The sequence below is a fragment of the Bombyx mori genome, chromosome 9 (genome assembly GCF_030269925.1).
Source record: "Bombyx mori chromosome 9, ASM3026992v2".
NCBI classification, from domain to species: domain Eukaryota; kingdom Metazoa; phylum Arthropoda; class Insecta; order Lepidoptera; family Bombycidae; genus Bombyx; species Bombyx mori.
The window spans coordinates 16,589,544-16,733,722 of record NC_085115.1 but is presented as its reverse complement, the minus strand read 5'-3'; the positions used below and the strand labels follow the sequence as shown (position 1 = coordinate 16,733,722).

At 40.9% G+C, this 144,179-nt stretch overlaps 6 protein-coding genes and 1 long non-coding RNA gene across 18 annotated transcripts; 4 read left to right on the top strand and 3 right to left on the bottom strand.

The window, feature by feature from the left end:
• The first annotated feature begins 31,463 nt into the window (after positions 1-31,463).
• LOC101739367 (serine/threonine-protein phosphatase 6 regulatory ankyrin repeat subunit C) lies at positions 31,464-44,240 on the top strand. Of its 6 annotated transcripts, none has more exons than XM_062670259.1 (11): positions 31,464-31,607; positions 33,435-33,510; positions 35,619-35,798; positions 36,636-36,826; positions 38,853-39,088; positions 39,468-39,527; positions 39,789-39,883; positions 40,267-40,396; positions 41,745-41,953; positions 42,053-42,259; positions 42,388-44,240. In XM_062670259.1, exons 2-11 carry the CDS (start codon positions 33,442-33,444, stop codon positions 42,580-42,582), a joined length of 1,572 nt encoding a protein of 523 aa, XP_062526243.1. In that variant the 5' UTR covers positions 31,464-31,607; positions 33,435-33,441; the 3' UTR covers positions 42,583-44,240. The 6 variants fall into 6 exon arrangements, with proteins under 6 accessions (XP_062526243.1, XP_062526240.1, XP_062526242.1 ...); XM_062670256.1 differs by having other exon boundaries at positions 31,464-31,611; XM_062670258.1 differs by lacking the exon at positions 31,464-31,607 and adding an exon at positions 31,650-31,730.
• A 656-nt stretch (positions 44,241-44,896) lies between these two features.
• Positions 44,897-48,613, bottom strand: LOC101743278 (NKAP family protein CG6066). Its single transcript, XM_004931166.4, has 5 exons — positions 47,657-48,613; positions 46,752-46,893; positions 46,237-46,454; positions 45,541-45,808; positions 44,897-45,324 (listed from the first exon to the last, which is right to left on the bottom strand). Exons 1-5 carry the CDS (start codon positions 47,892-47,894, stop codon positions 45,156-45,158), a joined length of 1,035 nt encoding a protein of 344 aa, XP_004931223.1. The 5' UTR covers positions 47,895-48,613; the 3' UTR covers positions 44,897-45,155.
• Positions 48,614-49,242: 629 nt separating this feature from the next.
• On the top strand, positions 49,243-54,431 carry LOC101743135 (transmembrane protein 138). Of its 2 annotated transcripts, none has more exons than XM_062670267.1 (4): positions 49,243-49,566; positions 52,709-52,781; positions 53,341-53,499; positions 54,012-54,431. In XM_062670267.1, exons 1-4 carry the CDS (start codon positions 49,439-49,441, stop codon positions 54,084-54,086), a joined length of 435 nt encoding a protein of 144 aa, XP_062526251.1. In that variant the 5' UTR covers positions 49,243-49,438; the 3' UTR covers positions 54,087-54,431. The 2 variants fall into 2 exon arrangements, with proteins under 2 accessions (XP_062526251.1, XP_004931222.1); XM_004931165.5 differs by having other exon boundaries at positions 49,246-49,566; positions 53,328-53,499.
• LOC101739231 (E3 ubiquitin-protein ligase listerin) lies at positions 54,427-75,026 on the bottom strand. Of its 3 annotated transcripts, XM_062670219.1 has the most exons (25): positions 74,787-75,026; positions 72,951-73,148; positions 72,331-72,462; positions 70,962-71,096; positions 70,385-70,497; positions 69,234-69,419; positions 68,672-68,843; positions 68,209-68,275; positions 68,025-68,142; positions 66,808-67,600; positions 66,258-66,405; positions 65,918-66,114; positions 65,683-65,825; positions 65,003-65,468; positions 64,633-64,914; positions 64,380-64,406; positions 64,126-64,334; positions 63,872-64,055; positions 62,851-63,088; positions 62,399-62,632; positions 62,195-62,333; positions 61,912-62,058; positions 59,902-60,262; positions 54,679-55,026; positions 54,427-54,601 (listed from the first exon to the last, which is right to left on the bottom strand). In XM_062670219.1, the coding sequence occupies exons 1-25, from the start codon at positions 74,832-74,834 to the stop codon at positions 54,542-54,544; spliced, it is 5,145 nt and encodes a 1,714-aa protein (XP_062526203.1). In that variant the 5' UTR covers positions 74,835-75,026; the 3' UTR covers positions 54,427-54,541. The 3 variants fall into 3 exon arrangements, with proteins under 3 accessions (XP_062526203.1, XP_037868757.2, XP_037868758.2); XM_038012829.2 differs by having other exon boundaries at positions 64,126-64,406; XM_038012830.2 differs by having other exon boundaries at positions 64,126-64,406; positions 74,473-75,023.
• A 4,161-nt stretch (positions 75,027-79,187) lies between these two features.
• LOC110386080 (uncharacterized) lies at positions 79,188-82,334 on the top strand. The gene is made up of 4 exons (XR_005244988.2): positions 79,188-79,255; positions 79,365-79,438; positions 79,700-79,981; positions 81,392-82,334. It is a non-coding gene; the product is annotated as an uncharacterized LOC110386080 (long non-coding RNA).
• A 4,021-nt stretch (positions 82,335-86,355) lies between these two features.
• Positions 86,356-107,515, bottom strand: LOC101742904 (zinc finger protein 1). 4 transcript variants are annotated; one of them, XM_012694745.4, is made up of 4 exons: positions 107,033-107,515; positions 92,555-92,745; positions 90,396-92,421; positions 86,356-89,834 (listed from the first exon to the last, which is right to left on the bottom strand). In XM_012694745.4, exons 1-4 carry the CDS (start codon positions 107,160-107,162, stop codon positions 89,641-89,643), a joined length of 2,541 nt encoding a protein of 846 aa, XP_012550199.1. In that variant the 5' UTR covers positions 107,163-107,515; the 3' UTR covers positions 86,356-89,640. The 4 variants fall into 4 exon arrangements, with proteins under 4 accessions (XP_012550199.1, XP_012550200.1, XP_004931221.2 ...); XM_012694746.4 differs by having other exon boundaries at positions 92,573-92,745; positions 107,033-107,508; XM_004931164.5 differs by having other exon boundaries at positions 107,345-107,491.
• A 32,362-nt stretch (positions 107,516-139,877) lies between these two features.
• LOC119628940 (uncharacterized) lies at positions 139,878-142,180 on the top strand. The gene is made up of 2 exons (XM_038013054.1): positions 139,878-140,342; positions 142,061-142,180. Exons 1-2 carry the CDS (start codon positions 139,878-139,880, stop codon positions 142,178-142,180), a joined length of 585 nt encoding a protein of 194 aa, XP_037868982.1.
• The last annotated feature ends 1,999 nt before the right edge of the window (positions 142,181-144,179 follow it).

The window sequence follows — 144,179 nt, the reverse complement described above, 5'->3', positions numbered from 1 at the left end:
CGGACCAACCAAACAACAACGTTTAGGTCAATAATTATACCAATAACGGAAAACATTTACCCCAATTCACGTGGTATAGTCCGTGACTCAGACTGCAAGAGATATATGCATTGACTTGCATCTTAAAATTTCGAGCTAAGGGAAATATTGAGTGCACCAATCACGTTTGTTATCTTAGAACAATTTAAGAATATTCTCTGGACGTTAGCAAATGAAAACGAATGACAGTTCTTAGAATGGAGGCACCGCTCTTCAAGAAGGCTGGTCGGCTAGTGTGATGGCGTCTACGCGCCTCCATCGGCTAAGCTCTGTTGTAGCACGAAGTTAGCTGAATTCCGACGATACCGCAATCGTGCTGCGTTTCGTTTAGCTACCAAACTAATGACCGTCTCCGACATGTGTATATTTTTGCCGGCTAAATGATCATTATTACGATGTTATTCATTCACCGTGGACGTCCACTCAATACGAATGCACCGGGCGTCTTATCCTTTAGGCCTTGACGCCGTCTATTTGCAATCGTATAACAAACAAACAGACTCACGTGTCATGTTTTTGTATGTTGTGAGAGTTGTAGTATTTAAGAACAACGAAACAGTGACCCAGCCGGGCTAACCGAATACCAGAATCCATAAGAAATATCAATTAATTTCGGAGCCCTAGGCTAGGTACGAGGTAGAACAGACATTTGAATAATCTAGTCAGTCGTGTCCTTCCTCATGGTAACACTCAGTAACAATAAATCCACCTATGTACTCCAATACTCCAGAGCTAATCACTTAGAAAGTATACATCTTACACCCTGTAGATTATTTCATCAAAAAGCTCACTACTTCAAAAGAGCTACAAAGTAAAAGTAAACTTAAACTTTACCGCGCGTGCTTTTCGCGCGAGTGTTCGTTGGTCGGAGCGTGAACTAGACACAGCCCTAAGCGTTACAAGTTCAAGTAACTATCAGGAACTGGTGCTCAACTTTATCTTTCTACGACCTGAACTAAAAGATTCACTTTAAAGGTATTGATACCGTTTTTTCTTGGAATCTTCTGAAATGGAATGTTCAATGTGGATCGCGAATATTAATTGGTTACTAACAGTTAAATAATACATACAGTTAATTCAGACGCTGTCAACATTTAATATATCTTGTTACCTTCATAGCAGGGCCTTCCAACTGTGCAGCCCTGTATCAGCAGGGGTGCAGGAATGGACAGGGCGATTATTATAATGCATTTGAAATTCTTAACTTATATTTTCTGATTAAAAGAAGTCACTGTCTACTCAATATATTTGAACTAGCGACGCGCCCTCGCTTCGGAAATATTAAATTTTATTATTGATACTTGAGTCGTACCGCGGGTGACGTCGCGGGGCGAAGCTAGTCTAATAAAAGTAGCCTAAGTTACTTCTTGTATCATCAGCTACCTGTCAGTGAAAGTCCCATCAAAATTGGTCCAGCCGTTCCAGAGATTAGCCGGAACAAACAAACAGACAGACAAAAATTGTAAAAAATGCTATTTTGGTCTATGTACCGTATTCCGTACATACCGTATTACCGTATTCATATGCATGTAGTATAAAGCGGTTATTTCAATATTACAAACAGACACTCCAATTTTATTTATATGTATAGATAATTCGGATAGTTGCTGCGTAAAAGGTCTATCTTGAAAGTAGTGAATTAAACCTTATTTTCGTGAACCTTGCTCAGATTTTGAAAACAAAATATTTAAAGAAAAAACTTTCCTGTTAAGATAATTTTCTTGTACAACAAATTTCGACTTACATTCTTTCGTAACATGTGAATCCACGGTACAGTAGCGAGTCATCAATCATGAACAGACTCCTGAGGCGATGTGAGCACATGCGTCCCCAATTCTCATATCACACGTTGGAACTTATTTGTGTGTGCCTTTCGCTGGTGTTGAGAAAATATTATTATGATCAGAGATGTCAGGAGGTAATTTACGAAATATTTAACTATTATGTCTATTTCAATTTCTTTTACATTTGTTAAAAAAATGAAAGGTAAGGAGGAACACAATTTGTCGTAATTAATGACCAATTACAAAATTCCGCAGAGTTGCCAAGTTTTTTTGGCATTGCGCATTGAATCAATGGATGAATAAGCTCACGCTCGCCTGATTTTAAGGGATTACAGGAGACTATAAACATTACTACTGAATGACTACCTGTACTAGTAGGAAGGGAAAAAAACACTTGGCAACTAATGACACGCGTGAGCACACGGGCTCAAGGTCACCCGCAACAGCCGGTACACGTATCGTGAGTTGTGTGATCAAAGATAGCTTCTCAAGACAAAATTTGGTACAGAAATAATAAGGAGACTACGTCTACGGATTGATGATAGAGTAGTAGCAATCGTAGTTCAAGGAGACCGCGGTCCCCTACTGGACATGCGGAAACATCATGTGAGATCTTCTGGACAGATGATTTACGCTTACGTTTCCACTGTATCTGAAGAATAAGAAATAGTATAAAAATAATAAAAAAACGTCCGGAATGCATAAAAACTTTACTGGTATTTTAACAAAACCGAGTCACGAATATTCAGAAACCACCTTCCTGTAATATTACCTTAGTATTCCAATCTCGAAGTATTTCCCTTGAGCAATCAACACAACAACGATGAACGTAACAAATTTACGTTCATTAAACAAGTCAGGTACAAATTACAACACTCTCTACTGTGTGAAGCTGTGGTGATGTCACCACAAAGCTGTCTGATAATCGCACACCCAAGCAGTCTGGCCAGGCCTGGTTCTTGCCTGCCTGTGCACCAATACGCCGCTCAGAAGGCTGCAGCTTGGCTGAGTGTCAATCTATTATGCGTGGCATGTATGACGGTTTTATTTAAGCTAGCTCGTTCCGAGCTAATAGCAATAAGCAGCGCTCGCCATACGAGGGATCTTGAGTCAGGATAGGCACGTCCGGTTTCAGTTGTTCTAAAAGTCGTTAGTCGTACGTGAGGCCAAAGGATTTTACGTTGTCAGCTGTCGGCGGCACTAACATCCTCAGATTATCATCCTACTAAATTATTCTTCATTCTTAGTTGAGAACTTACCTATTTGTTATAAAGTTTGTAAAGTACGTTATGAGTCCGCATGAGTCGATATCAGGCCCTGCCTGGTAGGAGTGGGTGATATAAATCGTATATAGATTCAATATCTATATATCGCAGCAATATCGTTGAATCCGATATCGCCCCGCACGAAATCTATATATCGATATCAGCCGATACACGATATTGCTCGATGTGATGCGCATCGGCATATCGTACCGATTCGTGAATCGAAATCTATATAACGATATCAGCCGATACACGATATTGCTCGATGTGATGCGCATCGGCGTATCGTACCGATTCGTGAATATCAGCAATATTCGTTTGGTTCGTATCGAATCGGCCAGAGTGAGTGAGCGGACGATATCCCTATCGTGCGCTCACTCACATATGATGAATGAAACAGAAACAGGCATTATCCATACAATTATAAACCTTATATTTAAGTCCATACGTCTGTAGATTATTCTTAGTGTATCAGCAGGATACAATTTAGGAAAAAAGTTTCAACTTTCGACCCTAATTAGAATGCAGTATAGCCTATTTGCACCGTTGAATTTAATTTCACGCGCTTTGACCTTGAACTAAAATTTTTGGATAAGTGTTTATAAATACTTAAAAGTTTTTTGTATTTGATTTTTAAAGTACACATTTTTCTATTTTTAGTTAAATCCAAATAATTGAGTTTATTTGTTGTGTTTGTATTAAACTTTTGAAAGTTTAGAAACTTTTATTTTAACATAAACTTAGTAAATAATAAAATTTCTGAATTAATTTTGTAGTGTATGATGTATAAATATTATCAAATGAACTTCTAAATACGTCTCCGATATTTTCTCGAGACTTCATCTAGGCAATACTCACGTTAGGTACCTTAGGCGCGAACGAAATCGCGAATGTTACCTAAAATATATGTATTTAATATTATGAAATATTCTCATCGATATATTACCACTAGATAACGCATCACATACAAAAACCAAAAACAAAAATGGCATCGACTAACTGATCTGACTACACCATCAAGTGGAGAAAAACGATGTATAATATAATAATTGTAACCTAAACTATGCCTTTCCCCAAGCAATAAAGTGCAGTTTAGATTATTTTAACATTCACTTACGACTTTACGCCATGAATGACAGAAAAAGATAGTTTTTTACAATAACTTTTATTCCAAATTTAACCTTATCCCCTTAAAAATAAAGCAAAAATTTACACGCATAGCATTTTACTTACGCCCTTTTAAACTTACGATATTAAGACTTTACTGCTCCGAACAGAGTATTACGGAGTCGCACTTTATACTTTTTTTGTAAGAATATTTTGAGTAATTTATTTTTTATTATGTTTTTTTAATTCATATTCATTCAATTTTTTCAATTTTTTCAATTTAATTCCATATGATTAACAACAAATATTGTATAACTATAGATAATTATACCTGAGTTAGCTATATTGTACCTTGCATATCGGTGGGGAAAATAGATAAGAGCTTTTTAAATCACAAAAACATAATCCCCATCAAATTGTTTTATTTATTAAATACATGTCAGATTCGGTAAAATGGTCTGCACAAACCACACTGGAGCAATTAGGTTTGAAATAATTGTTGCTTCTTTTTTCTTTTATTACTCTGTTATTAAATCTGTAAAAATGTAAAAACAAATTCCAGTTTACAGATTTCACTTCGCCGTCCATTGTACAGACGTCTGTTGCATTCGTATCTGATCTAGCGATACACGGGGTGTTCGAATCCCAGGCGGGTACCAATTTTTCTAATGAAATACGTACTTAACAAATGTTCACAATTGACTTCCACGGTGAACGAATAACATCGTGTAATAAAAATCAAACCCGCAAAATAATTTGCGTAATTACTGGTTGTAGGACCTCTTGTGGGTCCGCACGAGTAGGTACCACCACCCCACCTATTTCTGCCGTGAAGCAGTAATGCATTTCGGTTTGAAGGGTGGGGCAGCCGTTGTAACTATACTTGAGACCTTAGAAGTTATATCTCAAGGTGGGTGGCGCAAATGCGCAAATGGCAACGTAAATACGCTGTAGATGTCTATGGGCTCCAGTATAACCACTTAGCTCCAGGTGGGCTGTGAGCTCGTCCACCCATCTAAGCAATAAAAAATAATAAAAAAATAAAAAATTATGTGACTCCACTACACTTGTTCTGAAATAGCCCTATTTCATCCTTGTCTTGCATGTAACCGTTATTATGTGTGCGAAAGAAATAACTGCGAAGCAAAATAATAGGATTTAATTTCTTGAAGTACTAATTTGGTAAGAATAACTGATTTATTTCAAATATTTATCACTATCTGTTAATAAAAATTATAAAACTTATCAAAAATACTAAATTTCATGTTGTTTTCTCTTTATAAACGTGTTTTTTACATCTTTTTACAGCGCATTTTAGGATCGTTCCACTCGACGGTCGGCGTGACACTGACGGCAAAACAGTGCTTAATATGAATCTAAGCACAGTTTTGTTTGGTTACTTTTGACGCCTTTACGCGGGATCTAGTGGTAATATATCGATGAATATTCTACCTAATCTACACTCTTTTGGTATATTTTGTAATTTTAAATTAAGACACAAAATACTAAAAACTGAAAATAATGTAGCCGGTCCTAAGCCTGGTAAAAGCATGAAGGAAAGTTTTTTTGATATTTCTATTTTCATGTTCTTTTTATTACTTTAAAATCATATTATTATTATAAATTGATATCAGAAAACCAACCGTATAACGTTGACTTGAATCTATATCTACTACAATACTATATCATCGTATCGTTTCAAATCTCAAATACCATGAATCGAGAAAATCTACTAGCATCCATCAATATATAGATTCAGAAAATATATAGATTCAATATCCGATATCGATACTCGATATATAGATACGATTCGATACGCGGCAAAACCGATATTACCCACTCCTACTGCCTGGTTATATAATAATATGTTGATAACCGTTATTAGTACGCCATTGAACCAATCGTCTGCTAAAGAATGCACTGTGAAATAAATTAATCAACGTGTTATTATACTTTGCAAAGACTACTTTGCTTTTCCGAATAGTCCATATGATACTTTCTACTTTTGCAGTATCGAACTGCACAAGTAACTGCAGTATCGAATATTTCCATTATTGAGTTCTAGTGAGGAGTAACAAAACAACGATTTTGAAAACGTGCGCCCCTGAGCTGACACGTTTGTATCATCTCTAGTACTAATAGGGTTCCGTCTTCATGGAAGACTGCCTATTTCCACCCTATCCCCAAAAAGGGTGATCGGTTGGACCCATCGAGTTATAGGCCTATCGCGATAACTTCCTTGCTTTCCAAGGTGATGAAGCGAATAATAAATACACAGCTCCTGAAGCATCTTGAGGATCGCCAGCTGATCAGTGACCGACAGTACGGTTTCCGTCACGGTCGCTCAGCTGGCGAACTTCTTGTATACTTTACTCACAGGTGGGCTGAAGCCTTTGCGAACAAGGACGAGGCTCTTGCTATGAGCCTTGATATTGCGAAGGCCTTCGACAGGCACTTCGGCATAGGACACTTTTATTGAAGTAACCAGCTTACGGAATCTCTGAAGGACTCTGCAAGTGGATCGCTAGCTTTTTGGATGGGTGGAGCATCACGGTCATTCTAGACAGTGACTGCTCTGATACCATGACCATTAACGCTGGCGTTCCACAAGATCGGTGCTCTCCCCCACGCTTTTCATCTTGTATATTAATGACATACTGTCTATTGATGGCATTGTTATGCGAATGACAGCACGGGGGATGCGCGATATATTGGCCATCAGAGTCTCTCTCGGAGCGTGGTGCAAGAGAGACGATCAAAACTTGTGTCTGAAGTGGAGAACTCTCTGGGGCAAGTCGCCGAGTGGAGTGAATTGAATTTGGTTCAATTCAACCCGTTGAAAACACAGGTTTGCGCGTTCACTGCGAAGAAAGACCCCTTTGTCATGGAGCCGCAATTCCAAGGACTATCCCTACAAGAATCCCTTCCAAGAGTATTGGGATACTTGGGGTAAGGATTTCGGGCGATGTCCAATTTCGGAGTCATTTGGAGGGCAAAGCCAAATTGGCGTCAAAAATGCTGGGAGTCCTCAACAGTGAAGCGGTACTTCACGCCTGGACAAAGGCTTTTGCTTTATAAAGCACAAGTCCGGCCTCACTTGGAGTACTGCTCTCATCTCTGGGCCGGGGCTCCCAAATACCAGCTTCTTCCATTTGACTCCATACAGGGGAGGGCCGTTCGATTGTCGATAATCCCATTCTCACGGATCGTTTGGAACCTCTGGGTCTCCGGAGGGACTTCGGTTCCCTCTGTATTCTGTACCGTATGTTCCATGGTGAGTGATCTGAGGAATTGTTCGAGATGATACCAACATCTCGTTTTTACCATCGCACCGCCCGCCACCGGAGTAGAGTTCATCCATACTACCTGGAGCCACTACGTTCATCCACAGTGCGTTTCCAGAGATCTTTTTTGCCACGTACCATCCGGCTATGGAATGAGCTCCCCTTCACAGTGTTTCCCGAGCGCTATGACATGTCCTTCTTCAAACGAGCCTTGTGGAAAGTATTAAACGGTAGGCAACGGCTTGACTCTGCCCCTGGCATTGCTGACGTCCATGAGCGACGGTAACCACTTACCATCAGGTGGGCCGTATGCTCGTCTGCCTACAAAGGCAATAAAAAATTACTAACATTTTTCTGCTCGATTCATATAAGCTCCGCTCTCGACACTAGACACTAGTGGCTAGCTATATCGATTCGCGCGGCTTGGCTCGTCGCCATCACAGCGATACTTCGCCACGTTACTATCGGTTCTGCGGATAAACATACATCTGCATACTACAGTGTTTTTTCATTTATTTTCTACACTAAAACTACAATGTTCAAACACTTATTTGGCGCACTAAGATATACCTTGGCATCTTTGTAATATATTACTGTATTGTAATATATCTTATAACTTATTCAAAAGGATAAAAAAGTTATTAGCCTATTTCTCCTCAGAAACGTAGGGAACATGGGTAATACCATGAATGGGAGGGATAGCCACTGCCACATGCACATAGTTAGAAAAACATTATGTTTTGAAGAAAGCGCAGCCCCACAGAGTGCAGCGTGAACCACCCTGCCAAGCTCAAAGTTGTTTGTAGCGCAAACAACGATACATCAAAAACAAAGATGCTAACTTAACCCAACATCCCCAAACATCACAGAAAATAATATAAAATACGCAACGGATAGTTTGCAACTAAAACCTTTTTTATTATTCTATAAATACTCGCGGCATACACGCTAAAGAAGTTCCGTTGTGATGTGAACAGATGTCGCTTGCCTAAACTCATTAAAACTTCAATTATATTTGAAATCACAAACAAAAGATTTCCAATCGCAAAATTCAATTATGAATACCGATGTACTTGTAATTTAAAGTTAATGAAACGTTGTATTGTTAAATACGTTTTTGCTGTATTCCCGGGGCAGCTCACAACGGTCTCTATAATCCTGGGGATTTCCAATTTTCTCATTATGGCAAATTAATTAACTGATAGAACTGAATGAACAGAACGTTTGAACTTTTTTTTTAATCCAATCTATTCATGGGTTTTTTTCAAATGAAAACTTAGTGAATAGAGGGGGGGTGGTAGGTAGACTGGATTCGCGATTTCCAGCGACGCAGTCACGCGACTATACCGGGGTTCAACTCCGGGGCTAAGCATATTTTTTCAGAGTATGGTTCAAATATGAATTCACTATATTATGAGCAAAATGTTACTCAAAAACAACTGATGGTAAGGCGAGTTTTACAGTCTAATAATTACGATTACTCGTAGTTATCTATTTGCACGATAAAGTGATAGTGTATTTCAATTCGACGACGGCAATAGCCGCTCATCCAATTTAATGGAAAATATCGTTTTACGAGTGAATGTGGGCGGTGGCACCCGCACTGCCTGTGAAATTAGTTTGTCCACGTTTAATTCTTTTTTAACTTTTCAAGTATTACGTGAATATTATTTTATGATTATTAAAGATTGAAAGAAATTTTGAATCATGTTGCTTAGCTTAAGGTCTATCCTTAGAAATGTAAATGATATTTTCAGTTAACCAAAAGTTGAACAACGCTCATAGCCACTACGGAACCCTTCACCGAGCGTAGTTCAACATGGACTTGCCCGATTTTTTCTTTTCACTGAAACGGAGCTACGGAAACATCTAATCTGTTCTATTCTATTCTTAACTTATAGTAAAGTCGTATTTTGCTGCGACGTTATCATTCCTGCCGCTATGTGAGATATAGCTCTCGCTGTACAAAACCAACTGAAACTCTGAAGGAGACCAACACTATTCTCGCTGCGTGATCTATGGGCTTCTATAACCACTTTACACTGGACCACAAGCTCGTTCACTCATCTCACCATCTACGATAAAAATCTTTAAATTATTTGAGATGTGGAAAAGTTGTATTTTTGAGTGGGTAATCCAAAACAGCAGTGACAGCGTGAAATGCCGCGTGACAGTGGAGTGCCGCGACGTTGCTAATGAAGTGAAAGCCGCCGTTTAGGGATTGTAGACGAACGCTACGCAACTGAGCTAAAACCAATATAAATAAATTTTGTCTTTAATATGTTTCTCTGGCTAACGAGAAAACAGATTGAACAGAGAAAACATGAGCATTGATGAGCACACTGCACGTTAGAAGCAGATCGCTTACAGAAAAACTGAGATCTTAATTAAACGTTACGCATTCAACGGCCCAAATCTATCTAATCTATTCAATCTCCGGTCGTGAAGCTGCAATGCGTTTCGGTTTGAAGGGCGGGGCAGCCGTTGTAACTATACTGAAACCGTGGAACTTATATCTCAAGGGGGGTGTGGCGCATTTACGTCATAGATCTCTATAGACTCCAGTAACCACTTAGGTGTACTTACCAGGTGGGTTGTTAGCTCGGCCACCCGTATAAGCAATAACAAAAAAATTAAAAAATCTAGAATTCCTTTCTACATTATGGGTAACGAAGACACGATGCAACAACTATAAAAATAGATATTTTCGCGGCTTATACAATAAATTTGAATGAGTATCGAACGCGGAGCCCACGACACAGTCGTCAGAATCACTAACCATTACGCCAACGATGAGATGAATACATGAGGTGACATCTGCCATGAACTTTTGTCAATTTGTCAATGTTTTGTATTGATGATCACTTTGTTGGTGCAACTTAATAAATAAATAAATAAATACTATAAGTGATAGTGATGTATTACCAGTCTGAATGCTACAATTCCTTTCCGATGAAAAGAACAAATAACATTGCCAGGTAACGAGCAACTGATAGTTAAATGGTTTTAATTGTTATGTCAAGGCGTAGAATTGACAGCGCAGTGCTTGATGAAAGTAGGCCGTGTGCAGCGGTCGGTCATTCGGCCAGTCCCGCTGTCGCTCCCTGAATGATAAATGAAAGATAAAAGCTTTTTGTACGAGATCCGGACCGCGCTTCTAAATCCGAACGATCGATCCGTGTTCTACACAGTTTGAGAACCTTTCTCTTTTATGTTCGATAAGAACCGCTAAAAATTTATTGTTAGGGATGGCTAACATTAGTATTTGAATTAAAAAAATATCTATTGAGAGTGACAACGGTTGAATTTGACCACAACCTTTTAGTCTAACAATTTATGTTGCAGAAGAAACATCCAGCCTCTTACATATTTCTCGGTTATTTATTATTAACATTAACCGATGTCATTAATAGTATCAACAAGATTCTATATGAGCACTCTCAGCATGTCACGTACGACTTACTGGACTTGGATGCCCAGGTCGGTAGCACCACGCTGCTTATACTGCCGTAAGCCAAAGACAAAGCCATGTATTTCACTACGACCAGTCTACAACCATCTCTCAAAGAAGACAGCAGAATTCATAATCGTCTTGGGTTTATTTCCATGTCTATCTGCTCCTCAAAATAACCAACATGTTTTCAAATACGATCACAGATAAGCGCTATAGAATCGTCTTTATTCGATACCTTATTAGTACGAAATCGCAAGTTGAATACAGATGTACCGGCCGCTGTGGACTTTGCGCCCTAAACGAGATTAGCCATGCAGATCACAGCATCTGACTCTACTCTAGATGAATTTCAATAAGGTATTTTTCTTAATAAGAGGTTATTGTCAGCCGTTTTGCTTATTGAAACATCTAAGCTAAATTAGAGGTATTGTGTATCAGAATCAGGGGAATTAATACGCTTTTTTCTGACTACTGAAGGAGAGTGTCATTGATCTCAGCTGTGGGAGTGAAACGCGAAATTGCTTTAAGGTGGGGTGCACGAACAAAGAAAAACAATAGCTTCTCACTGTTTTTGTAATACAACATAGAACTTATTTTTTTGATTAAAAATCATATAGTAAAAAGTGGAATTGTTAACGCCTTTGCTTTAAACAAATTATGGCACAAATATAAAATAAAGTCTCGTAACAGAAAACAACGGGATTTCATTGTATCATCAGATACAGGAATAAAATAAAATATTCAACGAAATAAAGAATCTGGTTGCATTAAAAGCGTTTTGTTTCATTACTTCATTGACGTTGCGTGAGCGATTGACGAACAACAAGGAGGTTCTCTGTTATACTATACTCGTGTCGGCCACACGGGACGCGTCACATGTTGTTAAGAGATTCTATCGCACGCAATTCATAATCTTACAGACAAAAACGAGAAATAGCCTGGCGAGTACAGTAAATAATATAAAATCACACTTTGTGTTAATTGTCTTGGTTGATGTTGTTAATTGTGTTTGAAACTGACTGTGGGGATCAGTTGGGGAATTCAGAAGAGCTAACTGCATGGGGAGGTTGTTGAAGAGCTAAATACTGGATAGCGAAAACGATCTCTGTGATCGCTCTAGTGGCAGGTGGAAAAGCCGTAAAAAGGAGAAAACGAAATCTTCTCAAACAATACTTCCCCATGAAATATACACAACACAGGTAGAGCCGTCGCTACCTAGTTGTATACGTTCCAAGCGATTAGAACGACAAAGACTATCGACAATGCAAACAGCCTTCTTCTGTATTGAATTAAATGGAACTCGCAGCTGATACTTGAGAGTGCGAGCCCAGAGATGGGAGCAGTACTTCACTCGCAGCTGAACTTGTTGTGTTCAAAGCAAGTTTCTATTCAGGCGTGAAGAATAGCTTCGCCCTAATCTCAAAGTTTCAGAAACTATCTTTGACTATATTATATGCCTTGATGTCAGCTTAGAATAGCACCATCCCATCTCTTCCCGTGGGTTCGGTGAGCTAGTCCAATCAACAACGCAATAAATACTAAATCAAACAAAAAACTACTTTCTAAATTATTGGTTCATTCGAGTTCACTCAGATGTAGCATACAGTCTCGCCTGTCACTGCTGTGAATAATTGATGTATTACGGCGATTCTACTGAAGATGTGTTTTAAATCTTATGTTTCGCTTTGCAGATTAGATACTTTATTTGTTTAATTCAAGACAATTTAATTCCAAGCTATCATTAGATAGTCCCTCTCGTCCCAGTTAGTGCAAAAGCAATACTAAACAAATAGTCACATCACAAATACAAACAAACAACTACAAAACATAAGGGAAAAACTCAAAGCTATTTGAATGCGAGCTTTCGCTCCGTTGTTTTGTCTAAAAACAACTGTGAAATATGTATTAAAGAGCTTTGTCTTTGAGTGTCAGCCGCGGGGCGGAGCCTGTCAACTGCGGGGGGAGAAGGGCTGACAAGTAGAGCAACCACAAATAAAGGATTGAATTGGATAATCCTAACGGTGTCTTTTGAAGTGACAACTTCCTTTGACACCACTGCTAGGTATTTTAAACCCGATTAAATGGAAATGAAACTCCAAAAGCTATTTTATATTTATTTCTTATTATATTTATATCATATATATTTACTATTTATTATTATTATACATATTTATTTTTATTTTACTATAAAATAAACTACTTATATGTACACACTTATTGTGAAAAAGATTAAGTCCCGAGCTTCTTGTCGAACCTTGATAGTTGTGAAAGTGCATTCTGAATCGAATATAAAGCTTTGAAGATTTGAAAGCGCCCGTAAATGACTACTTACCATTTTAAGTATGAAATCATTTTATACAATTTTGGTTAGCGATATGCTAAAATGTAATATGCGAAAATGATTGGATTTTACTTCGGCGCAGATATGAAACTCGATGAAATGAGTAAAAAACTTGTAGATGTATTTTTTTTTTTCTTTTTAGTGTTTTGTAATAAGCTAATGATGACGAAGCAGTGGATCATCACACGCATCAGTTTCAAAATACTTTTGCGGCTACCTCATGCTCATCAGACACATGCTAATGGCCAGAGCTTTAAATACGAAACCCAGATCTGTGCCGGGACAACCTGTGCTGAACCACGCGTCTCGTTTGGTTGACGGCTGGTGATAGAGAACACAGCAGTTTTTTTCAAAGATACATATTTGTTATTGCTAGCTCTCACACTACAGTTGGAACCAAATTTTTTGGAGCTTTTGTCTGTACAAAAAACACTATACACCTTTGTGAACCAAGTCCTTTATCTGGAATTTTTATAACATACCAACTCCTATCTCTGATTCACGACGGCTCTACTTCTCGGAGCCTCGGATAGCTGAGCCGGATGCCGACCGAGAGGGTCCATGATCATGACGCCGACGACTGCCCGCTTGATAGTTATCCCGTTTTTCAGAGATCATTTTGTTATGGTTTTCCTGTGAAAAAATTGCTGTCACTATAACAGTTTTATTTACTCTCTTCCAAATCAGTTTTGAAAAATGGAATGTGCTACAATTTCTTTTGATTAGGTAGCCGAATTTAAACTAGTTTAAATATGTTGAAAAAAAACAAACGTTAATTATCCGTAAGATTCTAATGGTGACACTACCGTCAATGTCGGCAACATAAAGGCGCGAAGCCGCGAACATAAGTTATTGCGGTAATTGAGTAAATAAACACAATCTTCAGTTTTGTCAGATGGATCACAAAATATCTCCTTTAAGAAGAAGTAATGCTGTTTTACTTTAGGCTATGAGCCAGTTGGCATCCACTGGATCGAAGACTGGGAGCCGTAAGGACATGGGAGAAGGCCGTAGCGGTGGAAGGGGGACGGAAACACTTTTCACACGCATCTTCACACCAACATCATCATCATCACCAAATTCATTGTCATTATCTCCTCACCGATCATCACTGTCCTCATCATGTCATCGTATCAACACTCAACGAAACAACGATCTATGAAAATCATCATCCATCCATCACAACTTATTATGTTTCAGTAGGTTTTTCACCTCTGCCGAGAACGAAGAGAACTCAATCCCGGGCAGAGGAGCCCGAATCGTGCCCCCGGGAGGGGACACGAAGACCCAGAAGCGGCGTCTACTACGCTTTGGGAAGTACGAGGCACTGACACCACACGTGGAAGCACTTGGTAGAGTTGCAGCTCAACAAAAGATACACTTCTTTAATTTCATTTCATAGATAAGTGACTGAGTTCACGATCCTCTTGCGTGCTGTGGTTCCCGGAGCACAGGCAACAGTATTGTACAACGACTACAATTTAAAAAAACCTTTAATGAAACGATTTATTGCGATGCGGAAGACGTCTGCGCGAGTCAAGCACGTATTTCCTTAAAGAAATTGGAGCTTGACTGTGGAATTTGCATAGCGGCATAGTCTTTCGCATGATCCAAAGCACCGGGCGAGTTCACCTTTAACCAACGACTAGTTCAATGAACTCGGAACGTTTAATTACTTACCGGCAGAAATAAGCTGGTAATACCAACCCGTGTAGGATTATAATTCACCCATGATGTGAGACCTTCTGAAGTCCAGCATACGGATGGATACCGGACCATAACGGGTCAGTTACGGATGTTAAGTTACCATTTTTCGTCTGTGTGTTGCATGTCGCGTGACGGTCGGCCGCGGAGTAGGAATAAAGTGAAAGACGCTCGTCAGAGCAGCCAAGGCCAATATGGCGGCGCCTATAGTTCGCAGCAGCTGACCGGGTAGTGTTTATACTATTACTCATTTGTGCCAGTGCTCCACGCTATTTTGTTTGTTTTTGTCAGTGTTTAATGTAAATGTTGTTTGTCAGAGTTAAATGTCTATAATGTGAAAAAAAGTTTACTTTTACCGTGGTTTCATAAAACCACACAATCCTTTTTTTATTTCTTAGATGAGTTATCGAGCTCCTAGTCTACGTGCCGGTTACCGGAGCATATAAACAGCACGCTGTGTTGCCGACACTCATTTTGAGAAATAAACTCGAAGTTTCAATTGACTTCATAGTATTTACTTTGTACATAGTATTTAGACATTCTTTTAAATCTGTTTTTATTGTATTTTCTTTTTTGTGTAAAATAAGTATAAATAAAAAAATAAGACTTCAATAACGGCTGTGCCAAGTTTCAAACTGGAAAACATGATGGGGTGCGCGGCGGACATCGACGAGGTTGCGTTACTTATCTGTGCAGGGTTGTTACAGCGTGCTGTGTGTATAAAAATCGAGACTAAGATTAACAAAGTTACAGTAAACAGTGCATCGAAGTTTGTTCTTTGCGCGGTTGTATTTAATGGTCGCATTTGTTTACAGTTAAGTCAGAACCTATCAGCGAACCGCTAGCGCCAGCTTCAATATAGTCAAGTTGCAGTCTGGTTCGTTTTTTCAATATTCTGAAAACATGAAATGCGCCCTTACTTGTACAGAGTCCGTCCCGGGCTAGATGTGAGCACTCAATTAATATTCGCATCTGAAGTGCCATTCAACTTCACCAGCGCAGTCCTCACTAACTGGTCCAGATAAACTCCTCAACTTCGAGGACATGTCTGCTGGTTATTACTTTGAAGGGTTTAAATTTTGGTTGGTATTTTAGATATTATCGTCCGAGTTTGAAGGACGAACTATACGGAAAACTCATTTAAAGCTCTTCGCATTTGGTGACTCGAGGAAGTCTTTCATTGTATGTTAATCGGTAATCGTCGGTTGGCAGTGTAGTCCGCAGACCGAATACTTTTGGAACAGATTAAAAAAAAAAAAAACTATATTGTCCTGTGGCATCATCCTGCCACGGCTACCTGAGTGCGGACCTGCGCGCAAGAATCAGGTGATGCGTGCGCGCGCCAATCAGGAGCCAACGCGCGGCCGCGTTATCGCAGGTGACGCCGGGCTGCTGCGCCGGCAGTCCGCCACAAAGCCTCGTACTGATGATCGCGCGTTTCTCTCTCATTATTGTAAATTCATATATTTGTTAGTCGTTTGTTTTGTGTCTCGTTAATTTGTTAATAACCTGTAGTGTACCGTGTTGTCATAATATATAACTATTTCTCGTATTGTTCGTTTAATTTACCGACATCGCTTTGCTTGTGGCCGGACGCCGTTCGGGTTCGATTCCTGGACGTATCGACTGTTAGTGGGTTGATACCTGAATATAACCCGCTACATTGGTGACCCCGACGTGATCGTGGATCGACGTGCATCATGGCTTCCAAAAAAGATAAGAGCAGCGCGTCGACTAGCGAAGATACCGGCGGTAGCGGAGAAAACACAGGGCCGAACTCAGAGGTGAGCCGAGTGTCTGTACGAGTGCCGCCCTTCTGGCCTGAAGAACCGGAGGTGTGGTTTGCGCAAGTCGAAGGCCAATTTGTCCTCGCTGACATAAATAGCGACAGCACCATGTACCACACGGTATCATCACAGCTCAACCAGGAGTACGCTAGGGTGATGAAAGACATCCTAACTGCACCACCGCTTATGGATAAATACAAAACGTTTAAAGAGCAGCTAATCCGTCGGATAACCGTGTCCAGAGAGAAAAAAACGCTACAGTTGCTGCAACACGAGGAGCTGGGAGATAGAAAGCCGAGCCAATTCCTACAACATCTACAGTACTTGGCCGGACCGGACATTCCGAGCGACTTTCTACGGACGGTGTGGACCAGTCGGTTACCTGTAAACATACAGACTGTTGTAGCATCACAACCAAAGCAGGACCTCGAAGGCGCAGCCGAGCTTGCCGACCGCATCGTGGACATAGTGCAGCCGTCAACACCAGTAATAGCCAGTGCCGGATCAAGGACTACCTCGACAAGTACACCCAGTTCTACATTAGAGCTACGCATAGAAGCGCTGTCGAGGCAAGTAGAAGCACTTGTTAATATACAGAGCCGCTGTGGCAGACAGCATGGAAGACGCGACACCCGTTCCAGGTCAAAATCGCGCCACATACGCTCCAGGTCCAGAACTCAAACACGGCAACGACCAGACGACCATCCACACTGCTGGTACCACTTTGAGTTTGGAGATAAGGCAAAGAAGTGTAGACAGCCGTGCAGCTACGCCTCGGAAAACTCCAAGGGAAACCGCTAGTGGCCTCAACCGGTTGTCCCGCGCCATCAGGCCGAATCTTCGTCGTAGAGCGAAAAAGTAAGGTGCAGTACCTGGTGGATACAGGGTCGGACTTATGCGTTTACCCACGTACAGCAATACGAATTCCTGTACAAGCCAAAACAAAATACGAATTATACGCAGCGAATGGCACGATAATTGCTACTTACGGGCACGTTAACTTACATTTGGACCTAGGCCTTCGAAGAGACTTCCGATGGCGTTTCGTCATAGCTGATGTATCAAAGCCGATTATTGGCGTAGACTTTCTCAGCTTTTACAACCTGCTCGTAGATTGTAGAAACAAAAGGCTACTCGACGGACTCACATCACTTTTCGTCACAGCACCACACCGGGGACGGATCGACGAACTACAATCCGTTCGCACAGTACTGAGCCATGAAGGTACGAAATACCACGACCTATTACGCCAGTATCCAGATATTACTCGGCCAGTTGGTAAACACGTTGATCCTAAGCATACCACGGTGCATCATATAAGAATAACCCCGGGTCCGCCAGTAACCAGCCGCCCGCGACGTCTTGACCCAGAGAGACTCCAAATCGCTAAAAAGGAATTCGAAGAAATGCTACAGAACGGCACCGCTCGAAGATCCGAAAGTTCGTGGTCCTCTCCTCTTCACCTTGCACGTAAGAAGGACGACGGCTGGCGACCGTGCGGCGACTACAGGGCACTCAACGCTCGCACTATACCAGACAAATACCCTGTTAGAAATATTCAGGACTTCACATACCAGCTGGCAGGTAAGACGATATTCAGTACTGTGGACTTAATAAAGGCCTATAACCAGATACCAGTTCATCCTAACGACATCAAGAAGACGGCAATAACAACACCATTCGGCATGTTCGAATTTCCGTTCATGACGTTCGGACTTCGGAATGCCGCGCAAACATTCCAACGTTTCATGGATGAGGTACTCAGAGGCTTAGACTTCGCCTTTGTCTTCTTAGATGACATTTTGGTATATTCGTCATCCGAAGAAGAGCATCGCCAACATTTAAAAAAACTATTCCAGCGTCTTCAAGAGTACGGTGTTCTAATCAACGTTGCTAAATGCCACTTCGGCAAACGAGAAGTCACATTTTTGGGATTCCACGTATCTTCTGCCGGAATACGCCCGCTCGAATCGAAGGTGCAAGCCATTTTAGATTTCCCCTTCCCTGCAACGATTAAAGAGCTTCGACGCTTTTTAGGTATGATCAATTTTTACAGAAAATTTCTACCAAAAGCCGCAGAAATTCAGGCACCACTTAACGCTCTGCTATGTGGAGAAAAGTGCAGAGGGAAACAGCCGATTGAAGCGACCCCAGCGCTACAGCAAGCTTTCGAGAACTGTAAACATTGCTTATGTCAATCCGCTCTTTTAGTACACCCGGACGTGAACGCTGAACTAACCATCCAGACTGATGCCTCAGATAAGGCTATCGGAGCCGTGCTCCAGCAACGAACGACAAAAGGTTGGGCACCATTAGCTTTTTTCTCCAAGAAACTAACGTCATCCCAGAAGAGGTACAGTCCGTACGACCGAGAACTGCTAGCAGTCTACGAAGCGATACGATACTTCAGATACATGGTAGAGGCAAGGACATTCGCCGTGCTTACGGACCATAAACCGTTGACTTATGCCTTCACCACACGTCGAGACAGCTGTTCACCACGACAATACAGGTACTTGGACTATATTGCCCAGTTCTCAACCGACATCCGCTACATTCCCGGCAGAGACAACGTAGTCGCTGACACTCTTTCCCGCATCGAAGAGGTAGGAGCTGCGACGCTAGAGTACCAGTCCCTCGCCCAAGCTCAGAAAACCGATGCCGAACTCAATAACCTCATCCGAGAAGGCTCAAGTCTCACACTCAAAAGTGTTAGAGTACCCGGCACAGATGTCGACGTGTACTGCGACATGTCAACATCAGTTCCACGACCATACATCACTGAGCAATTCCGAAGACAGGTATTCTATAATCTGCACAACCTCAGTCATCCGGGTAGAAAGGCTACAATCAAGCTCATCACCGACCGCTTCGCATGGAAAGGCATACGCAAGGACTGCAGCAAATGGGCGAAGGAGTGTCAGAAATGTCAACGCTGCAAGGTGCATAAACACACAGCAGCACCTTTGTCCGAGTTTAAACTACCTACTGCTCGTTTTCGTCACGTACACATGGACATTATCGGACCTTTACCTATTTCTGATAGTTACAGGTTTTGTCTTACGCTTGTTGACCGTCACAGTAGATGGCCCGAGGTAATTCCCCTGCGCGACATCACCGCAGAGACCTGCGCCAGCGCCTTTGTCGCTGGCTGGGTCGCCCGCTTCGGCTGCCCAGAACACATCACGACCGACCGGGGCAGGCAATTTGAATCTCACCTGTTCAAAGCTATTGCTACCCTGGTCGGCACCTGCCATCACACGACGACGGCCTACCACCCCGCAGCCAACGGCCTTGTCGAAAGGCTACACCGACAACTCAAAGCAGCCGTCATGTGCCACGCCAACCCACGATGGACCGAAAGTCTTCCCATGGTACTTCTGGGCATCCGCAGCGCCTGGAAAGATGACATCCAGGCATCCGCAGCAGAACTGGTCTACGGTGAGCCTCTCCGCTTACCTGGACAGTTCTTCAACACATCCGCAACACCCCCAGGAGACGACAACGACCTGGCTTATCGACTACGCGGACATATGAACAAACTTGCCCCTCGACCGACTACATGGCACAGCGAAAACCGAACCTTCTACGTGCCTAAGAACCTAAACACGACATCCCATGTGTTCTTGAGGCAAGGACCCCTCCGAAAGTCGCTCGAACCACCATACATTGGCCCCTACAAAGTCTTAAGAAGAGGATCGAAATCGTTCGACATTGAGGTAAATGGCAAACAATTAACCGTCACCATAGATCGCCTAAAACCTGCCTATATCACGCGAGACGATGGCAAGAGAGAAGACAAACAGAAGACCAGCGAGGCGAGCGAAGAACATCAGCGTCCAGTACAAAAGACGAGAAGCGGCCGTACAGTCACCTTCGCGGACTACTATCGACCGTAGCTATCGGTCTCGGCGGGAGAGTACTGTGGCATCATCCTGCCACGGCTACCTGAGTGCGGACCTGCGCGCAAGAATCAGGTGATGCGTGCGCGCGCCAATCAGGAGCCAACGCGCGGCCGCGTTATCGCAGGTGACGCCGGGCTGCTGCGCCGGCAGTCCGCCACAAAGCCTCGTACTGATCGCGCGTTTCTCTCTCATTATTGTAAATTCATATATTTGTTAGTCGTTTGTTTTGTGTCTCGTTAATTTGTTAATAACCTGTAGTGTACCGTGTTGTCATAATATATAACTATTTCTCGTATTGTTCGTTTAATTTACCGACATCGCTTTGCTTGTGGCCGGACGCCGTTCGGGTTCGATTCCTGGACGTATCGACTGTTAGTGGGTTGATACCTGAATATAACCCGCTACAGTCCTTTAATTTACAACAATATTATTTTTGGAAATATTTTTTCTTACCATGATGAAATTTGTCGGTAACAAAACAAAAGAGGCAATATGTATATAAAAACAAGTGTGAATCTATATTTTGAGATATCAGTGATTATAGTTATAGTTCGTCCACTTGACAAACACTAGTACTGTACATAAAGAAGGGAGCGGGCCGTAACCACAAGTCATAGAGCCGTCACTTATTACGGTTTACTAGCTACTAATTTGAAAATAGATACTAGATAGATATTACGAGTATCAGATGGATCGACGACCTAGTGAGAATCGCTGGGTCGCTTCGGGTGCAGGTCGATTGGAGAGACCTACGTTCAGCAGAGGGCAGTGGACAGGTTGAGATAAAAAAAAAATCAAAGTTACTACGCTGTTTTTCTGTACGCGGGTGTATAGAAAAAAGGCTTCGGCGGCTATACGATAATGCCGGTTCTATAAATGAGGTGAAAGTCGAAGTTTCATTTCGTTGCATTAGGGTAACAACGACTGACCTTAAAAAAAAGGCAATTTCCTGCCCCGCATGGGTATCAACAGCTAAGAACCGGTGTGGAGATTGACTCGCATCACTACAATTGCGATTTCATTGCTACGTCTCAAGGTAAAGTAGAAGTATTAACATTAGAGCGTCCGTGCGCTCTGGTTTTGATTAACATCGTGTAGGTCGTGAGCTCAGGAGCCCATCTCAACACTAAAAGCTTAAATAAATAATTTTAAGAATTATAAACGAAATTTTTACTTTATTAGTTTCTAAAAGTTTTAAGCCCCAATTTTATTCAAAAAACGAAGCCTTCATCTTGGAACTGTTCTTTCGCATAATTACGCACAGCAGATGCTTCCTCTGGCCCCGTACTTCCGACAGACTTCAGAACAAAAGGATCAAAAGTATTTGAAAGGGAAGCGCCCGTATTGTAAAGTCACTTGATAAATAGCGGGTAATAAACAAACTCTTAGAGCTGAGTATACTTCTTTTATTGTCTTTGACGAGTCAAAATGTAGTGACCGAAAATTGAAAATGCTTCAAATTAATATTCTTAACAGGTGTTTTAAGGCCTATTTGCATCAAACATTCGTATTTAGCACAACGCGCTTCCAAACTCTCGGGGTCACTACGATTTTCGTTGAATTAAATAACCCAACAAATATTGTCTAAAAAAAGTATTTTGAGTCCTGAGTACTCGTTTTTCTGAAAACATATTTATTTACAGACCCTCCCCATACTAACATACCCCAACATTGTTTTCATCCCTTAGTTATATGCAGTATCTTTGGTCCGGCCCAGACCTTTGTCATGATATTTTTCCAAATCTTAAACTTTAAGTGACGCTCCTGTAAAGTTGCAAAAATGTCGCTTGAACAAAATAGCCTTTTACTTTTTATTTATGATATACTGTACCTTTCGTCTAAACATTTAGAAAAAAACAATATTTGATTCTGAAAGCCTACGATTGCCCAGAGAATTCGACTATATGTTACAAACAGGGCTATTGCATATGTCTATGGGTTCTAGAAACCTTCTTAAAGAAAGTGTGTTACACATCAAGAAAAAAAACCACTAACTACATTACCCTCCATTGTCATTCTATCCATTATGTACACAGTTTGTGAATGTTTCATTTAGAAAACGTAGCCAAATATATTTTTGTCGTATCTTTGCTTTATAATGTTCGGTAGACAATGCGACAAGTAATTAATAAGGCTTAAGTGTGTCACCGTGAGTCGTGGGTTTAGGGTCGGAATTTATACTTTTACTCTATTTTTCTTTTATTTATTTACGTCTATAGGTCAACAAGCTCACGTCAACTGACTATTCAGCTACCGTCAGAGTCCGTCTCTATATAAGTTATTCTCTACACAAACAGCAAACATTCATGTTGTTACCCTCTCTGAAACATGAGCTGAAAGTCTCAAACATATTACGACTTGAAAAAGAGTAAGATCAGAGAAACCTTGATTCAAAGGATATAAGTACATATGCGCCTATTCATCAAAAGAGAAAAATATATGTAAAAACGCGATGGCGTTACGTGTGCGATGTACGGCCCCGCTAAAACATTACACTGTATATAATATAAATGTAATGAATCAAATTTTATAACATGATTATTATCTTCTTTATTTACGAATAATATGTTCGTACTACCAAATAAACGACACCATTTTTTTACTACGACAATTAGAATGTAACCGGTTCTCGGAGTATTATCTAACCCCTAGCGGAGGTATTTCCGTGGAGGCCTTGACATATACTAAGGGAGACGGGTCGGCGACTGTCTCCCGCTCCCCCTAAGCCCCCTTGGAGGAGGCTGCATATTCTTTAAAGTGGATTACTTTTGGACGCAATTTATTTGTAAATTAGGTTCGGTCGGTACAGGCCTTGACCTTACTCTGTTCTACGCGACTACGGAGACCACGGGGGCGTGGTCAGTAAAACATAACGGACTATACGTCGTATTTCATTCATAGCTCTTTACTTTTCAGATTTATGACGTATCACTTGGGTTTTGGAGACATTCATTGTCCACAATAAGTAAGCGGTATGTATGCTCGCGAGTGCTTACGACACGGCATGCCTTGCAATACGATTGAAACTTAGTTATACAAGACGTTCTTTAACAAGTTCTAAATCAGTAATAGTACCAACACACGCTTGGACTTGCATCTCCCTGAGGCTACCTTCAATCACGTTCCTCTATTGCTTACGTCTACTAATGCGCTTCATAAATATCATGTTTAATATTTTGATCCGGTCTATAGAATGAAATCGATAGCAGCCAGACGAAACTATGTACTATTTTTAACCACACACCGCCGCCCTCGCGAGTCTAATGTATAATATGTAGTTTTAAGCAAATGGCGACATTTATGGTTTATATTTACTTAAAAGAGTCCAATTTAGTAGTAAGTAATATGAACGGTAATGTATTACAAACGTGTTTGAGGTGGAATACTGAACTAGAGTCTGTGATAAAGCCGGAGCGGCAAGGGGCTGGCTCCAACATCCTGCCTATTTGCACCATAAAGCGACCAGACCCTGGTCCGGTGAGATAGCTGTCTCACAATACACTTGAGCTTCGATTTCATGTCTCAAGGTAGGTGGAATTCACGCTGTGATTTCTCCAAATGCCAACAATTACTTGACATGAAGTGGACTCAACGCTTTTTATTTATTTTTATTTTGTACTTTTATAGACAGACGAGCGTTCGCTCCACTTGCTGGCGAGTAGTGAACATTGCTCCCAGACGTGAGGAACGTCCTGATGAAACTGGAAAGGCCACAGGGCCACCAGTAATCATTTAATCATAAAAAAAAGACGTGAGTAACATCAGGGGCAAGGCGCTGCCTACCTAGAAAATAATAATAATTGTAATAAACATTGCAAATTAAATTAAACAATTTTGTATTCGACAGAGAGATCCAATGAGTTCACGTTTGTAATAACAAGCAACATTCTAGTTGGGTAATAGAACTGTTCGAACAATTTATAGAGAGAACTTCAAACGATGCTACGACGCCAAATATGAGAATTCGTTTCAAAGAAAATGAAATTGTGATAAAAAAGTAACGCCAATAATAGTTTAGCGGAACTCCGTAAATCATGTAGAGCCGGAGCCAGGTACACGGAAATGGAACAGAGGGTTGGAGTCAGGAGCTTGAACAGCAGCCAAAACGTTCGGCGCTGCGGTACTGTGCGGCGTTGTGCGGCGTTGTGCGGCGTTGTGCGGCGTTGTGCGGCGTTGTGCGGCATGCTTCATGGTACTTGTTTAATCATTGGTGCAAGCACGAGAATACTCTCCACAACAACTAATATATCCATAACAACTCATTAACTTTGCTCTTTGCACAATCTGATTAGGTACTAGTTAATAATGTCTTAATATTGCAAATTTATAAAATAATTAATAAAAAGACGAATGTTCTGGAAATGCAAATAGTAAGCTTACATAAATTTATGATTTCTTTTAAAATAATGGAAATACGAACATCAAATTTAATTCAAATTATACGATTTTAAAAACAACAAGTCACATCAATACCGGCAGTGCTTTTTGAAAACAAACAAGGGTTGGAAAACAAATATAATAAAAACTCAGGACAAATCACAGACGATCACCTGGTCCTAGACTAGAATTTCTACGGGAAACAGAGACTGATCTACATCAGTAATAAGTTTTAAATAATATCTATATATTAATACGTGAAGCAAAAACTTTGTATCGCTTTTTACGAAAATTGCGCGGACGGAGGAGTATTAAATTTTCTACACTTATAGAGATATAGAGAAGAAGTACACAATGCTAATTTTTTTTTTAAATAATGCATAAAAGATACATTAAATCAATAAAGAAAACATTACGCACACTACCATGTATTTGACACAACACATACATAAAAATATATTCTTTGTTTACTGTCAATTGGGAAGTTTTGTTATTGTTTAAAGTCTGTGGTCGAATTGAAAATAGATTAATATTGTTTGTCATTAATATTATTGACCTATAGTGCAGTTTTGGCGAATACTGTGGTAATATTATCGAAACATAATAGTGTTTGACAATAGGACCATAATAATGTTTAAACTTATAATTTCAATTAATTATAGTCGAATCTCGACTACTGCAGGGCCACTAGTTTTCGTAAAAAGGGGTACAAAGCTTTTGCTTTACGTATTAATACGAGTATATAGATATAGGTACTATATATATTATAGATATTAAACGCTCGTACAAAGGGCAAACAAACTGTTCAAACAAAGATGAACAACTTGGCGATTCGGGGCGATTCGATATGTTATGATAAAACTTTATCTTTTTGGTAAAGATGTTCCTCATACAAACACACTTTTATTACGGTTTGCTACGATATTCATTATGTAGAAATACATCTATACAACAATAATTTCATTAAATCAAACCTAATTAATGCGCAAGTCACCCAGAGATTCACTAAAGGAACATTAAATGAACCGGCAAACTTCCTAATTATGAACGCGCACAGAAAACCGAATTAATTCGAACGAAAGCCGGTTTTGGAACTCAATTCAATCGTATGAATCTATATACTTAAAAAATACAGACTAATAACGAGTATTGGCGTCACTAAGCAGCGGTGCAATGGTGTCGTACTCAAAGGCGAGGTCACAAATTCGATGCTGGCTATAGGTAATGCTTTTATTTTTACAAAATTTTACAAAACTGCACGTATTATATGAGAATTGTATAAGATAATAGATCAGCTTTTAATCAAAAGATGCGGACCCAGCGTTCTCCAGCATCCATTCGTAATAATAGTGTCCACACCAGTATGCCTACCTGACTTCTTTCCTCGTATCTCTAACATCTACTAAGTATCGGTAGAGTTGGGTGTGGCTTGGTGGTGGTGGCCTTACGGCTTCACCACGCGATGTAAATTCGAATGCACCAGGATCGACTCGAGGCATTGCTTTACGATTCTAACAGGATGTATACTTTACACGTAAAGCCATTCAAATAAAATAAATTATAGAAATTACAGTCAATCTACAAGTGACCAAAGTTATTTTAACCGAATCTATACTAATATTATAAAGCTGAAGAGTTTGTTTGAACGCGCTAATCTCAGGAATTACTGGTCCGATTTGAAAAATTATATCATTGTTAGATAACCCATTTATTGAGGAAGGCTATAAGCTATATAACATCACGATAAAATGTTTCAAAATAACGGTTCAAATAGCTCCTTAACATTCTATAATTCAAAAATATTTTCACTTTCTACGTAAATGAAGTGGGGGGTAAAATTTAGCGTTATTGCAAAGTAACTATTCCACGCGGACGGAGTCGCGGGCAAAAGCTAGTATTTAATATGCGGTCTCTGTTGTTTCAAAATGATTCACAAGATTCAGGTTCGCTGCAGCTTGCAAGCCGCAGCGCAGTCGTTGAGTGGCCGGTGGCCGACCGCCGGGGGCTACCTTCATTACTGGAGCAGCTGTTATCCCGTTCTCATATCGAGAACTTTCTACCACACTACTACCCACACTTTCTCCAATTACATAGAATTATAGGCCGTCCAGTCAGAGGCCTATTTAAACCAATTACTGCACAATGGCAGACGCACTCACGGCTCTCCAGATACTAAGTGTTTACCGTATCAAATTGTCTTACCGGGAGCTGAAATAGATTATTATAAAAATATACTTTCATTTTAGCTTTGTGAGAAGACTTCATTATATTATTACCTATTTTTTGGCAACACAGTTTTATGGGGCTACTCCTTTCGTCCGCTTTTTAAATGAGTCTCATGCCGAAAACATTTAAATCAGTGTTTCCCAACCTTTTCTGTGCTATGCCCCACTGTAACATTTCTAAAATTATGTATGGGAGCATACCCCATGCATAATTTTTAACATTAAAAAATTGATCTGTACTCCTAGGAAATATAAAAAAATGGTTTTAGGAAGACATCTCTATGACATTTTTATCAAAACACAGTAAGTAATATTTCAAAACATATAATAAAAAACTGAAATTCAAATTCAAAATAATTTTAATACAGGTTTTATAAATTATTTTTGTGCGATTGTCCCTCTTAATTATCAAATTGCCCCCTTGTGGGGCGTGGACCCTATGTTGGGAAACAGGGATCTAAATATAATAGTATTGTATAAACGATATTAATCCTTTCAACGGCACTTTTACTTCATGCGTGTTTGACATTCAGGGCTCGCAGTCGTGATTTTTAAATTTACGTAAAAGGGAAAAAAGCTTTCTTGGACGTATAATGTTAAGGGTTAAAATATAAAATTGCCGATTTGTAGTGAAAAATTGAAATTCGTTTTTTTTTCTTCCTTTTAACATATTTATTTAATCAAAATATTTTCCATTATTATCTATACATTGCTACCATCAAATATGAAGGTCATTTATGTCTTTGCGATAGAACTCTGGTGATCTAGATTCTACAAACTGTGTGAAAGCATTTTGTACTGACCCCTGGGAAGAAAACTTTTTATCACGTAGAAAATTGTCGAAATCACAAAAAAAATGGTAGTCCGCTGGAGCAAGGTCTGGCAGTACGGAGGGTGACGAATGGTTTCTAATTGCAGTTCCTGTCGAGTTAAAACGGTTTCTCGTACTGTATGAGATCTCGCGTTATCGTGGAGCAATAATGGTGAAGATCAATTCATGAGTCGGGGCTGTTTCACTGCAAGTTTTGCTATAAATATTCGGAGTTCGGCACAGTAGACATCTGCCGTTATTGCTTGACCAGATCAGAGAAAGTTATAGCTATAGCCGAGACCACCTAACGGTTACCAATACCTTTTTATTGATAAGCTTTGCTTTAGAAACTGCTGCGGCGTTTAACCTGGGGTCAGCCATTGCATTTTTCGCTTACGGCTATCGTAAAGAATCCACTTTTGATCACATGTCACAATTCGATCCAATATTCCTTCATTTCTGTATCGATTCAACAAAGCAACACAAGTTTCTACACGTGTTTCTTTCGGCAGATCAGTCAAATCATGAGGCGCCCATTTTTCATATTTTTTTATTTTATTGATTTGACGCAAATGAGTCAATATTTTTGGTAAGGTAACGTTAAGCCATGCCGCTAATTCCTGGGTAGTTTGGGTCGGATCGGCTTCCACGTTCGGCGAGGAGCACATTAGCGACGTCTTTGGAACATATCTGGGCAGAAAAACAAGTACTTTTAGTCCCAAATAAATTATATACATCTATCTATCTACATATACAATATCTATAAACATCTATCTATCTGTGCATCGTATTCTATCTAAAATCTTTGTAGCTGATATTTATTAACGCCTTTCATTCCTCCTCCTCCTGCTTGGGTCGCACTCCTCAATGCCGTGACCACCCCTTTGTATCACTTTCTCTCGCACGATTTTTCTCCATCTGTTTCTGTCTCTGGCGGTGTAAAGAGCGTTGTGAAATGTGTAGTCAAGTTTTAATTTATGCTTCGGTGGAATTTTATTTATCCCGAACCCCAACGCATAACAATATATTATTATATCATTTAAATATAGTAGAATATCAATAATTATGTTAGATACAAATCGCTTTGATTAATTTGAAATCTAAAAATAATGAATGATTTTTATGAATGGTGTAGGTATGTATGCACATGGCACGCGCGAGCTCTTCACATACATACTTCAGACTTGAAAGTTCGGCCGTGGATTTCGAGGCTACACACCTTAAGTTATTCCCAAACATTTATTGGAATTACTTTCGAAGTTTTAATGATTGTTATATTGGAAATTCCTGAATTGCTCGTAGCAGGAGTTAAAAAGTGAAAAATGGAGTGTTTATTGGGTTTTTACAGTTTAGGTCGTTTTATGTACATGATTATTCATCTCCAAAATCGAAACTGACAGTCTAGACTCTAGACTATCTGCTACTTCATAAGTATTTACTAGGTATTATAATTTACCCTTTGCCTTTTCATGAGTTCTGTCTCATGCGAGGTTTGGACGTTGGTTGTTGAGCGACAGGAGGTTTTAGTCAGTTCGACTCTGACATACCCCGCCCGCCATCCCCAGTGAAAGGCGGAAGTCCGGGGATTTCCGCCGGACCAAAAAAATAATAAAAAAAAGGTATTATAATTTAAGCCTGACACGGTAGTCATGATAAAAGAAAAAGTTAATTATCTTAATCTCGTTTACGATATTTTTAAGATAAGTTTACATAATAATACTAGGTATATACAAATTCCGAAGATACTTACCGTGGATCTACCGAGCAATACACTCGCTCGGTGCAAGATCTTCCCTTTGGCTGACATTAGTTTTTTTATAATATATTTCAATATTAAATAACTTATGTAAGATTTGTAATACAATATTCTGGCTATGTAGATAAATATACAAAACTACGCGTGATCCGCAATAAAATCATAATAGGTGCCTCAACTCCTCGACCTCAGTGAGGCCTTCCGCTTCGAGCGGTGGAGGGAGGGACAGGGGCCGAGTTTTTGACTGGTGGTAGGACCTCTTGTGAGTCCGCGCGGGTGGGTACCACCACCCTGCCTATTTCTGCCGTGAAGCAGTAATGCGTTTCGGTTTGAAGGGTGGGGCAGCCGTTGTAACTAAACTTGAGACCTTAGATCTTATATCTCAAGGTGGATGGCGCATTTACGTTGTAGTTGTCTATGGGCTCCATTAACCACTTAACCACTTAACACCAGGTGGGCTATGAGCTCGTCCACTCATCTAAGTAAAATAAAATAAAAATGAATTAGGGGATGTTTACATCATCTACATGGCTTATGAAGTCGAAGAGGCCTACACGATAAGACGTTCCCTATACTCCAGTCGTTAGATGCGACGGTGCCGGTATTCGAATCTTGCAAGCAGATAACAATTTTTCCAGGAATTTGTTAAGTATATCAAATTTAGGTCACTCACTAACGCCTTCGACAATGAAGGGACATCGTTGTGAAATCCAGTCCGTTAAATATAATTTGCGTGATTACTGGTAGTAAGACATCATGGGAGTCCACAAGGGTAAGATCACCACTCTGCTTATTTCTGTCGCGAAACAGTAATTTGTCCCGGTCTGTAGGGTGGAACAGCCGTTATTTATACAACTGAGATATTTAGAGCTCATGTCTCAAGATGCGTGTCGGCACTTACATTATGAGATCTATAGGCTGCGGTAATCATTTAAGACCAGGTGGGCCGTAAGCAATGGGATGAAATTTTATGAAATAAAAGGTTAAGGTGGGAATTTACGGAAACTACAATGGATATTTCGAGGTGAAGTGGTAAAATGATTTTATTTATTTTACCAGTTTCTGAACTTTGACAGATGTAAACGGGATCACAATTCACAATTGTTACACACTTAAACATGAAGAAATACATATTAACAAAATTGAATAATTCATTTAACTTCTCCCTATATCTCACTCACATTAGTAAACCTATTAAAAGTTAGTGTAGTAACTACCGACCTCTATATATTTGATGTGAGGAAGAATTTTCAGATTTCTTAGGTAGGTACATAATCTATGACGACATGATGTTGTCTATGGGTAATTATTTTTACTTTAGAGTGAGGACTTTTTAGCGGGAACGCGAGGAGAAAGAAAGAAAGAAAGAAATCATTTATTCGCTAAGCATAGTGAAAATGAGATAATACATAAGTTAAAACCAGCGTGAATGCTTTGTCATTATTTGACATGCGAATTTTATTGTAAGATTTTCATGCAATGTATCATATTAATCAACTTCATTTCATTTCATAATATTATTTATCATATTATACATACAACAGCTTTCATTACAATTATAATAAGACTTGACTTAAAGGTCTTAGTTACCAGGTCATAAAATCCCTATAAAAACATTAAAGTGACGGGCTTGAACTAGTCTAATGAAAATATGTCTAGAAAATATGTCTATTGTCCGTTGTGGCAAGCCAAACAAATTATTATTCATAGTTTGTAAATGAATATTTAACGATTAGATCCAACATGACATAAGGTCTATTCGAACTTAGTAGGTACATACTATGGTTTTCTTGAACGGCCCTTAACAGACACGCCAACATTAAAGCAAGCTTCATAACCTAAAAAAACCTAAAGTAACATTAAACATTTATGTGTGTACAGCTTTAACAGAGTAAGGACAAAATGTATTGTTATTTTGTCATAGCCGTTCTATTAGTCTGATGATATTAACTGATGAATACAAATACTAAATTCAATTCGCTGTCAAAATGACTTTGACGTTTATTTTCGCGGTAGTTAAAAGATGGTTTCTTTCACATAAATATATGGAAATTTGTTGACGTTTGTACTTTTTGGTAAAAAATTTAGTATGTGGCTATAATTAATTACATTTAATTCACTACAGAAGGCGTCAAACTGGTAAGCCAAATATGTTTTACTTGCAGCCAATATTGTCGAATATAAAATTGGAGACTTCCGTTTTGACAGGAAAAGGAAGTGTGTTATGGTTGTCGAAAAGCATGGCACCGTAGAACTTTTTACATCCTCATCCTGTCGTTTCGATCAATAAAATATAAAAAAGCGCCAATTGCAACGTACCTAATAAAACTTTGTTAATGATTTTCAGAGTAGGTAGTCAATTTAACTAAGACTAAATATTTACAATTGTGTTTAAAAACAACGTGTCAGAAACCATATTTGGATAAAAAATTAAGTAAATTAGAAAACTAAAGTTAGAAACAATCTGAAGAACCTGAAAAATGCAAAATTTACTAATGATTATACTCTAAATAAACGAAGTAATTATTAGCTTATCAATGTATATGTGTGTAGGTGGACACTGAAACAGATTGGAAATAAATGAAACGCAACAAACTACAGTATGTACTATTATGTGCACACAACCACACAAATGTTAAAGAGATATTTAATAAATTATCAATCAAATTTAACTTGCAAAATAGGGCTAATTTAACTTGCAAATAACTTGCAATAATAGCATTAATGGGCATAGTATTTTATGATTTAAAACAGGCTTTAATGGGTTTTATTAATGTTAAAAATTAATTTATAAGAAGAAGTAAGAATTTATCTTGCTTTTGAAATCAATTATCTTTTAGCTATAATAGTATGAAATGTGAAGTAATTAAAACATTTAGTAACTGAACTATAACTATTCTATTGTAGCCTCACTATGTTCCTCTGGTCATCAAAACAAGTGTACTGGTACTGCGTGTATATCACAATAAATACCAAAATTTTCTCCTGTAGCTGATATTTACGTAATGATACGTGCTTGAATTAAGTTTGTTGTACTTAATCAAACAGTATTTTTAAACATTTTAAAACAGAAGATTATGATTTTCAACATAATCAAATATTCCTTGGAGTTGGATAATATTTTCCTGTGCAAATTTATTTCACTTGAGCTTTGTATCTATTCAATTCATAAATAATAGCCTCCAACAATTTTTTTGGTTATTAGTTTAGAATGATATCACCCAATTTCTGCCCGAGGCTGTTATAAAGGGCCGCTCAGGGCATCATCAGAGTATCGGTATACACATAACACATTTACTGGTGTTAATAATGGAATAGGATATTAAGAACTTGCACTAATTGGCACCAACATTCTGCCTATTTCTGCCAAGAAGCTATATTGCCTTCGGGTATGAAGGGAGGGAGAGATCTAAGTAATACTAAAGGTAAGGTAAGACTAAGAATATAATAAGCAATAATAGTATTAATAATATATAATTATGGAACAAGTTCAACGATACACTAAGCGAATTAAGTTAATATACCAATTATCTGAATTCTCCCATTTGATGTTGTAATTTTATGTAAAGTTGTAAAGATTAAAGATTTTTTTCAGATGAAGAATGATGACCACAAATTTAACCACCGAAGATGTAGTCGTGCAGTTGACTAGTCCACAAATTATTACCACAGTAAGTCAAAATCTTTTGCCCATTTACAGTTTTTTTTTATTGCTCTTGTAGGCAGACGAGCATACGGCCTACCGGATGATGAGGTTACATATTACTAAATTGTTTTAAAGGAATATATAAAAAGAAAAAAATGCGTAATTACTGGGTGTCTTGAGAGTCTGCATAATTAGGTACCATCACCCTGCCTACTGAAGCAATGCGTTACGGTTTGAAGGGTGGGGCAGCCGTTGTACTATAGAACTGAGACTTAGAACTCATATCTCAAAGTGGGTGGCGGTAAGGAAGGATACAAACAGTAGATGTGAAAGGTAATAGATCTTCAGGCACCTTGTTGAAAATGGGTGTACCTCAGGGTTCCATTTTGGGTCCTTTTTTATTTCTAATATATATAAACGATTTACCTAGTTTTATTGAGTCCCGACACGAGGTCGTATTATTCGCAGATGATACATCTTTATTATTTAAAATTAAACGACAATTACAAGTCTATGACGAAGTGAATGATGCGATTTCGTGTGTGGTTCATTGGTTCCGTATCAATAACCTATTATTGAATAGTAAGAAAACTAAATGTATTAAATTTACTTTAAAATGTATTAAACCATCTTTAAATGTGAGACAAGTGGAGAGTGATGTAATTGTTTCTGAGGAATCATTGGAGCTTGTTGAGTCAACCGTATTTCTTGGTATAACAGTGGACTCCAAACTGCAATGGGGACCTCATATTCATAAATTGGCGAGTAAGCTCAGCTCTGCAGCATACGCAGTAAAAAAAATTCGAATGTTAACAAACGCGGACACGGCTCGTTTAGTTTACTTTAGTTACTTCCACAGTGTCATGTCCTATGGCATTTTGCTATGGGGCAATGCGGCCGATGTAGAAATGATATTTATTCTGCAGAAAAGAGCTATACGTGCTATTTATAACATGCACTCAAGGGAATCCCTGAGGGAAAAATTTAAAGAAATTAAAGTTCTCACTATGCCATCCCAGTACATTTTTGAAAATTTGATGTATGTTCGTAAACATATTGAGGAGTTTCCTAAACAGTCGGACATACATAATAGAAATACTAGGAACAAACACAAGCTTGTTGTGCCGATGAGTAGGTTACATAAGATACGAAATTCATTCGGGTGTTTGTCTGTGCGCCTGTACAACAAAATCCCACAAGATGTTCAGAACCTACATATACATAGGTTTAAGAAAACTATTAAAGAACATCTGTGCAATAAAGCTTATTATAAAGTCAATGATTATCTAGAAGATTGCACAAAGTGGGAATGAGTTGCACGCTCCAGGCATTTCAATATTGTAGTAATTGTTACGTTATATTACTCATTGTAAAAAATTCATATTTAAAAAAAAAATCTAATATTAAAAAATAAATAAATAATAATTTCATATGTAAAAAAAAAAAGACATGCCCGCTGAGTTTCTTGCCAATTCTTCTCAGGACGGAGGCTAGTTCTTGTGAATTGGCGGTAGTTTTTTTGACGTTCAACAAGTATGTACTTTCATTTATGTTGAATAAAAAAAATTTTTGATTTGATTTGATTTTTTGATTTGATTTGGTATTTACCTGGTCAGGTCTATGGGCTCCGGTAGCCAGGTGGGCCGTGAGCTCGTCCACCCATCTAAGCCATAAAAAAACGCAAAATTTTAATAACAACAGGTCTGTCCAATACACTCCCTACCATACGGTACTCACCCCAAGAGATACATGGGGGGTGATAATAGCAATAGATACCACGTAGATGATAAAGAAATTACAATACCCGAGGACTCACTTCTGATTAGATGTAGATAAATAGGATCTTAAAATAAACTATAATTATTGTAAGGTAAATGAGTTTCAATGTCACACTACACTTCTGCAGTTAACACAGAAGACACCCGTATGTGGCAGCGTAAATTACCGTCCACTTGTGTGACCCGTGTCGTCTTTAATCTAACCATTTGGCTTAGTAAATAATAATTAGTTATAGCATATAATCTAGAATTAACGCACGTAGACATTGACGTCCTCGGTAGCCGTAATGCGCTCTCACTCTGATGGGAAATTCAAACGCTATCAACCTTCACTATAAGGCTTTTCTCATTTCAGTGTCCGGTGGGCGATACAGTAGTCCGTTCTGGTGTGACAGCGGGCTCGGGGGGGTCAGGGCGTGGGGGGGCGGGGGCGGGGGCCGAGCTGGGGCGACGGCTGCTGGTGGCGGCGCGGGGGGGCGACACTACTACTGTACTAGAACTCATGGCCAAAGGTGCACCCTTTACTACTGACTGGGTGAGTTTGCTATTACTTGTCGTTGTAGCGAACGGAATAATCAAATATAATACAGCCAAAACACGAACCGCGCTGATGACAAATTCAAAATAAGCATCTATCAGGAATATTTTAAAGTACCAGAAAAAAATTACCGGCCTACGCAGACGAAGCCCATCATCAAGAATGTACAGTCAAATTTTTATTTATTTCGTAACAGCAAAGTCAAGGTTTCACGAAATTACGGAATATACGGAAAATAATGGACATACAAAATCATCATCATCATCATCTCAACCTATAGCTGTCTACTGCTGAACATAGGTCTCTCTCCAGTGCGGCCGGGCCACCTGCACCCAACGTGACCCAGCGATTTTCACTACGTCGTCGATCGATCTGATATATGGTCGACCCACACTGCGCTTGCCATCCGATCTTCGCGTTATGAGGCCTGCCCACTGCCGTTTCAGCTTACTAACCCTACGGGCTCTCTCAGCAACTTTGGTTCTTCTACGGATCTCCTCATTTCTGACTCGGTCTCGTAGGGAAATACCAAGCATAAACATCTACATAGATCGCTGCGCGACACTGACATATCCTAACCTAAACATATCCTTTCTAAAGCATCTTAAAAGTAAGAAGTGTGAATTGTATTGTATAGTGTGTGTGTTGCCAGTGATCATGTATATACCAAGTACTAGAAACTTATTTTTTCTGGCACTTTCAAACTATTCCTGTGTATGCAAGTCTCGAACGACAACATTAGATCGCACGCACGTAGTCCCGCCGCGGAATAGTGCCGCTCGGTGGGCTAGCCGTTTGCCGGTGCCCCTAGACAGACAAAGACTTCCCGTGCAGCTAGGCACGTCCCCGCTGCACCTGGCGGCCAGCAACAACCACGTGGAGACGTGCGCGGTGCTGCTGCGCGCGGGCGTGTCGCGGGACTCGCGCACCAAGGTGGACCGCACGCCGCTGCACCTGGCCGCCTACGCGGGCCACGCCGACGTCATCGCGCTGCTGCTGCGCTACGGCGCCCAGGTCGACTGCAGGTCGGTGCTCCTTCACAGTTACGTCACTGGCCTCAGATAATTACAAGGGACAGAAGGGAATGCAGCAGTAATGGAGGCCGGGGAGACCGCGGTACGAACTAGTATTGGATGTAACTAGATGATGACCGAGCTTTTCACCTAGGTTTTTTTTTTGATAACGCCATCTTGTTGTGTCTTTAAAGCAGTTAGTCGCTTTCAATTAAGAAAAATAGTATTACTATTCGCCAATAGATGTCGGAAAGAGTCATAAAGTTCATTATGGATAAAGTTCATTATTGAAAACACGAACAATACAACATTTTCTGAAAATAAATCGTAGCTAGATCGATTTATCGCCCCCGAAATCCCCTGTATACTAAATTTTATGAAAATCGTTGGAGCCGTTTCCGAGATTCAGATTATATATATATATATAAGAATTGCTCGTTTAAAGATATAAGATATGAGCGATTAATGACTGTAGATTTTGTAGCCCCTGGATTTTCTGACCTAGGTACTGTGATGGTCAAGTGTCCTCGCGGCCCAAAGATTCATCGTGTTGTTATGTTCGGCGCGTGTAGCAAATATATTACATATAGTAGTTAATTATAAATGTTCCTTTAATTCGAAAGGTTCGTTGCTCAACAAAATCAATATTAGGGGTTAAAGTATGAAATTGCCGATTTGCATTGAAAAATTGAAATTCGTTCTTTTTCCATTTGATATATTTATTTAATTAAACTATCTACCATTATTATCTATACATTGCTGCCATATAATAGGAAGGTCATTTATGCCCTTGCGATAGAAATCTGGTGATCTAGATTCTACAAACTGTGTGAAAATTTTGTACTGCCTTCTAGGAAAAAAACTTTTATAACGTAGAAAATTGTCCAAATCACGAAAAAAATGGTAGTCCGTTGGAACAAGGTCTGGCGAATACGAATGGTTTCTTAATTGCAGTTCCTGTAGAGTTAAAACGGTTTCTCGTGCTGTATGAGGTCTCGCGTTATCATGGAGCAATAATAGTGAAGATCGAATCATGAGTCGGGGCTGTTTCTCTGCAAGTTTTGTTATCATTGTTCTGAGTTCGGCACTGTAGACTTTTGCCGTTATTGCTTGGCCAGATCGGAGAAAGCTATAGTAAAGTAACCAATAACCATAATAACCATGCTGAAACCACCAAATAGTTACCATTACCTTTTTATTGGTAAGCTTTGCTTTGGGACACTGTTGCGGCCTTTGACCTGGGGTCACCCATTGCATTTTTCGCTTACGGTTATCGTAAAGAATCCACTTTTCATCACATGTCACAATTCGATCCAATATTCCTTCATTTCTGTATCGATTTAACAAGGCAAAACAAGTTTTCAACACGCGTTTCTTTCTGCAGATCAGTCAAATCATGATGCACCTATTATTTTTATTTTTATTGATTTGACATAAATGAGTCAATATTGGTGGTAAGGTAATGTTAAACTATGTCGCTAATATCTGGGTAAATTGGCTCCGATCGGCTTCCACCATCTCTTTTAATTCATTGTAATTTACATTAATTGTAGGGGCGGTCTTCCACGTGGTTCGTTCTTCAAATCAAAATTTCCATCACGAAAGCGTTTAAACCAAAATCACCTCCAAACGCAACATGGATATTGCGAGCTGTTTCTGGAGCGTTAGTTTCGCGTCAGAACTCGTATTAAAAAATCACCTATATATACATCCTATACATCATAGGTACCATTTGAAAAAAGTTTCACTCAGAAATCTCGAACCATGAAGGTTCTATGTCAATTCGAAGTACCTATTACAATAAAACGGCAATTTTATTCTTTAACCCCTTTTAAATTTATAAATTTTTATTGGCACCAAAACCCACTGGTGCTTAACGGTCACTCAGTTGGAGATTGATACCAATAATGGCTATCGAAATCTTGAACCTTCGAGCGCGATGTCGCATTTTCAGATCAATGGCTGGTCTGTAATTCTCACGTGGGTAAACGAGTTGCCGCAGTTCATAGGGCACATAACGAGTGGGCGGGCTGCGCAGGGACATGCTGCGCATGACGCCGCTGCACTGGGCGGTGCAGCGCGGGCACGGGGGCGCGGCGGCCGAGCTGGTGCGGGGCGGCGCGGACCCCACGGCGCTGTCCAAGTTCCACAAGTCGCCGCTGTCGCTGGCCGCCGCCGCCAGCCGCGCCGACAGCCGCGCCGACATCCTCGCGCTCATCGAGGACGCGCTCAAGCAGCGGGAGGCCGCGCACTCCGTGGACGCGCTCGTCACCGGTACGCACCGCTCCCATACACTTGCTCCGTCTCCTAGATACCGAACAACACGGTCTTCAACTGTAGGATTTGTCGTATAATTACAACATCTATTAGACGCTCTACACTTATATTTAAGATTTGTACACGGTACGAGTACTTATATTCCTAATATATGATATTGAGTACGACAAAGAAAATTATTACATCATTGTTTCTGTGACAACCGTGACACCCACGCGGCGAGACGGCCGCGGGCCCGGAGCAGAGTAGATTTGGCAAAAATCTCTATCAGTAGAATAAAACACGTTGGTCCCAGCCAAAACCAAGCAATGTCGTATAAATTCCATATATACATCCATCTCCATCCAATTATACTTTAATTATGTTCTTGTTGCAGAACAAAGCATGTCAGTGGATCAAGACGCGCAGCCACAGATAAACTTCGACCCGGTCCAAAGTAAGTCAGTCGTGTGGCGGCAAGGAAACATACATATTTCTAAATAGTTTATTTACTGTACCTCTTCTGCGAAATAATTTGCTCCGCGGCGCTCCAGCATTAGCATGCGTCGACCCGCGGCACCTCTGCATGCTGCTTCCGATCACTCTCGAGCTGGACGTCTGCAGCTGCTCCAGCGCCGGGCCCGCGAGACCAACTAACTGAACTACAACCGACACGAGGTCATAGATGAATCCATTCCAAAGCTGTAATCTATTTCAGACATCCCGGGGCGCAGCGACAGCGGCAGAGGCGAGGAGCGCGCCCCGCAGGAACAGCCAATCAAGATCGAAATAGATAACAGGGATAACGTAGAGGTGACCGGGATAACTTGTAACACAGGCTCGGGAAACTTGCACGTGCCCCGAGCAATTAACACCTTATGTGTACATAATATTATATTAAGAACCTTAGAAGTGAGTCCGCTACTGAATGTCACTCCCAGCAAGAGAAAAGACAGAATTTCGGTGATGCAGGGGATTATCACTACGTAGGTGGCTCGTCCGTCGTCCATAGTCGAGTTGGAGACAAAGAGCTCAAGTAGAAGGTCTGCCTTCCCCTTCACACCTTAAACCAGATTTAGCTATCAGGCTCATGGAGATAAAAAAAAATTATGTCGGATTTGTGGAGCGAGTTGACAATGTAACTCCCAGAGAGATACTTTTCGACCACTTCCTAACCTTGATGACTTGATTCACAGAACAGCACGGAGAACAGACGCAGTGTAGCTGCGGCCATACTGCGTGCGCACGGCATCGCGCCCCTCCCGCCAGACCGCGGCTCCACGCTGCTCACCGCGCTGCAGAGCGGGCGGACCCTCGTACTGTCCGGTATGTACCGGCACTGACACCTCTCCCCCCCCTAGTGCCGCGGCTCTCACCGCGCTGCAGAGCGGGCGGACCCTCGTACTGTCCGGTATGTACCGGCACTGACACCTCTCCCCCCCCTAGTGCCGCGGCTCTCACCGCGCTGCAGAGCGGGCGGACCCTCGTACTGTCCGGTATGTACCGGCACTGACACCTCTCCCCCCCCCCTAGTGCCGCGGCTCTCACCGCGCTGCAGAGCGGGCGGACCCTCGTACTGTCCGGTATGTACCGGCACTGACACCTCTCCCCCCCCTAGTGCCGCGGCTCTCACCGCGCTGCAGAGCGGGCGGACCCTCGTACTGTCCGGTATGTACCGGCACTGACACCTCTCCCCCCCCTAGTGCCGCGGCTCTCACCGCGCTGCAGAGCGGGCGGACCCTCGTACTGTCCGGTATGTACCGGCACTGACACCTCTCCCCCCCCTAGTGCCGCGGCTCTCACCGCGCTGCAGAGCGGGCGGACCCTCGTACTGTCCGGTATGTACCGGCACTGACACCTCTCCCCCCCCTAGTGCCGCGGCTCTCACCGCGCTGCAGAGCGGGCGGACCCTCGTACTGTCCGGTATGTACCGGCACTGACACCTCTCCCCCCCTAGTGCCGCGGCTCTCACCGCGCTGCAGAGCGGGCGGACCCTCGTACTGTCCGGTATGTACCGGCACTGACACCTCTCCCCCCCCTAGTGCCGCGGCTCTCACCGCGCTGTAGAGCGGGCGGACCCTCGTACTGTCCGGTATGTACCGGCACTGACACCTCTCCCCCCCCTAGTGCCGCGGCTCTCACCGCGCTGCAGAGCGGGCGGACCCTCGTACTGTCCGGTATGTACCGGCACTGACACCTCTCCCCCCCTAGTGCCGCGGCTCTCACCGCGCTGCAGAGCGGGCGGACCCTCGTACTGTCCGGTATGTACCGGCACTGACACCTCTCCCCCCCCTAGTGCCGCGGCTCTCACCGCGCTGCAGAGCGGGCGGACCCTCGTACTGTCCGGTATGTACCGGCACTGACACCTCTCCCCCCCCTAGTGCCGCGGCTCTCACCGCGCTGCAGAGCGGGCGGACCCTCGTACTGTCCGGTATGTACCGGCACTGACACCTCTCCCCCCCCCCCTAGTGCCGCGGCTCTCACCGCGCTGCAGAGCGGGCGGACCCTCGTACTGTCCGGTATGTACCGGCACTGGCACCTCTCCCCCCCCCTAGTGCCGCGGCTCCACGCTGCTCACCGCGCTGCAGAGCGGGCGGACCCTCGTACTGTCCGATATGCACCAGCATTGACACCTTTCCTCTGTGACGCCATATTCACCTTTTGATATCCTCAGATGCCGGTAAGCTAATGCTGAAAGAAAGCACGGAGCCCCAAAACCAACCCTTTGGAGGGTCAAAGCCAGCCAATAGTAGCTCAGGCGTGCTGCTGACTGCTACTCCTGTCAAGTCGCCGCCGGCCCCGGGAGTTAAGATCTTCACCTTCAACAAGATGGTCAACAACAAAATCCCTATCAAGAAAATTATTAATCCTCATGATATGCAGGTTAGTTTTTTTGTAACTCCATTTTTTGACAATTTGTATTCCCACTTCTCGATCTCTCTCTCTCTCTCCCTGCGAACCGATCGACCATTGCCGTTCCAGGTGAAGTTTGTCCAACTGCCCCCGAATGCAAAAATCATATCTCCATCAAAAGTCATTCCAGTGAAGAATAAACCGAAAGTATCTTCGGAGGCAGGTCGACCTGCTGTCAAGATCATCATGAACAAAAACAATTTCAAGAAACTCATCGCCAATGTCAAGAACAATAACAATACTGTGCAGAACAAAAGTGACGTCACTAATATTGCTGTGAGTTTGATTTTCAATTAGAATATATCTATTATAGCATACGAGTATATGTGTTAACCTAATATTGAACAATAAATAAATAAAATATCGATTTTTTTATAATAGAAACTGTGGTCCACTCTTCGCAGGAAACTGGCAGTAGTGAACTGGAGACAGGCACCGGCGGCTCTGTGTGGCGACATGCGGCTGAGGGCGCTCGGCGAGCCGAACTAGCCGCCTGCAGCACCCAGCCGGCGGTACTGCGGGCCGCCTTGCACGCCGCCGCCACCTTGCTGCGAGACCTCACCGATACCCTTCGACACTGCGAACGACACCACACCTAGCGGCCCTACACTGGCGGGCCCTCACTCAGTGCTGCGGCCCTACACCTGCTGCGCCTGCACGCTGACACTCGAGCGGGCCCACACTCGCGGACTCCGCACTCTGCCACAGTCGAGCGGGCCCGCACTAACGGACTCCGCACGCCGACACTCGAGCGGGCCCACACTCGCGGACTCCGCACTCTGCCACAGTCGAGCGGGCCCGCACTAACGGACTCCGCACGCCGACACTCGAGCGGGCCCACACTCGCGGACTCCGCACTCTGACACAGTCGAGCGGGCCCGCACTAACGGACTCCGCACGCCGACACTCGAGCGGGCCCACACTCGCGGACTCGGCACTCTGACACAGTCGAGCGGGCCCGCACTAACGGACTCCGCACGCCGACACTCGAGCGGGCCCACACTCGCGGACTCCGCACTCTGACACAGTCGAGCGGACTCCGCACTAACGGACTCCGCACGCCGACACTCGAGCGGGCCCACACTCGCGGACTCCGCACTCTGACACAGTCGAGCGGGCCCGCACTAACGGACTCCGCACGCCGACACTCGAGCGGGCCCACACTCGCGGACTCCGCACTCTGACACAGTCGAGCGGGCCCGCACTAACGGACTCCGCACGCCGACACTCGAGCGGGCCCACACTCGCGGACTCCGCACTCTGACACAGTCGAGCGGGCCCGCACTAACGGACTCCGCACGCCGACACTCGAGCGGGCCCACACTCGCGGACTCCGCACTCTGACACAGTCGAGCGGACTCCGCACTAACGGACTCCGCACGCCGACACTCGAGCGGGCCCACACTCGCGGACTCCGCACTCTGACACAGTCGAGCGGGCCCGCACTAACGGACTCCGCACTCCGACAGTCGAGCTGGCCAACACTAACGGATTCGGCTTCCGACACAGTAGAGCTGGGCCACACTAACGGACTCCGACCACACACACACACACCCACACCCTACTACCCACACTAACGGCTCTTAGGTCTACATATAACTTGACAATGGACACCAGAAAGACTCATTAAGGAAGGTATAGGTCTGCATACATAGCAAAGCTTACCTAGGTATTGTAATCCTGGCTACTTCGTGAACTTCTAGATTAGACACCGGCACAAATATTCACTATTTTTATTCCAAACATCACAATAATTTAATGTACATATTGTATAAACTTATTTCCCGAAATAAATATTAGATAAATCAATTTATTCATTGAAAAATGTAACAGGGTATACACAAAATGAAAATATGTATAGGTATCATATCATGCATAATCTCATACCTTTTTATTTCTTTTTGTAGAGAAATAGTTAATTATTATTTTATTTTTAAACAACCTGTCACCACTTCCTCACCGAGACCCTTATTGCCGGGTCCAATATTCACCTCTAGTACAAAAGGCTTATTGTACCTTTTTGGTTAGCAGTTTGTTTTTGAAGACTTCAGAACCCTTTTTTTAAGTATAGAATAGTTTAATAACATTTTTCTGAATGGCATTTTCACTGTTTATATCTCAAAGATAAAAATAATTAGTGTAAGATTTTCGTAGGGAATTTATTTAAATTAATTTGTAATATTTGTAAATACATAATATGTTAAGTTGAAACAAATAATAGTGACTAAGTTGTTGTCAATAAATATTTTTATAAAAATCATATTTTATTCCCAGTTTTTTTTTTATTGCTTAGATGGGTGGACGAGCTCACAGACCACCTGGTGTTAAGTGGTTACTGGAGCCCATAGACATCACAACGTAAATGCGCCATCCACCTTGAGATATAAGTTCTGAGATCTCAGTATAGTTACAACGGCTCCCCCGCCCATCAAACCGAAACGCATTACTGCTTCATGATAGAAATAGTATATATTATAATAATAATATAATAGATTTACATTCTTTTTTTCTTTTTCTCCACCTTATCCCACTACGTGGGGTCGGCACAGCTAATTTTTCTCTTCCATTCTCTTCTATCAGCCGTCATCTCAACACTCACTCCTCTCTCTCTCATATCGTCATTCACACACTCCATCCATGTCTTCTTTGGTCGACCTCTTCCCCCTCTACCTTGCACTACCATTTCCATACATCTCCTAGTCACATGCATCTTCTCTCTACGCATCACATGTCCATACCACGCTAACCGTCCGCTCCTTAATTTGTTGATTACCGGAGCCACTTTCACACTTCCTCTCAATAGATTTACATTAAGGCTCATAATTTTAAATGTGCTGATTTGCTTTATTATACATATTAGTTTAATTGTAGCAGAAAGGTATAATAGTTAGTTTTATTGATAAATGAGAAGAATTTTTTTATTGAGATTTTTTTACTGTACTAAACGAATAGAGGTGATGATACCACCTGGTAGAATGTGGAATTTTCAACAAAGAAACGCATATAACCTGTCACAAAATATTAATTAAAAGGTTGATTTCAGTCCTCGTTGTGTACTTTGTTACAGATGAAAAGGTTATTGCAACCCAATAATGTAACGGCGTACCATCTTCAAACGGGTTATACCCTGATTGAGTGGTGTCTCTGCTGGGGCACAAGATATTTATTCGTACTAAGTTTCTCGTTTTTGTCTGGCTTTGAGGACATCTCTAAACTGGCTAAGGATAGCGTTTTCCCGTTTGTTCCTTTCGTCCTTGCTAAATGCGGCGAGGGCGCGCTTCTCATCAGCCGAGTAGATCTGGTTCTCTTTGCGGATACGTACTGCTTCCATGCGTCGATGTCTGAAGAATAATGTACACTTTACATCTCTACCATAGCAAAAATTATAGAAAGTATTGAAGTCAAGAGTGATAATAGAAGTGTGGCTTAATATTTTTTTTTTTTGTTCTTATTGTTATAACTTTGTTTTCAATGCATTGACGGGTGAAAGTGCTCACGGCCACCCAAGGTTAACCTATTATACTCCATTATAGTTAAATGATACAAATAACAGATACCTGCTCCCACTCATGACATATCCAACAGCTTCATAGGAGGCAATTTCATCAGATGTAAGTCCAATTTCTCCTCTGCGTGGAATTCTCTTTCCGTCTGCCACAAAAGCAGCCATGGCAGCACCTTCTCCAGGTAGTAGAGCACCACCAAGCTCCCTAACACTGAGAGCTCCACTGCCGATCGCACGAGCCTCTGGACCAATGATCTCCGAAGATAATTCTTCATTGTCTTTACATAGTTCTGATTGTGCCTGTTGAACTTCATGCTCTTCTGTGATTGGGAACAAAGAGAATTGTTATAGTATTGTTAGTATAAATATAATAGAGCCAAAGTTATTACGTATATTCAGTATAGTTTATATTTGTTTGGATTAACGTGAGGATAGTTCGTCATGGCTATTATTAAACAAATATCCCTTTGTGCTGCTATGCTCCTATAATTCTATTCTATACTGTTCTTCCAGATCCAGATAAGTAGAGTCAGCCATTATTTCTATGCAACTGATACTTTGAATTACTGTTAGGTGGATAAATACAGTTTTAGGTGGCTTGTGAGGGTATTTAAATTATAATAAATTTTAATTATATAATCTTATATGTACAAATACAGTTTTAGGTGGCTTGTGAGGGTATTTAAATTATAATAAATTTTAATTATATAATCTTATATTAATAATATATTTTTATACTATAGCTTACTTCCTTTTTCCACCCATATCTCTTCTTCACTTGTACTAGAGTCACTGCTGGAACCTTTTGATTTTTTTTTAGCTTTCTTTCGAGCCTTTTTCATCTTTTTGAGCTTTTTTTTGAGTTTTTTTACCTTTGTGTTGTCTTTGGAATCTTTTGATTTCTTGCTCTTTTTTTTATGTTTGTGATCTGAACTGTCTTGCTTTGTAGGTTGTTCATCTTCTGTACTGTAATTACAATGGGAAACCAGTCAAGTTATACATATGAAGTACTAAGAGAAATTAACTTCATTTGAGCATTGGGGCAAGTAGACATTAGTACTTAAACTTAGCTATTGCATATCACATTTATCAAACGTAATAACTTTAATAAAACTACATGTACAAAAATATCAAAAGGTTTTATGTCTGTGAGTTTTTATCGTTGACCATCCCAATCAATCCAACAAATTTCCATATCATGAGCACCCTGTCTTGATATGATAATACTGGGTTAAATAAAATAAAAAGGAAATGTTTAGTTACTCATCAGGCCTTGTGGGTGACTTGCCCCATATAGCTGAAACTCCAAGTGTGCCTATTCGTTCTCGCTCCTCTCGCCTTGCATCCAAAAATTCTTCTTCCTGAGGTTTATACCGACCTCTGGGTCCAGGACCACCACCAAGACCTAAAAACATAAAGAGTAAAACAAATTTTCATTTTTATGAAAAAAATTTACTCTGTAGGCGGATGATTATACAGCTCATCTGATAGTGTGTGGTAACAGAGCTGTTGCCCATCTGCTACCTAACTGGTTTGCAAAGGCTCATAGGATTCTAAGCATACGAGCATAAGATTGACAAATCCATGAGAAGATATATCATAATCGTGTAAGGTTATTAGAGTCCAGACATTACAAACTACTGATTGGTGCTGCTTACATACCTCAATCATATGATTGATGTTTCAAATAAATCTATACAATAGCAGTACTACCATTCAAAACAACTCATATCATATTTTTATACAAGTTCACAGTACAACCTATCATAAGTATTCGTCCCAATTAATAAATTCTGAAATTTGATTTTTATTCCACTAAGTTATTCTTTCACAGTGAAAATAATTTATAGAAAAAAGTGAGGTGTTTTGTAATTGCTACTCTGACTTTCTATCTCATCCTCATTACACAATGGGTGCACCCGGCTTCTCATCTCCAAGGCCACAGATAATATGTGATGATGATATAGTATATAAGGTCAATTACATCCATTTCCAAACCAAAAATGAAAGAATTAAACAGTAGGTAACTGGACGGGCTAAATACATGTAGTTTTATTAAGATCCCTTTTCGTACGCTCCAAATATATCTAAGGTAGCTAACTGACGGTCAGTCCCTACCATTGTGTAAAAAATATAATCACAATAATCTAAGAGTATTTAACTTTTACCTCCACCAAGCCCTCCTCCATTATGCTCTCTATATGAACTCTTCCCTCTGTCATAATCTCTACGCGGTCTCTCTGGTTCTTTGTACTTGTCTCTATGCCTTTCTGTTCTATCCTTACTTCTCTCTCTACTACAGTTTCTCCTTTGATCTTTACTCCGATCACGACGATCACGACTGCGACGTCTCTCGTGACTCCTACTGCGAAACCGCTCAGGACTGTGGTGGCGATCACTACCCATTTTACTTTATATACGTTAGATATAACCACAAGATTATATTTTTTCACTTTTTATTGAATCCTAGAAATAGTCCTATCAACTAAAACCAATTGCAAACGAAGATTTGTAAATTGATTCTTTATATTAATACATAAATGTACGCTTATACACTTATCTAAATTTACTGCATTAAAACTGAATCTTGATTCCTGATTCTCAAATATATTATGTGTATAATCTATGTTCCTGATGTTCTGTATTTAGGTTTTTACTTTTTTTTTTTTTTAAGAGATTTTATGACGTGTAACTAAGACTTTTAAGTCATGTCTTATTTTACTTTATATCCTTAATTTTATGAAAAATGATAATATGGAGTGAAATGAAATGAAGATGATTAATTTGAAACATTAATCAACTGGGATGAAATTTAATGAAATGAGATGATATGGGATGAAATATAATCGCAGTAAAATGGTGGTCATTTACTGAGATTTTTCAGTGGACTTTTTGGAGGAACCCGAGAAGTTACGTCCAGCAGCTTTGTTTCATTTTCCCACATTTGTGCACTTTCACAGATATGAAACAGTTAATAAACCACCGTTATTACACATTTAAACCTGAAGAAACACTAAATAGACAAAATAAAACAAATCACACAACTTCACTCCTCGCGTTCCCGCCAAAAAAGTCACTTTATTTATAAATGAACGTTAAACACTTAATATATTTGAGAAACGTAATGTATACGTACTACAATGTTTATGAGTAGGTAGGTCTAAATATATATTTTTTAAGTGATTTTATGACCTGGTAACTGAGACCTTTAAGTCATGTCTTATTTTAATTTATATTCATATTTTTATGAAAAATGATATTATGAAGTGAAATGAAATGAAGATGATAGATTATACACTTAATATATTTGAGAGATTTAGCCTAAAATTTACTTGGTCTGTCACATAGTTAATACACTTGTCTGTGGTTTGTATAGTTTACTTACCATCAATCTGGGAAACTTTGTCCCGCCATGCGAACAAAATTGGACATATTGTCTCGGTTTTACTGAGTTACAGCTTACAGTTTTTTAATAAAAAATACGGAATTTCCGTGGGTTTTAAACGTTTACAATTTAAATTTAAATGATTTTTCTTAAGCATAGAGTGAAAATCTCACAATATGACAAAATCTCACAAAATGTTATCAGTAAAATTCAATATAAGTGTGTTTGAAAAGGACCTTTATTTATAGGAACTTATTTATCTTCTATTTATTATTACAAATCATTATTTATTCATATTATTTAGAAAAACGTGACATGTTAAAATTATAAAAAGAAAAAAAAACTATAACTTCCAATACCGCACAACTGTAGAATTTTTTTTTTTTGGCCTGGACCTTTAGGCCAAACTGTAGAATAGCCAAGCTTTCGTTAACATAGACAACAGGTGTTGCAACAACCAATACGGACATTTAAAATATTGATTCGTGACGTCATTCCGTGTGAGTGCTTTATTGCGGTCGATTTGAGTTATAATATTTACGTTCGCATAAGACATTCGAATAAAATGAAGCTTTCTACGCCAAAATACACGATATGTATAATTATTCAGTTTATTTTCATGTTTTGCGACTTAATATTTAATTGTGTGAGTTTATTTCCGAGAACTAAGGATGCACTTCTTGTATTATTCATGTAAGTATGCAGTACTAAGGGTGTATGAACTCAGCAAGATCCTTATTTTACATAGTAATTAATGTGCAGTTCTGTGTATCTCTAGCATTCTCGAACTCTTGCAATTTCTTCTCGATCGTCGTATGCCAGTACCTAGTATCAGCCTTTTTCTTAAGAAATACTTATATGCTGGTGTTGCGAGAAGGTACTACTTACTTAAGCACGTTCTTCTCATGTCTAAGCGACGTAGTCGACCTTTTCGACTTGTCTGTATGGTGTGTATGCCTTTCATAATTATTATGAACTAGCTGACCCGGCAGACTTCGTAGTGCCTCAATCGATAAATAATAGACCTAAGCTTTTGTATAAAATAAATTTAAAAAAACAAAAGGAATCCATCCGACGGGGGACAAAGGAAAAACAAAATTATTATTTTTATTTAATACCGAGCATTTTCAAATTTATTTACCTTTTAAACCTTCTCTGGACTTCCACAAATCATTCAAGACCAAAATTAGCCAGCAGTTCTCGAGTTTCAGCGAGACTAACGAACAGCAATTCATTTTTATAAATATAGATAGATAATAAGTACAAAGAATCAGAGAAACCGCGTAGAGATTAAGACAGAGGGAAGAGCTCATTCATTATGCTCATATAGAGAGCATAATGAAGGAGGGCTTGGTGAAAGTACAAATTAAATCTTCAAGTTAAATAATGATGCCAATGTGCAAGCAGGGTGACAGGGTGAAATGGAAACAACAATAACATGTTATTCAAGGTTATTTATGTATGTAACTGAAGCTATTCTGTCGGTCTCTACCACTGCTGTGATCTTCGGAATTGTGAGGACTGAATTTGAAGCCGCAAAAATAACGTAATTATAGTAACCGGCAAACATCTTGAGCAAATGACCTTGACTGCGCAGAACCGAATTTTAGATCACTTTGGTGGTGAGGGTGAGGCGCGACGGCAGGGGAAATCGTATCGAGCGCGTTATTGGTAGATCAGTCGAACCTTGCGCCCCGCACCGCGCCCTCGTTCCGCTTGCTCCCAAAAGTACGCTTGCGTACAGTGAAAAGTCTATCGTTATTAATCGTTAAGTTATTTGTTATAATTGCTTGTTGACTTTGGTGCCATTGCTATTTGTTGAGTGTTTGTTGATTTTTTATAAAAAATATACTATGCCGCGACAAACTAGTGTAGTATTCAAAAGAAAGGGTAGAAAAATTGTGTACGACGTATATTGCTTCATTATAAAACAGGGGAAGAATGATATGGAAAAAGTAAAACAGACTTCGGAAGCAACAAAAACATCCGTGAGTACTGTTAGGTGCACTATTAACGAAGCTAAAGGCTCTGGCTTGCTCGCCGTGTTTGGGACTCCGGGTAAGAAAAGATCAGGGAAGAAGAAAGTTACCGGAATGAATAGTTTCGTTCAATCTGTAATAAAAAGATGTAATCATAATACACAGCATATACAGCAGCAATACATAACAAGCAGCGAAACTCCGTACCGTAGAAAGGCTTCAAAATTTTTCAAGAAGATATACTTTTTAATGGCTCGGAATGAAGCTTACGACGAATTATGAAAGAGCTAGGCTTCAGATGGAAAAAAAAAACAGAAAATAATCAGAAGCTGGTAATTGAAAAAAGTAACATTCGATTACCACGAATCGAATATCTTCAAAAAATAATTAATAATTATAGACAAAAAAGAAGATCGAGCCGACCGAGTTGTAAACTACAACGACGAGCCCTATGTCGACTCATCACGATGATGGCGACTCGGGTGATGAAAACAGTGATGATGATGATGGTCAAGATTATGATAACGAAAAAAAATTACAAATACTAGCTTCGCTTCAACTGAGCCAAGACCTGGCAACAGCCCTAGTTTTGACTTAATAGAAGGAATATCTATTTTACCCCAAGATTAAATTATTACAATTATTAACCTATATTTTTTGTTGATGTTCTAATAAATATATAAATAAATACATATGTTGATTTTAATAATTTAATTGCATTATGACGCAGAGTAAATAATGTTTTTGCACGTGAGTGTACCATGCGCAAACTTACCCCCACTACGTCAACAAATACTCAAGAAGTTTGCCGGCTATTATACGCAAAATAAATTTTAACTTTACTAGGGAGTCTTCTGAGTTCACAAGGGTGGGTCCTACCATCTTTTTTATTTTTAATTTTTTCCGGGCCGGGGGCCGAACCTCCTACGAGGTCCCCGCGCCTAGGGGGCGCGCGGGGTATGTGGGACACAACGATCTGCAGGTGTTGAGAGCAGACCGCGGGCCCAAGGAGTTTTAGGGCCCACCCACTAAACAACCCCCCTGCACTCTTCGCCCAAGCGTCCGATCCCCTCCGAGGTCAGAATCCGGATGAGATAGGTGGATTACCGCGGTCAACATTACAACCAGGCGGCGCGGGTCACCCCAAGGACGCCCAGCCGACGGAGCCTTCGAGGCGAATCGAAGGCTCTGAAACGTCGGCCGTCTCAGCATGGCAGCCCGTCAGGCCGCCCAGACGGTGCCGCTGGTGTCCCAGAATACCTCGCTGGACCAGAACCAGCCTGCCGGGTCGGGACGCGATACACCGCCAACCGGTCGCTCTTTCGTGTCTCCTTGGCAGCGCGCTAGAGTGCTGGTAGCGCGCCGCGCGGCCTCTACTCCCTCAGGTCGTACCTTGACCTTCACCGGGGGAAGCCGCCATCTACAGGGGCCGGGACGTACGGGCGTATTCCCTCCTCCGGCCCCCGACTCGACGGCGACGGATCGGTGCCGAAAGGGATGAGCTCTCCCTCTCTCGCGCCGCCGCTTCCTTCTGCGATATGGTGGACTCGCAGAAGTCGAGCATCGCAGGTCCTACCGCCTTGCCCATTTCTGCAACGAAGCATTAAAGCGTTCCGATTTCAAGGGTAGGACATTTATACTCTACAATTGAGACTTAGATCTCATTTCTTAAGGTAGATGGCAGCATTAACGTTGTAATGTCTATGAACTCTGGCAACCACTTAACACCTACCTGGTAGGCTGCGAGCTCGTTCACGTTCGTAACTAGTGATAAAAAAATGGAGCAAAATATACTCTAATTCAATATTTGAACTATGATTGAACCAGTTTTATAGAGGATAAAAACTTTGTTCTAGATTTCAGGACCTGTTCTTGGTCCTATCTATAACAGCGATGCTGATGACGTTCTTCTCCACCTATCTATTTCAAGTGAGTGCACTTTCCGCTACACTCGACCGTTACTGTTTAAGGTTTTATTTTATTTCGACGGACACGGTAGTGCAGTAGCTAGCGTCCCTGGCTGCTGCGCTGAGGGTCGTGGGTTCGATTCCCGCATAGGGCAAAATTTCTTATTATGTACAGGTTTGTTTGCTCTTTGTCCGAGTGGTCAGTATCTTTATATGTACATAAGGATGTATGTATGTCAGTCTCTCGTACCTACAACACAGGAAATCCTAATTTGTGGCCGGACGACTGTGCGTGATTTGTTTCAGTTATTTATTATATTTAGTGTTGTAGTTTGCAATTTAAATATCTTAGTTACAGGTTCAATAAGCTAAGTCTCATTCTAAGCGAGCCTATTTTGAACTCGACGTAGCTAAACGAACGACTTGTGAGCCCGCACGGACGGGTTCCGTCGCCCCGCCTATTTCTGCCGCGGCGCACCCCCACACTGGACATTCGGGTTGTGGTTCCCCATTCATCTCTCTCCACAAATATGTGCATGAGCTCCGACCGGCACGTAATTGACCGTAGGCTGGTCTGGTAGAGGTGCTGGTGCGCAAGTTCCGCGCGGCGGGCGCGGTGTGCGCGGCGTACGCGGCGGCCAGCGTGCTGCTGCATGCGGTGTGGCTGCAGCAGCAGTGGCACGAGCCGGGCTCGGCGTCGAGACCAGCGGTCATATTCCTGTTCTTGGTCCAGAGATGCTGTGAGTATTGCTTTTATTTTTCATCTGGTGTTACGCTGTCTTACGCTGTGATGCGGTAACGCGTAATCTATATATATAACTAAAATTGGAGTGTGTGTTTGTAATATTTAAATAGCCTTTTTTTACTACATGCATATGAATATATATACGGTACATACACCAAAATAACATTTTTAAATTTTTTTACAATTTTTGTCTGTCTGTCTTTTTTTTCCGGCTAATCTCTGGAACGGCTGGACCGATTTTGACGGGACTTTCACTGATAGGTAGCTGATGATATAAGGATGATATAAGTAACTTAGGCTACTTTTTTTAGACTAGCTTCGCCACGCAGCGTCACCCGCAGTTTGTCGTACCGCGCGCAACATGGCGGGACTCGCCTATTAATAAAATTTAATATCTCCGAAGCCAACCGAGGGCGGGTCGCTAGTCTTAGAATATGATGCTTTATCGCAGTGTCGGCGCGGTCTGCTTCTGGCTTGTAGTTTTAATCGTATTTTTGTCGATTCCAGTGTCCCCCTGGTACTACTTCTTCTACAAACGAGCAGCTCTGCGCGTTAGTGATCCTCGCTTCTATGAAGACATAGAATGGATAAGTCATCAGTTACAGCAACATTGATGACGTTCACCTTGGTATTATATTATACTAGCGCCGTAGTTGCTGCCCTGCTGCGGGGGTGCACCCCCCACCCCCGGTCCTCCGCCACCCGGGGCCGGTCAACGATGGCGATCTCGGGAACACGTCATAGCGTAATATTATATTATAAATGAGTCAAAGGTATTGAAATAAATGTAAATTACTTAATATAAGTTTATATCAACTTTGTTTCGTGTCAATGTTAGATATATTTTGATGTGTATTTAGTGCAAAACCTTGTAAAGAAAACATGCATTCATAAATAAGTTAAAAAACATAAACGAGTTGAATAACATTTCCAGGATTATTTTATTTACACACAACAATGATTTTGACACAGTGACGTCATAATTTAAAATAAAACAGTCAGATCGTAGGGCGCAGGGCGAGCTGGCCGGGGGGCCGCTAGAAGGACGCCCTGCACAGCGGACAGTTGGACTTGTTGCTCGTCGAGAACCACTTGCGCTGCAAGTAGACAAGTCGACCTGTTGCAGCGGAGCCGCGCGCGGGACCGCAGCGTCCGGCGCCGGCTCCGCACTCACCAGACACTCCTTGTGGAACTTGTTCTTGCACTGGCGGCACGCGGCGCGGGGCAGCGTGCCGGCGGCGGGCTGCAGGCGGCAGTAGCAGATGTAGCACACGGCGGCCCGCTGCACGCGCGAGCCCGCCGCGCGCGTCCACTGCCGCAGCGCGCTCAGCACCGTGCCGTCCTGGTAGGCCAGGTACACGGAGATCCAGTGCGTGTTGGCGCCGGGCGAGCCGGGGGGCGGCGGGGTGACGCGGGGGGCGCCCACGGGGTGGTCGCGCGCCAGCTGCACGCGCAGCTCCACGCCGCGCCCCTCCACGCGGTACACGCACGACACTTCCTGAGACGACCACAGCACTTGGATCTACAACAACACGCCGCTCTTAGCCCCGCGCACTGAGACATGAATTTTCGGAGCTTTACAAACCTCTTATAAAATATCTCTACAGCCCCACTATTACTTCCCCTAATTGGCTGATTCAATCATCAACAAGGACACTGAGAGGTTATTTCGTGTCATACAGCTTCAGCAATGTTACATAATGTTTGTTCCCTATAACCTATCTTCAGTGTTTGGCAACAACGACATAGGGACGATCTTCCACCGAGCGGGTGACACAGCTCGGCGGGCCGCGTGCGAGCGCTGTCGCTCGGAGCTTGTGTACCTGTAAGCTTATCTAGAAAGCGTGGTCAGTGTGATTCCGGCGCCCGTCTAACGTCTTGTGTTCTAGGATTGTTACCCGCCAGTAGGGTAAACAGGGAGATAAGCGTATATTACATTGCTGTGTGCGATTTGTCGCCGATAATTATTCATTTTCATTTATTCCTTTACACTAATATGTACCAGTCAAGATAATAAGAGTTAAAAATATATTTGGTTTGTTTTTTATTGGAACGAAGTTCCTTACGGCAGGCTTGGAGGAAATAGGGATTTTACTGCGCGACCGAACTGAAAAAAATGTGAGTCTAAAACCGTGAGAAAAACATAACGGCAGTACTATAGTGGTATACACAAGCGAATATTATATAATTACTTTCTCTTTCTCCCTCCTTCTTTCTGTTCTCTCATCCCTTCTCTTTCTGGTCCCACTCCGCCTCGCCAATGCATAGTGTATAGTATACGCATGAAGTCACGTACAGACAACGCGCAAGCGCACTAACAACAATCCAAAAGTATCGACAGCGAGATATGGTACCGTAAAATGGGGCGATTAGGGACAAATTCCAACTTTATGAGCAATTTTAAGGTAGTTGTTGATGTATATAATGCTATATCAGGATCAAAATGATTGAGTCTTGGGGGCATCTTTGTTGTCTAATTTAAAATTATGCAACTAGCATTCCAGTTTAAGCAAAAAATGCAAAAATAGGTGTAATCCCTATTTACCCGAAAATTGCGGTTAATTGGGACGAAATGAGAAATTTGCTAGGGTTGGCACTACTTTTATTTTTATATATAGTTTTAATTAATTTATTTATTTAGTTGCACCAACAAAGTGATAATCAATAAAAAAAATTGAAAAACTGACAAAAGTACATGGCAGACATCACCTCAATTATAGGTGCAATCGACAGTGCATTACAATATATATATATATATATATAGTGGGCTTTCTTAGAAACGGTTTATATTTCTCCGTTCTTGGTAAGTACTTAGGGGCTGATATTTCTATCTGGGTTAAGAGATTAGGTGATTAGGTAGGTAGATTAGGTTATTCCATGGATTAATCAGATGAATACCCCCACTCTGAACAAATATTAAATATTTTATTATGTATTACTTAGACATTTTTGTCCACCTTGAGATTTCATTGATCTTATTACATGTCTCTGCAAAATCGACTTACTTATATTACATTGCTTATCTATTTCAACTAAAGACTTATTCCCAATTTCACTTCGAATAAACCAGATTTTTACCAACAAATTTAAAAAATATTGTTATAACTACATAGACAACCCTACAAACCTGTACCTATTTATACTTAGGTCGTTTCCATTTCACGTATTCTCATCCCAATTGACCCCTTTTTCGTTGTTATTTGTACCTAAGACGTCCCCAATATCCCCAAAAACAACAGATTTTTACATGTATTTTTATTTAATCAAATACATTAAAACCAATAACAACTGAGACTTACCTTTAATATATATGCTGGTTCAAACACTAAATAACGTTTATAAATCATAGTCGTCTTCTATTATTATCAAATAAATAAAAGAAAGCAAAGTTTCTAGCACTAAAATAATTACCACCACAGGAAGTTAATTTGAAACGCGATTTTTTATAAGTTAGAAGCTATTATCATGCATATTCAGAGTTGTTTTGTGAACTTTCAACATTCTACTATTAAACTACAAAAAATGAAAGATTTTGCAACGAATATAAAACTTATATTGAGCGTCGAAAGATTTTCCCGGTTTTTTCCCGATTCGCCTCTCAATCCCTAATCGCCCCATTTTACCGGTATAGTCCCCGGCACGTAACTTCGCAAGAGTCGATAGATGCGCACAAGTCGTTTTTTAGGTCTCTTTGGTTGTCAAGCGGGATGCAGGGAAACGGTGCTACGACCGTTACTACGACGGTGCTACGACCAAATAAATACCAATGACCATAATATAGTCGATTCAGTCACTGAGCGTTTTATTATTTACGCCAGTGACGACAGCGACTCTTCCAGCGACGAGAGTTATGTCGAGGATGAGGAGCCAACTCCTTCCATCAGCTTAGGTGCTACCATAAATTTAATGCAAGGGGTAGCACTATTAGAAAATGACAGTAGACGGCGACACATAAATTTTAATAATTTTTAACTTTTAATTGTATTTTATTTATAACACCTAATAATACACTTCACGAATTACTCTCATTTCTTTAAATTTCTTCTAGACACACATGCTTAAAAAATTTTAAAGTTATACTTCTTTAGGCGTGTTATGAAAAATTGATGAGAGTGAAATTTTACGATGCGCGCGCACCGTGACACAAAATTAACAGAATGAAGTTGCCCACTAAATCGCTCATTACAATACGACCGACGTAACTTGGCGAGTCTGAATATAGCCGCAGGTGAACTTTCCGAACCGTAGTGGGAATTACCGAATTTATACGATGTCAAGAAAAGGGATGTCCAATATGCGTGTTTGAGGATATTATTTAATCGATTTTTTTTCAAATTGATTAAAATAAAAAAATAAAAAAATTATAAAAGTAAAGTATAACTTCTTTCGCGCGTACATAACTACACGCACTCTTTTTTTTTGCTTAGATGTGTGGACGAACTCACAGCCCAACTGGTGATAAGTGGTTACTGGAGCCTATAGACTAGGAGTGGGTGATATAAATCGTATATAGATTCAATATCTATATATCGCAGCAATATCGTTGAATCCGATATCGCCCCGCACGAAATCTATATATCGAAATCAGCCGATACACGATATTGCTCGATGTGATGCGCATCGGCATATCGTACCGATTCGTGAATCGAAATCTATATAACGATATCAGCCGATACACGATATTGCTCGATGTGATGCGCATCGGCATAACGTACCGATTCGTGAATATCAGCAATATTCGTTTGGTTCGTATCGAATCGGCCAGAGTGAGTGAGCGCATGATAGGGATATCATGTGATGAATGAAACAGAAACAGGCATTATCCATACAATTGTAAACCTTATATTTAAGTCCATATGTTTGTAGATTATTCTTAGCGTATCAGCAGGATACAATTTAGGAAAGAAGTTTCAACTTTCGACCCTAACTTGAATGCAGTATAGCCTATTTGCATCGTTGAATTTAATTTCACGCGCTTTGACCTTGAACTAGAATTTTTGGACAAGTGTTTATAAATACTTAAAAGTTTTTTGTGTTTGATTTTTAAAGTACACATTTTTCTATTTTTTGTTTTGTATTGTATTGTAGTTGAATCCAAATAATTGAGTTTATTTCTTGTGCTTGATTAAACTTTTGAAATTTACACTCTTTTGGTATATTTTGTAATTTTAAACTATGACACAAAATACTAAAAACTGAAAATAATGTAGCCAGTCCTAAGCCTGGTAAAAGCATGAAGGAAAGTTTTTTGATATTTTTATTTTCATGTTCTTTTTATTACTTTAAAATCATATTATAAATTGATATCAGAAAACCAACCGTATAACGTTGACTTAAATCTATATCTACTACGATATTATATCAGCGTATCGTTTCAAATCTCAAATATCATGAATCGAGAAAATCTACTAGCATCCATCAATATATAGATTCAGAAAATATATAGATTCAATATCCGATATTGATTCTCGATATATAGATACGATTCGATACGCGGCAAAACCGATATTACCCACTCCTACTATAGACATTCACAACGTAAATGCCCAAACACCTTGAGACATAAGTTCTAAGGTCTCAGTATAGTACAACGGCTGCCCCGCCCTTCAAACCGAAACGCATTACTGCTTCACGACAGAAATAGGCAGGGCGGTGGTACCTACCCGCGCGGACTCACAAGAGGTTTTACCACCAGGAAACACGATGTTATTCCTTCACCGTGGAAGTCAATCGCGAACATTTGTTGAGTACGTATTTCATTAGAAAAATTGGTACCCGCCAGCGATATTCGAACACCGGTTACAGTATGTTGTTAAATGATATCGTTGAGGGCTTTGTGACATAAGCAGTTTTCGCCGCGATCCGTGTTTTTGAGAATGTAAACAAACAGAATGAAAGCAACCTTATTACTTATTAAATAAAGTATATTTTTAAATGTTGCTGTTCTATAGTAAAAGACGCTTTGCGTGTTATTTTTTAGAATCAATTGCTAATGCGACTGCTGCATATCAGTCTGAATTGAAGGCGCTTTTAAAAACTGCCAAGCAAGAGAAAATTACAAAATTCTTAACCATTGACTAAGCCTTAAGAGAATTAATCAAAATGTTCAAAAACTTCAATTATATTGATTTTTATATACATAATGTTTTTTTTGTCACCTAGGAACGTATTCCCAATAATCCCATATAAATTACCATTCTGTATTCACAGTTTCTGTATTCGCGGCTTATTTATGAAGCATATACCCCGCAAATAAAGAGCTTTTACTGTATTCGATGGAACTTCGTTCCTATCTGGTATCCCGTGACACCCCTTCTCTCTTTTTTTAATTCAATGAGACGTCGTTACCGTTCCCCGAGTGAGAGGGCTCAGACGTTCGAAACATGGGTTGTAGTACCTGTGCGTTTTCGATTTCGTTGGCCCGTTCGTGCACGGCGAGCAGCTGGTCCCGCACGGCGAGCGGCGTGACGTAGGCGGCCAGCACGGCGTCGAACAGTCTTGCGGCGCGCTGCGGGGCCGCACTGCGCCACGCCCGCGCCGCGCCGCAGCCCGCGCCGCACACCGCCGCGCGCACGCACGCGCACGCCAGCCGCGCCAGCTCGTCGGCGGGCGGGCGGCGCAGCGAGCGCGGCGCCGTGCCGTGGAAGTGCGCGGCGTACTGCGGCGGCAGCGGCTTGTTGCCCAGCGCGTGCGCCAGCAGCTCCTCCGGCAGCAGCCGCAGACTGCCCTCCAGCAGGGGGACGCCGTACTCCTTGTCTCTGTTCTCGTCAACAATACTTTATGTGGCGACGTCTATCCGCATCTGTCCGTTCCATTAACATTATTTACGCATATGCTCGGGTTCGAAGACGGTAACCGCTCCGAAGGGCCCGCGTGCCCCGGGGCCGCTTAGATCGTTCAAATGACGACTATTGATGTTCTCAAACGTCCCAAGATACTTTCACGTTCCTCTAAATGTGACCAATATATTCCATAATCCGAACTCGAACCAAAGAATTATAAAACCTATTTAAATGATTACTTAATTTAGTTTTAGTGTTTATATATTTTTATAAGATATAACCATTATTAAGATACCAGCTGACCCGGCAGACTTCGTAGTGCCTCAATCGATAAATAAAAGACAAACTTTTGTATAAAATAAGCTTAAACAAACAAAAGGAATCCGTCCGACGGGGGACACATCAAAGGAAAAATAAAATTGTTATTTTTATTTAACTGAGAGCATTTTCATATTTATCTACCTTTTAAACCTTCTCTGGATTGCCACAAATAATTTAAGACCAAAATTAGCCAAATCAGTCCAGCCGTTCTCGAGTTTTAGCGAGACTAACGAACAGCAATTCATTTTTATATATATAGATAACCATCTATTACATTTATTGCCGCACGTAACACCAATCGCTAGCGCCGTAACGTCGCCACGCTATATAACAATATGTATATGTATAATCTGTGAGTGCGGTGTGGCGACGCGTCGCCATGTGCAGGCGACTGTTTCTTAATATTAATGTTTTATTTTCCATTATGCCACATGAATTTTCTGTCGTAAACTACCCTTTTATGCATCTATATTTGTACAAAATAATATTAACGTGTCACATCTGCCAGCCTTTCTGCGATGGCTTACTTTTTTTTTACTATAGTAGAATTATTTTGTCTGTGCAGTTTGGGTCATAAAAAATCGGAGCGGTGAAGCGAATATTTCGCTATCTCTTCCACTCACGAGCCTTATGGAAGGGCATAGTGATGCGCATTATTGTTTTCGATAAGTGTTATCGATAATGTATTTAGTTTTATCGTTTTGTGGGTTAGTGATAGAAATGAAAGTAAAAATCACTAATCGAACACTTACACCACATATCGCCGCAGCAAGTTAACGAGAACAGCAAATCGACACTTTGTAACTTTGCGGGATCTATTTTCATTTCAGTTAAAATTTTAGCACATTGTTGACACGTGCAAATATTATTTTGAATAAACTCTGCCGTTATGGTACAAAACAAAGGAGTAGCCGTTGTGTCACTAAAGAAATACAGAGAGCGAATGCATAAAAACACATTTCTTTTCGACATATGTACTATAATTTGCATGTAAGTACAACTAATGACTCGTAAAATAACAATGTCTCACCACCCTTCGTATACCACCCCGCCGCCGTGTACTTGCCTTTGATGACTCATTTGTTTTTATCGACTATGGCGTTGCGCCCGCACAACATGCTCACCGCTCTAGTCGGGCTATGTTTTATGAACCAAACCGCACCGACAAAATAATTCTACTATAGCATTTATATTATTTTCTTTGTGTGTTGTATTAAAAAGGTGAAATAAATCATAATAATTATTTTACATCTTTCCTTAACCTCAACATGGCTGAGCGCGGTGCGGGGGGCAGGGGTACTGACTTGTATATGTGGATGTAGTAGTGCTTCAGGTCCCCCTTAGCGACGCGGCACTGTCGGTGCAGGCTGTCGGCCATCAGCAGCCAGCCCAGGCACGCGCCGCGCTCCCGCGCCGACATGCCCGCCGCGCCGCACACCGCCTCGCCCACCCTGCGGGAGGGGGGAGCGTGACGTCACACCATGACCTGACCGCGGCCGACCAATCTGTGTGGTGCGAGCGCGAGCCGGGCGCCGCGGGGCGGGGGGCACGGGGCGCCCGGCTCGCGGGCACGCGCGCGGCTCGTACGTGTATGGTGCGAGCGCGGCCTCCACCGCGTCCGTCAGCTGCACGAAGTCCTCGTGGAAGTACTCCAGCGAGAGCTGCGGCCGCTCGTGCTGCTCCTTCTCCTCGTCGGAGGACTCGCTCCACATGGACAGCTTGCCGACTGCAACACGCACTCGGTTAGTGGGGGGCGCGGGGCGGGCCGACGCCGGCAGCTGCGTCGCTTACCGTCCTCCAGCACCAGCGGCTCGACGAGCAGCTCCAGCACGCAGGCGGCCAGGTGCTGGTGCGCGCGGTGCGGGCCCGCCAGCCCGCCGCAGCACGCGCGCACCAGCCGGCTCAGTGCGAACGTGTTCACCTGCTGCTCCTTGGGCAACAGGTTCCAATCCATGTGTTTGGTGCAGAGCATCAGCTCCTCGACGGTGGACACGTGAGTGGACTTGACCGGCGCGTGGTGGGAGTCTGCAGTGGAACCAAACGATACATTCATATGTTGGCGCAAACGTGATATCTTAACATTTAACTTCGCGTTTACTATTTTAGTCCACTTTAATGTAGTAACGAATTAATTTGCGTAGTAAGATGATGCTTCATTAATCAAAATTTTTAAACTGATAGTTTCAAAGTACGATAACTTTATTAGAGTAGCACTCATATATTATTATTAGGGGAGCACTCACCCAGCACGTGCGTCAGCAGCGCGAAGAGGTTGGCGTGCAGGTCCGGCGCGAACACGTCCCGCCACTCCGCCGCGCGCGCCGCCCCCGCCCCCGCCTCCGCCACTTCGTCCCCCGTTACGCCTCCCGCCGTGTCCCCCACCACGCCCCCCGCCCTATCCCCCACCACGCCCCCCGCCGCGTCCACCGCCCTCGCCGCCGCGACGTAGAGCCGCAACACGGCCCGCGCCAGCAGCGCGTACTGCGCACACCGAACTTGGGATCTTACATATTTCCTTATACAGAGTGTCCCACAAACGGTATTTCAACGAGAAAATTCTACATATTGGTCGATTAGAACTACAATCCGACGAAACGAAATGTTTCCAAGTGAATAGTTTCGGGATAAAGTGCACTTGAACATATTGAACAAATTTGAAATTTGTCTTCTGGCGTCCCTTTGTCAATTATGTTTAATGTTATACAAGGTGCCGTAGTACTCGTAGGATTCGTAGTAACACATCGACAGAAGCGCATGGGCACCGGTCATACGAGCTGAGGGCAAGCAGGCAGTGGTGATATTGCAATTGTTGAGCCTTTGGCTCTTTCGCATCTTCTTCTGGGTCGGTGTCACCTAAGTTAATACTTGAATCACTTTAAAGTAACAATAAAGCATTTCCACTACAAAGTAGTCCCAAGTTTCGGCCCTTCGGCAGTAGGTCATATTAAACAGCTTCTTTTCGCCGTACTAAGGTTTGTGAGCCGTATTCCTTGGTAATAAGGTTGCATATTACGTCGCATTAATTACTTGGAAAGAGTTGAACAAATTCGCTATTGTCTATCTCGATGCGGCGCGTCCAACTGATCATTCGGCGGCGACACGAGTGGCGCGCACTGTAGGCACAGCCGCTGCGTTGCGGATCCAAATACTCTTTGTGGAATACTCTATATATAAATGAATTCTCAGATTGCCGAGAATGCTAATCAAATATTAATCACAAGAATGATTTGAGACGTCTTTCCGCGGAGAGTTCGACCGGCGTACCTTGGTGGAGCCCCAGTGCGCCTTGGAGAGCTGCAGCGAGGAGAGCAGCGAGCAGAGCGTGATGCAGAGGAAGTCCCAGACGGCGGCGGAGGCGGCCCGGCCGCGCCCCACGAGCTGTGCCCGCAGACACTCGCACACGGCCGCGTTGCTCAGCACGTGCGCCCAACTCGCCGACCGGATATCCCTGGACAGCATACCGAAGTGAAGATATAAAGTGATTATATTGGCGTCGGTTGCGGAGGTGTGCGCGCTACCTGTCGTAGAGCATGACGTGGTTGTGCCGGTAGTACAGGTCGATGATGACGTCGAGGCGGCAGCCGGAGTCGCAGCGCGCCAGCTCCTGCAGGAAGCGCGCGTCCAGCACCCCGGGCTCGTCGCCGTGAGCCGCGTACACGCTGCGCACCATCACCAGGTACAGCACGCGCGCCCAGCCCTCCGCGCCCTCACCCGCCGCCCCCGCGCCCTCCGCCCCCGCGCCCTCACCCGCCACCTCCGCGCCCTCGCCCGCCGCGCCCTCGCGCCCGCGCAGGCTCGCCTGAGGACGGGGGCTCCACTGAGTATTTTGCACATTGAAAACAACCAATGGAACATTTCAATTTATTTCGTCAGTTGTTTTCAGGTCTGTGGTTTTTTAGGGGCCATCGGTAAAACTCACTTTGACATTCAATACTATTGTTAAATGAGACCTAAATGTACTTGAATTAAAAATGTTTGGAATGAATTAGAGTGAATGTTTGCGTGTCGGCTCGCCGCTCACGAACCTGCAGACTGTGGAAGTACCCGTTCCCCGTTACGATTTCCGCCATCTTCTCGAGATCCAGGTTCGACGTGTCGAAAGGATTCTCCGCCTCCAGGTCGTCGGGGTCTACGTTGAGCTCGAAGTATCTCCGAGCCTTGGCCCAGTAGTACCCGCAGGCGGCGGCCCGCTGCGCCAGGCCGGCCAGCACGCGGCGCCGGGCCGGGCGCTCCGTGCCGCGGACCGTGGACAGCACCACGGCGTCCGTTGTGCGTCTGGCCGCGCCCACTATCTCGTGCAGGGGCGACTGTTATATCATTATTATCGAGTTGATAACGCCATTATTGTTTACTAACAAGAAAATGTGTAATTGAACAGAGTCGATGTTCACTCACGAACGCATAGGCCTCGTCCAGCGTGCACAGCACCATGTGGTCGTGCAGCAGCTGGCAGAACTCGAGCAGGAAGTAGTCGTCCCGGAGCAGCAGGGAGCCCCAGCGCTGCGCGTCGCCGCTCTCGTCCTCCGTCTCGCGCAGCAAAATAGCTTTCAGGTACAGCGAGCGAAAAACGCACTTATTCACATAGACCGTAAGGTCGCTCTCGTCCGGCTCGGTCGCTTCGCCGTCGGCCTCGTCGATGATCGTCTTCATGTGGGGGTCGTCCCTGAAGGGGCAGTTGAAGTTGCCCTGGATGCAGTCGTGGCGCACGGCGCACGTGCGGGCCGCGCCCCCCGCGCCCCCCAGCAGCGCCCGCGAGAACTCCGTGACGTCACGCAGCTCCGGCGGCGACGCGTCCTTGCTCAGCACGAGCGGGCACAGCGAGGTGATGCTCTCGACCCGCCCCGCCTCCAGGGGTCGGATTCTGAAAGGTACAAACGTCAGCCGGCACTCCGCGACCCTGCATGTCATATAGCAACATAAAGATTAAGCCGATAGAAGGTATGACGATGCGTCTCAAAAGTAAATAGAATAAACAACAACAATATATAATTGTCGTTTTGAGAAAATTTACGGAAGGAACAAAACATCGATGCGGGGCCGGGGGGCGTCACCGGATGCGGGGCGGAGCGACTTACTCTGTGAACAGCGTGTCTATGATGTAGTCATTGATTTCTTTATAGATTATTTTCCTTGCAGCAGGAACCAGTGCACCGATCCCGTCTTGCCAGGAAGAACGGACTTCGTGCCACGTGTCCGCCGACAGTCTGCCGTCTCCCAGCTGCAACCAACGCTCAGAGTTATTGGAGCCCGCGGGCAGCACGGTTCGCTGCTCGGACGGAGGTAGAGCGACCCGGCGCGGGATGTACGCACCGGCACAAGAACGTTCAGATGGAACAGGTTGACGAGCAGCCGCGAAAAGTTCTGATCGTGGTAGTCCTGGGGCAAGGTGGTGGCCAGCTGAGCGCCCATCCTGCTGCGGAGCTCCAGCTCGGGAGAGTCGGGGTCGGCGAGGGTCTTGTTGATCACGTCAATGATTTCCGAGACTGCTTCTTTGCTGATTAGTATTTCTGAAAAATAACTTAGAATCATTCGTGCCTGTATTTTAACTTCTTAATAAAGTTTTGTTATTATTCTTAAAAAGTATAATCTCCTAAAAATTATATTGGGTCTATGGGGGTGCGTGGGAGGGGCGGGGATTTGCTACCCTTACCGTGCGCGAGGCACGCCGTCAGCAGGTGCGGCGCGCGGAGCAGGGCGGGGGTGCGGGCGGGGGAGCGGAGGAAGCGGGCGGCGCTGGTGCTGCACCACGCGGCGGCGGCGCTGTACTCGATGCACCACTCCTCGCAGTCACCCGTCAGCTGTGACAGTACATCATTACCACACACCGAACTAATTGCCTCCGTCAATGAACTCAGTGCTTTCCTTGCAAATGGAACAAATGGACAGATAAATACACCAGAGTTCGTTACATAACGCTGAACGTGTCTGTTGGTCGTAGTTTGGAAGAGTATCGCGGAATCCGGTCACGACTCAGTAGGTAGGGATCTCATACACAACAGGAGAGCTTCTCCAGGATGAAAATTCTGTCCATCGATTAGGAAACCACAATATGCACATTTGGATGTCCCGGGACAATCTTATACAAGCTATCTAAATCCTTCGTCGTGACGTGTGTTATTTTGTTTAGTTAAGAAGTATCTGAATCTGTTAGCGCACTTGGCAAGGGGCGAGCAATATATAGAGCGGAGGACGCACGTGACCTGGTCGAAGGAGTCGAACACTCGGTCCCGCTCGGGCGCGTCCATGTGGGGCAGCAGGCGGAAGGCGAGCAGCAGCGCGGCGCGGGAGGCGGGCAGGCGCGGCCGCAGCAGCGCGCGGTACAGCGCGGCCGCGCCCGCCGCCCGCACGCCGCCCTCCCACTCCTGCAGCAGGGTCGCCAGCGCCGCCAGCACCGCCTCGCAGTGCGAGCTGCCGCCCACGAGCTCGAAGTACCGCGCCACCAGCCTCTGCACGGCGTCGTCCAGGTCGCGCCGGAACCGGAGCGCGGCGGCCGGGTCGGGCGCGGGACTCCACTCCGGGGTGGCGGGCTCCGGCGCGATCTCGTCACGGTCCATTTCGAACTTGATGCTTCGCTGCTTTTTGGGTTCATTTAGTAGCGACGTCTTCAGAGTCTGGACGAGCAGCACGTGGCCGGCCGTCGCGCTGGCGGTGTCGGAGGTGTTATCGGACAACGTTTCGATTTGACTCAAAAGCGTGAAGTTCACGTTTTGCCAGAAATTCCGTATAAGCTGGTCGTATTTGTCTTCAGACTGCTGGTGCCAAAATTTGACGCAAGCAGCCATATTGCTGGCCGAACATTTGATGAGTTCGTGCATGAGGCGCTGGTCGCTGCGCGGCGCCAGCACGCGCCGCAGCCACGCGCGGTGCACCGACGTGACGACCTCGAGCACGAAGTCGTCGTCCTGCCGCGCCAGGTGGCGCAGAGCCTCAGCCAGGCCGCTCAACCAGGACTGCCTCTCGCTCTTCGAACTTAATATGTTTTTCTTTTCTAACCTGTCAACCGACAACTGTGTTAACGTGCGAGTGTGCGTGGGCGCGCTCGTGCCGGCCCGGGCGGGGCGGGGCGGGGCGGGGCGGGACGGGGCAGGGCGGGGCAGGGGGTGTGCGTGTGTCGTTGCTGTCTCCGCGATAAATACCGCGACGAGCGACTGGTTGATCGAATGTCAAGCTCCGGTTTAGTATTAAAGCACTGTTTCTACAATTCTACTATTCTATTGAACTATAACTTTTGCCGCACATTTCTAGGGTTCATCGACGGCCGAGCTCCGAGCGTGGCGCTGTCGACACCTCGGAGCGCTCGTTGCATGTACTTAATTCTAACCGAATGTAAAAAGCTTTGTTTCGAAAGTTTTGTTTCGTCTGTATCAGTTCCCTTATTGTACCTACTTAATAATAAGATGTATTTCCATGAACTGACCCCACAAAGATGGCGTCGAAGAATTGCTCGTAGAAGTGTTTGGTGAGCAGGTCCCGCGGCAGGCGCGGCAGCAGCGGCAGCAGCACGGCGCGCAGCAGGCCGGCGTCGCCGCGCCCCCCTGCGGCACGCACGCATTGCAACACGCACTCCAGCCCACGCGCTAGCCTCTTTACTTTATACTTACCGTTTTCTAATAACTCGAGCATTCTTTTAAGCAGCAATTCCTTGTTCTCCAAATGTTCACACCAGTCCTACAACAGAACAATCTCATCTACAACTGGTGTCAAGTCCAGGTGTATCCCTGCTGTTCGTATCTTTACTCAGAATTTTCCGAGCTACATGCTTAAACCACTGAAAGGGCATTAATTTAGTATTTAGATGCTTTTTTTATTTGGCTAGCGGGGCCGCGGATAGCAGGCGGGAGCGTTTTTTTTAATTTTAAATATTGCTTAAATGGGTGGACGAGTTCACAGCCCACCACCCACCTGGAGATATAGGTTCTAAGGTCTCAAGTATAGTTACAACGGCCGCCCTACCTTTAAATCCGAAACGAATTATTGCTTCACGGCAGAAATAGGCGGGGTGGTGGTACCTACCCGTGCGGACCCACAAGAGGTCCTACCACCAGTAATAAACATAATACGTACCTGCACGCTGTGCGTGTAGAGCAGCAGACAGGTCCACAGCGGCGCCACCACCAACAGCTCGGTGTCCTGGGTCCTTTCGAGCAAGACGCGAAAGGTCTTGGCGCCGAACTGGTCACCGAACGTGGAGTGGAACCGCTGCACGAGGCGCCCCACCGCGCCCGCCCAGCCCGCGCTGCGGACCGCACACCACTTAACTAACATCATCGTTTCATTGGAGCATGTCTCGTGTCGGATTTCGTTGTGCCCTTCTTCAACTGAGATTCGAAAAGGGAGAGCAGGCAAGGGTTCTCTCGCGCCACATTTGCTTATTGCTTATATTCAATTACGTTCACATACATTCTGACAGTATTAAAGTAAATCCCAAACATTTATAAAAACTATAACAAGATTTGCAACAAGTCATTTTAATGAAACAAGTATATTTCCTGCTGCAAACAATTCTCAGTGCACCGCGAAGACTGCGGGCGGAGTATTGCCCTCCAGTACTTACTTTGTCTATATTTTTATTAGCTTAGTTGAATGAAGGGTGTGGTGTACCAGATTGCAGTTTGACTGAAGTTACCGTATCCGCGGCGAGGAGTGCGCCGCCAGCTTCCAGAAGGCGGCGGCGTGCAGCAGGGCGGACAGCTGGGCCCACAGCCAGGCGTCGTGCTGGGCGGGCAGCTGCCGGACGAAGTACTCCAGGCCGAGGAGCGAGCTGCTGATGAGGCGGGTCACTTGCTGCTCCTTGTCTTCTGGGCTGTCTGCTCTACAACAAGGTCGCCGAATGTGAGCACTAGGCGTACTGGACCCGAGGTCGCACGAGAGGAATGTAGATGTTTCTACTGTATTTATGTATATTAGTTCATAATATTTATTAATTTACATTACACACCTACTCAATATTTAATATTATATTATATTTGTTTACCTATTCTATAACACACTCATACAGTACACAAATACGCCAAGCCACCATACATTCACAACACTACTCAAAATTATATTATTTACAAAAGCATAGTCGGGCGCTAGTGTGCAGCGAAGACCCGTGTATGTACATAGCTACGTACGTACTGGTCGGGGTTGATCGACGCCACGCTACGACTGTGTCACTCCTCGACTTACGCGTACTCTCTAGCTTTGTTGCGATCTATTGCTTTTGTCTATTTTCCATTATTGTGTTCGTATCGCTGTGCCTTCTGTTCTCCGTAATTTCTCCTTCTTCTAAATATTGTTATACTGTCCGCAAATTGGGTAATAAACTGTCTACCCTATTACGGACTCGTTAATGTGCCGCCCGGCACTGGTGACCCATTCTACAACCACCAACGACCACTACCAAAAGGAAAGTCATCGTCGCCGCTGCGCCAATAATAGTTTCTCGACTTGTGCAGAAAAGGAAACTAAACGCTATAATTGTTTAAACGTCTTCTCTCTGCCCTCTGTTAGGGAGCTCTGGGCCGTAGACTTCGAGCTAATGTTAGAAGGTGGCGATGACAATGTGATGTCTTGTTGGTCAACTTCTGCATTCATATGTATCGATGCGCGGACATCGCCGAGCGCGGCGCGGCACTTCGAGCAGTAACGTCACCAGCGACACTGATTGTTACTCCCTTTGTAAACTGAACAAATATTATACGTATCATATTACAGTCCACTCTTTTATTTTATAAGACATCACCGGTCTACCCCAGAGCAGTCGAGAACAATGAGCATATAAATATGAATTACTTTTTGGAGATGCTGGCTTCACCGGTGCCGATGAGATTATCGAGGAAATGGGTCATAACTTCTGTCTTACAAAATGCTAAAACTTCCGGTAGCTTGGCATCGGGGAACGTACTCTGAAATTGAGAGAAAATTAATTAGTGGCACTAAAATACACACAAATGTATAATGTGGAAGGTCTGTTGGGTAAAGTAAAACTGATGATGATATCACATTTTTCTGTCATGTGGTAACTTATAGGCGTATTTTAGTATTTTATTCAATACAAGCGACCCGCTCTCGCTTCGCTTTGGAAACATTAAATTTTGTTATTGATAGCTGAGTCCCGCGATGTTACCCGCGGTTATTGTCGTACCGGGGGTGAAGCCGCGGGGCGAAGCTAGTCTAAAAAAAGTAGCTTAAGTTACTCCTTATATCATTAGCTACGTATGAGTGAAGTTATACCGTATAAATATTCATATGTATGTAGTAAAAAGCGGTTATTTCTATATTACAAACAGACACTCCAATTTTATTGGAACAACTGATAAGTGTAGGTTGCGCTCAGTTTGTAATCCATAGACATTAGTGGGGGTCGTACAGCGAGCGAGGTCCTGGCGTGCGCCTGCGCCGGGCCGTGCTCGTCGTGCCGCGCCTGCAGCCACGCCGGCACCAGCTGCCGCAGCCGCGGGGCCAGCCGCCGCCCGCACGCGCGCACCACGCTGCTGTGGCATAACTGGAACACAAACAATACAATGTCTTACTTTTGTAGGCAGCGGTTTGGCTCTGTCCCTGGCATTGCTGAAGTCCATGGGCGACAGTAGCCGCTTATCATTAGGTGGGCCGCATGCTCGTCTGCCTACAAGGGCAACAAAAAAAAACCTTCTCTTAATCTATATCTTATTATATAAAAAAAAAGTCGTGTTAATTACACTATTTATAACTCAAGAACCGCTGAACTGATTTGGCTGAAAATTGGTGGGGAGGTAGCTTAGAACCAGGAGAAGGACATAGGATACTTTTTATCACATTCCCGTCGGACGTGACATAAAATGTGTATAACAAAACGCAACTGACAGCTAAACGTAATGTAGTCTATTATTGTAGAATTTTGAAGTTGACCGGTTGATGTATTTGCTTCAAGTTTCTATTAGCTTTTTGTGCCAAGATAGGTAATTATTAAGAAAGCCATGCCGCGACCAACACGATCACACCTTTCCCGACGAAGCCGTAATGCAACTAAGATTCGAAACATTGCGAGTGAAAGGACTGAAGAAGAACAAGAAAAGATAATAATAATAATAACAACTAAAATACATGGACAATAAAGAATCATTAAAATACTTTCTTTTTTATAATACATTAATTATCCAAATAAAAAATTGTCCTTGATAAGATCAAGTCTGCTCGTTTATTGCCTCTAAGGCGGAAAAAAGTACGCCGGGTCCGCTAGTTGAGAATAAACGAATGGCCTCAAGAAAGTCGTAATTTCATAGATATGAACTAGTATTACAATTCGTCTATGAGACCTCTGTGGTAGGACCTCTTGAGAATCTGCGCAGATAGGTACCACCACCCTGCCTATTTCTGCCATGAAGCAGTAATGCGTTTCGGTTTGAAGGGTGGAGCAGCCTTTGAAACTATACTTGAGACCTTAGAACTGATATCTCAGCGTGTGTGGCGCATTTACGTTATAGATGTCTATGGGTTCCAGTAACTACTTAACACCAGGTGGGCTGTGAGATCATCCGCCCATATAAGAAGAAAAAAAAACCTATTATAGGTAGGGTTATTTATTTGTAATGCTATGTGCCTTTGTGGTGTACTTTAATTTGTGGAGAATGAAAATCCAATGTAAAACCTACACACATTCAGACAGCAAAGCAGACAAGGAAGCACTAGATAATAGCATCTACTTCTCTGCATTATCCACAAGCATTCATCTTGTGTAATTACAATGTACAACACACCTGTGTATACTCTCGCACTTTCCTGTCTGGGTCAATGGCAAGTATTTTATAGAAATGTGCCCAGCTTGGCAGAATTGTGATGACATCATCAACTTTACTATTGTTTATGGTTTCCAACATTTCCTGTAGTCCCTGCAAAAATAACATTCATTTGACTCTAGGCCAGTGCTTCCCAAACTGCACATCTGCTTATGTACAAACAGGAATCTATAAAAATTAATTCCCCCTAAGACAGGGGGATTAATATCACTAGTGGCTTTTGGTAAAAGCATAATGTGACAATGAAGCAAAAAAGAAAATAAAACTCATCACACCCAAAAATGGATTTCTAGCTAAAGTCAAGAAAACAATAGTTTAAGACTTGTTAAAAAAACATATAGAAAAAAATAAAAAAAGGGGCAACCTCTTACTTCTATCATTTTACTATAAAACACTTTAAAAAAGTTGTCAATTCAATGCAATTTAATAGCCACTTATTCATTAATATATAATAGGCATACAATAATAAAGATACAACCATGACAAAAAAATAAGAATAGAGTTGAATGAAGAAATTATGCTGATGTGACTAGAGCTTAACTCTCAGCTTTTCATTCACCATTCAAAAAGTATCTACCTACCTTTGTCTTTGTAATAGGATCCTTTTTGTTCAACTTTTTTATGCATATTTGGAATTCTGGACTAATTTCCTGGTCTATAGTAGCAACTGTAAGTGTTGGAAACAGTGCTGGAAGAACTTTTCCTCCTGCAATGCTCACTAGACCTGATTCCAGCTTGACATTGCTTAGGAGTTCTGCACTGCGCCCACTGCTGGATGGCTGTCAATAATTTCATGTTTTAAAACACCATGTGTGATTTAATATTGTAAAAATCAGATTTAATATTGTAAAAATCAGATTTCATATTCACATTTAAATTTTCAAATTTGTGTTTGTATTTAATCTAGATTTTCTTCATCTTAACTCAATGAGTGAGCATTTTAGTTTTTTTTCTATTTAAATCACTATACAGTGAAATCTCTAAACTCAAAATCAGTAAAAAAATGCCATTCCCTTCTTCCAAATAGTCCCGAAATACTCAATATACAATAATATCTCGAATTATTTAGACTTTGTATCTCGAACCAAATGTTATATCCCTGCATGGGCATTTTGGTACCAACATATTTATGCTGGATAACTTTTATTTCAAAATTCAGACTCTGTCATTAGAAGTTTGTCAAACTTATTGACATATTACTGGTGGTAGGACCTCTTGTAAGTCCACACGGGTAGGTACCACCGCCCTGCCATTTCTGCCATGAAGCAGTAATGTGTTTTGGTTTGAAGGGCAGGGCAGCCGTTGTAACTATACTGAGACCTTAGAACTTATATCTCAAGGTGAGTGGCGCATTTACATAGTAGATGTCGATGGGCTCCAGTAACCACTTAACACCAGGTGGGCTGTGAGCTCGTTCACCCATCTAAGCAATAAAAAAAACATCTTACTTAAAATTCCCCCAAATTCAAAGAAATAGTTGATTCAAATAAATATGTACCTACAATAAACCTTACACCACATTTTTATTTATTTGTTTTAACTACTTGAAAAATATACTCAAAAAGCCTTAAGTAAAAATTTTAGCAATCAAATACTTCATAATATCTCAAACTGTTTATTAAGTCCAAGTCTAAGTTTTTTTATTTTCCTTTTGGCATTTGAGATATGGAGATGCTATTTGTTACTATTGTTTTCAGCACTAGACTTTCAGCTGCTAGTAATATAAGTACTATCAGCCCACCAAAGTCCACCATTCAACTTAAGCTCCCAAGGTTCCACATAAAATCCGGTCCTACACTATCCAAATCCAACAAATTCCTGCAACCTTGCACAGGTCAAATGTTTACCTCACGGGAGGTCTATCCACACTACATCTTTCAGGACACGGTTGCCAGACAATAGCTTTTAGGCCTCAACGGCCATTTGTTCTTCAAGCATTCTTCAAGAAACAAAAGATTTGGCAAATTGATAGTTAGATATTAGGTAAAGCTTGTATATTTGCCTGCATTAAGTTTTATGATGCAGTTAGAATTTCATTTGTATATTTACTTTTAACAACTATCTAGTTATTCACAACAAATAAAATTTTGGTAAGATGAATACCTGCATCATTATTTTTAATATCTATTTTTCTAGACACTATTATACACTGTACCCTCGAGAATAAGAATGAAGCCACGCAATACCCTCAGTATATTACCTAATAATAACTAAATTGATTGAATAAGAGCCATGTACAGGACATTGCGCATTACTTCATTGAACGTTCGTAACAACTTACAATTCAATGCATTTTCTGCATTAAATTGTCAATTATGAATAAATGAGGGCAGACCCTCCCGAAATAATATTAACGAGATATCATGAACCTCTCGAATTATGTGGAAAATGTTATTTGATTTTATTTTCACACTTACACGGACGTTATTTTTGGTTCTTTGGCTTTGTTTAGAATTACCACCCATTTCTATTGTTTAATAAGTTACGAGCAACGTTTTCTTAAGTTCAAAAAATTAATGAAATACTTGAAAACGTTTAATTTAGCTAATATGTTAAAAGTAACTTTAATTCTTGTACGTATTTATTAGACACATACAATCTTCTCATTTCCAATTGATTTTACCATCACATCAACGTTATGACTTTTGACAGTATTGACACAACGTTATCGTGTTTTTTTTTTTTTTTTAAGAGATTTTATGACCTGGTAACTAAGACCTTTAAGTCATGTCTTATTTTACTTTATATTCTTGATTTTATGAAAAATGATAATATGGAGTGAAATGAAATGAAGATGATTAATTTGAGACATTAATCAACTGGGATGAAATTTAATGAAATGAGATGATATGGGATGAAATATAATCGCAGTAAAATGGTGGTCATTTACTGAGATTTTTTCAGTGGACTTTTTGGAAGAACCCGAGAAGTTACGTCCAGCAGCTTTGTTTCATTTTCCCACATTTGTGCACTTTCACAGATATTAAACAGTTAATAAACCACCATTATTACACATTTAAACCCGAAGAAACACTAAATAGACAAAATAAAACAAATCACACAACTGCACTCCTCGCGTTCCCGCCAAAAAGTCCGTTAACGTGATTTGTAGTCAATGCTGCCAGATCAGATTTGCATATTTACAGTTAATTATTTAAAAATAAGTTATTTTAGAATTTAAAAAATTTATATCATTGGTAAATTAGTAAATTACAGCATTTTTGCAGAAAATTAAATAACATACCGTACTTTAAAAAATGGACAAATAAATTTAAAAACTAATCTGGGGCATGCCGGTTGAAACCTACTGGATAATGAATTGTTTATAATGTTACAAACAGTGTCTGAACTGTACTGATATCATTAGTTTCATCAATCGTCATTGAGAACCTTTGACATTTTAAATTTGTTCATAAATGTTTTCAGAGGTACTTAAAATATTATTTATTACGAGTATGGGTCTTTTGAATCACGTCGCAACCATTTTATGAAAATTTGATGACGTAAATTTTATCACTGCTTATATATTTTTTTTGTTATAGGCGTAAGGCGTCTTTCAACATTTCTTTCATGCGCAAACATTCTGAATAACACAATAGATTGAATCAATACCACCGAAAGGGTTAAGGAATTAAGTTACGAATAGGCAATTGAATCACACAGTACTTTTTTTTCTCCTAACTTTTTTGTGAACTCGAAGGGTTATACTAGATACACCGAACGAGTAGGTGAGCTCACGGGGGTCTAACCTGTGAACGTTGCTAACACTAGCCTTAGCAAGAGCAGTGCTTCGCAGAATCTACCGCGGATCAGAAACGCGACCCACAAAGATTCGGTGAAAAACTCAGTGGACTGCGTCTGTGGGTTAACTTACTCGCCGAACCCTTCGCCTTTAGGACCGTCCCTTCCGGCGAAGGGTTCGGCAAGTTCGGTTTTCGACGAGAACGTTGACCAGTACTTCAGGTCCCTAAAAGTACCGTTAGTACATCGGGAGGATCCGAAATGACGTGCTTAGGGCGGCATCAACTGTTTACCATTCGGTCCGCAAGATCGGATATGTAGTGTCCGGCGGCCACAACAAGAAGGTTTCCGTGGCACGCCACTTTCCAAAATAACGCACGGATGCCGACTGAAAATACTTATTGATGAATAATCGCAATAATACAAAACGAATCTAAAGTACACAAAGAGTTTGCGAAATACATATATTTATGTTTTGCGAAAAATAATCATTTATAATTTTTTTGTCTATTACTCACTAAAGGCCCGGAGATACCATTCATTCCATTAAAAGAAACAGTTTTGTGAGAATTTACATATTATTCCTTAAGCTCGTACGCCGATGTACGTACAATGCGTTTTGTTTAACGTAGTTTTTTATTTATAAACAAAAATTCATTGGTTTTCATAGTCATCTTCACACCGTATTTTTGCAATACAGTAGACAGTAACAGCAGTAAAATTATAGTAAACTTATTGTAATTACAGTGTACCTGGTATCACTATTTCTAGTGCTAGTTTCATTTTTCTAATCGAAAAGGCAAAGGTATTATACCGTACAACCTCATTTAATACGTGATTTGTTTTTCTTCTTCTCTTTTTTTCTATATGGCAATTCGCTTCTCACGGTGCCATTTTTGCCAGTTTCGAGCTTGAAGTAGGTGAGTATACAGTCAACATATGGAGAGTAAAGAGCACCATCTTGTAGATGGGACAAGTTCAAAAAGTGTACACGTTTAAACAGAAAGTTATTGTTGGAAGACTCACCGAAATAGCGCTATGCGTATAATAAATAGTGTAAAGTGGAACTGATATGAATATAGCAGTTTTAAATAGATTGAAGGGTGATTTGAAATTTTTATTTCAGGAACAAATTATAAAGGACTTGGCTTCGGCCTTAATGACATTTTTATTTCAGGATATATTAATATATATCATATAAGACCTGGCTTCGGCTTTTTTGAAAAATTATTTCAAAGCATATATAAAGCAGATAACGCTGTATGGGCTTAGATTCCCTTGCCTTTCCTAACAAGGAAAAATTGTACCAAAAAAAAAAGTCTATGGCGCTGTTTTTAAAATCTTTCCGCTTGCTACTATAGCGCCACCTAAGTTTTTAATTTTGACACTTCTATACTTAATAATAATATTATAAAGAGGAAAGATTTGTTTGTTTGTTTGTTTCGAATAGGCTCCGAAACTACTGGACCGATTTGAAAAAATCTTTTTCCATTAGAAGCCGACATTGTCCCTGATGAACATTTTTTTTTTTTTTTTTTTGTCAGGAGGAAATCGCCGGACTTCCGCCCTTCACTGGGGATGAAGGGCGGGGCATGTCGGAGTCGAACCGACTAAAACCTCCTGTCTCTCAACAACCAACGTCCAAACCTCGCATGAGACAAAACTCATGAAAAGGCAAAGGGGGGAAAGTGAAGCGTTTAGTGCGGAGCACATCTCTCCCATCACCCTCCCCCTCGGGACGCCGGACTGGCGGTCGTCGGCGCCACGACCACCAGCCCTCTCGGTCGGCAGGCTATCCGAAGCCCGCCTAGATGGCGCCGGTTAGAATGGTCTATCCTACGGAATACCCCGCTGGGTCAGAACCAGCGTGGGTTGAGGATAGCCGGCCTTCCATCACCCGGATGCTCATGCATAAAACGCGTGCAGAGCAGCTTGCACGTCGTCTTCTTAGGCCCCCTTCGCCGGTCCCCAGGCCGACATGTGAGGGGACCCGAAACACTTAGAGGGCCAGGGCTTGGGCGATATCCGCCTCCCTGGCCCCCGCTCGACGGCGGCGGGCCTGTGCGTCTCTCACGCGCCCCGCCGCCTCCTTCTGCGAGATGGTGCACTCGCAGAAGTCGAGCATCGCCTTCCACGACTCGTCGTCACCGAGCATCGATGCCACAACACTCGGCAACGACAAGTCGTTTCCTATTTTTGCGACGAGGACACGGCGCCACCCCTCCCATGCGGGGCAGGCGACGAGCGTGTGCTCCGCCGTGTCCAAGTCGCAACCACAATGGTGGCACTCTGCCGTCGGCTCGGCTCGGATCCGGTGCAGGAACTCACCGAAGCAACCATGCCCAGTGAGCACCTGCGTGAGCCGGAAAGTGAGGCGTCCTCTGTCACGATTCACCCAGTTCACAAGAACCGGGCGAATCGCCTCGACGGTCCTACGACCAGCCGAAGGATCGGCCAGCCGTCTAGACCATGACTCCAGTACGGACCGCCGAGATTGGGCCCTCCGCGCTCTGACCACACTGGGACTGGGACGCGCCACGCCCCGTACACGAAGGTCAGCCCGCCACTGATAGTCAGCAGCGAGCGCCTCTGCCTCCAGGACCCAAGGCGGCGTCCCAGCCAGTACACACGCCGCCTCGAAAGAGATGGTGCGATAACCACGGATGACCCTGACCGCGATGGTGCGTTGCGGCCGTTGCAGCAGCTTCGCTACCCCCACGGCCAGGGACTGGCCCCACACGGGCGCCCCGTATAGGGCCATTGATCGCACCACCCCTGTATAGAGACGGCGCGTCACCTGGTCAGGCCCCCCAACATTGGGAAGGAGCCGGCTTAACGCGCCGGCCACCCCCAACAAACGAGGGACCAGATTCTGAAAGTGAGCACGGAAGGTCCCCTGATGAACATAGGCTACTTTTATAAGAAAAAAAAAAAAAAAAAAAAAAAAAAAAAAAAAAAAAAAAAAAAAAAAAAAAGTTTCCGAAGCGAAGCGAGGGCGGGTCGCTAGTTTTAAATACACTGAGATGGTGCTCCTTAGTTCTACCCTCCGAAAGTCAACATTTTATTATTCTCTTGTATTAAGAAATACACGAATCGGAAGGAGATGAAGTTAATTAATTTGTTATTTTATTCTATTGAGAAGGGAGTAAGTAAAACAAGATTATGACTCACCAAAGTGGTGAAATTTTGATGAAACTAATGGATTTTGAGAGAGCCCGATAAGTCACTACCGACGACTTTATTTTCATTTTCAGACACTTATTTGTTTTCCTACCTATTGTGCGTTTTAGCGGTAGCCTTAGGGGCTATTACAGTTTTTAGCAAACAGGTAAGCGAGCTTACGGGCTCACCCTGAGAGAATTTGCTAATACTAACCCTAGCAAGAACAGTGCTTCGCATAATCTAGCACCGGATTGGAATAGCAACCCACTGAGAAGATCCGGCAAGAACTAAGTGGCTAAACACACTTACACACTTTAACAGATGTTAAACGGTTCATAAATTACAACCATACAAGCGTATAATGCTTAAATCCAAAGAAACACATATTAACAACATAAAATAATTTACATAGCTCCTTCCTTTTCAGTAAAATAAACCAATTTTTACGTCAGTTGACAAGAAACAGACCAATGATGGCGGTGTGGACGACGTAAGCGACCAGTGGCTATGGCTCCCGAGTGAGAGACCTCCTCACAATACGCTCCATATCAAGGATAGGTGCTTTTTGTACCAGGCCCCTAGCCCAGCTGGACAACGAAAGTTTCTCAAGGGCCTGGTCGAAACTTTTCGCTATCAAACCGTATACCGGCCCAACTATTGGAACTATAATGTTTAAATTAACACGCGCCACATTACGGTAGTTCCGTGGGTCAGTTCTATTATCATTATTATATTTTACATTTAACAGCCGCTTACTAAGAAGGCTTTGTACCTCTAAAATCTCGAATCATCCCTTAGATCGTTTGATCTGTGCATATTGATTTACTGGTGGTAGGACCTCTTATGAGTCCGCACGGGTAGGTACCACCACCCTGCCTATTTCTGCCGTGAAGCAGTAATGCGTTTCGGTTTGAAGGGCGGGGCAGCCATTGTAGCTATACTGAGACCTTAGAACTTATATCTCGAGGTGGGTGGCGCATTTACGTTGTAGATGTCTATGGGCTCCAGTAACCACTTAACACCAGGTCGTGTGAGCTCGTCCACCCATCTAAGCAATAAAAATAAAATCTTCTGGTTCTAAGGAGGAACTTCGGTTTTCTTTGTGTTTTGTACTGTAGGTATGTTCCGTGAGCAATTATCCGAGATGACCCTACATCAGTTTTATTATTATTGTACCGCCCGCCACCCGAGCACCGTACTATTTAGAACCGCTGCTTTCATTCAGAGCTTTTCCAAGCATCCTTTTTGTCATATAGCATCCGCTTCGGAATGAACTCTCCTACACGGTGTTTATAGAGCCTTATGTTCGTCTTTAAACCAGAGTTGAAGAGAGTCATCTGCTGTATGTTTGCGGATTCTCTGTGATCCTGGCATTGTCAACCATGAGGAGCAATGTGATCACTCACCATCACGTACTCATCTGTCTACAAGGGTAACAATAAAAAAAGTGAAGCAATAGTAATGCAAACGTGTAACAAAGTTACGATGGTAACCGTTGTCATAGAACTGGTAGGTAATTTGTGGACCGAAATGCTTCAACCAATTCTTTATCTCTGAAAATGCAACATGGTCAATTGTTTTTTATTATTGGGTATGTAAGCAGACGAGCATACAGCCCACCTGATGGTGAGTGGTTACCGTCGCCCATGGCCTTCAGCAATGCCAGGGGCAGCGCCAAGTCACTGCCTACTGTATAATACTCTCCACAAGCTTTGTTTGAAGAAGGATATGTCATACGCGCAGGAAACACCGTAGAGGGGAGTACAGTCCAAAGCCGGATGGTACGTGGCAAAAAAGATCTCTGGAAAGGCACTGTGGATGAACGCAGTGGCTCCGGTAGTATGGATGAACTCTACTCCGGGAGCGAGCGGTGCGATGGTAAAAACGAGATGATGGAATCATCTCAAACAATTCCTCAGAGCACTCCTCATGGAACATACGGTACAAAATACAGAGGGAGCCGTAGTACCTCCGCAGGCCCAGAGGTTCCAACGATCCGCGAGAATGGGATCTAATATTTTGTCGATGATACTTATAACTGCAGTTTTTAATTGAATTTTTATCATAGACAAAAACAGTGTCCTGTATTGAAATAACGTCCATCGTAAATATTTTTCAGACTTTTTTCATTCATTAATTTTTGTTGAGAGAATTGTTATAAGAGGAAGAATATTAGAGGAGAGATCAAATTAATGTACAAAGAAAGACGCGGAGCATAGTGGAACACACACCTTCGCCTAGCATGTTCCAAACCAAACGACATCAAGATTCAACTCTAACAAGGAAAAGTTATAGGAAAAAAGAGAAATGGCACTCCAGACCACACGTTGGAGCACAGCTGGGCTGTTTGGCAACGGTTTAGTTGGAGGATATTCGCTATCCAGGCGGACAAGGCCTGGGTACGGCAGCCCGTCAGGCCACCCAGACGCGCCGCTGGTGTCCAGGAATACCCCACTGGACCAGAACCAGCCTGCCGGGTCGGGACGCGATACACTGCCAACCGGTCTTTCTATTATTGATACTCCTTGGCAGCACGCTAGTGATGGTAGCGCGCCGCGTGGCCGCTACCCCCTCAGGTCGCCCCTTGACCTTTACCGGGGGGAGCCACTTCCTACAAGGCTTAGCCACAAATTTTTTTCGGTTCCCGTTTTGCATCATTCTGATCACTTGTAGAATATTGCAGTTCGAAACCTACAGAATCGGAAATCATCAACCCCAAATTATTGTTATAATTTATTCATAATAGGTGTATTGATGTCGCCGCTGCGACAAAATACATATTATGTTAAGTGCTTCGACCGTGTGGACCATGAAGTCGACACCATATCTCACAATACCTAGGTCAGAAAATCCAGGGGCTACAAAATCTACAGTCATTAATCGCTCATATCTTATACCTTTAAACGAGCAATTCTTGATATATATATATATATATATATTTACATCCTACAATCTTTTTGGCGTCTGCACGTCGTGCATCATTACGACGTCCTCCAGTTCCCATTGCTTTTTTTAACATGTCTTAATGAATATTGCTTAGTTTTTCGATTTCCAGCTCCGTGAGATACGTCATTTTCTGATAATTTTATTTTTCGCGATATTCTTCTTGCGTTCGTGCCGCAACATTTTTGAACTCCGAACCATGGTCATAAATTATAGGCGTCCTGGATATATTGATCGTGATTTACCTATGGCATCGACTATTTAGCATCCTCATAGGATGAACGACATTTGTAAGTGCGGCGTTGCCAGCTTTATGTTTACTTTCTCTTTCTTTGACAATCGCTTGTCTGTACATTTATACCAATTTCGTCAAATCTATACATATACGGATGCCCGATAATTTTATATAATTTATCTATCTACACGTATTAGTAACAATGGATTTTGATGAAGCTAAGTACACAAATAGTTTATAATAAGATAAAGAAAATTAAGCTCCTGTCTCTGAGATTTTTACATGAAAAATCGCATGTGGTAGCTAGAATAACAAGCATATAATAATTATGTATATGTTTGTCTAGTCTATTTTTTCATAAATTTAAAACAAGTAGGTATGTAATAACTTCATTTGTGGGTTTAATATAAATATAGGTAAAATCGGCATTGTATCCTACTATGGCCTGAACCAATATTATATAATAAATAATATAGACGTCCAACATTATACACGGACTCCAATATCTACTTAATCTGGCCATAAATACTGTTACAATCAAAAATAAAAATAAATCTATTGCAAATAACATTTATTACTCTTACAGTGTGTTAGTTTAACACATAAATATATAACAATTTAAAGTATAAAAAGCTTATTCGAAGTAGTCTCCATTGGCTGCAATACAGTCCTTTAAACGTTGAGGCCAGTTATCAATAGAAGCACGCACTCTTTCCATGGGAACATTTTGCACTGCCAATCCTACGGATTGTTTTAGGGACTCCAAATTATCATGGCGTTTAGAGCAAGTTCTCTAAAACTGACCATAAATCATAATCCAGCGGATTAAGATCGGGTCTAGACGACGGCCAGTCTTCAGCTCTGATGAAGTCCGAAACGTTCATTTCCAACCAAGACTGCGTAGACTGAGCTTTATGACCTGGCTCCGAGTCTTGCTGGAAGGACCATTCTTGATTATTGAACATAGTGTTGTTAAGGGGCACCACTACCTTCTCAAGAATGGTATCTTGATACACTTGTGCCAATGTTTTGATACCTTTTTCACAAAAGTATGGCTCAGTCACTCCTTCATAGCTAATACCCCACCAAACCATCACTGAAGTCGGATAGTGCCTACGTTGCACTCTGTCGACTAATTGGGAAGCTTCCTTAGAGCTTTGAGCATAAATACGGTCATTTTGTTTGCTAAAATGTTGGTCAATTGTAAAAAGTTTTCTCATCCGTAAACAAAATTTTTCTATGACCTATTTTTGCGTACAGCTTCAGTAGTTGTTTCGATTTTACTACCCTATTCTCTTTTAAATTATCAGTTAAGAAATGACTAGTACGTCTTTTATAGGCTGCAAGTCCTAAGTCATCTTTTAAAATACGCGACATGGTTCTAGGTGCTGTCTTCATCTCCCGAGATAAAATGTTTTGCTTTCGGACAGGATTTTTTCGAATTCTTTCCCTTACTGCTTTGACCACCTTTTTCGTACGAACACTATGTGGACGGTCAAATCTTTTTCTGTCACAAGCAGAGGAGGTCTCATTGCATCTATTAATAGCCCGGTACACAAACATTTTACTAATACCAAGCGTATAGAGAGTTTTAATAATTGCATTTGGCTCCATACCTACTTTGTGTAATGCAATCACAGCGATTCGGTTCTCTTTATCACCCGACTCCATTTTAATATCGCAAAATAATGTACAATTGGCGCCAAAATGAGAAAACTCAATGAGAAATCATATAAAAATGACAGATTCCAAATTCAAATGTAATATTTTTGTTATTTTTAATTGTAACAGTATTTACAGCCAGACTAAGTATATACGGACGCCTAATAGCTATATGCGGACGCCTAATAGCTATATACGGACGCCTAATAGCTATATACGGACGCCTAATAGCTATATACGGACGCCTAATAGCTATATACGGACGCCCAATAACCTGGCTTTTTTTTTTATTGCCGAGATGTGTGGACGAGCTCATATCCCACCTGGTGTAGAGTGGTTACTGGAACCCAAAGACATCTACAACGTAAATGCGCCACCCACCTTGAGATATAAGTTCTAAGGTCTCAGTATAGTTACATCGGCTGCCCCACCCTTCAAACCGAAACGCATTACTGCTTCACGGCAGAAATAGGCGGGGCGGTGGTACCTACCCGTGCGGACTCACAAGAGGTCCTACCACCAGTAATTACGCAAATTATAATTTTGCGGGTTTGATCTTTATTACACGATGTTATTCCTTCACCGTGGAAGTCAATCGTGAACAATTGTTAAGTACGTATTTCTACTACTTTAATTATACTTACTACTTTACTTATAACTTTATTTTTTTTACTACTTTAATTATACTTTACTTTAATTATAAAAATACGGCAGTATGTGAGGCAGTACTGTTTGGCTACAAGCTACCGTGTTGCACCATATTGGATGATTCCCATTTGTCCCCACAGATTTTCCCGGGACAAATGGGAATTATTGGCAGTTGGAAGAAATATTTTTAATCGACTTCTCTTGGGTATCCCACTAGATTTGAATTGGACATCCGTATATACCAATTGAGCGTCCGTATATAGCTATTGGTCGTCCGTACAAAGCTATTGGGTGTTCGATTTCTCATTTATTTAAATAATTTACTGAACATATTTAGCAGCTTTATCATCGTGTTTTAATTTACACTCGGTAAGCGGGTGCTGAGCTGGCTACACATAGGCACGACTCGGGAGCCGAGTAGTGCCTATATGTTTAAAATAAAATAACTTTATACAGGTGTATTTTTCAAGTGGAAGTGGGTGGCCAAATCCAAAATTATGAGCGCAAAACGAGTCTCGAGCCCGATTTTGAAGAAAACTACTATAACATCATTGGATTTTCGAAATATCAATATTCCTAGCCAGGAATCGAACTTCGTTATCTTGAAATAAAAGATACACTTGTATTATTACACCATTCGATAGTGTCGGTAACAAGGAAGAAAAATACAGAACGTGTCTTTTTTTTTCAGAATCACCGATTTCGATTCCTGGCTAGAAATATAGATATTTTTCAAATCCAATTATGCAGTTTCATTTTTCATCAAAATCGGCCTTGAGACTCCTTTGAGCGTTTTTTTTTGTTCTGACTTTTTAAAAGTTTAAATAAACTCGGGCTCCTAATGATACGCAACGCGAATACCACCTACGGCGAATATATTGTTTTGATTAAATATCGTGTGTTAATAAAATTGTGATCCAATGTTGCAAACGAGCTGGCAACGTCGCAGTTGTGGACGCCAAATACGCGGATCCCTAGTCAGGAACTCCCCGAGATATGCGGCTGTCAATATACACGCGACAGCAGTGCCACACCTGCGTTACGATTTCGTCGCGAACTGTTTAATATATTATTGCAGCCATTTAAGAGATAATTTGGCTTCTATCGATATTTGTCCTACGGCTAGCCAGGATCAATGGGACGTAAACCCCACTGGCTATCAAAGTGGCGTCCAGTATGCGGACGCCAAAAGCAGGTGGACGCCAGTTTAAATGCATTTTTTTCTTCAGAGGACGTCTAATTGTTTGGGGGATAAATATATATATATATATATATATATCTCTCTCTGAATATCGGAAACGGCTCCAACGATTTTCATAAAATTTAGTATACAGGGGATTTCGGGGGCGATATATCGATCTAGCTACGGTTTATTTTCAGAAAATGTTGTTTTAATCGTGTTTTCAATAATCAACTCTTCCCGACATCTATTGGCGAATAATAATACTATTTTTCTTAATTAACGGCAACTAACCGCTTTAAAGACACAACAAGATGGCGTTATCAAAAAAAAACCGAGCAAAGCTCGGTCATCATCTAGTTATGTTAAAGAACAGGGTTTAAGGCGAACAGCATCCAAATAAAAACAAAACAGCTAATCCGCATTGAATTGTCAATATATATATTTTTAATATTCATATATTTAATATACATTATAATATAAAGTAAAATGAATTACTATAATTTTAAATAGGCAATATTCAATTTTTTAACACATTTTCTTTCAACCTATGTGTATGTTTAACAATCTAAAGTAGACACTTACATTTAACAAATTAGCAACCTTTACGTGACACTCGCTCGCAAATACAACAAACACATTAATATTATATGGCATGAGGAATTCACATTCGCTTACAACTTCAAACTTTACATACTAGAAGAAAATACTTTTTTGCAACATTATTATTGCACAATAAAAATAAGCTACAGTACTTAATGCCTTCAGAAAGGAAATGAAGCTTATCTTTTTTTGGCACGGCGACTTAACATTTACTTATTTCCTAGACGTGGTTATTATTTACAGATCTTCACGTCGTATATTACGTAAGTTATCTTTGGTTTGTCTAGCCCACCTGTCAATTTTGACACTTATCAATTTATTAAAAACTTATTAAAAATAATATAAAATATTTGAATGCTCAAATAGGATAACGTACACATCTTACCTAGAACTACTGTTTTACCTTTCTTATTAAATCAATGTATTATTAAAGCGATGGGGTTTTTTTTCTACATGGTTATTAATTTAATATGCTGAATACTGACGGTGGAGCACAACACGTGACGAGACAAAAACAAGCAAAACTATGACGTTTAAACAATTCAGAGCAGTATTACACATTTATTTAACATTATCAAGGTTAATTTGACTCGGGTCCTATGAGTAGCCCGGTTAAAGCACCGGAACGATTAAAAGGAAAGATCACATTATTTTCGTAATTGTATAAAAAAGTGCATACTTGGGTTTAAAAGTTTAAGACTTCCACATACTCAAATACGAGTATTTATCACATAATTTTATGTCAAGTGCTGCGCTTTAGTTTGTGACAATCTTCATCTTTAGCTAATATTGTTACATATTGTACATTCTTTGGTTTATTGATAACAAAGGAAAATAATAGACTAGGTACAAGATCTTCTGTAGAAGAGGCTAAAATGTACCTATATGAAACTACAAAGTAATCTGTTATTCAAGTATAGACGAGTGGAGTAATTAACAATTAAAATGAAACTGATGATAAGGAATACCTGATGGACCGATGCCTGATGTGCGCTCACACCACTAACCGTAAGAAAGGGTTCAAATACTGCAACATTAATTATTGCTAATATATATTTATACATAGTTCATACTGTTATTACATGTAATTCGTTGATTGGAAACCTCTGAAAAATTATTCTACTTACGTAATTACTCTATTAAAAATATATAAATTATATTTTATACACTTAAAATGTATTTTTCGGTTAGGAACTTTGGTGTTTTATAATGCGGAAACGAAAGGAAATGAAGTCAGAATTATGTATCCGGGATTTGTAATAGAATATAAATTGGATTTTATATGATATTTTAGTACAAGAGAACTATATTTTACTAGATACTACAAGTTTTCGGCAAGAAGGATACACTAGGTCAACAGCATATAACGTGATATAGTACATGGAATATAGTACATATCTTTATGAATAGAAAATATTTTTACATCAAAATAGCTTAGAAGCAGCGTGCGTTATTGTCACCGTATTGTGTATAATGCAGTATCGGACTGCCGTTATTAATTAAAGCGATCATATTTACACATAAATTCGTTATTTACAACAATATTTACATCTTATAGAATAAATTTCAACGTTGACTGTATAAAATAGTTTCTTAAACACATCAGAGATCCCATAGACGAATTATGGAATGCGTAAAACTTAAATAAAATTGTATCTATCTAAATAATTATTACGATGCAAGATTAGTATATTAGTTTATATTTCTCTATAAACTGGTGGAATCAAAGAATAGAACATGAGATTCTAACAGTGAGGCTACAAGATGTTCTGTAATGTAATCTGTTATGCTCAATGGTTTGTAAGTTAAGAGACCAGCTGCAGTTCACGATCAGGGTCGCAGGGCTCTTGCCGCAAACTTCGCAATGGGAAATCAGATCCTGTTCTAACTGTACGTGCCGACATTTAAAGACTCCGTGGTGCGTCAATTTTTTAGCAGAAATACTCTGTAGGGCGTTAAGCGGACTTTTCTAATGAAACGGCTAAAACTTTTCTTTGTATAGAGGTATTCAGTACGCTCGGGAGGACGCCGAACAACAAAGACGATCAGGAATCGACACCGTTTTGTGTACATGTGAGGTGAAGCACTATGACCGGGCAAACATTAGCTAGTTTCAATATCAGAAATTATCTGCAGTATCTATAGTATATGTTCTTAAGGTGTATTATTTAGTGTTTTATTACCAGTGCGTTTTTATTTATTAGAACAGGGAACATCCCTCGATATGAGTCGCTAGTGTGTTAATAGTTGTGTAGATCCAAAGAAAAGCTATTTGTATTGAAACATCACTCACTGTTGAAGTTGCTATTCTCTGTATTTATGTATTTAAACAGAAATACTTAATTATAATATATAACTAGTTTTAAAAATTTGAAATTCAATCTAGATCAAAAGGTAAAATAGTTTTAATTAGTGTAACAGCTCACTTTGAAATTGAAAAAAATGTACAATAAAATCAATAAGATGACTATTATTAATACGTTATGGAATTATATTTACGTATATTAAAAAAATCTATTCTTTGTTTTAAAACTAATATTATTTTGAGTATTATACTACAGGTACGGGCCTTTGCGATTACAATAGAAACTATACTTAGAATTATCGCGAATTTGTAACGGCATTGAATGGCACGCGTTTCGGGTAATTGGCACTCAAATGAATAAAAATAGCACATTACAATTTACAGACTTTAGAACTAATTTGGCATTTGATTTGGTACTCAATGGCACACTCTCCTTACAGCCGACACTAATATGAAACATAAAAATTGTACAAAATCAAAAAGTTGAGCAACAACCATAAAAATACCTCGTGAATACTATAGTACCCAATGAGTATCAGGTAATATTTCGTTGTTCATAACATTGTTACCGTAATAAATATACTATCTCGTGTCTTCTTACACATACTTAACATTAACGCCAAGCGTTATGTCCGGAGCGGCGATCCTAATTGGTAACCTTATTTTACATCTAAAATAAACATTTTGGCACATAATCTATTTGGCATCGATATCGACGTAATAATCCAAGTATGTACTATAAGCGAAATAATAGATAAATCCAAGTATTTCACACTCTATCCCTAATTATATCTACTCTCTGTAAGGCTTGCAAATGGCGAACCGGTGATTCATGTGTTGGCTGTACGAACCCGAATGGGAGAATTTCTTGAAGCATTTACAGCACTGGAAGGGCTTTTCCCCGGTATGGAGTCTCTTATGTTCCGTGAGGTGGTGTTTGTGTTTGAACGCTTTCGGGCACTCCTGACACTTGTGAGGTCGCTGCCCTGTAGGTAAATATTTCAAACGATTAGTATTGCGTATCTAGGGACAAACTGGTGGTAGGACCTCTTGTGAGTTCGCGCGGGTAGGTACCACCACCCTGCCTATTTCTGCCGTGAAGCAGTAATGCGTTTCGATTTGAAGGGTGGGGCAGCCGTTGTAACTATCCTGAGGTCTTAGAGCTTATATCTCAAGGTGGGTGGCGTATTTACGTTGTAAATATCTATGGGCTCTAGTAACCACTTAACACCAGATGGGCTGTGAGCTCTTCCACCCATCTAAGCAATAAAAAAAAGAAAAAAAACACTCGTGTCGTACGTGTGGGTATCTAACATCATACTTATCGCATTTCTGTAGTGATTGACACGCAGACAGAAATCTGATAAAGGACTTAACAAACCCCTCCTCACTCCCATTGCTTTGATTAGCTGCTTTAGACCGTCCAGCTATGGGAAAGCTAGCATCAGTTATCCTTGTACCTTGTACTGAACGTAGGTTCCGATACTTAGAGCTGACAGCTTCGCTGAAAACGTATTATACCGAGTGGTAATATAATTTGCACCAACCTGAATGTTCGTACTTGTGTCTGGCTAGAGAGCTCTGTTTCACAAAGGTCTTGTCGCACTGGTCACACACAAATTGTCCTTCTCCTTCCTTGACGTCGACGTGCTTGAGCTTGCCCTTCTTAAGTACAGTCGGTTCATCGTCGTATTCGATCGAAGGTTGGACGTCATCAGCCCAGGGACGGTCGTAGGACGGGCTGCCGTGCCTGGTCACGTCACTCGACATATGCATGTTCAGGATAGGAGATCTCCCATTGGCCATGTCGTTGTACTGCAGCAACTTCTCCATGGGTACTAAGGGATTGAGTTTCTGGGGCAGCAAACGTTTCTGACCGTTGATCTCACCGGGCGATGGCGACAGTCTAAAGTCAGTGAAAGAAGATGATGAGCAGTTGGAATGTGAGTAAGTGTTGGTGTAATTGGTGCGATGAGGCGTTGTGCTACGTGACGACTTTTGACTTAAGTTCACAGCTTCCTCGGAGTCGGAATGTGTAACTGAAATGCTGCAAGGCGACGGCGACGGCGTGGAGGTCACCGATTGGTTCGATTTCTTCGTGGACAAGTCTAGCGGTTGGTCGGGCGAGAGCTGTGTTTTCGTCATTCTTCGCTGCCTGGCCCTAAAGTTTTGGAACCACACTTGCACCACTCGACTGTCCAATCCGACTTGCTGAGCTATGCGCTTGGATTCCTCCCGGTTCGGTCTCTGGTCGAAGCAGTAAAATGCCCTCAGTTTGACTTGCTGGACATCAGTTAGTGCGGTGCGGACTCTGATTTTCTTGTCGTTGTCGTGAATAGAAAGTTTATCATCGTTCTTGGAGTCTTCGTCTTCGCTCGCACTCGCGCCGCTCTGCAAGTTGTTCCTCATCTCAGCTTCTATCCTGGTGAGCGCCACCGTTTCCGCGACTTGCGCCGCTAAGCTCTCATGCTTTCTAAATATATTATCGCAGTGTATCTTTTCGTGGTCTAACAACTCGTCCCTACTTTCGAAAGTGATGTTACATTTAAAGCATCGGTTTAAGTCCTCCGGTTCTTCCTTTATGATGACATGCGGCGTCGGAGGCGATTCCAAGCTAGGACACACGGAGCCGGCGACCGGGGACAGCTTGTCTGCATTAGTACTGATGAAATGTTTGGTTACAGATGCACTAACTGATTCTAATATGGTGTTGAATCTGGATTGATTATTGTCTTCATCTTGAACATTGCTGTTCATTATTGGGACGGAATTATATTGAGATGGAGGCCTTGATTCACAGTCTTGATCTTGTTTCTCCTTTTTAACCGTAACTGCCTCATCATCCTCAATATCCATGACCAGTTCAGCGCTCCCTTCTGATCTCTTGTCTTCTTCCTCGGTGACTTCTTCGATTAGATCTTCGGGAGCCTCGGGATTATAGTGTTTCGGGCTGGGTAGTTTCTCTATTTTCCTTGGCGGACACTGAGATGAAGCTAATTGTTCAAAGAATTGGCTTAAGCTATATGGAGTGATACCACTCGCAGGACTCATTGGTAGCCCCGGGGGCAGATAGAATGGATTAAGAGCTGGCTGCCCTAAAGGCGGGCGGTGGAAATTACTATCTTGTGACGACATGGAAGCGAAAAAGGCAGCAGCTTCGTTGTATTTTGGAAGGATAGGAAGGAAAGTGTTTCCGTTTGAGGGTATGTTGTTGTTCAATTGAGATGTTGCTATTGCGTTCGCTCGCTTCCTAGACGGACTTCTGTTGGGGTTGAGGGCAGGGTTGTTCGGTTTTATTCGGCCCATTTTAAGGTTCATGACTAGGCACTTCTTGGAGGTCATATGACTCGAATATGAACCAGAATGTGAAAATTTCTTCCCACAATTAGCGCATTCGAATGGTTTCTCTCCGCTATGTATCCTGTGATGCTCTTTGAGGTGGTGTTTGAACTTGAAGGCTTTGTCGCAATCGTTGCACTTGTACTTCCTCAGGTCGGCGCTCTCGTTGTGGCTGATCATGTGCCGCTGCAGTCGGTACACATTCGCGAAGCTCTTATGACAGATCTTGCATGTCTATCGGCAAAAGAAAAAACGTCCTTGTTAAAATTAGGAAAATATCTCTTTGAATTATAATTAGTATATAATTTCGTTTGATTATGCATTAAATATGTTTATCAGAAGCATTGATATTACAATGTGAACTGACATATTGGACTGTATCCACCTGTGTGCTGGGCGTGTGCAAGGTCTCGTGTCGGTCCAGTTGCTCGCGCGTGGGATAGGTGCCTCGACACTGGCTGCAGGTAAACGGTCCTCCGGGGCCCAGCGGGGAGCCCCCGCGGTCCTCTTCTTCTTCGGACGGCTTGCCTTCCGACCCTCCGCTCGCCAGCGGACGAACTGTTGACAAGGAAATTCACAATAAACATAATTATATAATCGATTTATTTGAAAGGCGTTTGAAAACAATTGTTAGCGGCAGGCTGCGTCCTCAGCATCGCACAAATCCGAAAGCCACGGCGGCCACGATCAATAAGGTGTATGTTCATTTATTTTCATTGATAAAAAATACCATATCAAGAACTTTTCGGGGTGCGTCGGGAAGTGCTGGCGTTGGGAAGCTTGTATAGCAATAACTAGGAGGGTGGTTCCCTTTAGTTACACATTCAATGGTCTCGAGTCAGTATTTTATGGCATCGAGCGCCATGGACGACCAGAACGAGTCTTCCGGGGTCGAATGCAGTACACTGCCAACCGGTCGCTCTTAAATGACAACTCTGCCGCGCGCTAGAGTTGATTCCAGTTAGGTGTCACCCGCGTTCATTGTGTACTTCTAAAACTATGAAACACGTGAAATTCCGGAATGAAAGTTTACGTGAGTTCTATAGTAACACTCCAATGTAGAAGGCCCCTTGCAAAAAATCGTATCGATTCACTTCGTGAGTGTTTGAACAAAGGATAAATCAATAAATACACACCGATATTCATGATATTAAGTCATTATGCAGAATGGTCGTAATTAAAATGTTAATTAGATTGTATGATTATAGTTTTGCCGGCTATTTTTCATGAGATACGGGTTTGCGACGTGCATCTTCTACTACTAATGGTACTAGTTTAATAAAAGTCCATGGCCTAGCGGGCGTGTTTCCTGGGGTTTCTGCAGCCAATACTAAATTATGTAGGTACGCCTAACACGTGTTCGCGTACTGACCTCCACTGGTCCGTCTCTAGCGTCAGGGTTCGCTGGAGCACAGTCCGATGCAATGCGGCAGGTTTAAAGCGTTACATAATTTTGCCGCTCGCTTGCGGCTCGTAAATCATTTACAACAAACAATAGAACAACATAACGAAGTATTAGTTTGCTTCTTTATGTAGAAATGAGCCAGTCAATAATTAACTAAATTTAGTTAAACATGTAACGTTAAGGGGAAGCACGGGCACCGAGAAATTTTTAGAATAGGTTTCCAGTTATATTAATTATCAGGACAGGAAACAGGGGAAATGTTGGTTTGTTGTTGCGAACCGACACAGCCGGCTTTATATGCATTCATTAATATAGGTATTATTGGGCACGAAATACTATGCGAAGGTTGGTAACATTGACCAAAATTTTCAGTTATCACTTCGGCATATCTGAAAATTATCTCAATCTAGTTTTAAAGGGCCAATTACAGAAGAGTAGGCAGTTTTAACGCCACGTTTGTGCGACGGACAATATGGACGTGGTCGGTTATCGCTTACTTTAGAGGCCACTCCTCACTGTAGTACATACATATTATGTACCTACCTACGTATGACGTTGTCGTTTATCTGTATGGTAGACATTGTGAGTGCACACCGTTGACCATCTATTAAATAGGTTGTTAGTTATGTCTCTAGTAGCCGGAACAGACCGAAGAACCGCCTTAACTAATCGAAGATGATCACTGCTGCCTATGGACATCACCAGTAGCAGTAATGCTGCGATCTTTTTTTTTATTGCTTAAATGCGTGGACAAGCTCACAATCCACCCGGTGTTAGTGGGTACTGGAGGCCATATTCATTTACAACGTAAATGCGCCCTCCACCTTGAGATATAAGTTCTAAGATCTCAGTATAGTTACAACGGCTGCCTCATTCTTCAAGCCGAAGCGCATTACTGCTTCACGGCAGAAAATGATTCATGTTTTGTGAATAGCCGGTAAGTTCCCGCTGAGTTCCAGTAAAGTAAAGAAATAGAAATGTGCAACGCAGTAATAGGTTGTGTGCGGTAAGTTTTTTCCTACTTATTCGCTGGTAGCCTAAGAGGCTATTACAGCATCTCGAGGATGGGGTGTAAGAGTCTGTAACAGCGTGATCTAGCGGAACTCACCGGTTATTCACAAAACATGAATCATTTTTGCAAAACAGTCTGAGGGGCACACACGCACGACGCCGCGACGCGCGTTCCCGACCGTATTACGAACTGTTCACAATTAAGTATTTACGAAATCACAAAATTACTTTGTGTAAAACGTAACGTCGTTTATTTTACGAGCGCGCAAATGCAGTTTTAATTATTCGGTATTTGCGCAAGTTCGTTTGGTGTAACTATTGTTGAACGCCGTTCATAATTGCTAATACTGTTTCTGACCTTCTACAGGTTGTAAGATTTAAATATTATACTGTATATTATACCCGCCAGCCCCATAATGTTAAATTGTCGTGATTCTGGTCGTTATCCTGACAAGAAGTACACATAATTTTTGAGCACCAAGCTTATCACTGATGACATTATGAACAAAGCAAATGTCACCAGAGGACCACAATGCGGTACTTTAAAGTTTTTTGTTAAGTAATTAGTGGTAATAATAATAATATAACTCTTTATTTGACACCACATGTACAGAGTAAGCATATAAAACAAATAATAGACGGTGACATAAATTGGCGGCCTTATAGCTGAAAGCGATCTCTTCCAGGCAACCTTGCAGGGAGAGGAATAAGCAAACTAGCATGAATAGTGCTATATCTTAATAAACTTACATAAAACTATATACTTACTTATATACACATGTGAAAAATAAATACAATATAAGATAGACTTACATACGATTAAATACAAATAAATACTAAAAATATGCAAGTAAATACAAAATAAGTAGCAACTTGTACAGCTATATCGTAGGAGCCATATTATTTATTATGCAAGGTAGTGCGAATCTGAACTTGAAAATTTCCGGCGAGAACGATTGTTTGATGCTTAAGGGTAGTGCATTTCATAAACCGACTGCTTCAACCGTAAAAGAATGGTCATAGAATGACGTCCCGTGAGCCGGAAACTTCAGCATTAAGTTCTCCGATGACCTAAGTGAATGGGAGTTTGCAGTATGTAGGAAATCAAAACGTTCCTGAAGGTAGCGCGGGGTCGAGGAATTAAACAGGACACTGTAAAGAAGAGACAATATATGAACATACTTATGGAAGAGTGGTGTCATATGATGTCTCGCGGTACGGGGATTGACAAACGAACACTTATCAGGGTTGATTCTTGTGTATTTGGCTATTGATTGTATTCATAACTGTTAGGGAAAGCTACTGCTGCTTGAATACTTTGGCGTATAAAAGCTTAGATTTATTATTATTGAGATTTGTGATTGTTGTGTTACTCCGTTAACCGTGACTGCAAAGAATATAACTAGTCAGGTCATAAGTATTGTCACACAGTAAAAACTTTTCCTTTAGAATTCTGGCCACAAAAAAGTTTATTGAATTCGCATTTCGAATTGTTCATGAAAATAAATATGTATAACTTTTAGAATTTTACTCATTTTTAAATATGGAGTGGACGCTTAAAGAAGACCGTGTTGCAGTTATTGCGTTGCATCGTTGCGGTTGCGCGCCAATTCAAATTTTTAACATACTGAAAAATTTGAATATAACCAAAAGATTCGTTTATCGTACCATCAAACGATACAATGAAGACTCTAGTGTAGATGACAGGTCAAGAAGTGGTCGCCCTTGGTCTGTTAGGACTCCAGCAGTGATAAAAGCTGTGAAGGCGCGAATTCAAAGAAATCCCAAACGTAAGCAGAAACTGTTGGCCCTTCAGATGGGGTTAAGCAGAACCACGGTGAAAAGGGTGTTAAATGAAGACTTAGGGCTTTGGGCATATCGAAGAAAAACAGGACATCGTTTGAATGCTCGTCTAATGGACCTGAGACTGAAGAGATGCCGCGCTTTGTTGAAGCGGTACGCGGGAAAAAAATATCGGGAAATTTTTTTTTCGGATGAAAACATTTTTACCGTAGAAGAGAGCTACAACAAACAAAATTATAAGGTGTACGCACACAGTAGTGAAGAAGCGAGCAACCGTATTCCGCGTGTCCAACGAGGTCATTTTTGTGAGAAAGGTGTAAAAACGAATGCAGTTGTGTATCACAATAGAGTCCTGACGAACCTTGTGGAACCTGTTTCTCATACCATGTTCAATAACAGGCACTGGGTATTCCAACAAGATTCGGTGGCAGCTCATAGAGCGAAGAGCACACAAGACTGGCTGGCGGCGCGTGAAATTGACTTCATCCGGCACGAAGACTGGCCCTCCTCCAGTCCAGATTTGAATCCGTTAGATTACAAGATATGGCAACACTTGGAGGAAAAGGCGTGCTCAAAGCCTCATCCCAATTTGGAGTCACTCAAGACATCCTTGATTAAGGCAGCCGCCGATATTGACATGGACCTCGTTCGTGCTGCGATAGACGACTGGCCGCGCAGATTGAAGGCCTGTATACAAAATCACGGAGGTCATTTTGAATAAACTTTAGTGTCATAAGAATCTATGTTTTGTTAAGTTCATTTTGGTATATGAATGGTCACATAATGAATAAACTTGTTTCAATTATTTTACATTAAACATGTGACAGAATTTATGACCTGACTAGGTATTCTAGTTGTAATATGAATGAAATAAATGGAAAATTTGTATGTTTCGGCAGTTTTACATAAGTTTATAAGGATTTTAGTTGTCACTACGTCTCTAGACAATTTCTGATCATTGTTATCATCATTACAAATGTATTTAAACGTATAGTAATTTTAATTGTGTGTAATAAAATCGTATGATTCATAATTACAATCTGGTATCGGTATTGGCGAGAAGTTTATTTACATAATAAAACCGCAGGTACTTACTTATACTTGGTAAAATAACATTACAGTTTCTAATAAATATGTAATATGACTGTAATGTAATGAGGTTAAATCGACATAATTCTAAATATAATAACGGGGAACTACAACTTTTTTTTATTTTTTTTTTATTGCTTAGATGGTTGGACGAGCTCACAGCCCACCTGGTGTTAAGTGGTTACTGGAGCCCATAGACATATACAACGTAAATGCGCCACCCACCTTGAGATATAAGTTCTAAGGTCTCAGTATAGTTACAACGGCTACCCCACCCTTCGAACCGAAACGCATTACTGCTTCACGGCGGAAATAGGCGGGGTGGTGGTACCTACCCGTGCGGACTCCCAAGAGGTCCTACCACCAGTGCAACTGAATGACTTCCATCAATTTGAAAATTTTTATAGGGAGTGTTAAGTATTTTCGTGGTTTAGCTATTGGACAATAGATGGCGCTGCTCGTTCGAAACTTAAAACGACTACCACATTGAATTGAATTAAATGAAATCAAAAGCAAGCACAAACGTTTTTCAAATGTTGATTTTACATAATAAAAAAAAAATTAGGCAGTTTTTTTTGCGTATAGAAAGATATTATGACCAAGTAACTTTGTAAAAATCTTTAAAATTTTAGCCATATTATATTATAGTACTTTATTTTTTAATTACATAATATAATATTTTATCTATTCCAAAAATCATATAAAACCATATTTGATAATATTGGTCTATAACGATAAGTATATTTAAGAGAGAAATATAACATTTTAAAAGTTGCATTTAACTTGTTGACTTATTAATATTTATGTCATGCATAGAGATACAGAATTTTTAAATAGAAATAACTTATAAAATAAAAAAAATGGTCTCACTACTTGCTACTAGATGGCGTAGCTATGCGCTTTTCATTATCAGATTCGTTGAGTTAAAAACGTTGAAATGATGATTTAAATGATAGGAAAATAATAATAATATTCGTAGAATCCTTATCAAGTTAGAGTATAACTGGGTCCATTCTAACAAAATATAATTTGTGGAATTGTACAGCAGACAAAGATGTCAGCTGTAACATGATTAGTACTCACTCGCGGCAGATTACATTGGCAGCCGAACACAGCTTACATTGTAACCGTATAAAGACATTAAGTAGCACAGGAATATAATATGTTGATTATTGCGAACACAAACAACGCGTTTTGTTTAGGCTCAGCGGATGGATACACCTACACCGCCCACACGCAGCACCGATCTGCGCAGGGGCACGGGCCGCGTCCGCTCACCGCTGATAAAAACCTGCATGCACTCGCACCCGCACCCACACTCGCACACAACGTTTCCGATTGACTATCGCAACAAAAAAATAATTATCGGCAGCACACATGCAAGAATTAGTCTCAGAGATAAGGAATTGATTGTTGAACGTGTCGGGGCCGCTGCGTGATTGGTCGCACCACTCGCACCTGTGGGTCGGGAGGGGGGCAGAGGGGGCCAAAGAAAAAACTCCGCCTGTGACCAACAGCAGACACCATGTTGTAACGTCTCGGCTCTCGCTGCGAGCTGTGATCGTGCGATGAGGGAATTATTATTTTAACGTCTAGTTTCTTTGTTCGGTTATTGTTTTGCGGTTTCAACGGCTGTTTACGTTTTATGTTCGGCATGTGTCCGGACAATAAATGAGGTTTGATGTATATATACGAGCCGTCGAAAATGTGTTTTGTTTTCATTAATGTATTTGTTCAGGTTATTATTCTCTATTCATTTCTGTGAAGCTGGAGCGATGAAACGACATACATACATGCTTCGGTGTAACTATTTAGTTTTCCTCAATTACGTTAATATTGTCGGCGGGAACAATGTAGACACCTCTGCGTGGTTAAAGGGTCTATAACGGGACTTGCGATTAATTCGAATTTACAGCTAAACAATAAAACGCCTTTTTATTGCCACGAAATACAAACGAACCCTCGGATCGTCCGATGGTAAAGGGTCAAGGTCGCTCATAGCCGGGGACACAGCAGCTTACGCTCAGGACTAGTTTCAAATAGGACATGTGTAATGATGTGGTCGGGAAGCAGCGAGGGCGGAGTTCGTTCCATGGTCGCATGATAAATAAGTACGTGGCAAATTTGATTTCTGAAAATACACCGTGAATAAATGCAGTGTTGAAATTTAGTTCAGCGGTACGTAATGGGGTAATACGCAAGACAGTCTGGTACTAGTAGTATGGTATAGTAGTAGGTAGTAAGTAATATGGCCCAACCGATGGTGAATGGCCAACGATGGACATGTGCAATGACAGGGACATGGCCGAGCTGCTGCCTACACATGAAACTATTTAGCACATTGTTCCCCTGCGGGTTTTCCCCTTTTATTTGAAGCCAATTTGATTATTCTGTCAAACCGTCACAGATATTAAAACTCCTAGAAGATTGCAGGATAATGGGTGTAATTACAACGGTATATCAAATTGCTAATGCCTTTTAGAAAAGGCGCTCATCTGTGCCATCTTATTTTTTATTGCTTAGATGGGTGGACGAGCTCACAGCCCACCTGGTGTTAAGTGGCTACTGGAGCCCATAGACATCTACAACGTAATATAAATGCGCCACCCACTTTGAGATATAAGTTCTAAGATCTCAGTATAGTTACAACGGCTGCCCCGCCGCACCCTTCAAACCGAAACACATTACTGCTTCACGGCAGAAATAGGCAGGGTAGTGGTACCTATCCACGCGGACTCACAAGAGGTCCTACCACCAGTAAGCATCTTTCGGAAACTCGACCTTTTGTCCTTTAATCACACACAGTCTTCGAATTAATCTTGCCTTGAGAGGAGCTTAACGCCAGCAGTTCTATTCTATGAGCTCCGCGCGGCACCACATCATTGTCGGGCAGGAATAGAAATTAAAAGGAGAGCTCCGAACCTTACGGTGGTTGCCAGGATATCAGGCGCAGTAGGCTTTGATGACCATGGGTACCACATACCTCGCTCCACCGCCGACATGGCACGTCTGCTACTAATCAATTTGAAAATTCGCAAATGATTCGCAACCATCCTATTTTCCTTCTGATACCGCAAGGCGAATTTCTATCTCTGTGAAGTATCCAGATTGTTTAAAGAGTAAACACTAGATGAAAACCCGCAAAACACAAAACTGCTCTTCATAAAGCTGTTTTGAATAAATCGAGATGCGTCACTATTCCTATAAAATTTTATTCCTAAAAACATTCTAAGATCTTTTTAAGAACACGGTGCAGCTAAGACTTGAAGACAGACTCACGGCCTATCGGTTTACCAGCCAGTTAACGAAGCTCATATCGGTGTGAAATAGAATTTTCTTTACTGACGTAAAAATGCAGACGTCCCAAAGGCAGAGAGACCCACAAAGTTTTATTTTTTTATTTTTATTGCTTAGATGTGTGGACGAGCTCACAGCCCACCTGGTGTTAAGTGGTTCCTGGAGCCCATAGACATCTACAACGTAAATGCGCCACACGCCTTGAGATATAGTCACAGATCATAGAAACAAGGAGATTAGCTTTGTACAAAAAATTATTCGTGTTCAGATGTCTCCGCGTTTCTCCCACTTACTTCACTCACACAAAACCAAAAATTGTAAGAACGGCACACGAGCTCATATTTCTCCCGCACACGAAGAAACTTACAGCAACACCAATAAACTCATTAATAGAACACATGCAAAAAGAGGGCGGCGCATTTACCTGTAGCTACGGACTCTGAATAAACACACATGTGCAAGTTATGCAACTAGTGATGTTAAGTGATAATCATAGAAAAGTATCGATTAAAATTCAGTTAACTATATTATCTGCTCTCTCTCCTAAAATTTTATTGACTATAATACTTATAATAATAATAATAAATTGACTTGAATACTATACCGGAGTTTCCCTCGACCGTAGGTACTCTATACAAGCGAAGTTTTATCATAATTGGAATATTAACTAATTATATTAACTACCAAGAAACAGTTAGGATATCAACTTCTCGAATCAAGAGAAACACAAGTAAAACTGCAAGAATTTTATTGTTAAGGATTTTATTGACCAGTAAAATGTAAATATTTATTTAAAACTTGCCGCTTAGACAGTTTAGGTATAGCGTTCTTAGTTAAGTAGTGTAATCTTATGTTTACATATTTTTCCATTACGGCTTTTATAAGAATTATTAAATGGTTATTCATTGGCGATTGATTAAATTGGTGAAAATTAATTTTTTCAAAAAGATTCATACCTAAAAAATGCGATAAAGATTTTGACATGAGCTCTTGTCTAATATTTTTTGATAAAATTTTCGTGGTATTAGATGAAAGAATATATGTTTTTATTATTACTTCCATCCGTTTACATATGGTTATTACGTCACTAGATGGAAATATAAGGCCGCCTTTATCCTTCAATTTTATTAACTTGAGGTGCTTGTCATTAATTGTATCTGCAATCAAACCGCTACAGCATGTATCACACTTCAGCAATTTTAGCAAACGATGAACTATAAATCCAGCTATGTATGACACTACCTGGCTACTAAATTCTGTGACATCTTGTACAAGTATACTGATTTCCTCATCAAATACGGCTTGTTCATATAATAAACTCATCTCGTCTTCGTCATTACCTTCGTGTAACTTACATGGTTCGATTGTCAGATTTATATTTTGGACAGCTGAAGAGCACGACAAAAAAGAAACCTCCTCAAGAGCTATACAGTTTCCCTGGTCTACATCTCTAAGCTCCGACTTTACCAAGAGCTTTTTATATATTGCTTGAAACTGTCGCGCCGTTGGGTTGGTGCTGCATCCACCATGTGACCGTATATGTCCAAACATAAGCTCTAAATGATCTTGGCTGATTTTGTAAGCCGGAATGTACTTAAGTTTTTGGTCCTTTTCAATTAGTTGTATATACAAGGCCTTGAGGCTTTCTATGCACACTAATAAACCAATAAAACCGGTTTTTCTGGGTGTAATGATAGCTTTTGTACCATCTGAAAGCTTTATAGATGTTAGACACCGTTTCGCCTTTTCTAAAGTTTCAAATACCTTGTCTTTGTTGCCTGGGCAAACTGGTTTTTTATAATGGAGTTGGGCCATATGCCTTGAATTTAACACATCGAACAAGTTGTTGATAGTTTTTAGATATTCCACAGTGCCTTCTACATCATCAAAACCAGCGATTTGAAGTTCACAACAAAAATTCAGGGCATCTGCAACACTGTTGCTAAATAATTGCGAAGCTAAGCGAACTTTCATTTTTTGGTTCTTGAAAAAGATATGACTTTTTCGTAATTTATTTGCTAAGTGCAGTTTTTCTTTATCCTGAATGTCATACAGATTTTTTAGATGACTCCATTTTATACACCTATTTGAAGCATCCATGAAACATCCATATGATTCAAAAGCATTTCTCAATAGCTTCAGCATGTGGCATGGATCGAGAAAAATATGTACAGGTTGACGAGTAACGGGGTGCTCAAAATATGATTTTAAGTTTTCAACTTCAAAAGAACATCCGAGTTTCTTAGCCATGGTGATATTGGCTGGACAGCCGTCAAAAGTCATCGAGGTAACTTGAATACCTGTATCTTCTAATAATTCCAAACATTGTCTGACAAGATTAGACCGTTGTTCTCCTGTGACACCGTCAATGAGAAAATACCCGACTGGTATTTTCCAAGCCCCATTAATTGCGGTAACTAAAAATACAAGAACTTCTTTGGCTTCGGGTAAACAATCCCCTTGTTCTGCAGAATTAGAAATATCAACATACCCGTGCATTTGTTTTCCATCCCACTCTACATGCTGTCTGATTGCCATTTCATCTAAAACTAAATTACACAACAATTTGTGTTTAGTGCAGGCAGTTTTAAGTTTTATCGCTTTTAATGATTCTTGCGTGAATCCAGGCTGAGCATCGATAGATTGGTACCACTTTTTTATGGTTCGAATATGAGGCAAAGCTGTTTGGAATTTTTTTCTTACATACGCGTACGCCTTTGGCGAATAAAAGTGAAGAGTAGTGGCAAAAATTCTTAAAGCAGGCGGATATTTCTGGTTAGTACTTTGACCCGATGAAACATTTCTTTCATAACGCTGGATAAGGTCGGTTACTCCAATGTTTTCTAATTGCGTAACGTGATCAGCACTAATGAAGTTTTTTTCATTAAGGTTTTTCAAAATGTCCTTTAAATTAGCAATTTTTTTCTGATAACGGCTGGTTTTCTTTTGAAGCCTTCTGATTTGCATTTTTTGTGTTTTTATGAAACTGTCTTGTACCAAAATCAATTGGCGTAATTTACGCTTTCTAGGTGTTTCGATGAGATCATTTTTTTCCAGATTTTCTTGTTCCAAAATGCTATTTTGTCGAGCATTAAAGTTTGTATCGATACCATATATTGTAGACGTTGGAGCAGTATTTTCCGAATTATCGTTTTTTTCACAAGTGAGATTTTGTGATTCGGTTCCGGTTGGAAGTTTTAAAGCAACCGTCTGTAATTAAGAAAACATTCCGCATTTATATAATTTCTCATATAAAAAACTTACTTTGTTTTATATTTATATTAAAAAAAAGAAACAAGTTTTTGATGTTGTAAAATAGTTTAACTTACCAAATTAGGATCCTTTTTATCCAATTCAGAATAAAAGCACACTTTGGATGTGGAAGGTTCCATATAATTCATCAATACCATACGCAACTTCAATGTTGGGACCGACCATTCGAAGAGCCGACGAACTTTCTTCAATGGTTGAAAGCACTTTGGCTCAAAGTGGGACGAGCATATGGTGTGATTTTTTGTTGGGAACCAGCTTGGACCCCTTCCTGTCGCATTTATCCACATTTCTTTTATCTTTGGATCTTTCGGATAGCTAAAGTTTTAAAATAAAAGCATGGTATAAATGATGATCATTATATGAATGATGCATGAATACCACAATATATTAAAAACCAACACATTATCTACACTTATTTTACGTTTTATCAGTTATTTAATGCTCAGTTTCTGAAGTTACTATTTACCTATATTGCCATTAGCTATTGATTCAATAAAAGTTAGGTGAAGTAATCAAGAAATAGAAACAAATTGGGTTTTTAAATAATTAATTGTATCTTAAATAATCATTCGTACTAAATAGGATCGTATAAAATATCGACAATACAGACAATACAATAACAGACAACCCTAACACACAAAAGCCGACAGCGGCCGCTTCACGAAACTATCGTGTGAGTGAGAGTATCAGTAAAAAAATTATCCATTGCGCTATTAGAGCAGCCGATTCATCGATTCATTTGTACTAAGCAAGCAATGGTTTTAGTTCCTAATGAAAAGGGATCTATCATCGCTTTTCTAAATTTTTTAATGAATTCTGTAATTTCAATATGATAAACTATAATATTGTAGTACTTACGTGTGAAATGAGATGCTATCTTTCTTGTAATTCACAATACAGCTGTTATTTTTGCAAACAATCACTGAACAACGCGGCATTTTGTTAAAAATCGTAAGCAATGAAGACGTCGCAAGTTGACATTCGACTAATGACCGAAACTGGCATCAAGCCGCTTTGAGGCCAGATGCGTTCGCAAGCGCCACGCCTCCTTGCCATATCTCCTGTGTTTCTATGATCTGTGGATATAGTTCTAAGGTCTCAGTATAGTTACAACGGCTGCCCCACCCTTCAAACCGAAACGCATTACTGCTGAATTAGGCGGGGCGGTGGTACCTACCCGTGCGGACTCACAAGAGGTCCTACCACCAGTAAACTCAGCTACTTATTTATATATACTAGAACAAGGAACAACTAACAGCTATCCTGTCTTACGGTCGCTGCTAGAGCACGATGAGGCTTATAGCTCGCTCTACCGCGGGTGAATCAATTACGCAATTAACAATAAAAACATTTTAGTTTCAATATTATAAGCCATTTGATGGCAGCCTGGCATTGCTGAAGTCCATGGACGACGGTAACCACTCACCATCAGGTGGGCCGTATGCTCATCTGCCTACAAGGGCAATAAAAAAAAAAGTTTTTCTGCGAAATATTATTGGTTGTTGTGTTGCCTAGATCGAACAACGAGATCGCCTGCTGGTCTAGCGTTTAAAAAATTCAATGTTTATGTAAACCTGGCCCTTTTTTGAAAAAACCTGTCTTTTTGCTATCGAATTCCAGAGCGGAGAAGAGGCTATTTTCGTTTGGAAATAGATTTTTTTGGTTTCGGTTGTTTTAAGAATTGCATTTATTAAAATCGATTAAAAGAACAAAATTACCGATTAAGTTAAAAATTTTCACTTCATTAGTCTTGTACCTTATGTGGATACCGCACAACACATTCACGCAATTTTACCTTTAGCTAATAAGCCTATAAATAAGCTTGACTGTCTGTTACACCTCCAATGATTCAGACTGGAGAAGTCAAGAGGTGAAAATGCAATAAACAAAAATCAGTTAATGACTCATTCGATGAATCATGCCTTAAATCACAAAGCTCACAGATCTAAATGCTTGACAAACATTTAATGAGATGCTCACAGATCGTTACTTGTAAAACAAACAAGTAATTAGAGTGCCAATAGGTAGGCATCGCTTCATTTTATCTGTTCTAGGTACACACAGCTAGTTTGCCCGGTTTCCATTCTCGATAAGATTCCATTACTTAGGGTTTTCCTTGTTTAAGTATGTTTTTTTGTTAATTATATTGAAGTTCATTATTATTATTTTTAGACGTTTGACGATCTGCACGTTTTAAGTAGTTTTTATTATTTTGTAAATATTTGCGTCCGTCCGTTGTTCATCTTTGATACATACGAAGTTTATTGTATAGTTTATCGTTAAACACAAACGTCACGACATATCGTTTGATCGTCCCGAATTAGCGATAAAACGCAACTTTCAACTAATTTATTCGTCCGCGTTCCGACTCGTTCTAAGCGCATTGTAAAAACGACAGAACGCATCAAACGTCCCTATTACATCCACTCAGACAGGCGGCGCTCAAAGAGGAAGAATAAAATAAAAAGTAGGTAAAAGAATAAAAAGCAAATGAATTAAAACAACATAATCATTTACGATTTAAGACGGTGAAAGCAAGCGGGTTCCCCTCGACAAACGAAACTTTCTTTCAAGTCTGTTTGTACCTGTTCCCGATTCTCAAGTGGATGAATTATATCCCGGGGGAGACGGGGGACAGGTCGTCCGACCGTTCATTAGAAACGTGAAGACCTGTTCTAATATTATTTTTAATGTCATCCAAGTTATGTTTTTTCACCTGTTTCGATTAATCGCGGTGAACTTGGGAAATTCAAGTTGTAAGTTTTATCTGTTACACGAGCGGGCTAGGGAAATTATTACTCTTTTATTTTCACTGAATTTTTGAGTAACTTTAAAATTAAGTTTCACATGAAACTTTGGAAGGAAATTAAAAATGAAATATAAATTAAAAGGAAAGAAAAGTAAGATGTTAATAATACTGGTAGAAGATAGATAATGCAAATTAAAACAAAAGGAAACGAAGCTTACTTAAGGCCGCAAGCCGCCTGGCCGAGGTGGTGGACGTCGGGACTTGCTTACTCCTCATGTCCGCAAGCCAAGCGGCTGCCGAACGTTCGTACCAACCGCCAACTCCCATAAGCGCGCTCTGCACTTTCATCGAGCGACACCGTTCTCACACCTCACTGAACGAGACCACCGGCTACTATCAGATTCCGATATCGCGTCGCACAACTCGCGGACTATCAATCGCAATTACGTCGTACTAAACCGAGAATCACAGCCTCCGCTGACGTCAGCGGTGAAAGTTCGGGGACGGGCCGCCGTCGAGGCACTACTCACATCGGCAGGCGCCCCACACGTTGGCCAGGCTCCACAGGCGGTACGAGTAGCTGTCACCATAGCAGCCAAACATGCTCTCATCGGTTCTCGCGACCATGGCCCGCGCGCGGTCGGACGTGCAGTGTGGTGCGCGACGCACGGCGGAGTGTCGCCGCCTCTCGCCCCGCCCTGTCCCGCGCCCCCGCCCCCCTCCGCGGCTTAATTACTGCGCCCGACTGCCGCCGCTCATCGCCCTACCGCTCGCTGCCATATTATAACACCTTCGCGATAATGGCCATGCACTTCATTTGTAACCGCAGACGAGCTACAAAACACCTTCGATTTGTTTATACGAGGAATGCAAGCTCCACCTTCTTATAACTCTACCTGTCTCTATCTTGCTTCTAATCTTATTGTTGTTTAGGAATATTTTATCTCAGGACTTCAAATACCGTTGTAATATTGAAATAAAAACGATAATAAGAAAGATTACACCTTACCTGGATATGAATCATCATCATAGTGCCTTTTGACAAATTAAAATTGGGACTAAATAATTTAAAAAAAAAACAGTACAGAGAAATTTTACACATTGCTTACTTTTTTAAACCAACTCTTAAATTATATACTAAATCCCATATATTATCACATACTGAATAAAAATATTAATTTGAACGTAAATTTTAGTTTTGCTTTCGGTCGCTAGATGGAGCTAGCTTCATGAAGCCTACCAATAAAAGACTTGTGACAATGAAACGGAGTCGTTACGAAATACAAATATAGAATAGTATTTCAACTAAGCAAACGGCTCTTCAGATGTTAAATGTATGCGTTTGTTGTTGTATGTTGAAAGAAGAGATCCGCTGAAGTCGTAATTATATTAGACTGACGGCCCTCCTGCCGCTCAAGAGGCAACGGACAACTACTTCACGACACAAACTTTGGAAAGCAGCATACCTACAGATTAAAGATAAACAGAATTAGGTGAGTTAATGCCTATAATTTATAAACACTATTGGGAAAAGTAAACAACTTAAAATAATAAACAAATTAGTAATTTGTTTACTTGTTCATTCGACGGTAATTATTATTACCTTTCTTCAACTAATTACTATTTTACAATGTGCTTAAAAAGTATATGCGTATTATTATAAAGTGAGTACAGGAAAATTATGGTCTGAAACTTGTGTTACATTACCAATTTGAATAAAGGTTAGTAGAGGTAAGTGTACTGGCGACATTCCCGAAATTTTTTTTTTTGCTTAGATGGGTGAACGAGCTCACCGACCACCTGGTGTTAAGTGGTTACTGGAGCCCATAGATATCTACAACGTAAATGCGCCACCCACCTTGAGATATAAGTTCTAAGATCTCAGTATAGTTACAACGGCTGCCCCACCCTTCAAACCGAAACGCATTACTGCTTCACGGCCGATAAAAAATTAAACTTCAACACGAAACCACTAAAGAGTGCTGGGCTGGCTTGGCTGTGGAACCAGCACCACTCCGTCTCATCACGACGGTGTCGTGAAAGGAATATACTAGAGAAAGAGCAGCACACTGCGATCGCCAACTGACATTTACGGCTGATAGGTATCATTACCCTGCCTACCTGTCGTGAAGTAATCTTGCCTGCAGGAAAACTCCGGCAGCTACTACATAATACAATTGAGACTTCTGTCTCAAGATGGGTGGAGCCACCTGGAGAAATTATAGTACCTAGGTTAGTCTTATACTTGGTCAAGTAACATGAATTGTGCCCACGAGTTCCCGTAGCATATTGACATTCTGCTACCCTCCCCCGCGTCGTCCTTCTCATTACTGAGGGTCGTGACTCCCACGCTGTATCAATCTCTCTTATACGATTGTTTTCCATGTGCTGCGATCCTTGGCCTCGTGGAGCTTCATGTCCAGACAAGACCGAATTTGGTCCGACCATCTCGTAGGACTGCGTCCTCTGGAACGCTTGCCCTCTATATTGCCCGTCTATCTGCTAGCCTACCTCTCTTTATAAAATTCAAAATTAGTTAAAGATGCTGCTTAGACGAAGTCCCCTAAAAGAACGTAAAAAAAACAATACGGCATTCTCTATGGCCGCTGAGTGTCGTACAACACGTGCACTACACGTGTACCGATACTATTGTTTTATTACACAACATCGACACGTGCATTCTAGGTGCACCTACACAATGACATTGTTCTAATGAAATATGGTGGTATTGACGATGCTTCTCATTCGACAATCGGTAATTAGTTTCATTCATTTTGTCGGAGAATTTTTTTTAATGATATTTTTGCCGTTTGAGAAAAATATTTTGCATCTGTGCGGGGTGGTACCACAAGAAGTATTTATCCTAGTATTCCTTTGTACATTGGCGAAACACTTGCGCTATGCCCTATGCAATCGAAAGCTGCTGTTACTACCGCTTCACTCGCTACATGAAGCTCGAAGTTGTAGAAGGTATAAGGTGCTCCTCTATATGCGGACGATAAATCCAAAAATCTTATTCTATCCAGCTGTTAACTAGCAGAAACAGAGACCGGCTCACGTTGAGATTCTACAACTTTCCAAATATCACCTGTTACCTCTTTTTGACTACTTATATCTTACTGTGTTTTACTCTAATATTCCAATGCAATGTCTACTCTTTTCGGGGAACAAACGACAACAGGGCCGCAGGAATAAAAATTACAGCGGTAGGTATGTGCACTGATTGAGCAAACTGAATTTCCTTAAAATAAGCTATCCGAGCATGAATCCAGTAAAAGCTGACGATGTTTGTCTGTTGTTTGTTGTAAAAAGAGGCTAGAATACTATCTCTGGCTTTCGTCATAATAGTGAAGTTAAATATACATCAACTACTAAAGTACAAACAGTAGGTACACTTACTGTTTGTTTGTCACAGTAAATAGGTAGAAACAGATAGATTATAAACATAATTAGAAAACAAAATTACATTGAGCGATCTAAACAGCAAATGGTATGTCCGAGTGGAAAGTAGACTGACGGTAGTTCACACTGGTGGTAGGACCTCTTGCGAGTCCGCACGGGTAGGTACCACTACTCTGTCTATTTTTACCGTGAAGTAGTAATGCGGTTTGAAGGGTGGAGCAGCCGTTGTAACTATACTTGAGACCTTAGAACTTATATCTCGAGGTGGGTGGCGCATTTACGTCGTGGATGTCTATGGGCTCCAGTAACCACTTAACACCAGGTGGACTGTGAGCTCGTCCACCCATCTAAGCAATAAAAAAATGTAACTGATCTGTAACTGACGCTTCGTGTGTACAACGCCGAGAGCAATCAAGTCGTTCAATTAACTTAATCACTTCTATTCGTACGCCTGTAGAAAACTGCAAATAGTACGTACAGATATTACTAACAGCTATAATACAGTAGGTATGTGCGTAGAGCATGTTAAAGCTTGGCGTGCGTAGGTGTGAGCGTCACGTGCACCACATGCGCGGCCGTGTGGGGTCCTACGTGTGGTCCTCTATTATTCTTAACCGACTACCTAGCACGGTATTCTTTTTGTCTTGGCGTGGAGCTCGCGACTCGCCTGCAACGGTCGACGGAAGCCACAGACACCGCATATTATGTTTATATATTTACTACTTATCATAATAATAATAATAACGAGCCATTTATTTCTTGTTTTTACAAAGTTTTAAAAAGATAGTAAATATAAATGTATGTATTAGTATTTAGGATGCAAAAGAGAGTTTTGTAATGAAACAGTATAATTTAGTTAGCAAGAACCTCGGATTGGGTAAAGGCCTCTTCCAAAGATGCCCAAGCGTTTCTATCCTGTGCTACGTCTATCCAGTTTCGGCCAGCTGTTCGTCTGAGGTCGTCTTCTCATCTGGTTAGTGGTCTCTCTCGACTTCTCTTGCCCGTTGGGCCGCTCCAAGATGTAACTTTAGCAGTCCATCTCTGGTCTGTATATCTCGCTCCTTATACTTAATATTAATTATAAACCCCGTGTTGGAAAATCTTTAAATGTACCGGGATGTCCATCTGTGTCACCGTCCACGCTTTAGTCTAAAAGCGAAGTAGAATTTAAAAAAATAACATTATTTACAAGGTAACAGTAAAAGCGAGGGGCGTTTTAGCTATTAAGTTACCTGAGCGATACCGGTGTTCGCCAGATGTGGGCACTTACCTTTATTGGGGTCGTGGGAAGATACACCAGCCTTAACTATGCTGTGCTTACGTTCTTACCTTAGAGGTGTGACGTCAATATTTGGACATAAATTTGTGTAGACGTGTGCCAAGCTTCCTTGTGAGAAGTTATTTACTTAAATACATATAATGTTATGTCCTTTTGTTTATCTCCTAGCCTATAGTAGCAGACCTTTTCATTTGGTCTTTCTTTATTAAGATCAATAGTCCCACATGTACAAATTGAAGTTGACTTAATGCTAACGGTGTATACCATGAAATTTGCTAAGCGATTTGTCTTATTGTACTACACAATCATACATAATGCCCGTAGATTTTAATCGATAACATATCGATTCCAATCGATGCATTAATAACATATCGATGGCCCGCATACCTATTTCTGTGCTATTGTTGGCCTGTGAGAGCTGGCGCAATTAGCCGAGATGTATTTTATTGTTAGTTTTTGACTGTTTTTATAAAAAGCGTTGTCTTATTATTTTATTACGTATATTATTAAATGATACTAATGTACGTTTTATTCTGTTTGCAACTAGGGAAGAACTGCTAAGTTATAACTATTGCAATAGAGCAATGTGTTCAAAGGAAGATGGACGATGATGCGACACCCAGTCCTGTCTAGTTCTATCCGCACCGCCGATCAGCACGAGTCTGAACCTGTCTAGCTACTCTGATCAAAAACATCCACGGATCCCCTCAATCTGCTCCTCATTCCCAACCACGCCAAGCCCCATTTCAATACAATATTTGTAACTGTTATAGTTAAGTAAACTGTGTGTGAAGATCATACGGTTTTTTTAAACTTCATCATCTTTTCCCGTGCAACATAACGTCATAGTATTATATTATGGCAAATGCTATCTTGAAAAGAGACAAATAATTGTGCCCGTAATTTAATGGGATAAAGACCAGACAAACGTACCTACAGGATACAAAATGTTATTTTTCTTAAAGCTGATGTAAAATCGTAAAAACAGCTTTTGAAATTATTAAAACAAAATCTAACAGTCGACTTAGCATTTAAAAACGAAACATAATTGAGCTGTAGATAAGAACGAGATAACTAAGGGTTGATTCAAAACGCTACACAAAAAAAAAACTAAAATTATCTTCTATTGTACTAAATCTATCAGTGAACAAAAATAAATAACTTAAATTTTAATCAGCTAACTACGGATTTCTAATGCTGCTATCATATCGCAAGCTATACGACATAAAGACTGCGTAGTTCAATTTATAAAGTAAAGGCATTCACATTTTTTCTTCGTAAGCAGTGAATCTGATTTCTGTACACGGGCTCCAGGTTTGATTCTCAGTGTTTGTTAAAGACATTTGGCCTTCAGAGTCCTGATGTACTTGTTATCGTTTTCCGAGTGTATTACATTTACGCAAAATTTTAGTTTGAGTCCGCTAAAAGCGGCAGATAATCGACGCATTGATGTCTCCGCATGGTCACACCGCGGTGTCTGTGCACTTTACAAAGCGCTTAGCACCAGCAGTTTTGTGGCGGTAGCCATCATACAAAACAAGATATTTGACAAATGCCGGAATCACGCTTACAACATTTTCAAGATATTTACAACATTCGGACCGTCGGTCTACCGAGCAATATCACCCGTTCGACGGAAGATCTTCCCTTTGTCGTATATCTCTACAGTTTCATTAACTTACACTACGTTAAAAATCTATTGCACTGCAATTGAATCTGTGGGCTGATGTCTCTCGGTAGAGATAGGCATTTCCAGCGTACGTACGGGCTCCGGTGACTCGAATGAGTGAGTTGGTCTACTTGTCTTATATCAGCTAAATAGTATAGCAATAGCTTCACAATGGCACTGCAACCTAACCTTACCCCTAAAGGTTATCAACCGTTACTGAAAACTATGACAGGTCTATCGGCGACGCTGCGAAGGGATATAGACAAAAAAGTGCCGATAACAGAAGTGACTGATATTGATTTCGAGAATAGGTTGTTCTAAACAGGAATATTCATGAATTATATGGGAAGCCACTGTTTCATTCATTGAGATGTGAACACTTAACGCTATCCGTGACTACGTCAGAATGATTGCTTAACATAAGAAGCAGACGAAGCTGATGAACTCGAGTGGTGTATGCCGGAGTCTGAATCCCTTAAGCTGATATTATTTTTCAGCGGTGGTGCGCAAAATGTAATGACTACATAGGTATATCGTGAGTCTGCTCGTGTACCACTATCTCGCCCATTGCGGGACGCACCAAAGCCATTCCTGTTTTAAGGGTAGCACAACCGCGTCACTGATGCGTAGACTTCGCGATGCCTAGACGTGGCTGGTCACATCAAAAGTTTTAAAAGAATCTAATTCAACTATTACTCAAATCAAAAGCTTCGACGCGACCGGAAACACCTAACAACCGAAACGTGTCCTTGGCATTCGGAAAATTACAAAGGCCAATATTAAAGTTTGAACTTTTTTTGTCAACGGCCGACTTAATTCATCTCCTTTGTTTAAAACTCGTCATATGGTGACCATACCTCGCCTTCCGCAACCTGCGAACAAATGCTAATTGAAACAATGTCTTACACCGACTCTCTAAAATCACCTTCATTCCCAAGACAATAAAGTTTGAATTCACGCTTTAATTTCTTGTGCTGAGGCAGATCTTCATTCTTGTTAATTGACGTAAATTCAATGTTATTAAAAGTCAAATTCGCCTATATGTCTCAAATAATAGAGATCGAATTGGCGTGGATGTTGTATTAGCAATTTTGTCGCCAGATGGTCTAGCACGGAGGGGTTTTACGTCAAAAATGTCAAAAACATTACTTGCATTGTATTTACAAGTAAATGTAAATGTCATAAAAAAAACAAAGGGTCCATACCCTTGCGCCTTTTGCTGATACTGTAAAAGGTGTTCCTAGGTAGGCGGTAGTGGATGGGTCACGGATCAGTGCCAGAGGTATTATTGACATCTATGACAACTCACCATCGGGAGGGCTATATGCTGCTCGTCGGCCTAAAATATAATTAAATGTTTCACAAAACTCGCTTAACTATATTATTAATTTATTTATGGTAACGTTCCAAAGAGTGATGGTGGGACACTGTGTGGCGCATCAAGCCATTACGTCCAGTCTGTCAAGAGCGTGTCAAGTTTGACTTCCCTTAAAACATACTGAAATTGTACGAATTGGGACGATATTGATGATATTAAACACCTAATATCGAACTGGGAATTAAGCGATTAACTACCAAGCTTCGTGTAGCTCCTACTAAATAAACTTTATGTAAATAAAACTTTTTGGTAACTTATTATTCACACATCAAACCGTTCCCGAAACTTATTAAATTTATGCGTCGCCATTGTTAAGAGCTCGTAAAAACATCTCCCCCACGTCAACTATTGTTATTATTTGCTAATTAATTATATAAAGTAGCTTTACGGTCACGCTGTGACGAGGCCGAATTTCATTTTAAACAGTATTGATAAAAACAGTGAGGCAAGTGTGGGTTAGGGTAACATTTTAGACATTTTTACTTTTAAAAATTATATGTATGTCGGAGACGGTCATTAGTTTGGTAGCTAAACAAAACGCAGCACGATTTCCGAGAGCATTCGTGTTGAGCGATGTACCGGTGTTCGAATCCCGCAGGCGGGTACCAATTTTTCTAATGAAATACGTACTCAACAAATGTTCACGATTTACTTCCACGCTAAAGGTATAATATCGTGTAATAAAAATTAAACCCGCAAAATTATAATTTGCGTAATTACTGGTAGTAGCACCTCTTGTGAGTCCGCGCGGGTAGGTACCACCACCCTGCCTATTTCTGCCGTGAAGCAGTAATGCGTTCCGGTTTGAAGGGTGGGGCAGCCGTTATAACTACAACTATATAAGTACTTGAGACCTTAGAACTTATATCTCAGGGTGGGTGGCCCATTTACGTTGTGGATATCTATGGGCTTCAGTAACCACTTAACATCAAGTGGGCTGTGAGCTCGTCCATCTATCAAAGCATTAAAAAAAAAAGATGGCAGCACGATTGCGGTATCGTCGGAACTCGGCTAAATTTGTGCTACGACAGAGCTTAGCCGAGGAAGGCGCGTAGACGCCATCACACTTACCGACCAGCCTTCTTGAAGAGCGGTGCCTCCGTCCTAAGAACTGTCATTCGTTTTCATTTGCTAACGTCAAGAGAAGATTTTTAAACTGGTGGTAGGACCTTTACTGGTGGTAGGACCTCTTGTGAGTCCGCACGGGTAGGTACCACCGCCCCGCCTATTTCTGCCGTGAAGCAGTAATGCGTTTCGGTTTGAAGGGTGAGGCAGCCGTTGTGACTATACTGAGATCTTAGAACTATATCTCAAGGTGTGTGGCGCATGTACGTTGTAGATGTCTATGGGCTCCAGTAACCACTTAACTCCAGGTGGGCTGTGAGCTCGTCCACATATCTAAGCAATAAAAAAAAAGTTCTAAGACAACAAACGTGATTTGGGTACTCAATATTTCTCTCTTAGCTCGATCACCCTATTCGCCCCTATGATGTCTGAAGATGGTGTTAATAATTGTGGCTTCTCCGACAAATATATAATACACAAACCTGTAGTACTAAGTGGTGGAAATCTCAAAGTTTTCAATTAAAATACAAATTGCGACCTACTGATATTTTACTGAAATAAATTTTTGCATTAAATTCTTAAACACGACTAATGTAAGAAGGAAAAGCGACATCAACATGGCGTGTGGAAAGAACATGTTAGGTATATAAATTTTACTTATTCACATTGCGTGCGTAAAGTAGCTTACAGTCCAAAGTTGCTAGCGAAGCTTATAGACATCACAGTGAACTTTTCTTGAGTCATGAGATTGAAATCTCAATTACACTGCACGAGTATAGCGGATCGGTTAGCGTGGTATGGACATGTGATGCGTAGAGAGGAGATGCATGTAACTAGGAGATTTGTGGAAATGGTAGTGGAAGGTGAGGGTGAAGAGGTCGACCGAAGAAGACAAGGATGGAGTGTGTGAATATGAGAGAGAGGGATGAGTGAGTGTTGAGATGACGGCTGATAGAAGAAAATGGAATAGAAAAATTCGCTGTGCCGACCCCACCCACTGGGATACGGTGGAGACAAAGAAGAGTGGTATATGTATATATAGGTAGTATATAGAGTAGCGTATATATAAACATATACACATATGCTATAATGGTACTGTGTAAACTTACTAAAGGTTACTTATGAACCGTTACTTATCCTCTACGAAAAGTTTATGATTAAAAGTACTTTTTGTCTTTTTCATCTTTTTTCCTACCGATAGCTTTGATAGGCTTTTTCAGCTTCACCCTAACAGGTAGGTGAGCTCACGGGGCTTAAACCGGAGTGTTACTAATACTGGTCCTAGCAAGAGCAGTGCTTCGCAGAATGTACCACTGAATCGTAAACGCAACTCAATGAGAAGATCCGGCGAGAAACTCAGTGGGCTGTCTATGGGCGTTCTCGATGCTTCGAATGCCTTACAGTGTTGCTGGTCACGGACGACTACCGTGTAATTCATTGACTTTACATACTAATATGTAGTTCAAATAAATTTTAATTAATGTCGATGACGTTAAAGTTAGCGGTAAAACGAACATTAAAATGATGAAATTAATATTCTACCGACCGAAGATACTGTGGTTAATATACACGTTTGTTTTCAGAATCCAAACCATTTAAATAAGGTGTATTATTGTTCCGTCTGCTGCTATTGTACAAAAGTTATGAAGTGCGAGGCAGGGGAAGTGCTTACAAAAACAGTGGATTCGTTAAAAACCCGTATATTTCTGAATAATTTGTAGTTTTATAATTCAACTGCTAATTTTAATAAAATATTGTACACGATGATAGGAAGGATATAGAGGAAGAGGTAGACCTAAGAAGAAATGGATGGATTACGTGAAAGACGATATGGGTAAGAGGGGAGTGAACGAAGACATGGTATATGATAGAAGAGTATGGAAGGAGAAAACATGTTGCGCCGACCCCAGGTAAAACTGGGAAAAGGGCAGGATAATGATGATGTACACGATGATAGCCGGTCCAGCCATTAATCGAGAAACTCACACGAGCTCGAAGTCCTTGAACAACTGGCCTAGACAACTTCCTAGCATTTTTTACTTATGTTCCGATACTCCTCCAGTTTTATAATATTATAGAAAAAAGATGTTTCTTTACTTGAAAGCTCTGTTTAATGTTCCTGCTTGTGTGATTAAATTCGAAACAATAGATTTTACTTTTAATATTTTTAGTTAGTTTGCAGCGGCTTGGCTCTGCCCCTGGCATTGCTGAAGTCCATGGGCGACGGTAACCACTCACCATCAGGTGGGCCGTATGCCCGTCTGCCTACAAAGGCAATAAAAAAAAATAAAAAAAAAAAAATAGTAGCAGCTTTTTTTGTGCCCAAATTTGACTGAAGACAGACGAACTTTCCCTATTAGACGACTATTATAAGAAGGTTCTTTGAAGCATAACATGAAGCAAACTGAAACTCACATGAATGACGTGCTACTTAATAATGTATGTATTATGTATGGTAATGTGCTAGCTGTAGGTGCGAGGAGACGCCGCACGGTCCCGAGTTGGCGCGAAACAACTTCCGCTCCTATACATAAAAACAATGCGCTTATTGCGATGGAACTGTTATGTTATGCCCCTCACACTAGTACCTAAGTTATATATCAATTCTCATAAACACATAATGTACTCTAACTCTTAGTCCTTAAGTTCTAAATCATGTTACTATATAACATACTTATTTCCTCATGTTACTAAATCATATGTATATTGTTTACTTTACATCAGATCTTCATTTGGAATTAGAACATTAGTTAATATTGTATTCCTTTCACATTGGTAAAATTCCGTCATTTATTAATTGTGTCCTTACGGATTTTAAATATGTTTACCAATAAGGTTCATAGTCTAAATGACTCATTTACTAATTGTTTAGTAAATACTATTCATGTATAAATTCTCTTTCTCCTTGAAACTTAACAGCAGCAGCAGCAACTACGGGACACACATCGCCCAGCAGCAGCCAGCGACCGCAAGACGACGTGAATCAAGCACGGTAGCTGAAGGCTTTTGAAATAACTTCGCCGAACAGACGAGAGCCCACATGCAGAATCTAATTTTTATTGTACTGTGGTAAGTGGTTTTTATATGCTCTGAATTCATCCTTAATCCTTAATCTGTTACACAATCCTAAATCTTTTTCCTAAATCATATATATTGAACCAAATCTCAAATCTTAAATCATCTTAAATCAAATTAAATTCGCGACTTTTGGTAGATATTTTTTTTTTCTTTTCATTATTTCTTAAATCATATATTTTTCTTAAATCAAGCCATTCAAAATGTTTAGCGCAGAAAACAAAAACATGGCTCTAGAAATTACGATTGCTACACTCTTACAATTAATACCAGAATTCAATACATCATCTCCTAGCCAAGTGTATCGATTTATCAGATCATGCGACTCCGCGTTTAGTTTAGCTTCTGTTCAACAACAGATGGTACTTTTAATATACGCGTTAAATAAAATCACAGGGCCAAGTTCATCAGACGTTCATGCCAAACAGTTTTCAACATGGTCTGACTTAAAATGCTTCCTAATACAAAAGTTTTCTCAAACTAAAACGTTAGGACATCTTATGTTAGAACTACAATCCATGTTCCAACAATCAAAAGAAACTGTTACTGACTATTTTCTTCGCGTGAATCTTTGTCGAAGTAAAATAATAGAAAAACTGTGTATCGAATATAACGATGACACCCTAGAAGGACGTAAAATTACTGCCGAGGAAACAGCCCTCAATGTTTTTATTAACGGCTTAAACTCTGACATAGGCGTAATGCTTAGAACCAGAGATTTCAACAATCTAACTGACGCCGGAAATTTTGCTATACAGGAAGAGAAAATTCGAAATATGAACAGTGCTAGACAAAAACTTTTTAATATAAACCCTAGCACTATTCGATATCAAAATCATAGTCAATCCAGACATATTCGAACTCCACAACCAAACTCTGGCAACCATAATGTTTCAACTACCGTAAAATCATGTAACTATTGCAAGAAGCCAGGTCATTTAATTCAAGAATGTCGTAAGAGACAATACAACGAAAGAAATAAACAAAATCCCAATTCAATCAAAATTAGTAATTTAAACTCGCAGGCGGCCGAACTCACGGGCAATGCTTCGGAAACCGCGAATATTTAAAGCCCAATACTAAATCGAACGACGTTCTAAATCAATTTAACAAACACAATGAGCAAAAAGCCTTAGACTATAAAAATCAAACTCAGGTCACAGAAAAAAAAGTTGTTAACTCAGTTCATCGGGAACAAACAACTATTTTCACCCCTCAGTTCGAGAACAGTAACTCACGTAGTTCAGCAGTCTATCGGAGACAACTTAGTGACGTTGCGACTCAAACTGAAGACAGTGACTTCGAGACCTTTGCAAACCCTAAAGCTTTTTCAACTCAAAAATCATCAGAACCTCTTGACAAAATCACAAAATCAAATTCTAAATCGAGTTCTAAACGAAACTCAAAATCAAATTCTAATTCTAAATCAAAATCTAAATCTAACTCTAAATCAAAAACTAAATCTAATTCTAAATCAAATCCAAAATCTAACGAAATCGTTAATACAAATTTTCAATCAAAATCGACTTCTAGCTCAAAGAGTCAAACTAGCATAGAAACTTACAAAATATCATCATTCAATGTACCTCCAGAAAATCTACTTTATTGTAAGTTTCACATCGAAGGACAACCAGTAACCCTTCTTATCGACACAGGCGCTGCTATTTCTGTTATTAATAGAAACAAAATAGGTACAACCCCTCTAGATGAATCGAACATCGTGTCTATTGTGGGAATATCTGGAACTAGCTGTACCATTCGTAGTTTTGGTACAGCACAACTGTCCCTCGATAATCTATCAAAATTCAAATTTCACGTTGCTAACTTAAATATCAGTGTAGATGGTATTTTAGGTAACGATTTTATGAACAAATTCAATGCTACAATTTATGTTCAATCTAAGACCATGCGTCTTAAAGACAAAAATTACAAGTTAACAACTCTCGGTGATAAAGATGAGTCACCGTCCGATTGTAAACAAGTTCTAAGAAAGCGATCTGAAACGGTCATCGCTTGTTTTACAAAAGACATCTGTAATGGTAACGCGTTCGTCGAAAAACAATCCTTAGACAAAGAGTTGACCATACCAAACGCACTTATCTCAGTTTCCAATGGAAGATTCCTCATAACTTGTGTCAACTCAAGCGACCATGATAAGACGCTCAGATCATTACCATTAGTAGAAACTAAATCGTTATCATTAATTAATAACTCAAATAATGCTAATTCACAAATAAACTTTACAAACTCATTAAATAATGGCGTCCACGATAAACGAGATAAAGTTCGTCAACTCGTGAGAACTGACCATCTAAATAACGAAGAACTAAATTCTCTAGACAAAATTATTTCAAAATTTTCAGATATCTTTTATTTAGAGGACGAACCTTTGTCCTTTAGTAACAATACAAAACATTCAATTCCTACTACTTCTGATATTCCGATAAATACCAAAACGTATAGGTTTCCTTTTATTCATCAAAAAGAGGTAAAATCTCAAGTTGAAAAAATGTTAGACCAAAAAATTATTCAACCTAGTTCATCTCCTTGGAGCAGCCCCATTTGGGTTGTCCCTAAAAAGTCTGACGCTTCTGGAAAACAGAAATGGCGTGTAGTTATAGACTACAGGAAATTAAACGAAATCACTATTGGAGATAGTTACCCTTTGCCAAACATCACCGACATCCTAGACAAGTTAGGTCATTCTATTTATTTTACTACCCTAGATTTAGCATCAGGTTTTCACCAAATTGAACTTGATGAAAAGGATATTCCTAAGACAGCATTCAGTACTCCTTATGGTCACTATGAATTTTTAAGAATGCCCTTTGGACTCAAAAATGCTCCAGCTACTTTCCAACGCGCTATGGATAGCGTTCTGTACGGATTGCAGGGAGAGCGTTGTTTTGTGTACTTAGATGATATAGTCGTTTTTGCTTCTAGTCTTCAGGAACATGAACAAAAACTCACTGAAGTCTTAGAACGACTCCGTAAATATGGTCTCAAAATTCAACCCGACAAGTGTGAATTTATGCGCAAAGAAGTTGCCTATCTAGGTCATATCATCACAAATCAAGGCGTGAAACCAAATCCCGAAAAGGTTTCAGCAGTTAAAAATTTTCCTATTCCTAAATCGTGTAAAGATATAAAATCATTCTTAGGTCTCGCAGGATACTATCGTAGATTTATACCTAACTTTAGCAAAATCACTAAACCTTTAACAAGCTTACTCAAGAAAGATGTTTCATTTATATGGAGTAAAGATCAGCAGTCAGCATTCGATAAATGCAAAGAAATTTTAACAATGACTCCAATTCTTCAATATCCCGATTTCAGCAAAGATTTCGTACTAACTACCGATGCATCGTTACATGCTATTGGTGCTATCCTCTCACAGGGAGATATTGGCAAAGATTTGCCAATCGCGTATGCCTCACGTACTTTAAATAAAGCCGAGTCTAATTATTCGACGATCGAAAGAGAGTTACTTGCCATAGTATGGGCAGTTAAGCATTTCAGACCTTATCTCTTCGGGAGAAGATTCAAAATTGTTACAGACCACAAACCTCTGACGTGGTTATTTTCAATCAAAGATCCAGGCAGTCGTCTCGTAAGATGGCGTCTCAAGCTCGAAGAATACGAGTACGAGATAGTTTATAAAGCAGGAAAAATGAATACTAATGCGGACGCTCTGTCTCGTCCAGCTATTATGAACTCTAACGTTATAGACTTAAGTCAAGATGATCAAGACGATTATCTACAAATAAATTTTGAACATTACAAATCCTTAGATCGTAGCAATATAAATACTTCTTTTACAAAAACGTCTCCAGATCAATGGTTAGACGTTAAGCACAAAAATATATTTATTCCTATGTCATGTGAACCTACTTCACAAAATAATTTATTTCATGAAGCCATCAGTTTATGTTCACAAACTGAATCATTTTTAGAAAATCAAAACTCTCTATACGAAGTACATTTGTTAAATTCAAATCATAATCAAAATTTATTCTTTACATGCACTAGACCCAGACACTTCGATCCATGGGATTCTGAAAGTTATTTTAAATCTCTTCTCTCATGTCTCCAAAAACATGAAATTGATACATTGTACGTTCCAGATCTTAAAAATGATAATACATGTAAACTAGAAATCAACGAACAACTCTATATATCTTCATATATCGCTGAATCATACAATTGTAAAATTATAATTTGTGAAAATAAAATCTCTTATCCTAAGCCTGACGAAATTCCTAATATTCTAAAAACCTATCACGATGAGCCTCTATCAGGACATCGTGGAATCCTAGAAACAACCAGGAAAATTCGTGATGAATATTTCTGGAAAGGAATGACAAACGATATTAAAGAATACATAGAATCATGTGTCGTTTGCCAAAGAAATAAAATTCAACGTAAATCTTTTAAGGCACCTATGGTCATAACCTCTCAATCTACTGAACCATTTGAGCGCATTTCAATGGATTTAGTCTCATATTCAGAAATTAGTGATAATAATAACAAATATGTCATAACGTTGCAAGACGATCTCACAAGATTTGTTCAAGCATATCCTATTCCTGATAAAGAAGCAGTCACTATTGCTAAACAAATCTTACATTTTTGCCAACACTTCGGTGTTCCAAAGCGTTTTCATTCAGACCAAGGTACTGAATTTACCAATAACATTCTTAAGCAATTAACAAAATTTCTCGGATGTAATCATACATTCAATACAGCATATCATCCTCAAACAAATGGCGCTCTCGAACGATTCCATGCGACTCTTCGAGATCATATACGCATGTATTGCAATCGTCGTCATAAAAATTGGGATCAAATCATCCCTCTCGCTATTTTATGTCATAATACCTCAGTTAACTCTTCCACGGGTTATACTCCTCACGAACTCTTATTTGGTTTTAAGCCTCGTCCGTTCTACTCGCTAAAACCAATCTCTGATTACACAGCTTGCGATTATTTAAAAGACTTAAACGAACGTTTAAAGGTCTCTAGAGAAACCGCTTTACAAAATCTAGAAAAGATGAAAGAAAAAGCAAAAGAACGCTATGACAATCAAATTAAGAACTCTGTAGAATATAAAATAGGTCATAAAGTTATGCTAAAAGTTCCTAATCCTAACAATCTAGATCCTAAATGGGAAGGCCCATATGAAATAGTTCGCATTGGCTTCAATGAAAATTTTTTAATTAAAAAGGGTGGAAAAACCCAATTAGTTCACTCAAATCGTCTTAGACCTTATTCTAATAACGATAATTCATCCTAAATTCTAATATTTCAAAATTCATAATTTATAATTAAAATTATCTTATAATCTACTATATTTCATATTCTATTTTTAAGTTAGAAATATTTCTTTACAGGATAGGCCAATCTACAGCCATCCAAGATACAAATACCTTTATACAAACCCTCTCAAATCCTTATATTAGTTTTATTATTTGTTCGATTTTTAAAATGTTTATATACCTCCTTATTTACAAAGTTTACAAATTTATTCAACATTCTATACAAAATCATTATAATCGAAATATTTTGCCTATTCCAGGGCAACCACTGGAATCCACGCAAGTTTAAATTTCATCAACCCTTTAACCTCGCAATCAGGTTTGTTCTTTAAAGATGAAGGAACATTATACCCATACGAAGAATCATGGAAATTAGTAATATATAAAGATCTTAAACCCCTATTCATATCTCACGAATCTCTTGTACGCCTTGCTAAAAACTTTGAAAGTGTATCCTCACAATATTCACGTCTTCCTCATGTACGGTCAACAAAATCTTACCTTAAAATTAATTTGAATAAAATCGAAAACCGACTTTCGGAATTAAACCTTTACTTAGGCAAAAATTCACGTAATAAACGAGAATTGTTTGATGGCCTTAGCTCTGTTCTTAAATGGTTAATCGGTACACCTGATGCACAGGATGCTGAACAGTATAATGAATGCATCAATTCTTTAGAAAAACGAGAATTAGATGTAATGAATCTAATGCAAAAACAATTACAAATTACATCTTCTACAATTAAAAACTTTAATGAATCTATATTCAAAATCACATACGACGAACAAATTATCAATGAAAATATTAATCGTCTAAACGAATATATTAACACTACAAAGAATACTGTATTCGATATTAAAATAAGTGAAGAAATTTCCACAATTTCCCTGCAAATTCTAGAATTAGTAACTAACTTAGAAAACGATATAAACGATTGTCTAACTAGTATTCTTTTTGCTAAATCAAATACTGTTCACCCATCGATAATTTCTCTCAAGCGTCTCTACGAAGAGCTTCTATTGTCAAATCATGTTAGAACAAATAAACGCTTAGTCACATCCGTAACATTAGATAATATTCATAACTTATTAGATTCTTCTACCTTATCAGCTTATGTTTACTCAAATCGCCTCGTATACATCTTAGAATTTCCCTTAGTTACAAACGATAATTTTAAATTATATCATATTTATTCAATCCCTGTACAACATCCTAATTCCTCATATCACTCCACCATCCTACCAGAGCATATATTCTTAGCCACTAATCAAAATCAAGAAAAGTATATTTCTACAAGTTCGTTGGAAAACTGCAACAATTTCGCATCGAGACAACGGTTATGCAAAAATATGGTCGTCTATGAATCTACTTCAAGACCAATATGCGAACTTGAAGTCCTGCTAACAAAATCAAAATCAATTTCTAAATCATGCACTGTCACATCATTTCCTGCGGAAATAGCAACGTTTCAGCAGTTAGAAAGTAATAAATGGCTCTACGTATTAAGCACAGAAACTCAATGTGTACTTCAATGTAATGGTGAAGTGTCGAACCACAAACTCTATGGATCAGGAATCATCACGCTGCCAGCATCTTGCAAACTCCATACTGGCTACAGCACGCTCACAGCATTTAAATCATCAAACGAAAACATCACGTATCCAATCATCACACCGGATATAACAACCGACGATTGTTTTCAAGAATTAAAAAATGTTGAAACACCACATCTAATTCCAATTCCAATCAACGAGATCCCGTTGGACTCATTACAACAAATCAAGCACCATATTGACAAATATTCAGAGGAAATTAAGAAAATCAAATCACAAAATTTCATGAAGAAACATGAATCAAGTTTTTCATGGATCTATTTCTCGATCGGAATTACAATGCTTACATACATCTTATACAAAATCTTCAAGAATTTTCCATGTTCATTTGCGACCCGAAGAAGGTCAAATAGCGGATGTATCCAGATCTTTAACAATTGCTTTGATAATTCTTCAAGAAGAAGAAATACACAAATTTCAATTCCAATGGCCAATATAGGTCATCCTACATCGTGCATCTCCGAAGACGAAGATGACATCGAAAATCCAGAAAATCCAGAAAATTCTCAAAGTTCGAGCACCAACGCTCAACCTTTGTTTTAAGGGGGGAGGTGTTATGTTATGCCCCTCACACTAGTACCTAAGTTATATATCAATTCTCATAAACACATAATGTACTCTAACTCTTAGTCCTTAAGTTCTAAATCATGTTACTATATAACATACTTATTTCCTCATGTTACTAAATCATATGTATATTGTTTACTTTACATCAGATCTTCATTTGGAATTAGAACATTAGTTAATATTGTATTCCTTTCACATTGGTAAAATTCCGTCATTTATTAATTGTGTCCTTACGGATTTTAAATATGTTTACCAATAAGGTTCATAGTCTAAATGACTCATTTACTAATTGTTTAGTAAATACTATTCATGTATAAATTCTCTTTCTCCTTGAAACTTAGGAGTTCGTCATCAATCTTCAAACTTCTAACATCGTAACTCTGTCCGTGTAACATCAGATTTTTGTAAAGGATAAATAAATTCAGTGTATATTAAAATAAAGTTTTTTTTAAAACTACAAAACCGCTCACCGCGTAACAGAACGTACTTCAGGAAATATATGCATATTAGAACATTTCTTATATTCTACTATTCGACTGCTGACTCTGTTCTTTTGTCTTTTTTTTATTGCTTAGATGGTTGGACGAGCTAACATCTCACCTGATGTTAAGTGGTTACTGGAGCCCATAGACATCTACAACGTAAATGCGCCAACCACCTTTAGATATAAGTTCTAAGGTCTCAGTATAGTTACAACGGCTGCCCCACCCTTCAAACCGAAACGCATTGCTGCTTCACGGCAGAAATAGGCAGGGCGGTGGTACCTACCCCTGCGGACTCACAAGAGGTCCTACCACCAGTAATTACGCAAATTCTTAAAATTATAATTTTGCGGGTTTGATTTTTATTACACGATGTTATTCCTTCACTGTGGAAGTCAATCGTGGACATTTGTTAAGTACGTTGTTGTTAAGTTGAGCAGTTAGTGAACTCCATATATCTCTCTGGAAGTGGAGGCGCTCGCCGCGGATCTTGCATGGCAATACGACCTCCACTCTAGGAGTAGCCGCAAACCGGCGCGGAGAAATCTTGTGTATTCTTTGTCATTTTGGATGCGTTAATTTCGAGTGCCCTTCCAGAGATATTTTGCTACTATCAGCCTCTAGAATAAAGTCATATATCTGAACATTTTTCGACCGCTATGACATGGATTTTGTCAATGTGGTTTAGAGCTTCCAATGGTGAGTAGCGTGACACCCACGACCAAGTAGACCACAGGGTTAGACACCTTCCCATCTGGTGGATATATTGATTATTTTCCAGTAAGCTTGAATACGTCCCAGAACTATTCCCAACCTTTATTACAGTTAAGTTCCGGTGTGAAGGCACGATCTACTCGTTATAATTATTATTACACTGCCACTTGCCAGGGTGTGCTCTGCGCCGCGGCAGTTATTTCACTACGGGCCATTGAATTCCAGGTTCGATGTTTTGTTTTACTTTAAATTAATTTTAAATTATGACTTTCATTGGGATAGCTTCCAAGTAGCTTTAATAATAGCAATGGTGGAGATCTTAATGCCGCAGAGAGGTTTTAATATTTATTTCTATCGCTCTGGCGTGTTCTTTTTTTTATTGTCCTTGTAGGAAAACGATCATACGGTCCACTTGATGGTGAGTGGTTACCGTCGCCTATTGGCTTCAAGAATGCCAGGGGCAACACCATGCCGCTGCCTGTTCCTTGGGAAGTGTACTGTAGGACTGCTCGTGTTGATTCCAATTTCAATTTTTTACCATTTCACTTGTAGCCAATGTGGAGTTCATGCGTATGTGCTATGTAGGACATCTTTTGTTACGAAGTTTTCAGAGGTACCATATTTTCCGTTTGTCTAACGACTGCCTTCGAAAACCATATAACGAAGATTTTATTGCACAAAATTAATGATTGTGCCACCATTTTAACGAGAAGTCATTATTGTTTAGCGTTAAAATGGTACTAGTTACTAGTGTCGTGAGTTCAGAGCACGCCCCGTCGTCAGTTATGGTCAAAGAATAAAATCATTTCAGATAACCTACATTATGTCTTTCCGTGTCAGTAGGTGAACCGTTCTGGCGCTCTGCCAATGATTGAGCAGGTGAAGAACGGATACAAACCGTTAAGTATTGGGATTTCGATGTCCGAATCTCGCTTTTAAATTTGAGAACTTTTTACGCTTAAGTTCGGAGATAAGTTTTGTTGGATGAAGAATTAAAAGTACTGAATCTATTCGCGTCGGAATTAGACAGTTTGTACAAACTTTTTGATTGCACTGGGTGGGTGTCACCACTCACAGACCGTCGGGTGTTGAGAGTATTCTGGAGCCTATGGACGTCCCAGGATGAATGCCGCTACCCGGCTTGATTCATGAGGCGGAAGATGCAACTATGCTGCTATGAGCATAGCGACTGTCCCGTCCTTCAAGCTGGAGTGAATGACTGTTCCGCGGCTAGACTACGAGGGCGGCACTGAAAATTTCGGGAATTAACGAAGTGACACAACATTACTATTTAAAAATGTATTTATTGCTTTTCGAAGTATTCTCCGCGAAATTTGACACATTTTTCCATATGATGGAACCAATCATTGAAGCAACCATTCCATTCGGAAGTTGGGGTCTCCAAAATGGCCGTTTTGTAGGCGTCCACAGCTTCTTCAGGTGATGAAAATCTCTGTCCACGCAATTTATTCTTTATTTTAGGGAAAGTATAGAAATCATTAGGGCTTAGGTCGGGGCTGTACGGTGGATGGTCTAATAATTCTATGTTTTCTTGCTCTAAAAACTCTTTTGTTCTGTGCGCGGTGTGAGAACTCGCATTGTCGTGATGGAGGATGATGCGGCGGTTGCAGTTCTCTTTACGGAGTTCAGAAACGACCTGTGGCAAACAAATGCTAGCATACCATTCTGCATTAACCGTTCTTTGTCCCTCAAGAGGAATAGTCGTAACATGGCCGGTTTTGGAGACAAACGTGGCCACCATTTTTCTTGCAACACTCCGTGAACGAACAATTTTTGTTGGCTTTAACTCATTTTCGAACACCCAAACTCGTGACTGGTTTTTTGTTTCGGGTTCGTACGCGTATATCCAGGATTCGTCACCTGATACAATGTTGTATACAGCATTTGAGGATCCTGCGTGGAATCTTTCGAGAGTTCTGACGCACCAAGTAACGCGAGCCGCTTTTTGCTCTTCACAGAGCGAATGCGGCATCCATCGGGAAAACAACTTTTTTACACCTAATTGTTCATGCAAGATTATTTGTATTTGACTCATGCCAATGTCTAAAGTTGCCTGAATTTCGCGGTATGTCACATGTCGATCTTCCTCAATCAGCTTACGAACAGCATCAACATTTTCTTGGGTGACTGCAGTTTTTGGACGACCTTGACGGGGATCATCACTGAGCTTGACACGTCCACGTTGAAACTCAGCAAACCAGCGATAAATTGTGGTTTTGGATGGGGCTTCATCACTGTTTTTGAGTTAAACCACTTCGAAAGTCATTATAAATCATCGCTCTTGAATTTTCTCGAGTCAATTCCATTTTCTCAACGACTAAACAAGTTTGACAAAACCTCGTGACAAGACCGAGAATCTTTTTTTAAATAAATAAATGGTATTCGATTTTTAAAACCAAGGAGTTTTCAATTAAAAAGATTTTAATATGACAGGAACAGTGGAAATATTCCATTCCCGATACTTTTAGTGCAGCCTAGTAGGCTGGATGTGACATGTACCTGTGCGGGATCACGTCACCGTTCGACCTCCAATAATTACGCGGATGTATACATTTTAGTGTTTCTTTGTTACGCAATGTTGCTACAGAAGTCTTTGGTGAGCACGTGCTACGTGCGTATTTTGAAAATGCATGAGTGTTTTAATTGAATTTAATTAAATGATCTGTCGATGTAAATGTAAAATCGTGTTAGCAAATAATAATATCCTTAAGAACGAACATCGTCAGTTTCTTACCGAGCTCAGATCTCTAGTCTAATACTGTAGTAACTTGCAGAGCACATCGTAAAGGGGTCGCCGAATGACGTTGATACCTTATCGACTTATGATGACACAGAACCTAGAATTGCGTGAACTAATAACGCGCAGCCTGCTTTATATAATAACAATAATTATAATCAGCACGTACAATAACACACAGTCGGATGGATAACAAAACAAAACATATTATTTGTTATAAAAAAAACTTCAAGTTTAATCGCACATTTATTTTTTCCTGTTTCACAGATCAAATATTGTTATTGACAAACGTTTAGTTGGAAGTTATTAAGATTAAACGGTTTCCAGAGCTCCTATACAGACTAACGTGAGTGCGGTCGCCCAGCGCGAGCCGACATGAGGCCGAAGCCTTAATTGTACAGTAGGACTACGGTGTCACCCTTCTAACTGGAATGTAGGCAGGCAGGTGTGCCCATGCTGGCAAACTTACAATAAATCCGATTCCACCAACAGCAACACTAGTATTTTCCGGCTAAAGCGCTCAAAGCAGCCAATGATATTACTGAGTTTTACTTTATAAATAAATATTTAATTCAAATTCAAATTAAATTCAAATTCAAAATGATTTATTTGCCAGAGACATGGTACATAAAAATGGTATAAAATTTTAACATTCCAGCGTGTTCTTATTTAAATAAAATGTGTGAAAATATAAAACAAATACAAAATTAATTGAAGGTTACTAACATAGCTATTTATAGTATAACATTCATAAATTATAGTCATAATGAATTTAATTACATTCATAATCCATTAAAATCATAAAATAATAGATCTAATCAATCACATATTATTATAATTAAAAAAAATACCAATATTACAACATTTCGTTAAAAAACTTCCTTTACATCGTTTTTGAATTGTTGATTCTTTTTATCCTTGAAAATATTAAAATTTTCTAATTCTAATGCCATAATTTCTCTCGTATCCATAACTGCGGTGGTGGCACTCCGGACCAAGAGGTGCACGTAGCGGCCAAGCATTGAGAGCTGTTTTAACATCTTTTAAAATGTAGTTTTTAATACCGTTCCACGGTTCTAAATGCCATATTGACAAAGCGGCACGACACGAGAAACCTCTCATAGTGGCCGCCGGTAACTACATTGCCGATCCTGCGGACCGAATGGTAAACAGTCGACGTCGCCCAAAATATGTCATCTCGGATCCTCCCGATCCACTAACGGTGCTTTTAGGTACTCTCAAGCACCGGTCATCGTTCTCGACGAACCCGTCACTTGCGACGAAGGGCTCGGCGAGTACATTAATCCATAGACACAGCCACGGAGAAGATCCGGCGTTGCTAATCCGGTGGTAGATTTTGCGAAGCACGGCTCTTGATAGGGTTCGTGTTAGCAATAACGTCAGGTTTGAGCCCCGTGAGCTCACCTACTAGCCCCGTGACGCTGATATGGTTTAGGAAGGAAGGAACAAAAAAAAGGTTATAAATGGCTTGTTCTAAATTGCAAATTAAAAAAATATCAAGTTTCATTTTTATTACATGATGTTGTTCATTCATTTTGACATCGTCGAAATTATTCGTGATGGGTACTTATTGTGAAAAACCTTTAGCCCTGGATTGAGCAATTCCATCGTAAATCTCACATCTCACCTCGTATCGAAAGTACGCAAGAGATCATCAGATTTCTCATATGATTCAAAACAAAGGGTGATTAATCACATCGTATCTTCCTAGAATACGTCAGAACCACGTGAGCGACTTCACCCCGACCCGCGATAGCGCAAATAGGGTACCGATTGACGTCAAAGTGCTTGAGGTAACGCTATCTGCTAACGAAATGCTTATCTGCCTGTAGCGGCCACTAGCGGCCAGTAGCGGCTATTCCGCAGTTAGCGTAGTCTTCATGTGTCCGTGAACATTGCTACAGAGTCGTGCTGCAGGTGTCTTGACTCCTTCACATGCTTACCATAGCCTTGGGGCATCCTTCAAGGTTCCGCGATGTTTGATTTTGAAAAGGAAGAATTAAACAAGCAAGGAAGAAGAATGTGATTTGAATGTTCTCATCTCTCTATATGATCTCTCTCTCTATATGAGCATAAAACGGGAATGTAAACGTGTAAATAAAATAGTTTAAATGAGAAGAATAAAACAAAGCATTGATGGGTTTTTATATATCAATGAAACAAAGAGAATTTTTTAGATTGGTAAAAACGATTTAAATAAATTGCGATATATTTTATTGAGATGAGTCATTCAGTGGCTACAATCAGTAGTACATTAAGCAGATTATAAAGGAAAAAATTAATTACATTTTTGTCATTGCGTCGTTTAAAAAACTATTAATTAATATTCTGTTGAATAACTGAAATTTATCCTGTGTATTTTAATATAAACCAACATGTTATCTACTCCTACTGCGTATTCAAGTTTTTCAACTACAAAACATTGTTATTTTAATAAAAATATGTTTTTATACCTGAACGTCACTTCCGTATGAATCAAAACAAGCCGCTATCTATTTTTAAACGGTTGAAAACAAACAGATTTAATACTTATCTTCGTAGAGATAAGGGTTATTACAAAAAAGGAAGATTAAAATGTTAATGTTTTACAAAAAAATACTGCGTCTTTATTTTATTCGAGCGAAAACAGGTCGAGGTTTGACAATTTTACGAGATAATACCTTTGTTACCTTCTGTAGAACGCCACTAGACTACTGTTTTTATATTTAGTAACAAAGTACATAAATCTACTTTGGTTACACCAAATTAAGGACGGCACACCTCGAAAAATTGTAACAAAAATTGGTAAAATACGAGCATATATCAAGGGGTGAAAGTAAATAGTTTTTGACCCCTTGATTAACCAAACATTTTTGCAACTGTACTGAAAAACCATTAAAAGTTTAAAATTTTAAAAATTATGTTATAAGAAAAAAATACTTCTTGAACTATTTTAATGGAATAACGTTAATTAAAGTTCAATTAAAAACATCGAACTGTTGATGCTAATACCAGATAAAACGCACCTTTAATTACAAAGATAAATGTCGCTTAAGCCTTTCACCCCTCGATATGATTTTTTAAGCCATGGAAAATCCACAAAAAATGCATCTCACATTAACTGAGGGTACTGTAATTCCCACAGATATAAGCAAGATATCTTCCGACAGCGACTTTTGTCAATCTTATAGAGCTGTAACGTGGCCTCTATAGTACTGACTCACTATCCGCTATAAAATCCACCGGGTCCCTCGTGTGCGCGCTGTCTTATTCTATTTACAACCTTTCAGAACTGGGCCCCTGTGACAGCCCCTGCAATACCTGCTGTACTCTGAGCCGGGAAATCCACATTTGTTTTTATTTTTATTTATTGCTTAGATGGGTGGACGGGCTCACAGCCCACCCGATGCTAAGTGGTTATTGGAGCCCATAGACATCTACAACGTAAACGCGCCACCCACCTTGAGATATAAGCTCTAAAATCTCAAGTATAGTTACAACGGCTGCCCCACCCTTCAAACCGAAACGCATTACTGCTTCACGGCAGAAATAGGCAGGGCGGTGGTACCTACCCGCGCGGACTCACAAGAGGTCAACCAGTAATTACGAAAATTATAATTTTGCGAGTTTGATTTTTATTACACGATGTTTTTCCTTTAACGTGGAAGTTAATCGTGAACATTTGTCGAGTATGTATTTTAGAAAAATTGGTACCCGCCTGAGATTCGAACACCGGTGCATCGCCCAACACGAATGCACCGGACGTTTTATCCTTTAGGCCATGATGACTTCAAAATGCGACTTCACGACGTGTCTTCACAGACCTCTGTGTTACCGATGCCGATGCCGGTTCTAGGTAAAATGAACGTTTAAGGTTGGTACCCAAGCTTATTCATTCTTCTCATCAGCTATTCCTGCAGGATTATCATGTTTTATTCACAGTTTATGCAACTGAATGTTTCTAGTGTGAAACGTTCTTAGATATGATACACATGTACTTTAACAATTAATTCTCTGTTAATGATTCTCTCCACAATTAGCGTAAGTGTAATTCTGCACGTCTCCTGCTAATGTAACGTGTTTTTGCGTAATCTAAATGATTACATAGTGGACTTAGAGACAGTACAGCTACTGACGGCATAGCCTCTCATGGTTAGCAATCGCAAAACGTTTTGTACCAAGTTTAATTAAAAGCTCAGACAAGACCTAGAAAATTATATAAACGTATGAAGATCAATAAAAAGTTTTGACCTTTAAGACTTTTACATTTTTATACTTATTAAATATGATATTTAATTTGAAATCAATAAGGTGTATTTCACAACGTCGGTACTCATATTCACACTGTGACATCTATGGAATCCAGCAAGCACTTACCATTAGCGGGCTGTAAACTCCTTTGCACGTGTAGCTCCTTAAAAAATAATATAATAAAAAAAGACATATAATAAACAAAAAAAAAATTGAATACGAACAAAATCCGAACGTACTGGATTAATTTTACACTAGAGTGATACATGATCACTAAAACAAAGTACATCTAGTGAGTTATTTTATCTCTCCCACTCACCTCGTAACATTGTTTGATGGACAACACACTCGTCAGAGGCTGACTAGATGCGTTTTCCTGTTTTAAAGTATATTATTATCTTTGAACGCGCATGTGTGTGTATGTGATTATTTGTTTTGAAGTCGATTTTTTTTATTAGTTGCAGTTGGAATAGTTCTTGTCTGGTATTTTAGCGGAGTTCTACCTTATTACATTTAGTTTCCACTGTTCCTCGCCGGATCTTGTCAGTGGGTCGCGATTCCCATCAGGTGGTAGGGTGGTAGATTCTGTGAAGCACTGCTCTTGCTAGGGCTAGTGTTAGCTCTCAAGTTGAGCCCATGAGCTCACTTACCCGTCCAAGAGTAGCTGGGATAGCTTCTTAGGCGTCCAGAGAATGAGTAGGGAAAAAATACATTTAGTATATACATCCACATAAGCAAATGGTGCTTTTCATGTTATTTGTCGTCTTCTCGCATTCGAATGGGTTTGTTACAAGCCCAAGTGGAATATGAGCTCAGTCAATCATGAGATTGTTTCGTTTTGTTGAGGTTCATTCAACAACTGATTCAATCATTGTGTTCGGTGAGCTTAGTTATGAATTAAAGGAATTCGACTCATCAGTAGTGCTCATTGTTGGCAGTCCATAGGTAATGCGAAAATAAAAGTTTACGTTTAGTTCGAGTAACACATGGCGAACGCAACGAACGTCGAGTTAGAATTGCGGTTCTAGCTGGTACTGTCTGGTTCTAGCTGGTAAACTCAGTGGGCTGTGTCTGAGGGTTAATTTACTCGTCGAGCCCTTGGTCGCAAGCGACGGGTTCGACGAGAACGGTGACCGGTGCTTGAGGTACCTAAAAACACCGTTAGTGGATCGGGAGGACCCGAAATGACGTGTTTGGGGCGACGTCGACTGCTTTCCATTCTTTCCGCAGGATCGGGAATGTAGTTACCGGCGGCCACGATGAGAGGGTTCTCGTGTCGTGCCGCTTTATCGAAGTGTACCGATTCTAATTTCGTATGTGCGCTATAGGTCTCATAGCACAGGAGACAAGCCGCGGCACTGGGCGCTTGTATTTGGAATCTTTTAAAAAGTAGGTATCTGTTCTTATTGGGATCAAAAATCAACTTAGACACGCCCATTATTTTTAGCTTTTACCATCTCCAACGATTCCATTTATTTACATGGTCACGGATGAGTGTTCTTTACAAAATGTATCGCCAAAGAAATAATATTCGACATCAACTTGAAGAAAGTTTTAATCATATAACACAACCAGTGCAATATTGTGCGTGGTATATTTAGATATTCTTTAATAATTATATTTTGATGACTATTTTTAAGAACTGTTTGAAACCGTTATTATTATTACGGTGACAATGAACTGGTGCCCATGCAACATTCACAATTTTGAATGTGAAATAGCCAATGAATGATGAATGATTTTGTATTTTAAATCGAATTGCTAATGACATTAATGTATAAGTTACCGTTATCACAACAGTGCCGACAGTGTAGAGCACGTCATTCGTCATGATTTAGTAAAACACCTACAAAATAACTATGTAGTACACTTTGCACACGTGTGCGAGATAGTGTGTGTTGAGCACACGTATACGGGGCGTGTGTGTGTTATCAGTATCCACTCATTCTGTTGTCTGTTATCAGCGTACGAGTTTTGTCATTCATAATTAACTCCGGTGCAGTTGGACTAGTGTTACATACACATATGTCAGACGAGCAAGCGTTTTATTCACGTCCCTACGGATTTTAATCTAATTGAGTTTCCGTTCTAATTAGACAATTTTTTCTAGCAATCATATAGTTCGTCGAAATTGTGGGCGAAAAAACATTTTTGAAGCACCTTGTACTGGTGCATTAATTTGTTTTGTACAAACAGACATCTGTCAGCGTTTATCATATAACATTTGACAATGTAACTTGCGACTATTGAATGGTAAATCTGTTTTAGCTATATTAAATGGTTAGACTTTAGGGGCAACAGAATATGTTCTCAAAGCAGACATCAGCGTTCACCGAGTAATATATAATTTATTATGATATGATATAATTTATTATTTAATATGTTATTAGTTCTTCGCGGTACAAATAGACAAGACAGTCGTACCTATATTTACGGTTTTCTTACGTGCTACTTAATACGCTTTGTATCTACGCAATTTGAATACTGGCATAATCGCATCGCTTGATCCGACAAAATTGGTCCTATCCTTTAGATAGAATTTGGTGAGCTTTAAGCTCCCTTCCCCTTCTAGACCAACAGATCAATGAAAATAATTCAATAAAATAAAACATAAAATTTATGGAATCCAATTCGTGGTGACAGTCTTACAATGTAAGATCCTCTGGCCTCTGCAGCTATATTATTGAAGATAAAAAGTAACAAAATGAAGTACATCTAACAATTTATATGTGTGAACGCACACCTTGGCCTCTGACCTCGCGTATCGCTGGCTGACGATAGCGCGACCTGCCGCCCTGCGTGTGTGCCGCGCGATTGCATTTGTGTGCTGTGTGTGTGCTGTGGGTGCTGTGTGTGCTCTCTATGTTTCCTTAAACTAGATATTGCGTAGGTACGGGTTTCACTTGGGAAGCTACTAGTAATTTCGCACCTCCCGCCATCGGAGCAGAGTTCATCCATATCATCTGGAACCGCTGCGTTCATCGACAGTGCGTTTCCAGAGGTCTTTTTTGACATGTACCATCCGGCTATGGAATGAGCTCTCCTCCACGGTGTTTCCTGAGCGCTATGACATGTCCTTCTTTAAAAGAGGCTTGTGGAGAGTATTAAGCGGTAGGCAGTGGCTTGGCTCTGCCTCTGGCATTGCTGAAGTCCATGGGCGACGGTAGCCACTCACCATCTAGTGGGCCGTATGCTCGTCTGCCTACAAGAGCAATAAAAACAGATGAACATGCTCAGGTCCCGCTTGGTGCTGACTGCTTACAGAGGTCTACAGACATTACAACCTCATCAAAAAAAAAATATATTACTCATTTTACTAACCAGCAGATACGTCGTTTTGTCTCCTGCGCATGCCGGCTTAGGGATCGTCGAGCGACACCTAAGAAGACGACGTGTAAACTATTTTGCACACGTGTTGCTACGGAAAGCCGCACTTCCCGACCCATCATGCTGATTCTGACCCAACGGGTTATTGTGGGGGTATGTGTTGTTTTTCGACTAAGAGGTCCGGTGGTCACCCCAAAAAAAACATTGAGTCAGAGTAAAAATTAAACTCTTTGAGTATATAGTCTGAACGATGTTGCGTTGTGTTTAAACAACCATCGTCCATGTCGCTAACAAAGTTAATCGTCCTTACGGATCCATCAGATCCAATAACCTTTGCATTAGACGTCTTCAGCTCTAACACTTCGAGTAGGTTTAGGGACCCCGGTAACCGTACTCATCGAACTCGACAAAGAGGTCGACGTGCAACCTAACCCATGCACCAGCCCGCTGAATTTCTCGCCGGACCTTCTCAACGGATCGCGATTCCGATTTATTCGCGAAGCAATTGCTCCTGAGTTGTTAGGTCTCTTTCGGAGGTGCTCGGGCAGTTGTTAGCAAATCCCACCCCTCCTGGCTGAGCTTTTGCTCTCCAACCTGTCCTGGAGAAACTGAAAAGGCCTCCGTGCCACCAGTAATCTCTCAATTATAAAAAAAAAACAAAGTTAATACACACTGTTAACGGGCTACGAAAATTGGGCTACTGTTTATCCTTACCTCAAACGGGCAGGGGTCCACTTAAATACTAGGTTTATCCGGCCCAGACGAGTATTCTGACCGGAACATGCACTATTATGTGACAGAAAGAGACATGGCGGTACGATGTGGCCACATCAGTACTTAACTGAGAAACTTTTTAGTCTGCACGGCAGAGTTCATTTGTCAAGAAAGCCAGAATATGCAACAAATTAAAATGTTTACTCTTATTTGTGTTCCGATTTAAGACGATGTCACCGCAACACGTTATGATTATGTTAACGTATCAAAAATTCAACGACTTCGCATACCGCACGTGCTGCGATTTTGTCAAATATTATAAAATGATGAGTATTCCTGCCCAGTACCTGTATAGCACATGTACATGACATTAGTAGACAAGCCGGTTGGCGCTTACCTATCACCTGATATTTTTTTATCGTGAGTATGAAATGCCAAGTCAGAATGCGCGACCCAAATATACCGTTCCATTTGTGAAAAACGTAATTGTCATTAAGTATTTTTTTTAAAACATTAGGAGGTAGTTGTACTACTATCGATTTACGTAGCTGTGTCTTGGATTATTGTAATACATAAGCAACGATGACCACTCAGCATTAGATGGGCGGTAAGCTCGTCTATCTTCAATCTCAATAGCAACGTAACCGGCTCATAAGACTGTAAGTATACTTTGTTTGTATTGACTGTTGCTAGTGAAACTGTAAGAGTCAGAAGCCAATAGTTCACTTTTCAAACGCGACCACGACTAACTGTGACTATTGCTAAATGTATCAAAAACACCTAATTCTAGAAATTTGTAGAGTTTTTATCATAAAATATACCGAGAACTAAAATCCTCCCGAAGTGCCAGTAGTACAAAAAATTTGTGCTAAGGTGCATCTCATTAAAATTGTTCGCTTAGTAACATTACTGAAGGAAAACATAGTCGCACAGAGAAACATTCCTTTTCAGTTATTATCTGAAAGTTCAAGATAATCTGAAAGTCGTTTAATCCATTTTGGTACTATTTACTACGCATATAGCCTCATAATGTTAAACGTGAGAGCAAATTGGTACTTCTGTCTACACCACAAGAATACGGTCGTAATGTTTCGATTATATTGATTGTATTTGCCGCAGACGATTAGTAATGCGAGGCGATCAGACACATAGCGCGTACATACGGTGTGGAATTTAGACAATAAAATATATATATTTTTTAATATTTACAACAATTTGTATCGAGTTCAATGGTTAGTAAAGACTTAGTAAGCCATGATACAGATACATACTTATTTGTCTATTTCAGCACAGCAGTAACGCGTCCCGACTTTGGTTGAATAGCCGATATTATTATATAAAGAGATTTCTTTTTATCTTATGTGTTATGGATTAGAGCAATATTCAGACATAGTAGTGTTTATGGGTTCTGGTAAACATTGAAGGCCAGGTCGGCCCTAAGCTTCCGAGGCTCATGGGGGCGGCAGGTGCGCTGACCCGTCTTCTTCCCAACGTCGGAGGATGCAGCGCCGGTACTCGGCGACTGTACCTTGGGGTGGTGCGCAGTATGGCCCTGTACGGTGCTCCCGTGTGGTCGCCCGCACTCTCCGCGAGAAACGCGGCTCTGCTGCATAGAGCTCAGCGGGCGCTTGCGGTGAGGGTCATCAGGGGGTACCGCACCATCTCTCAAGATGTGGCCTGCGCTCTCGCCGGATCCCTACCCTGGGACCTCGAGGCCGAAATCTTGGCTGCGGTATATCGGCGTAAGGCGCAGGCCTTGAGTCGGGGGCGGTCGCCCGGCCCGTCGGCTGTCGGTCGGTGGAAGCGTGCTGCGCGTCATGTAGCATACGCTAAGTGGAGAGAGCGATTGCTGAAAGAACTTGGCCAAACTTCGGCCACCCGCCGGCGCACCCTCGAGGCCCTGGTGCCCGTGCTGGAGGCATGGTCGGATCGGCGTCACGGCGTACTCTCCTTTCACCTTGCGCAGGTCCTCTCGGGACATGGCTGTTTCGGGAGGTACCTGTGGAAGGTCTGCAAGAGAGAGCCACACCCGGGCTGCCACCAGTGCGGGCACCCGGACGATGACGCGCAGCACGCGGTCGAAACGTGCCCGCGTTGGGAGCACTCGCGGCGAGATCTCGTCGCGGTGCTGGGGAGAAACCTCTCCCTGCGGGCTGTCGTCGCCCGCATGTTAGAGGATCAGGGCTCGTGGGAGGCCATGGCCAGGTTTTGTGACCTGGTAATGGCGTCCCGTGAGGCTGAGGAGCGTGAAAGGGAGTGGAATCCCTCTTCAGCACCTCAGCGCAGAAGGCGTGATGGCCGGCGCGGGCGTGAAGCTCCCGCTCAGCCCCCATAGGGACTATCAGGTGGCGGGTGCGGGGGCGCCCGGTACTCGACTGTCGGTCCGGTGGTGGGGCGGTGCAAGGTGGCTCCTGTGCGCCGCCCACGGTGTATCTCCCGAAATGACGTCCTTCGGGATTTTCCCGGAGATGAAATCCCGTCTTATCATCAGGACGGGTACCGGCGAAGGCGGACTTTCGGCGCGCACTGCGGTACCGTATGTCTGGTGTGGCCGGTGTGGTGGAGCTCGATGGGGTTTAGTCGGTAGTCGTTCTGCGGGGCAAGTGCTTCGCGCGCCTTTTTCAAGGCGTAGTCTCTTGCGAGGAATTCGGGGAGGTGGAGGACCTTCTCGTCCCCCTCTTCCTCTCAGGAGGCGCCGGAGTCCGACATAACCCGGTTCGTTACCCCCCCGGACCGGGTATCCGTAAATGGATTCCCCAGCGTTAAAAAAAAAAAAAGGTCGGCCCTAAGCTCACCTGCAGGTTGTTACTTTTTCATAAATGCGAGAAAGGCATAATATAAATAACCTTCCCAGTTATGCTACTGACATCCATAAAAAGTCTCATTAAGATAATTATAGAGCACATCCCAAAATACATCAACAGATAATTCAAATTCATTCAATAAATTCATATCTGAAAAAATAATCACGCTGTGTGTGTCGAGAGCTGTCAGTGAATTCTTCCAATCTGCAGAAGGCCTGGTGATTCGCGTTCCACTTATTATCGTACCGGGGCATTTGCATAAGAATAACAAGGAGGATTATTGATGTCGCCCCCCGCGCTCCTCGCTCCGCCGTCCGCATGGATCATGATTTGGGTTGGTAAAAGAGCGAAAGAAAAAGCGGAAAAACGAATAAATTGGCATCGGTATAGAATGTATTTTTTTTTTATTGCTAAGTGCCGCCACCCACCTTGAGATATGAGTTCTAAGGTCTCAGTATAGTTACAACGGCTGCCCCATCCTTCAAACCGAAACGCATTACTGCTTCACGGCAGAAATAGGCAGGGTGGTGATACCTACCCGTGCGGACTCACAAGAGGTCCTACCCCCAGTAGAAAGCATTTCTAGTATTTCACCCCCAGTATTTCTGTATCATAAGTCGTCAGGGCAACAGAAGTAGGTTTGCGCTTTGTTAAAGTAGGTTGCTGCAGTGGTTGGGTTAGTGCCACGTAAAGGATTACTTTATAATATTCTTTAACGAGAGGTATTCGGTGGTCTATCGAAATTGAACCCTCTGTAGTTCACAATGAAGGTGGGAGGGGCGGCATTCACGTCCAATTTTCTCATTTTGTATTTCTATTGTGGCTTTGACAGGTAGACATGACAATATACCGGTTCCAGTGGAAGAAAGACACCGGAATGTCGCCCGTTGGATCTGATGTGTCTAATGAGGCGTTGAGCTGCGGACTCTCGATTGCCGCTGTTTCTCATTAACTTGAACCACACACTAATGCTTAATTTTGTTCTCTTTTCATGTTTGCTCTGTATACATTTCGTCTAAAATGGAATGGAATAATTTCATGTAACGCTGCCATTGACGTGGGTAGGATTGGTACGATTCAGTTTTATGTACGTAGACATTCAGTGTATTGCTGCTCTATGCAAATGTGGCAGGAAGAAGGAAGAGAATGCCTAGTTGCGGCAGTAAGTCGCCGAGTGTTTATAAATATTAGAGCTCGGCGCGAGACTGGAATCGTAATGTAAGATTGTTAGAGTCGTGCAGATTAAAGCGGATCTTTTTTATTAAAACAGAAACGCAAGGATCGATCAAAGAGTATTTGGAGGTTGTATTTATTGAGACGCTGTTTAAATATAGTTTTATTATTATTTAATGATAAGGATGTACAAAAGAACTCACCGTTTATTTGGTGACACTCGGCTTCCGTAGTTCATGGACATAAATAATAAGGGCTGATATCAGTTAAAGTTGAGACTAGAACGAGAAGCAATAACATTTAACATAGTGTCAAGGTGTTATAGAAGTTCATGGGTTTGTAACTTCTTACTTCTTTCTTCATATTTCAATTCACTTACCTAGTCTATAATTTAATAGCTGGGAACAATATAGCAAAGTGATTAACTTTGCTACGTAAAGACTAAATTAACAACCTTCGTAGCCCGTGACTACGCCGTAGCAACACGCTACACGCCCATTTACGGGGATACGTGACGTGAAAGTGCTATGATTTATTTTGTGAGCCGAAAGTTCGTTTTCAATTAATTTTTCCTTTAATAAAAAGTTATATGAAAGAATAATTAGTTAAAAACGTGGCTTTTTTAGTTTCCTTCATTACCCAGCAGCTTCTTCTAGTCTCAGTCAAGAGTTCAAGTAATTGAACATACAACTTCAATAACTTGTTATGAGAAGCACTTCATTTTGTTGCGACTGTTTTCCTACTAAGGTAAGATCTTTCACTCCAAATCAGTGCGATAAGCATGAGGGACGCTAAACTTCTTACGATCAGTTGGGCTTTAAGACCGCCTGCTTTTGATGGCTCAGAAAGATTCCTTCAGTTGAAGTCGATGGGATCTAATAGGTACGACGTTCAGTATACTCGTTTTGTGTGATGCGAGTATGTGCAAGGTTTTTTTTATGTAACTGCGTACCTAAGACTTGATAACAAAAGATAACGTTTCGTGCAGTAAAATCATAAATTTACGTTGGAAAGGTAACATTTGTCATCAGTCCGTCAGGCTAGATTATACATGGTGGCATTCACGATGTAATGACTGGCTTCAGTCACTGTTACATCAGGTGGACAGTGATCTATGTGTTCATTCGATATTGTCTATAGTGTTTCAACTCTGTTGAGTTTACATAACTATAATTGTCGACACAGTAAGCCATAATATAATATAGTGAACGACGTAGGGCTTAAAATGTAAATATTATAAGCGTTACCGCGAAGGCCGCAAGATAAATACTCAAACAATAAACTTACAAATGGGGTTGAATCAAAACGGATCGCTATCAAATCAAACCAAACCGATCGGTCTTCAAATAACATTGGTCCAACTGTCCATTTCCTTGTAAACGTCCATCGAGCGGCCCCGGACCAGATCGTGTTGGTAATTGCATTTTGGGTTATTTAATGCACTACATGGGTAGATCAGCCCTGGGACTACCTCATGTTATGCGGATACCGGAGTTTATATTATTGTTTTTATTTCGTTGGAGGGTGACGAAGTTCACAGTCCACTAAAGTAATTGTGGATCTTATTGTACGAGTGTGGGTTCTAGTTGCAGATAACTCAACGACTTTCCAAACAAATGTACTTGATTCAAATGAATACTACACTTTGGTTCGCGCTACCGCCTTTGTTGTGTTTTGCTTGAAAGTATTCAAGATGTTTTTTTTTTTTATTGCCTTTGTAGGCAGACGAGCATACGGCCCACCTGATGGTGAGTGGTTACCGTCGCCCATGGACTTCA

Coding starts and splice junctions, on each gene's coding strand:
- LOC101739367 (XM_062670259.1), top strand. CDS start 33,442: ATGATGACCACAAATTTAACCACCGAAGATGTAGTCGTGCAGTTGACT. Junction 39,884..40,266: donor ATAACAGGGATAACGTAGAG/GTGACCGGGATA, acceptor CTTGATTCACAG/AACAGCACGGAGAACAGACG. Junction 41,954..42,052: donor TTAATCCTCATGATATGCAG/GTTAGTTTTTTT, acceptor TTGCCGTTCCAG/GTGAAGTTTGTCCAACTGCC.
- LOC101743278 (XM_004931166.4), bottom strand. CDS start 47,894: ATGGGTAGTGATCGCCACCACAGTCCTGAGCGGTTTCGCAGTAGGAGT. Junction 45,809..46,236: donor GATATGGGTGGAAAAAGGAA/GTAAGCTATAGT, acceptor TCCCAATCACAG/AAGAGCATGAAGTTCAACAG. Junction 45,325..45,540: donor TATGTCATGAGTGGGAGCAG/GTATCTGTTATT, acceptor ATTATTCTTCAG/ACATCGACGCATGGAAGCAG.
- LOC101743135 (XM_004931165.5), top strand. CDS start 49,439: ATGAAGCTTTCTACGCCAAAATACACGATATGTATAATTATTCAGTTT. Junction 52,782..53,327: donor TCTCCACCTATCTATTTCAA/GTGAGTGCACTT, acceptor AATTGACCGTAG/GCTGGTCTGGTAGAGGTGCT. Junction 53,500..54,011: donor GTTCTTGGTCCAGAGATGCT/GTGAGTATTGCT, acceptor TGTCGATTCCAG/TGTCCCCCTGGTACTACTTC.
- LOC101739231 (XM_038012829.2), bottom strand. CDS start 74,834: ATGGGTGGTAATTCTAAACAAAGCCAAAGAACCAAAAATAACGTCCGT. Junction 68,844..69,233: donor CACTCCTCGCCGCGGATACG/GTAACTTCAGTC, acceptor TGCGGTCCGCAG/CGCGGGCTGGGCGGGCGCGG. Junction 68,143..68,208: donor GCTCGAGTTATTAGAAAACG/GTAAGTATAAAG, acceptor TGCGTGCCGCAG/GGGGGCGCGGCGACGCCGGC.
- LOC101742904 (XM_012694745.4), bottom strand. CDS start 107,162: ATGAAAGTGCAGAGCGCGCTTATGGGAGTTGGCGGTTGGTACGAACGT. Junction 92,746..107,032: donor CAGGCGGCTTGCGGCCTTAA/GTAAGCTTCGTT, acceptor CCTTGTCAACAG/TTCGTCCGCTGGCGAGCGGA. Junction 92,422..92,554: donor AGGTGGATACAGTCCAATAT/GTCAGTTCACAT, acceptor TTTTGCCGATAG/ACATGCAAGATCTGTCATAA.
- LOC119628940 (XM_038013054.1), top strand. CDS start 139,878: ATGGGGGCGGCAGGTGCGCTGACCCGTCTTCTTCCCAACGTCGGAGGA. Junction 140,343..142,060: donor CCCTGGTGCCCGTGCTGGAG/GCATGGTCGGAT, acceptor TGGCTTTGACAG/GTAGACATGACAATATACCG.